At 48.3% G+C, this 142,103-nt stretch overlaps 5 protein-coding genes across 13 annotated transcripts in view; 1 reads left to right on the plus strand and 4 right to left on the minus strand.

The window, feature by feature from the left end:
• Positions 1–11,315, plus strand: part of OSBPL7 (oxysterol binding protein like 7) — a 15,320-nt gene extending 4,005 nt beyond the window's left edge. For 2 of the 5 annotated variants that reach the window (XM_080924370.1, XM_080924373.1), the window contains 16 exons: positions 160–263; positions 456–548; positions 631–763; positions 855–949; positions 1,130–1,225; positions 2,247–2,384; positions 2,846–2,939; positions 3,783–4,030; positions 4,164–4,301; positions 8,153–8,216; positions 8,335–8,413; positions 9,437–9,581; positions 9,692–9,836; positions 9,920–10,046; positions 10,157–10,279; positions 10,419–11,315. In XM_080924370.1, coding sequence (XP_080780496.1) covers positions 160–263; positions 456–548; positions 631–763; positions 855–949; positions 1,130–1,225; positions 2,247–2,384; positions 2,846–2,939; positions 3,783–4,030; positions 4,164–4,301; positions 8,153–8,216; positions 8,335–8,413; positions 9,437–9,581; positions 9,692–9,836; positions 9,920–10,046; positions 10,157–10,279; positions 10,419–10,527 — 1,931 coding nt within the window. In that variant the 3' untranslated portion in view covers positions 10,528–11,315. Of the gene's footprint in view, positions 1–159; positions 264–455; positions 549–630; positions 764–854; positions 950–1,129; positions 1,226–2,246; positions 2,385–2,845; positions 2,940–3,782; positions 4,031–4,163; positions 4,302–8,152; positions 8,217–8,334; positions 8,414–9,436; positions 9,582–9,691; positions 9,837–9,902; positions 10,047–10,156; positions 10,280–10,418 lie in introns of those variants that run through there. The other 3 variants (XM_080924372.1, XM_080924371.1, XR_013975216.1) reach the window with 3 other exon arrangements.
• Positions 11,316–35,470: 24,155 nt separating this feature from the next.
• Positions 35,471–49,749, minus strand: TBX21 (T-box transcription factor 21; the record flags this gene model as incomplete). The annotated part of the gene is made up of 6 exons (XM_080923858.1): positions 49,095–49,749; positions 37,705–37,859; positions 37,251–37,372; positions 36,427–36,585; positions 36,245–36,306; positions 35,471–36,074 (listed from the first exon to the last, which is right to left on the minus strand). Exons 1-6 carry the CDS (start codon positions 49,580–49,582, stop codon positions 35,471–35,473), a joined length of 1,590 nt encoding a protein of 529 aa, XP_080779984.1. The 5' UTR covers positions 49,583–49,749.
• Positions 49,750–69,984: 20,235 nt separating this feature from the next.
• TBKBP1 (TBK1 binding protein 1) lies at positions 69,985–84,536 on the minus strand. 4 transcript variants are annotated; one of them, XM_080922681.1, is made up of 11 exons: positions 84,475–84,536; positions 82,941–83,024; positions 82,504–82,757; positions 82,079–82,201; positions 81,806–81,910; positions 80,680–80,860; positions 79,718–79,896; positions 79,568–79,629; positions 73,131–73,249; positions 72,270–72,988; positions 69,985–71,420 (listed from the first exon to the last, which is right to left on the minus strand). In XM_080922681.1, the coding sequence occupies exons 3-11, from the start codon at positions 82,726–82,728 to the stop codon at positions 71,292–71,294; spliced, it is 1,842 nt and encodes a 613-aa protein (XP_080778807.1). In that variant the 5' UTR covers positions 82,729–82,757; positions 82,941–83,024; positions 84,475–84,536; the 3' UTR covers positions 69,985–71,291. The 4 variants fall into 4 exon arrangements, with proteins under 4 accessions (XP_080778807.1, XP_080778808.1, XP_080778806.1 ...); XM_080922682.1 differs by lacking the exon at positions 84,475–84,536 and adding an exon at positions 84,066–84,174; XM_080922680.1 differs by lacking the exon at positions 84,475–84,536 and adding an exon at positions 83,126–83,223.
• Positions 84,537–93,680: 9,144 nt separating this feature from the next.
• KPNB1 (karyopherin subunit beta 1) lies at positions 93,681–119,660 on the minus strand (the record flags this gene model as incomplete). 2 transcript variants are annotated; one of them, XM_080924368.1, is made up of 22 exons in its annotated part: positions 119,307–119,660; positions 119,152–119,210; positions 116,913–117,095; positions 113,193–113,393; positions 111,999–112,151; positions 110,316–110,375; positions 109,753–109,842; positions 108,695–108,805; positions 107,870–107,971; positions 105,459–105,683; positions 103,859–104,050; positions 102,404–102,534; positions 101,646–101,793; positions 101,334–101,405; positions 100,180–100,324; positions 98,757–98,839; positions 98,086–98,193; positions 97,631–97,774; positions 97,409–97,514; positions 96,576–96,690; positions 95,692–95,853; positions 93,681–95,035 (listed from the first exon to the last, which is right to left on the minus strand). In XM_080924368.1, coding segments are annotated over exons 1-22 (2,631 nt in total). In that variant the 5' UTR covers positions 119,347–119,660. The 2 variants fall into 2 exon arrangements, with proteins under 2 accessions (XP_080780494.1, XP_080780493.1); XM_080924367.1 differs by lacking the exon at positions 93,681–95,035 and having other exon boundaries at positions 95,688–95,853.
• Positions 119,661–135,508: 15,848 nt separating this feature from the next.
• Positions 135,509–142,103, minus strand: part of NPEPPS (aminopeptidase puromycin sensitive) — a 76,225-nt gene continuing 69,630 nt past the window's right edge. The window contains exons 22-23 of the mRNA XM_080924262.1: positions 141,549–141,596; positions 135,509–136,884 (exon numbers count right to left, since the gene is read on the minus strand). Coding sequence (XP_080780388.1) covers positions 136,732–136,884; positions 141,549–141,596 — 201 coding nt within the window. The 3' untranslated portion in view covers positions 135,509–136,731. The remainder of the gene's footprint in view (positions 136,885–141,548; positions 141,597–142,103) is intronic.

A 142,103-nucleotide genomic window follows, 5' to 3' on the forward strand; every position in this document is an offset into this window, starting at 1 on the left:
GCAGCTACACCAGAAGTGCTTGCGCTCCTGAGACAGACAAAGAACAGTATTGACCTCTGCCTGGCTGCCTGTGATGTTTTTGGATGGAAAGAAACTGAGAGGGGCTGGGAACCCTAGTACCTCTGGGAGAGCAATGTCCTCTCCTTCCTTCTCCTCAAGCGCTCTCAGAATGCCAGGGTAAGCTGCAGGAACTACACAGACTCCTTCAGAGCCTGGAATCCCTACACAGAATCCCATCGGCTCCTGTGATCCCCACACACCAGGTAAGGGACAGGGACCACTCAGAGTCCCTAATCCCCATCTGCTTCACACCTGCCCAGCACTCTCCAGACTCTTTCTCTGTTCCATTTGCCCGGGTTACTGCCAGCAGACTGCACCCTTATGCCCAGGCAATCTGTGCCCTCCTCCATGGCCTCTCCCAACTCTGTGACTGAAATTACTCTTCAATTTGCCAGGCCTCAGGAACGACTGAGAGACCCAAGAAGGGGAAACGGACCAGCCGCATGTGGTGCACACAGGGCTTTGCCAAGGATGACACCATTGGACGGGTGAGATGGGGTGCGAGCCTCAAGTTGCAGGGACACAGTGCTCTGGAGGAGGCGTCCCTTCACCCTTTGTGTTCGCTGTCAGGTTGGTCGTCTCCATGGCTCTGTTCCCAACCTGTCTCGTTACCTGGAGTCTCGGGACACTTCTGGCCCCCGTGGCCTGCCACCCCCCGACTATGCCCATCTGCAGCGTAGTTTCTGGGCTCTGGCCCAGAAGGGTGAGTACAGGCTAGGTGGTGGCTAGGAGCGGGATCAAGAGGTCTGTCGGGAGAGGAGATGGAGTCTGACTGTCTGGCCTGCCTCCCGCAGTGCACAACTCCCTCAGCAGCGTCCTGGCTGCCCTCACCACAGAACGGGACCGACTAAGAGACCTGCACCAGGGCTCAGAGCTGTCAAGAATGGCGGTGAGCCTCAGGAACATGGTAGCTGACCAGAGGGAGGGGCCTGAGACTGAGGATGGCAGATCACTCTGGGAAAACTGTGCCAGGGCTCGGGGGTTGACAGAGGCTGTCCCTGAGTTGGTGTAGGTGGTGGATGGGGAGGATTTTCACTTCCCACACCCAGTCCCTCACCCTCTGCCTCAGGTTTCTGAGGCCCCGGATGGTCAGAGACGCCTCCACTCACTCTCCATCTCCTCAGACACCACGGCAGACTCCTTCAGTTCCCTGAACCCGGAGGAGGTGAGGACCCGGGATGGACAATGTTATCCTCCCAGTGCTTTGCCTCCCGGTGATGGCCAGGGGCAGGAGCCTGGGTTTAGGTGGGAGAGGATCCAGTTTCCCTTCCTCTCATATAACACCACAGTTCTCTTGACTGATTTTGGAGATGGCTTGTGCATTATATTTTGGTTTGGTGTGGTTGTAGTACTGAGGCCTGAACCCAGGGCATTGTCCATGCTAGGCAAGAAGTCTACCTCTGAGCCACATGTCCGGCTTCTGAGGACTTCTGTCTGCTTTTACTTTAGAGCCATGAGACACTGGTTCTTACCTTTATCAGGCCTGTCCAGTCTTTGACATTACAATTCACACCCAAGAACAGCATAATCCATCCCTGTAGTCCTACCACTTGGGAGGCAGAGGAAGGTGGATCTCTGAATTTGAGGCCAACCTGGTCTACAGAGTGAGTACTAGGACAGTCAGGGCTACACAGCGAGACCCTGTCTTGAATAAGCAAGCAAACAAAAATGTATAATCAAGTTAGTGACAACAAAATGTCGCAAACCATTTTTATCACGTTTTAAGTAAGTTTATGATTTTGCATCAGGCTGCCTTCATTTGTGCCCAGCTCACGGGCCACAGCCTGGACATATATGCATCCCAAAACTCAAACGTAAAGAATCTAATCGATGGGCTCATGGTCCCTCAGCGGTAGCCAGGCTGGATTAGAGTCTGATTGTGGTCATTGCATGCCAGCTTTGTATTCTGAGCCTCAGTCTTTTAATCTGCAAGATGGAGACACAGCTGCACCTGTCCATGGGGTATGGGTCCAGACGGAGTGGACCAGCAAGGGAGAGGGGTGGAGCCAGGCGCTGTTGGTACTCAGCACCTCTTCTAAGTCTAAGTTTTCCCCTCTCCCTTAAGCTCTCTCCTCCCCTCTGCTTCTTCTGCTTAGCAGGACTTGAGTCTGATGGGGGTGGGGGTGAACAGTTTCTCTCCAGGAACTGTCGGCCCCTGAGGTCTCACCTCCATCTGGTTCCCACAGCAAGAAGCTTTGTACATGAAAGGCCGAGAACTGACCCCCCAGCTGTCCCAGAGCAGTGTGCTGTCCCTCGCTGACTCCCACACCGAGTTCTTTGACGCCTGTGAGGTGCTCCTCTCTGCCAGTTCTTCCGAGAATGAGGTGAGGGAGGAGGGAGCTGGCAGCAGGAGAAAAGGGATTCGGGCAGGATGGGGGCGGGGCCTGGAGATTCCTGTGTTCTTTCACACCACCTTAGCAGTCATCTCTGAGAGTAACCAGCTCTCTCAGATCTGTGTGACTCCAGAAAACTCTTCTCCTTGTTGGACATGCCTTTCCTGCCTGCTCTCTGAAGTCATCCTTCCCGTGACCCCATTTCAACTTTCATGCTCCTTTGACCCAGACTCTGGGTCTCAGCACCATCACCTTCTCTTTCCTCTGTGTCTCGCCAAGTTCCTAAGATCTCTTCGGCAAGTCGGTACCAGCTGTGACAGGATGATACCTTAGGGCTGAAAGTCCTCCCCTCCCTGTCCTCTCTGTCCACCAAAGAGCTAGCTCATACATTCTTACCAGGTCCTGGGCATTGCCAGTTCGTCTACCCCTACCTACCAAATTTTCCCACCCAGGGTTCTGAGGAGGAAGAGTCATGTGCTAGTGAGATCACCACCAGCCTGTCTGAGGAGGTGCTGGACATCAGGGGAACTGACCGCTACCAAAAAGGTACCCACTGGGGTGAGGGCCGTGAGTCAAGGGAACCTGGGTCTATGTGTGGAGCAGCTATTTGCTTATGGCCTAGGTCATGAGGAGGCAGACCTTTTTGTCTGGTGGGCTATTGGCTTTGGGTACTGATTCTAGAATTAACCTTGGAACCATAAGTTGGGAAATATTTGGGGAGGGGGGTCACTTTCTGGGGTGGACCAGGCTTGGGAATGGGGCTGGTCTTCATTCATTTCATTAGGTGTAGAAGAGTATGGCAGGGAGACACATGGTTCCACTTAAGCACATTAACAGAGCAGTTTGGGCTTGACATTTTACTAAAAAAAAAAAAAAATGGCTGAGGACAGAGCGTGTAGTGTGGTTTGTAAAGTGTTGCCTCCTATGTACAAAGCCCTGGGTTCAGCCCCCAGCACTGCATAAACTGGAAGTAGAGGCCCGGGCCTATAATTCCAGCACTCCAGAGGTGGAGGCAGATCAAGGTTATTCTCAGCTCCACAGTGACCTGGAACTCAAGGGGACCCTGTCCCTTCAGAATCCTGGGAGGATAGTGCATAATCTGGACCCTAGCATCTGTTTTGTTCATCAGGGGACAGAGGCAAGGATGAGACTCAGGCCCAGCTTCTGTGCACTGTGTACAGCAGTGGAACTGTCCTGTCTGGGTGGTTCTTAGCCCCGCCGCCCACGCAAATCCCCAGGATATCACAAGCAGTCAGATGTCCCAGTCACCTCCCATAGCGGGCGACGCTGGGATGCCTCAGGAGGTTAGGAGGCAGCCCCGTGCAGTGGTCCTGGCACGTCCGGAACACCAGTATCCAGAGGGAGACTAAAGTGTCTGCATTGGTCCAGGGGCATGTGTTCCAGGGATTGCTGTGGGGCCCCCTCGACGCCGCTGCCTGCCAGCTGCCAGTGGGCCTGGGACAGACGTGAGCCTGTGGAACATCCTCCGCAACAACATCGGCAAAGACCTGTCCAAGGTGTCGATGCCTGTGCAGCTCAACGAGCCGCTCAACACACTGCAGAGGCTCTGTGAGGAGCTGGAGTATAGCAGCCTCCTGGACCAGGCCAGCCGCGTGGCTGACCCCTGCGAGCGCATGGTACCCACTCGGGGCCACCTTTTCCTCCTCGGGTTGTGTCTGTTATCCCAGTGCCCCCCTCTGGGTGGGTCCCTGATGCGGGAGCACTACATCAAAACCCCAGACTGTGGCACTCGGCTTGGCCCTCCCACAGGTGTACATCGCGGCCTTTGCTGTCTCCGCCTACTCCTCCACCTACCACCGAGCAGGATGCAAGCCCTTCAACCCTGTCCTGGGAGAGACCTACGAGTGTGAGCGGCCCGACCGGGGTTTCCGTTTTATCAGCGAGCAGGTGTGGGCCCCGAAGTGGGAGGACTGTTTCAGGGCTGGGCCAGGAAAGGTTCGGTCTGTGGGGACCAGAAGGTGAGCCAGTGGAACCAGTGCGTGGAGAAGAGGAAGGTCCCGAGCCAGGGACATGCTAATGGGGGAGAGTTCTGCTCTTCTTGTGGGAGGCTGAGTGAAACAGATCTCATGAGGTACTAAAAGCCACACCCCAAGGTGCGCCGTGGGGGAGGGGCAGCACCGGTTAGCTAGGTCTTGAAGGGCGGATTGGAGAAAGCCTGGGTAAGGAGCTGAAAGAATGGTTTGTTTCATATGTGTGTAGAACAAGGTGGATCAGCAAAGTTAGAGACGGGGCTGAAGGCAGGGCAGGCTAAACCCAGTGCTTTGTAGGTGAAGGTGAGGTGCATTTTGGGATTTTATTTGCTTCTAAATCTGAAGGCAGTGAGGGGGCGATGGGGGGGGCTCTCAATGGCGGTCTCTAAAGAACACACAGGCAGTGAGTGGTGTGCGTATGCAACAGTTGGCAGAGGCTCCTGTCAGGCCATTAAAGTCATCTGCCTAGGAGCCGAGGACATCCTGCACTTAGCCCGTGGCGCACTGAACTCAGGAGCTCTCGTGGGCATCACCACAGAACTCAGCAGCCAGGTAGACGGAGGGGCCTGGGAGGTGGCTGACCCGTGCCAGGGCGCGCACCCGTAGAGCGGTGGAGGGCTCAGCTCAGAGGAACTGCTAATCTTGTGTGGGCAGCAGACTGGAACAAGTGTGGAGGGGCCTCTTACAGTACTGGGAAATGAGGTAGGTGAGCTGAGGGAGAAAGCGGGACAGTCTGAAGAGACTGTGCATGGGTGCAGGTGCCACCTAGCAGGAGAGAAGGCAGAAGGCAAGAAAGCAGCTGCACCATGTTGCCTACTGGGCGGAACTTCCTCAGAGAAATGTCCTGTTGACTTTGAGGCCTGCAGACCCGGGGCTGGGAAAGAGGTGACAAATCAGGACCCCCTGGAGAGGTGTCACCAGGAGGGGCAGGGGCCCATGGGACCAAGGACTATCTTCTCGAGTGAAGGACAGAAAAAGACAGAGCAGAGACGAAGTTATAGAGAGGGTAGCAGGTGTATCCAGCTTGCAGCCCACTGGCTGAGTAAATCCATGGACAACCATGATGGCAGCCCAACACATTTGTAGGTGACATCATATTGCTACATCAAAAGGTGGGACGAGGATGGGTGTAGTGGCACATGCCTTTAATCCCATTACTCGCATTACTCGGGAGGTAAAGGCTGGAAGGTCTCTGTGAGTTTGAGGCCCGTGGTCCACACAGTGAGTTCTAGGATAGTCAGGACTATAGGGAGAGAGACCCTGCCTCAACTCTCCCCCTCAAAAAAGGTTAGACAGCCCTGACAAGAGTGAAAGGGTTTTTAGGACTTATTTATTTTATGTACATGAGTACACTGTAGCTATCTTCAGTCACACCACAAGAGGGCGTCAGATCCCATTACAGATGGTCGTGAGCCACCATGTGGTTGCTGGGAATTGAACTCAGGACCACTGGAAGAGCAGTCAGTGAGTGCTCTTTACCACTGAGCCATCTCTCCAGCCCTAAGTAAAATCTTAAAAAAAAAAAAAAAAGACCTGGAAAAGCTGCCAGTGCTTTTTACCGGGTGCAATCTCTCGAGCAGCACCCTCATTTAAAAATTTAAAGTGTGTGTGTGTGTATGTGTGTGAGAGAGAGAGAGAGAGAGAGGGAGGGAGGGAGGGAGGGAGGGAGGGAGAGAGGGAGGGAGGGAGGGAGGGCTACTAGCGTCCTGCCAGAGATTGATGACCACAGATGCCACAGAGACATACATCTCTAGAAAGGGAAGGCTCACAGTGCTCCCATCCGTCAGTATAAAGCCTTACTCATATGGTCCACTGTGCCAATAGTTTTGTTCCTTTTATTACTGAATATCCCTTTCATGGCACATGGCAATTTGCTTATTTTCTCTTTGATTGACTTTTGGATTGTTTCCTGTTTGGGCGATTCTGAATAAAAGAGCTGTGAGTGCTTATGTGGGAAAGTAAAGGGTAGGCTTGCTGCTTAGGATGGGAGAAACAGGCAATCCTTTTGTTCAGAGAGAAGAGGCCACGCAGAGGGAAGGAGTGAAGGGAAAAGGTGTGGGAGAGCGGAGGAGAGGGGATGCCTAGGGAGGGGAGCCAGAGGAGAGGAGCAGGAGCAGGGATGAGGCCGGAGTGGAAGAAGTTACCTTTTCCTGTTCTCCCTCTCACTGCAGTAGCAAAGAGCGTTAGAGATGGCTGGGTTTAAGGCCTTAGAAGATGGCTGAGTGCCCAGGGCCTAGACACACAGCTATATGGAACTGGATCTTCCCCCTATAGATTCTGTGTGTCCAGATAAGGTTGAAGCCAGGGACAGATACACAGAGTGGCTATCCGGCCAAGTGTTTTTCTTTCTTTATTATTTGTTTTTAAATTATATCTGTCTCAGTGTTTTGCCTAGTGTATGCCTATTTGCCATGTTCATGCAGTACCCATGGAGGCCATAAGAGGGTGTCAGAGCTCCCAGGACTTGGAGTTACAGGCTGTTCTGAGCCTCCCTGTGAGTGCTGGGAGCCAAAACTAGGTTCTCCAAAAGGGCAGCCAGTGCTCTTAACTACCGAGACACTCCATCCCCCAAGATTCATTCATTGTTTTTCTTTATGATGTATGTGTCTGTGAGTGTATGACTAAGTCCAGACAAGATTGCCGAATCCCTTGGAACTAGAGTGACAGCCCAGCTGTGAGTTATCTATGTGGGAACTGAGTTCAGGTCCTCAGCAATTGCAGCTGGTGCTTTTAACCGCTGAACCATGTCTTTAGCCCTTGTCTAAGAGAAAGTTGTTTATGTATGTGTGTGTATGTGAGCATATGTTCCACACGCAGCACACATATGGAGGTCAGAGAGCAACATGTGAAGACTGTCCTCTCCTTCCACCATGTAGGTTCTAGAGATCAAACTCGGGTTATCAGTGTTGATGACCAGCACAGTTTTTGTTGTTTTGTTTTTTTTTTAAAGATTTATTTATGTATATGAGCACACTGTAGCTGTTTTCAGATGCACCAGAAGAGGGCATCAGATCCCATTACAGATGGTTGTGAGCCACCATGTGGTTGCTGGGAATTGAACTAACGTCTTCTGGAAGAGCAGTCAGTGCTCTGAGCCCCCCAGTGACAGGCATGTTTATCTACCAAGTCATGAACTAGAATTTCTGGCGAGTGAGGGGAACGAGGGGCCAAGGATCTGGCGCCAGGTAGGAGGGTAGCCATGCTGGGTAGAAGGAAGAGAAACCACCATGCTGTCTGCAGGCAGTAAGAAAGCAGAAGAGTAAGGAGAAAGTCTTGGTGGCAGCCAGAGACGAGGAAAGACAGGGAAACAGGGAGGTGAGGCTGTAGGAATGTCCACTTCGAAGGTCGCAGATCTGAAGCCGTTTCCAGGTGAGGATAAGGACGAAAATTTCCAGAGCCAGCAGTGGTCAGATGGGGAGGAGGCAGATGGAGAAGGAAGCAGGTCCTCAGGGAGGGCCAGGTTTCAGGGCATAGGCTGGAGGCCATGTTTGGTACATTGTAAGAGCCCAGAGCAGAGCTGGTTAAGGGCTCTCTCTACAGGGCTGGCCAAGGTTAGCCAGCAAGACAGACAGCGAGAGGAACTCAGGCCCCCACGGGAAGAGAGAAGATAGACTTGGATGTTGACTGGAGTTAGCTGGAACAAAAGGCTCGCAATCCACTGGTTCTTGTGAAACTAAGTTGGAGTGAATTTAGGGTGGGAGGGAGTCATGTTAGGAGAAGACCCCAAGCTCCTCAAGGAAAGTGTTAAGGACTTCTTTGTTCATCAAGGTCTCCCATCATCCCCCGATCTCCGCGTGTCATGCAGAATCTGAGAACTTCATCTTCTGGCAAGGTGAGAGGTGTGGATGACCATGAAGGTCGGGGATAGCTGGGTGTGGGTGGCTGGAACATTCTGGATCGCTCTGGCCTTATCTCTGCTGCTCCCTGTCCCTCCCCCAACTGAACTCCAGACATGAAATGGAAGAACAAGTTCTGGGGCAAATCCTTGGAGATCGTGCCTGTGGGGACAGTCAACGTCAGCCTGCCCAGGTGAGTACTGTAGATCCCAATGGCCGGGCCCGCCCATGAACCTTCTTTTGGCTGCCCATGGGGTGAGTGCTGCGGTGGGTAGAGGGGTCTAGATTGGCCCTAAGCTTCAGGAGGTTATAGCAGGCGCCTTTGTACATGTTACACCTGCGTTTGCTACAGTTACTATAAAAAAAGGTGAGATGTCTAAGAACAGAGGGGGTGGTCTTAATGAGGTCATCTGACTAAGTGTGTTGCACAACTTTTTTATCATGACTCACATTAAGAAATGCACTTGAGACTTCAAACCAGCATGCGTGTGAGGCACATCATACACACACACACACACACACACACAGAGAGAGAGAGAGAGAGAGAGAGAGAGAGATGAGAGAGAGAGAGAGAGAGAGAGATCTAAATTAACCTTGGGACTAATGGATCACAAACCAAGTTCGAAACCCCTCATAAACGGTGCACACCTTTAATCCCAAGCACTCTGGAGACAGAGGCAGGCAGATCTCTGAGTTCAAGGCCAGCCTGGTTTCAGCCAGAGTGAGTTCCAGGACAGGCAAGGCTACACAAAGAAACCCTGTCTTGAAAAAGAAAAGTAAAGAAAAGAAACAGAAAGCCCTCATCTAAGTCTATCCTACAGAGGGGCAGCTGAAGCTAAAGAGGAAAGGGGCCTTTTCCTAAGAGTTGCAGGGCCAGGTGTGCCCTGTCTTTAATCCCAGCATTTGGAAGGCAAGTGGATATCTGTGGGTTCAAGGCAGCCTGGGTTACGCAGTGAGACTCTGCCTCAAGAACATCCAGAACCAGAGAGTGGTTGTGACTCTCGTATTCTTATTTCCATGACTCCGGCACTCAGGGACTTTCCAGTGGATGCAGGAATGGTCACTGGTGGTCTGTGATGGCAACTCTGCTGTATAAACGATGGTCAGAGCCCACAGGGCCGGCGCTAGGACCCTGAGACGCCAGAATGTTGGGAACGCTTCCTTCAAAGCATTTGGCTGGGCTGGCTGACTGCCAACCGGTGTCTGTCTCTCTCAGGTTTGGGGACCACTTTGAGTGGAACAAGGTGACATCCTGTATTCACAACATCCTGAGTGGTCAGCGCTGGATCGAGCATTACGGAGAAGTGCTTATCCGAAACACACAAGATAGCTCCTGCCACTGCAAAATCACCTTTTGCAAGGTAGGCAGGCTGCCCTGACCCCACCCCTCCGCCATGAGAGAGGCCTGTGATCCAGACACCCCGCGGAAGTGGGGAGAGCTCCTCACTCGGGCCCGCCTTCTCCACCCTAGGCCAAGTACTGGAGTTCTAACATCCATGAGGTACAAGGAGCGGTGCTTAGCAGGAGTGGCCGCGTCCTCCACCGCCTCTTCGGGAAGTGGCATGAGGGACTGTACCGAGGGCCCCCACCGGGTGGGCAGTGCATTTGGAAACCCAGTAAGTAAGGTGTCCAGGGAGGGCCGGGAAGGATGAGGATGGCTCTACCATAGATCACCGTGCCAGCTCCTTGCTTCCCCCAGACTCGATGCCTCCGGACCATGAGCGAAACTTCGGGTTCACTCAGTTTGCCCTGGAGCTGAATGAACTAACCGCAGAGCTGAAACAGACACTGCCTTCCACTGACACACGGCTACGACCTGACCAGAGGTCAGTGCCTGGCTGGCCTCCTCAAGGAACTCCTTAAAATGGGGAAGGGGCAGAGACTTCTGGGGACCCCCGAGACTAGCCTGTGCATTGACCGAGACCTGGATCATCAGGTACCTGGAGGAGGGGAACATACAGGCTGCTGAAGCCCAGAAGAGAAGGATAGAGCAGCTGCAGCGAGACCGGAGAAGGGTGATGGAGGAAAACAACATAGTCCACCAGGCGCGCTTCTTCAGGTGCTCCGGGTCCCTCTGCAGCCTGACTCCTCATTGCTCCCTTGTGCTTTGAGTAGGGTGATTGTGGGAGGCAGTACCAGGGACCCAACCTGCACTGGACTATCCCCTACCCACACCTAATGATGCTTTTTTTCCCCAGGCGACAGACAGACAGCAGCGGCAAGGAGTGGTGGGTGACCAACCATACATACTGGAGGCTGCGTGCTGAGCCGGGCTATGGGAACCTGGATGGGGCTGTGCTCTGGTAACCCTGGCCTTGGGGCAGGAGACTCTAGGTCCTCACTCCTGCCCCACCTCCTGCTATGGACACTTGGGTGAGGTCAGGCTCCGTCTCGCTGCCCCTGAGTGTAAAGGGATAGCCTAGGCTCCAGCCCTTTCTCCCTCTGCTGGCCAGAGGGGCTGTATCTCAGCACACTCCCATTCCACCGCCGGGGTGGAAGCGGAATCGTGCTTTCCCTGTCTTGTTATCCCGAATCTGGCATGTCAGACCCTTCTTGTTCAGCCATCCTCCTCATCTGGGAGTGTTTGGGAGAGATGCCAGGTTCCCCAAATCTGCTCCCCATTTCAGTGCCTTCCTTGGACACAGAGGGCCCTTGATGCCACCCAGACTGTCCCTGCCCAGGGCGTTGGCTGTGCTGCAAGGTTGGAGTGAGTGAAGGAGAAGAGATGCCCCTTTTCCCATCTGTCCTCTCTTCAGCATCTCCCCTGTGCCCCTGCATCCCCTTCTCCCAAACTGCAAAGCACCTGCAGCTTCCGGCTCCTCCTTTCCTGCTCCACCAGTGGTCCCTTCAGGCTTAGCTTAGCAGAGGTCCCAAGAAGTGGGGAGCAGTCTGCGGTGCCTGGCCTCAGATTCACCCAGGAGGGAGTGAGCCAGTGTGTGTGTGTGTGTGTGTGTGTGTGTATGTCCTGCTTGCCGGCGAGCAGGATTCCTAATGTAGCCAGGACACCTCCGCTGCTGCTGGTGTCTGTCACAGTTGCTGCTCATTTTCCCAGTTTGCCTGAGTCAGGTGAATTGCTATTACATTCCAAGCTCCAATAAAGACTGTCCTAGACTTTGGCCTGCGACCACTCATTGAAAAATACAGGATCTCAAGCTCTGGGGAAAGTTCATAGCCACTGCTGAATGTTGACTCATGCGCTCCAAAAGACCCACCTTCAAAGGAGGAGGGATGTAGCTCAGGGTTAGAGTGACTGTCTGGCACGCAGAAAGTCAATCCTGGGTTCAGTCCTGGTGCTGACCAAGGACTGGGGAAAAGCTGGGCAAAAATTAACTTGTTTGGGCCAGCAAGATGGCTCAGAGGAGCTAGGTGTGGTGGCACACGCCTTTGATCCCAGCACTGGAGAGACAGAGATAGGCCAGTGTCTGTGAGTTCGAGGCGCCTGGTCTATAGAGTGAGTCCTGGATAGCCAGGGCTGTTACACAGAGAAAAGAAACAAAAGCAAAACAAAAGATGTCTCAGGGGGTAAAGACACTTTGTCATGAAAGTATGATGGCCTGAGTCTGATCTCTGGAACCCATGTAAAACACACACACACACCTGGAATACATGTAAAACACACACACACACACGCACGAGGTTTTTAGTTTCTGGAGCTCTGCCCTTATTTGGAAGCGGGGACTTGGTAGATCAACTGGTTCTTTGTGTGAACAAGAAAGTTGGCCACAGGGAAGAGCACTGTGGGAAATGGGCCATTCAGGGCCATTGCACTATGGGTGGTGGGCAAACTGATGGGAGGCTTCCACAGCCGAGAACGTCCAGCGTGCCGTGACCCAGCAGAAGCAGAGAAGGAGCTCAGATACCAGCTTCCAGACGTCTGGCCTCACCTGTAGGTTTTCATTTGCCTGGTCTGTGCATGTTCATGTATGTCACGTGTCTGTGTGGGCATGGGTGTGCCCATGTGTATGTTTTCATGTGGTGGTCAGGTGTCTCTCCTGGAACCATGTATCTTTTGTTTGTTTGAGATGGGATCTCATTGGCCTGGAACATCTGTAGGCTGGCTGGCCACTGAGGTCTGTTTTGTTCTGTTCTAAGATGTGTTCCAATGTTACCAAGGCTGGCCTGGAACTCACTATGTAGCCTAGGCTAGTCTTGAACTCTCAGTAGTCCTCCTGCCTCAGCCTCCCGAGTACTAGGGCCATTATCCCTGGCAGCATTATGGCTCCAGCAATTATGAGCTTGGTTTCATCTTGTTGTCAAATTAGACAGTTTTTTGTTTGTTTGTTTGTTTGGGTCTTAGAATTATTTATTTTATGTATGTGAGTACACCATAGCTGTCTTCAGACACACCAGAAGAGGACATCAGGTCCCATTACAGATGGTTGTGAGCCACCATGTGGTTGCTGAGAATTGAAGTCAGGACCTGTGGAAGAAGAACCAGTGCTCTTAACTGCTGTCTCCCCAGCCCAGACAGTCTTGCTATGTGGCCTGGCCTTGAACTTGTGATCTTCCTGCCTCACATCTCCAGTTTATTTATGGAGACTATTAACATGAACACACTTGACCTAACACCATATGCCAGAAATAACTCCAACCCATCCCCCAAGCCAGCTGAAGCCTACATATATCAGGACCTTTTTATAACAGAGCGCATACTCCCCCGCCCCCACCTTCCGCTCGGAGCAGCAGAACACCAAGGAGACCAGCCTGTGTTCACCCTCCACCACATAGTCAAAGAGCTGGGTTTCGAAACAGACCCAATTCCAATATTAGAGTCCCCGAGAGTCAGGGACCTGGCCTTCTGTAGTTTGTGCCATCTCAACTGTGTCCTCTCCCAGCTGAACGCAGGTGCCAGCTGGACAGACAGGTGCAGGTGGGGACAGGAGAAAAGGATGAGGTAATGGCCATCCTTATTGGCTCCATAAATCTGTTCCCTTCAGAAAGGTCCCTTTCCTTTCCAGTTGCCTTTGCAGACAGTGCTGCTGTGTACCTCCGGCTGGATTTCATCTTGAAATTGCAGGTGGGGACAGGAGAAAAGGATGAGGTAATGGCCATCCTTATTGGCTCCATAAATCTGTTCCCTTCAGAAAGGTCCCTTTCCTTTCCAGTTGCCTTTGCAGACAGTGCTGCTGTGTACCTCCGGCTGGATTTCATCTTGAAATTGTCTGGCCTGCCAGATGCTGACATGTGCCGACACACCAGAGTTTAACTAGAATGGGGCTTTCTCACTTTCTAAGACAGGGTTTTGTTAGCCCAGGTTGGCCTCGTACTGGAGGCAATCCTACTGTCTCAGCACAGCAAATTCCAGGATAATAGGAGTATGGAATTCTACCGCCCCGTCCCTGACAGGGTCTGGTAGGTTGTTGCTGATGTGATTAGGCCAGCCCGAGGAGCGTTGGTGATCTGGCTCTGGGTGGGATCTGTGGAGAGCGTTCAGGGCCTAGGGCAGCCATCCAAATGAACAGCGGTCATCTTGTACTGCTCAGCAGAAAGGAATGGCGGTCTTCACTCTCGGGACACCAGTGTGGGCCTGACAGCTCTGTAGACTGCTCAGCCTCGGGGCAAACCTAAACATCTGGCTTTGGCTGGAAAGCAGGGCCAACTCGGGCGAAGGGGAGGAATGTGGACTTACTGTTCTAAAATCTTGACTCTGCTTGAAGCAAAGCTGTGAGTCACACCAGGACCCTTCCACAATGGACAAGGGAGAGGAAAGATGGGGTCTGACCAGTAGGGAGTGTCTGGAGCAAAGCATGGGGTCGCAGGAGGAAGATAGGCCAGGTGGTGGGGTCACAACCTTCTCACTTCAGCTGCCTCAGATCTTCCAACCACACACAGCTCTACCTGGAGCTCCGTTTGTCAGTTTTAATTTTGTTGCTGAAAATATGGTGGAGGCACCTAAGTTGCATTTGAGGCGGGGAAAGGCCCAAAATATCCTAAGTAGAAGAGTCATTTCACATGGGCAGTTCCAAACAGAAGGCACCAAGACGTCAGTCGGGGACATACTAGATCTTTAATATGAAAGGTACCTTAAAATGAATTATCTGTCTCCGGGAAGGAAGTGGGCAAGCTGAGAAGGCTATGGTGGGAGAGTGGACTGTAAAGGTTGGAACACTGCTGGAAGGAGAGAGGACACACACACACACACACACACACACACACACACACACACACCTAAACCAATAAAAGGCAATTCTCCAAGAATCCTCAAGAGGGCGACCGACACTCTAGAAATGAACAATTTTGCCACACACTGAGACTCAAAGTTTCCCAAGCATGTGCACTGGCAGCAGAGGACACTACACAGCCCATATCCTATAAACGCCCATTCAGACCACCTCTGTCCCACCATAACTCAGAGCACTCAATAGTTAGGAAGGACTGGAGAGATGGCCTAGCGGTTAAGAGCACTGACTGCTCTTCCAGAGGTCCTGAGTTCAAATCCCAGAAACCACATGGTGGCTCACAACCATCTGTAATGGGACCCGATGCTCTCTTCTGGTGTGTCTGAAGAGCTACAGTATACTCATATACATGAAATAAATATATTTTAAAAAAGAGTTAGGAAGCCTCTTGTTCATGTAGACCCCAAACACCTAAAAGCAACGAGAGGGTAGCTGAACCTCTCACCACCAGGTACCAGGGCTCTGGCACAGCCACACCAGGGCCTTCCACTGCTGGAGCTACCAGAGAGGACTTTTCCCTAAGTTATAGGAACAACTCCCCTGAGCCCCACAGCCCCACACATCCCGGAATTGGAACCCTAAATGTAACCTTGTGCCTGAATTTTGGACTTCTTTTCGGTAGGACAGATAAAGCAGGACCTACAAAGGATGCTCCAAATTAACCAGGCTTTTAGGTCACAAGCCCTTGGTTCAGCAACCTGAACAGGCGGTGCTTGGCCACTCATCCCAATACACCAATCAAAGGGATGAACAATGAAGGGGGGTAATTAGCAGGTACTGAAAAAAGGAACAAAGAACTCCAGTGATCCCTAAGTTCATCTTCATGCACTGACATTAAGCTTCAAGTTAAAGCAAAAAAAAAAAAAAAAAAAAAAAAAAAAAAAAAAAAAAAAAAAAATTGGGAGGCTGGAGAGAGGTTAAGAGCACTGGCTGCTCTTCCAGAGGTCCTGAGTTCAATTCCCAGCACACACACAGTGACTCATATCCATCATTAATGAGATCTGATGCTCTCTTCTGGGTGTGTCTGAAGACAGATATATACTTCTGGGTGTGTCTGAAGAGTCATATATACTCAAATAAATATGTCTGAAAAGAAAGGCAGGAAAATTGGGCAGTGAGCAGGTCTATACAGCTCAGCCTTCCTGGCCAAGGTGGCCTGGGCAGTCGTGTTTTTCAGGATCGAGCTGTACTGTGGCTGAGGGTGGTTGAGGACCTTCAGGCTCTGTCTTGGGTCTGGAATAAGGTGCCTCAACTGTTCTTATCTTAAGGGAAAACGAGGTTAGGTGTTATACGTTTCTAGGTGACATTCCTGAGAGATAAATGCAGAGGTCATCAAGTGACCCAGAATAATGGTCACAAGGAGAATCGAGGCTTTCCTCCCGCTCCTAATTACCTTGTAAACCCAAAGGAAGAGTCAGCACTTCTTCCCCCCACAGTGATTCTTGTACACCCAAGAGCTTGGTGTCCAAGAAGACAGAAAACTCCAGAAGGACAGGAACATCTCAGCTGACAAAGGTAGGTGAAGCCGGATGTAAATAGACCCCTGAGCCAGCGTCCTACCATCTTCAGCCCTCGGTGTAGCTGGACACCGTGAACCCCCAACCAGGCTCTGTAGGCGACTGGGTAGAGACCTCTGTCTGCTGCTTACTTGGCTGAACCATAGTGTCAGCTGCCAGATGGCCTTTCTCAGTTCCCACTCCAGGGCTGGTGATAGAGACTTCTCATCCACCATGTTATAAAAACACACATGTGGCCCTTCCTTCCTTCCTTCTTCTTCCTTCTTTTATTTTTTATAAAAAATTATTTATTTATTATATATAAATACACTGTAGCTGTCTTCAGACACACCAGAAGAGGGCATCAGATCCCATTACAGATGGTTGTGAGCCACCATGTGATTGCTGGGAATTGACCTCAGGACCTCTGAAAGAGCAGTCAGTGCTCTTAACTTTTGAGCCATCTCTCAAGATCCCCCTTTATTCATTTTTTTTCCTTCTTTGTTTTTCTTTTTATTGGAGACAGGATCTCACTACATATAGCCTTGGCTGACTTTCAACTCACAAAAGTCCACCTGTCTTTTTTGCCTCCCAAGTGTTGGGACTAGGAATGGGTACCACTTTTTCTTTGTACTCCCTTGCACTGACTAGAGCTTGCAACTTGTGATTGTAACTATAAAACACATACACTGTTTATTTTTTTTGAGACAGGGTCTTGCTATGTAGCTCCCACTAACCTTGAGGTAACTATCTTCCTCTGCCTCCCATGCTGAGATTACAGGTGTTATTTTTACAAGATTTGAAATAAAAGCTACCAAAAAATAAAATAAAATAAAAGCTACCTATTACAAGTGTCACTGGCTGGCAGTAGTGTGAGCCAATATCATAAAAGCATTTTAGCCAATAAATAAATAAATCTGACAGATTCTGGGTTTTGCAGAGACATCGTTAGGAGCTAGAGTATCGAACTTACACAGAGCCCTGGGTTCGATCTCCAGCCCTGAATAAACCAGGACTGGTATAGGCTTGTACAATCAGCATTAGGGCACCAAAGGCAAAGGAAACATCATGATTTCAAGATCATCCTCAGCTACATCCTGAGAACATCCTGGGCCAAATCAACTGGATGTGCTGTCTCCTCACAGCCTCCTCCAACCCATCAGTTCCCTGGGCTACGACGATGTCGGTTTTTCCTCCCATTTACAATGATGTGTATCACAGATTCCTTTAGCCATATGTTCTCAGGATAAGAACATTCTTGGAGCTGGAGGCTGCTTAGACTCGAAGAGCAGTCAGAGTTCCATCTCCAGCAGTTCCATCCGGCAGCTCACAACCACCTGTACCCCCACTTCAGGGGCTCCAACACCCTCTTCTAGCTTCCATGGACACACACACACAAATAAAATAATCCACCAAAATGTTTCCTTCACACCCATCTTTCTCCCTGCTTTTAATATACATGTCAGGCGAGCATTCACTGCTGAGCTGTAGCCCAAGCCAAGATGTTGTTTCTTTCTCTCTCTCTCTTTTTCTTTCTGTCTTTATTTATTTATTTATTTATTTTCTAAGACAGGGTTTCTCTGTGCAGCCCTGGCTGCCCTGGAACTCTGCAGACCAGGCTGGCCTCAAACTCAGGGATCCACCTGCCTCTGCCTCCTGAGTGCTGGGATTAAAGGCCACCACCCCCGCCCTGCTGAGGTGTTGTTTCGTTTCTTAAAATGCAAATTAACACTGACTTGAAAAATATTCTTTGAAGTGGAAACGTCTGGTTTCTTTGAAAGTCAGTTATGTCAGACGATGCTGTCCTGATTGTGTCAGGACACAGGTGAAAGCGATTTTGCTCGAGCAAACACGTGAAAGGACGCATGATGTTAACAAGGTCCAACAGACAGTGGACGATTCTGGATGGCACCGGTATGCCATTCCTTAATGGTCATCGTTTGTTTCTGGTGGCGTTCTGGCAGCTTCCCGCCATTTGGCAGAGTACTGTCAGTTGATACAGACCTATGTGGAGTTTTTCTGAGACAAACTGATGCGGTAAAGGAAAAACACGTGGCGGGGCAAGACCCGAGGAAAGACACATGCCATTTGGAGGGAGTATAAATAGGACTCGAGGGACGGTGACGTGGGAGTGGGGTTCGCATAGCTAGCTTTGCGACTCTCTGTTGGTCTGGATCTTCACTCCACTGAGAGAGGTACAGCAGAGAAGGTCTCCTGGTGTCCCTGGTGGATCTGGTCACTCCTGCTGACTTGTGCCGGCTTGGCAGAGGCCTGTCTGCGTCTGCTGGGTCCTGCCAGCGTGTTTGCTGTCCTCACACTACTGGACTAGACTGCTGGCATATATCCTGACAATGCAGATTGAATTTGCTCCGAAGACCATTTCTAAACAGGCCCACTCCCCCCGTATCCTAATAACCTCTCTTTCCCACTACCTCTGGTGGGTGGCTAGCAGGGAGGTTGAAGCATTTTTTTTAAAAAACCCTTATTAAAAGTAGGATTTGTAAAAAAAATCAAAGCCAAAAATTCTTCTACATCTGTGGAGTCAATCACGGTTTTGCTCTGTTGATCTCATAGAAGGAAGAAGAATTTATTTTTTTCCATTGTATCATTTAGTTCAATTATAAGTATTTCAAAATTTCCACTCGGCTTTCTTCTTTGACCCATGAATTATTCAGAGATGCTCTCATTTTCAAATATATGGTGACTGGTGTTTGTCTTCATTATTAAAATTTTAACATAATTGGATTGTGGTCAGGAAGGGAGATGAATAGGATTCCTGTCCTTTGAAGTCTCTTGGTACTTGCTCCTTTGGTCTACTGTGTAATGGACTCACCTCCCATCAAGTTCAGCCCAGTGTGTGCCGTTCAGGATGCTACATCTCGGTGGGAGACACTCAAGTTTATCTGGAGGGCTAGAAGAAGTCAAGATGAGAGGTCTCCTCTGGGTTCTTGGTCTTTTGGGCTTAATGTCATAACTACAGCCCTATCATCTCTTGGCCTTATGGCTTGGCAAGCCAGTACCATGGACAGCAGACGCGGCGCAGGGGTCCCGGGTCAACACCCCATTTCCTGCTCACGTGTTTGCTGTGTTCCTGCCTTTTCTCCTGTGTTTACTGTATTCTTGCCTCTTTGTTTGTGACTTGTGACTTCCCGGGGATGGTCTGAGTAAAGTCACTAATCATGACCTGACCATCACTTTTCTTGGTGGTCTTAACGTAGTGGTCCTTCATCTTTCTTACTTCCTCAAATAGGTTCTTGGACCCAGGACTCTCCAGAGCGTGTGGGACGAGGATAATGTTAGTGTTTAGAGGTGGGTGTTGATGCTCTGTGTTTCTGGTCTTCTGGGAACAGCAGAAATATCAGAAGTCTCTCTCTGCTGGACACCGCTGTTCCTGGACAGTCAGATCACATGGTCTGTCCATTCTCAACTTTCCTGAGGGCAAGTGAAGTGCGCAGTGTAAGAAGCTTTGAAAACTTATGTTTGATTAGGTTTTGGTGTGTCCTCGTACAACATGGGCTTGAACCTAGAGCCTTGTGCTGGGATTAAAGGCATGCACCACCCTGCCCAGATCTTATATTTTTATTTTGATGCAGGCAGGGTCTTAACATGCCTGTGTCCTCCTGCCTCTGCTTCTGGATGCTAGAATCAGAATAATGGATATATGTACCATATATATATATATATATATATATATATATATATATATATATATATATATATATATAATCTGTCTGTTTTAATGTTAGACAAGGTGGCTGAAACCCTTGGTACAGTCCCAGCTGGACTCCGGTTTGTGGCAATCCTCCTGTCTCAGTCTCAAGTTTTGGGTTTATAGGTGAGCACTAATCCTGAATGAAGTTTTATGTATTGTTTTCATTTGTGGGGTATCAGAAGTTCAAGGTCATCCCCAGCAATTTAGTAAGTTTGAGGCCACCCTGGGATACATGGCACCCTATCTCAAAACAAACAAACGGACAAAATAGGTAGCTCAGTGGTTAAGAGCACTTCCTGCTCTTCCGGAGGCCCTGAATTCTGTTCCCAGTACCCATATTAGGCGGCTCATAACCATCTGTAACTCCAGCCCCAGGGGATTGATACCCTCTGGCCTCTAATGGCTCCTGCACTCACTTGCACATACCCCCCCACATATACATACACGTTAATCAAACAAACATTTGAACAAAAAAATGATTCTAAACACATAATCTGCTAACATATTAATATTGATTGATTGATTGGTTGATTGATTGGCACAAAGTGATTGCTTATTTGGTCAAGTTACTGAATTTTCTTGAATGTCACGTTTCTCTTTTGTAACAAGATCTTACTCATGAGAAAGAGAGGAATGAAGAGCAGGTTAAAGGCTCCAGGACTATTGTAGGTTATAGTTTCTGAGACTAGGCATCCCTTAAGCTCCGATGACAGCTAACTCCAGGGACCTAAGGTGTGATAGCTGATTCACATGTGAGACCACTTGTCCTGACTGAGGAGTCCTCATTGCTGGGATTCATTGAGGAGCTTAGCCCTGCCCTCAGCTCCTGGAGCTGGTTTCTTCTAACCCTACACTACCTGGAAGACATTTGTAGATGTGGATTAGTTAAACATCCTTGGCTCCCGGTGGGTCACACACCCACACCTTCCCAAGAGCTCTCTGGATTCTCAATGAAGGACACACATACGCCAGCTAATTTTGATATGTCTTGACCAGCTCAACGGTTGGGCATTTCTAACCCTCCCTGCCCACCAGCACACATTCTCCCTCCAACTTTCCTAAATCAACTTGTTAAATCAACATTTCATTTCTGTTTCCCCAGACCCAACTGGGGGAATGACTGACAGGATCATTATTCTGAATTCTTACATGAGTGGTTGCTTTACATCTCTTACATCTGACCCTATTCTTTGTCTCGCCTCTCCCTGCCCCGGCCCCTCCCCCAATCTAAAAGTCCTGCCTCCATGTTTCTGCCCAGCCATTGGCTGTATGGTAACTCTTTATTAGCAGGGGTGCACACTTGCCTTTGGAAGGGGGCCAGTTCTCCGATGCAGTTAGCTTCACCACCAGCCAGTCCGTGACTATGGACCAACAGGAGCAAGGGCCGTTTCCACAAGCCCCTTTCTCCTCAGTAGCCTTTTGACCACCACACGGTGCTCTTTCTCAGTCCAGCATTTCCAGTCCTCCCTCTGGAAGCTGAGAGGAAATACTGTGAGACTGTAACTGAAACTGTCCTCGTGAGCTGAAGGCACCGACTGCCTACAGGAGGAGAAATGCAGGCCTGGCTCACAGCCCCAAGTCCCAGAGTGCTCTCTACTAGTGTTAGGAGTGGGAACCCTACTTGTAGGAGCCTGGGCCCTGGATGGTGACTAATTCTTTCGTAAGTCCCAGTGAAGTAGCCCTGCCAGTGTGAGAGTCAGTCAGAACATGGCGGCCTAGACAGACCCCCGTGGCCGTGGCACCCGGGGGCTGCTTAAGGAATAAGTAAATGAGATGGCTGAGCACAGGCAGCTGTAGTCCTCCAGTTCTCACTGACTTCAGGCCTCAGGAACCCAAACACAAGGGTGTGTGTAGGAGGGGCACAGTAGCCCAGCTCTTGCTGGAGACAGCACCCTCACCTGTAGGCTGCAGCCTCCTTGGGTCATGCCTGGTCACATGCCACCTCCAGTGACACAGGTTGTAAAACAGTTTCCTCGGAGATCAAAACCTTCCGTCCTACAGAAATCTCCTTAAACAAAAAGGTAAACAACTCAAAACAAGTCCAAGAAGTCCCTAAAACTGACCAGATTCACTAGGCCCCTCCTGGCCAGACTGAGAGTCCTTTTCAGACCTTTGACCTGGAAAAAAAAAAAAAAAAAAAAAAGGCTCTGAGACTAGACCACTGCCCAGAAAGAAGCAGAAACCAGTCAGGCTTCTGGGAAGAGGTTCAGCCTAAGTGAAGCATGGGAAAGGGCGCTGTCCAAGCAGTTGAGCTGCCGGCACACTGGGCAGTGCCTCCAGTGTGTTCTAGGTTCCCAGTTTGTCAGCTGCGCCCCGTGCAGGGGAAGGCCTTGGTGATACAGCTGTCTTTGAGTAACCCTCACCCACATTCTTGTAAGTGATCCCAGTAACACCAAGTTTACCAAGTCGAACTTTAGTGATATCTGTCTTTGATGGTTTGTACATGCTCGGCCCAGGGAGTGGCACTATTAGGAGGTGTGGCCTTGTCAGAGTGGGTGTGTCACTGTGGGTGTGGACATTAAGACCTCCATCCTAGCTGCCTAGAAGCCAGTATTCTGCCAGCAGCCTTCAGGTGAAGATGTAGAACTCTCAGCTCTGCCTGACTGTGTCTGTCTAGATGCTGCCATGTTCCCACCTTGATGTTAATGGACTTAACCTCTGACCCTGTAAGCCAGCCCCAATTAAATGTTGTCCTTTATAAGACATGGTCATGGTGTCTGTTCACAACAGTAAAACCCTAACTTGGACCCTACTTCGGGCTGTTGTGGGCTCCCAGTCTGGGGAGAATAGGCAGGTGTGTTGATCCCTTTTAAGACATTTTGTCACATAACAACACTCCACGTGTGTTCCAGGGCATGTGCTGAAGTGATGTCTAGAAGCAAACGTCCATTTCTGCTCCTTGGCCTTTATCTTTGTCAGCAAGGCCCTTCCTGTTTTTCCATAACTTCACTACTGAGGTAGATAAAGCAAGACTCTCCAGAGCCCTAGGCTCTTTAACCTCCATCCCTCTGGACCCCATCTTTGATGAGAGAGCTGACGGACTCTAAGCTCACACCATCTGTCTTGTCTGGTCTGGCCACAGCTAAACTGTCATTTTTGGAACCGAATGCAGCTTTCATCTACCGTTGGCAGGACCCTTAGTGCTCTCTTCTTCCAAACCTTGATTCTGTTGACTCACATATGCCACACTCCCTAACCTAGCATCGAGGACCCTGGGGACACCTAGTCTCAGGGAGGCAATGACAGCAGTGAAGGGACCTGGGCTCTTCCCTCTGCAGATCTGTGGCAGGAAAGGTGACCCTGGACTGTTCCGTGGGAGGGGTGAATTTGTGTGGTCTCCTTTCCTCATCGTGAACTGTCTCTCATTGGGCGGGGACCAGGGAACAGCAGGGTCCCTTGTCAGGAATGTGCTTCATCAGGCCCTGGGCCTGACTGCTCCATCCCACTGCTATCTTAAGCCCCACCCCATCACACGTCCCACTTCCTTACAGCCTCCCTCAGGAAAGCCAGAGGGAGGACCAGTGCTGTAGTCACGTGACCCATCCCAAACTGCAGTCAGGCTCAGGCATTTGGGAAGCAGGAGCCATGTCTGTGATGCTAAGGATCAGAATTATGAGGGCCCATTAGGTAAGGGCAGCAGAGAACCCAGACTCTCTGACTAGGAACCGGGGAGGGGGGCAGTGGGGGGGGACCCGGAACCAGCAAGTGTAGATGCCCTTGATGCCCTTCTCTCCCTCCCATTCACTGACAGTCCTCAAGGTAGCGGATCCTGGGACAGTCAGCAGAGCTGGTCAGTTGAAACTCAGGGGGTGGAACAGAGGGTGTTTACTTTGGGGTACACACAGCCCGAGTTTGGAGGTGTCTTTTAGGAATCCTTGATCATCACTCAAGTATTTGCAGCCATGGCCAAGCATCAGGGGCCTGGATTGGTCTAGCTTTGGTGAAGATGCCCATGGAGAGCAAAAGAAATGGTGTAGCAGGTCCATGGGTTCCATCACGAAGTGGGCACTTTGGGGAGACTAGACTGCCCCCTTGTGGGAGCACGGGAAACTGCATCATATTCTTTCTGCCCCAAAGTCGTTGCATAATCATCTGTCCCCCACCTCCACCCCACTGACAAGCCTTTAGCGGGAGTCCTTTTATTAAAGACTGTACATATTGCACTTTCACATACAGAGCCCTGTTGCCCTACAATCTGATTTTACAGATGATATCAGTAGAGTGAATCAGAAATTAAATGAGTTGCCTAAGGCCACACAGCTACTGGAGATCCCGGAAGCTCTGCTGCTGAGCATTCCCCTGACCTGTCTGTCACTGGTGTGGGAAGCCTCATGTGGTCAGGATCGTGCTATGTTTGCATGCAACAGTCTCCTCGGGCCTCTTCTCTGGCTGCTCTAATGCTCCACCTGTGCGCTCACACGGGTGAAGCTTCGGTCAGGAGACCTTCAAGAGCCTCCCTCCGCGTATAGAGCCTTTGGATAGATCTCTGCAACTGGGAATCCAGAGATGTGACCCGCAAGGTTTAAGACTCTCAGAGATGTCCAGAGCTCGTCAGAATAGGAACATGTCACTAAGAACCGGAAGCCTGGGCATATAGCGACCACGCTCCCTACCTTCTCACCCACACTCTGTTCTTCAAGAGTGTCCTATCAGGAGGTTAGCCTCTCTTCTGAAACCTGAAACCTGGGCGCATGAGGGGCCAGGAGGAGGAGGAAATGAAACCTCTTCCGGAGAGGTCCCTCTCATCACGTGCTTGCTGACAGAGTGCTCTGGGTGTGTGGCAGCCCCGAAGCAAAGGTGGCTACAGAGCCGGAGCCGAGCCTGGCCTCACGGGACCCTGTCAGTAGAGGAAGGAGGATGAGTCAACTTGGCTATGATTCAGCGTGACTGTAATAACGGCAAGAGAGAAAGCTGAGTGCCTCTGGGGTGGGCGGGAATTTATAGGAGATGGGATCAGTCAGAGTGGGTTGAGATGAGCCCTCGGAGAGAAGCACCAGGAAAGTAAGGCGTATGCAAAGACCTGCAGGCTGAACGTAAGGGATTGGGAGATAGTGCACTGTAGCTGCCTGGAGCAGGCAGATTTGCTGAGCGGCTGGGGTCATATCCTTGGGAATGCAGAGTTCAGACCTGCATTAACCCTGCATTAACCCTGAGTGTGTTAAGTAAAGACAGGCAGAGTCACTTCTAAGCAGGCAGAAATGCCTCCCCACACTCTGAGGGAACAGGGCCATCAGGAGGCATGGGAGATAGGCCATCTACTTTCTTAATATCTTCATTAAGTCTTTCTGGAGTCCCTTTCCACCAGGGCCCTTGTAGCTGTTGGTGACCGGGACCCAGTGGCACTCAAGCAGAAATGGAATGTGTTTGTTCACATAGCTGGAGGAGAATGAGAGAGTCCTACTGATGGTCTGCGAGAGCACTGTGGCTGGGGACGAGAGAGAGAGAGAGAGAGAGAGAGAGAGAGAGAGAGAGAGAGAGAGAGAGAGAGAGAGAGGCTGTAATTAACTCAGGGGGTCATATGTCCAGTTTTGTAGAGGAAGCAGAAGCAGGAGGCAGCCCACAACTCACAGCTCTTTGAGACCACATGGAGATGCAGGCCTGCAATCTCAGCACTGGGAGGGCTGGGGCGGGAATATTGTGTGCTGGAGGCTAAATGGGTGAAGAGCAAGAGCTCGTCATGAAAAAATAAAAACAAACAAACAAGCAAACAAACAAAAACCCCTTGTGGAAGGAGAAGGGGACATGGCTGTAGAAAAACCCAGCAATGAGCTGGCCAGTTAGCAATGGGACCCGCCGTGTCTATATGACAAATGCTGTGTCAGGAGCCCAGTCTCTGCCCTCAAATGCTGTCCATCCCAGACAAGGTCGTAGTGAGCATGGGAAACAGGCCCTGGATGAATATATTGGAAAGCAAGGGGAAAGTCACCTAAGTTAGAAGGATCCTGAAAGGAATCTGAGTGTGTTTTGCCCAGATTGTTTGTTATGATAAATGTGATATTTGGGGGTTTCTACCCCACCTTTGATCTTTTAGTTCCCAAATAAGTACTTTATATTTATAATAAGCCTTAAAACATTAAAGTTGGGCAGATTCTGTCTACTTCCCTGTTGATAATCGCTGGTAACCGTAAGAATTCTCTTGTAGGCAACTAGACCTCTGGGTACAGAACTTAGCATTACAATACATAGCAACAGTCTAGACTTCAACTGTTGTTCATCCACTGAACTATTGAACATGAGGGGAATTGGCCAAGGAGAGAAAAGAGGAAGAAAGTTCAGAGAGAGGCGATCACACTTAGAAGCCACGGGCTCTGGTTTGGGAAAGTTGTCCAATAGAGGCCCATGGCAGGGGCTGAGGAACTAGAGAGTCCAACTTGGCAGGGGACAAGCGAGGGTTGGGGAGGTGGCTGTGAGCCCTTCAGGTTGAGACACCTAGAAGGTGACTAGACTGTGTCAGATCTTAAAGTTCAGGAAAAGGTATGGGCCATGGTGGTGGATTTAAATGCACACCAGGAATGGAAGTTAAGGACCTAAGAAGCAGCAGGAGCTCAGGCGAGGCGGATTCGGAAGGAGGCTGAGAGAGAACAGTTCAGGTGGACGATGACCTGTGCTGCCTCATGCTGTCACCAGCTTTTTTCTCACTGGTTTTCCTACGGGTAGCACTGACTGTTCTGGAACTCAGTCTGTAGATCAGGCTTGAACTCACAGAGATCTACTTGCCTTTGCCTCCCACGTACTGGGATTAAAGGCATGTGCCACCACTTCCAGGTATCCTAGAACTCTGGGACTGTCTTTGTGGACTGTGAGAACATCGAGTTGTGTCTTCACTTAAATAAGCATACTGTATGCATGCTTACTTCTCAAGAAGGCCAAAAGAGGAGCCTACATCCTGTTAGACTGGAGCTACCAATGACTGAAACACCAGTGGGTGCTGGGAACTGAACCTGGGTCTTCTACAAAAGCTGCAAATGCTCTTAATCACCGAGCTGTCTCTCTGGCCCCTAATTTTATTATTATTTTAAATTGCATGTTTGTGCACTACATAAGTACGTGCAGGGGCCTGCAGAGCCCACAGATTCCCCCGGAGGCAGAGTTCAATTCAATATGGATGAATTCTATCTAACTTGGGTGCTGGGAACCGAACTCAGGTCCTCTTCAAGAGCAGTGCTCACATTACTGCTGAGTCGTCTCTCCAGCCCACCTCCCTCCATACGTTTTGGTTTTTGAGATAGGGTCTCACTGGGCAGCTCTGGGGCACTAGAAGCCTTCTCTACAGACCAAGCTAACCTGGGCCTCACAGACACTCTGCTGCTTTGGCCTCCTGAACGCTGGGAGAAAGGGTGTGCGCCACCCCATCCTGCCCATTTCTAACTGGAGATGAGTCTTGGGGAGATAGAGGTGAACATGGTGGGGCAGAGCCTGGAAACAGGATTTCACCCCCTTTCCTTCTGTGATTTGGTTTCGTGTAAAGAGATGTTTAGCTTGCATTTTCTGTTATGCCAATATTTATGACTGGGTAGCTTGCAGAGAGAAGTTTATCTAAATTACAGTTCTGGAAGCTGGGTATTCATGGGCATACGCCATCTGGCTAGGGCACCGTAACATGACAGAAAGTGGGGCTGTGTGAGAGTAAATATAAAACAGGGAGCAAGAAGGACGGGGCATGTTTCCCGAGGACCCGCTCTTCCCGGGAGAAGGACATTCATCCCTCTTAGTTGCTGCTTGAAGGCTCCATCTCCCACCAACACTGCAGTGACTGTCCTATTTCAACACGACCGTTTCCTGAGGTGGCAAATGCCTGCAAACCATGTCCTGTGTGTGTGTTCACACGTGCCTGTTGTTTGTGAACAGATGCATGTGTGTGCATGTCTGTGGGGGCATAAGGACAACCTCTGGTTTTGCTGATCCCCAAGCGCTGTCCACTTTGTTACTCCCACTGGCCTGGGGGAGGGGGTCTCTGCCTGATTAAGTTGGCCTGTCAGCTATCCTCAGGGACCGGCCTGTCCCCACTCCCCCAGTGCTGACAGTTTAAGGGAACTGCACCATGCTCAGCTTTTCTTGTGACTTCTGGTGGGGGTCAAGGGAGGTCCTTGTGCTCCATGACAAGTATTTAATGAACGAACCCGTTCACCAGTCCACACCACACACACACACACACACACACACACACACACACACACACACATGCACACACAAATACCCAGATTGTGTATGTATATATGCATATATGTTCTCTCACACACACACACACTCACACACATATGTATGTATGTTGTGTGATTCTGTGTATCCCTGGCTATCCTGGAACTTACTCTGTAGACCAGGCTAGCCTAAAACTTGAAGATCTGACTGTATCTGCTTCCTGAGTGCGTGAATTAAAGGTGTGTGCTATCATGCTTGGCCCCAACATGTTTTTCTTAACATTCATTTTTTCCTTTGTTTTTAATTTTATGTGTATGGATGTTTTGCTTTCGTGTATGGCTGGGCGTCACAAGTGTGCAGTGCTTGATGAAGCCAGAAGAGGGCATCAGATCTCCTAGAAATGGAGTTGCAGATAGTTGTGTGGGTTCTGGCAATGGAGCCCAGGTCCTCTGGAAAGGCAGCCAATGGGGTCCAGAATCTGGAAAATGGACCAGAAAGACAGGGCCCGGGCCTGGGAATGTGGTCATCTGTTTCACAAATCATCTGGTTGCTTCTGAGTTGGGCTGCAATCTGAATTCATCTCAGCTTGTCCTCTATGGCCAGATGTTGAAGAAGTTTAAAGTCCTGCACTGAGTCCCATTTCCTGCTGGCATCCGAGTTGGAACAGTCTCAAAGCTGAGTAATCTGAGGCCCAAGCTTGATATTTTTTCTGATGACACAGATTGAAATAAATCCCACTTGCCATTCAAATTCCCGGGGATACCATATGCAAGGAACTAATGCCACAAAGTTGTCACCAGCATGAAACTTGACCCTAAACCTGGTTGTGGTGGCCTTTGTCTTATCAACAGGTCTGGAGGCTCTTCTAGTCAGCTAGCCTTTAAGGTAAAGGTCTCCTGCTTCCCTGCATAAGAACGTCTGTGTGGGTTCCACAGCTTGGGGTCTGTTGTTGCTCAGTGGAAAACATCTGCTTAGCATCTTTTATTTATTTATTTATTTATTTTTTATTTCTGAAGCAAGGTTTAAATAGACTTTATTGTCGCAAAGGGGACCTGACTAAGCAGAACCAAATATGTGGTCCTAGTTGTCACCATGGAGACATCGAGAAGTCATGACTGCAGAAGAGGTGACTGGCCAGGGAAGGCCAGCCAGGAATGCAGGAAACATGATCAAGGTGGGCTGGCAAGAGTCAGTCAAAGGGTGAGGGGAAGACAGCTGCCTTCATTCCTGCTTCTTGTCGCTTCCCAGATGTGACAGGACCCAGCCCACAGGCAGAAGACAACAGGAAAGCAGGAAGTGAGTCAGTGGTGATTTGCAGGACCCTGATCGAGTGACCGAGTCCTCAGCACCATGAGCCGCCAGGCAGAGCCGCTCAGGCCCCTCAGCAGCAGAGCCGCTCAGGACAGACATGACAGCACAGAAAGACCAAAGACCCTGCTTAGCATCTTAAAGCCTGGAATCAATACTCAGCACAGGAAAGAGAGGAGGGAGGGAGAGGGAGAGATAGACAGAGACAGAAAGTGAGGGAGGGGAAGGGGACGAGGGAGAGAGAGTCAGAGACACAGAAAGCCAGAGACAGAGAGCACTCCTTTTAAAGATTTATTACACACACACACACACACACACACACACACACACAGTAGTTGTCTTCAGGCATCAGATCCCATTACAGATGGTTGTGAGCCACCATGTGGTTACTGGGAATTGAACTCAGGACCTCAGGAAGAGCAGCCAGTGCTCTAACCACTGAGCCACCTCTCCAGCCCCAGAGAGCGCTCTCTTATGTGAATTTCCTTCACGCAGCTGTCTGTCTTCATCATCTTGTTGTCACCCAGGAAAATTAAACTAATCTGGGATCATTTTCGCTCCCAGACCGTGCCCATCAGTCAGCCTCCATCTCCACAGCCAAATTGAATGCTCGTGACTAGCAGATCAATCAGAATGAATCGCACGTCATTTTCTAGGAGCCATAGATAAGAACCTACTCTTTAATGTTTGTTTCTTGAGATAGGAATTCACGGCAGCCCTGGCCTGCCCAGAATTCCATGTGAAGATCAGGTCAGACTTGAACTCACAGCAGCCCGCAACGATTTATAATAAAAAGTAGATTGTATTGTTTTTATTTGTGTGGGTGTTTTGTCTGCAAGTATATCTGTGCACTGTATGCAAACTGTGCATGCAGAGACCACAAGAGGGCATCGGATACCCTGGGATTGGAGTTACAGTTGGTTGTGAGATGCCACATGGGTGATGGGAATCGAGCCTGCATCCTCTAGAAGAACAGCATCACGAAGCCTTCTTTCCGACTTTAACTCCGTGGTTAGGAGTGACAGTGGCAAACCTCATGATCTCTGCGGTTCACACAGAACCGTCTCCTTAACTCTGCAGGAAAGCCAAGCATGCAGATGCACCGGTGCACTCTGCAGGCAGAAACGGGAGGGTGTGAGTTCAAGGGCAGCCTGGGCTGCATAAGAGCCAGTCTCGAAGGGAAAAGAACGAAACCTTCAGCATGATCTAGGAATGATAATGCCATTTTTTTTTCTTTTTTGATGGATCAGAAAATGATGTCCACAGAGATGAGATGTGGTCTCTGACTCCATCCCACCCCCAGCCTGCGTAGCTGATACCACTGTAGGAAGAGCTGGGTAACATCCTCCCGTAAAAGGAAGTGAGTACATCACATCTTCATCCTCTTACTCACAAAGATGTGATGTACATAACATGACTGGGGGAGGGTGTCTTCATCGACATGTGCTGAAGACTCCAAATCAAAGGGACACTGCCCCCAGAGCGTGGCAGCGGCTGCAGGACACAGGGAGCTTCAGGAGGACCTTAGACGAGCTAGGACCAGGGAGCTCCCTGTACTCTTGCTCTGGCTGCCAATTACTGCTAACATTGCCTTTCTGTGTCTGTGCATTGAGATGGGGCTCACGCTTATCTCAGTACCTTGGGCTTGCCTTGAATTCACGGATACTCTCCTGACTCAGCTTCCAGAGAAATGAGATTGTAAATGCCTAGTAGAGTGTTTTGTTTTGTTTTAAGATGTATTATATATAAGTACACTGTAACTGTCTTCAGACACACTAGAAGATCTCATTACAGATGGTTGTGAGCCACCATGTGGTTGCTGGGATTTGAACTCAGGACCTCCGGAAGAGCAGTCAGTGCTCTTAACCATTGAGCCATCTCTCCAGCTCGGGTAGAGTGTTTTTTATTTTATTTTTGTCTACTTGACATGCCATTTGTTCCCAAATGGGTTATCTCAACTGAGGGACTGCCTCCATCAGACTGACCTGTAGGACTGCCTCCATCAGACTGACCTGTAGGCAAATCTGATGGTTGTGGGAGAGCCCAGTCCACTATGAGTGGCACCATTCCTGGGAACACAATTCTGTGCTAGGGAAAAAGAAAGAAGGGAGGGAGGGATAGAGGGAGGGAGGAAGGAGGGAAAGGGAAGACAAACCAAGAGGCTGAAGAGATGGCTCATTAGTTAAGAGCACTGGCAGCTCTTTGAGACCACCCAGCCTTGGTTCTCAGCACCGACATGCCGGCTCATAGCCGTCTGTAAGTCCAATTTGAGAGGACCTGGCCCCCTCTGGTCTCCAAGGGCACACCATACTCTCTGTGCACAGGTATACACAAATAGGCAGAACACCTGTACACATTAAAAAAACAAACAAAACAAAAAGCCAGGCATCGGTGGTGCACACCTTTAATCCCAGCACTTGGGAGGCAGAGACGGGCCGATCTCTGTGAGTTCGAGGCCAGCCTGGTCTACAGTATGAGTTCAGTCTACACAGAGAAATCTTGTCCCAAAAAAAGCAAAACAAACAAACAACGGAGCAAGCCATGGGAGTAAGCCAGTAAGCAGCATTCTTCCATGGCCCCCTGCTCGAGTTCCTGCCTTAGTTTTCCTCAATAATGGAACAAGATCAGAATGTGTAAGCCAAATACAAACATAAGCTTCTCTCCCACCTCGTCCCCGCCTCCATGTTCTTTTGGTCATGGCTCGTATCCTCACAGCAACAGAACACTAAGGGCCCCACCCCGTCCCACACGTTCATCTGCTTGACCCATTACAACACAGTTCGCACAGCCTGCATTAGACTGCCACCCGAATTCAATAGCTACTCTCAATCCCAACTCCTTCAGGTAACAAGCCCCTTCCAGAAAGCTCTGATAGGCTGCGCGGTGGGGCACGAGAGCAGACCCCTTCCCATTACATAAACTTGACCTACTTAGGGAAAGAACGGGGACAGAATTTTTTTAAAAGAAGGACTATGATTTCACAGGTTATTTTGCGACATGGTCTTATGGAGCTTGTGTTGACCTCTAACTTTCTATGTGACTGAAAATGACTTGGGAATAACACGATACGCCAAATGGAGCGGAGGATTAACATGCCTTCTAAAAGGCCTCGCAATGAGGGAACTGACTCATCCCCCAAGGGGCAGCAGCAGTAGAAGGAAGGGTTGACGCCCCTGCAGAAAACTAGTGGACGATCGGAAATCTGAATTCAGACATGTCAAGATGCTCATGTCTGCCCCTCACACTAAGCACCTGGAGCCATCTCACAGCATCCCCACCTAGAAGACAAACCCAGGACTGGGGAACACAAAGGCCGTAAGAAGGGTTCAGCAAAATGGAAAGAAGGAAGTCACATTTGGGGTGGAGGGGCTAGAGACGGCTCAGTGAGTAAGAGCCCTTGTCACACAAGGTGACACACCTTTCTTCATGTCCTCAGAACTCACGTAAGCTTGACAGGTAGTTCAAACACCTGTAATCCCGGTGCTCCCAGGAGACAAGAGGTGGAGACAGAACAATCCCCCAAAGCTCACAAGTCAGCAATGCACACACACTGTAGAACGACAATAGAGTCTCAAACAAGGTGGGAGGGGAGGACTGATACCCAAGGATGTCCCCTGAGCTCCATGCAAATGCCGTAGCACACTCACACAAGCAATCACACACACACACACAGGCAATCACACACACACAATCACACCATACACACACACACACACACACACACACAGCAATCACACACACAATCACACACACACATGTGCAATCATACAAGTGAATCATACACACAAGTGAATGTACACACACCATGCACACACAGAAACTGGGGGTGAAAAGTAGGCTTCAGTTTTTCCTTCTCCTGCCCTCCTCCCAGAAAGCTGTCAGCTGCTGAGGGGTTTCCTGTGGAGAATGGATCATCTCAGGAGGGGTCTTTCTGTGCCCTAGTATTGCAGGGGATGCCAGTTCCCAATTTTGCATTAGGAAACGAGCTCTTTTGGAGGGACTGCAGCACGGATTGATTCCCATGGTGTAAATACTCCCATTGTGGACCATGTCGAACTACCAACCTCACGCCACTGGATGGCACCACTGGGTGCCATGAGGAAAAGCTACACGTGTTCTATTTCAACTTTAAAGAGAACAGACAGATTTGTAGGTTGATTTATTTAATATATGTGAGTGCACTGTAGCTGTCTTCAGACACACCAGAAGAGGGCATCAGATCCCATTACAGATGGTTGTGAGCCACCATGTGGTTGCTGGAAATTGAACTCAGGACCTCTGGAAGAGCAGTCAGTGTTCTTCACCACTGAGCCATCTCTCCAGAGAGCCAGATTCACAGAAAGGAGCTGGCATGAGGCCACCCTTCACAGAAGCTTCATCACATGGGGCCCTGTGAGGTGAGACTGGCCCCGTTAGGCAAGATACTTGTCATGTCTGGCATGATGGGGCATGAGGGGACACTCAGACCCTTGAGCTCACAGACTGTCAGTCACAGCATCACAGCCACAGAGAGCCATAATGAAGCCTCCAAAGGGAAAAGATTCCTTCAGATCTAGGTGAGCAAGGCAGTGTCTGTCTGTCACTTAGAGGTTTCCAGTAGGCAAGCTTCATACTACATGGTCTAGCCTGGCCTAGCTGTCAAGGGGCACAGAGCAGACACTAGGTAGGACTATAAACTGGAACAACTGTAAGACGTCCAGTATTTTTCATCAACTCTGTCCTAGAGAGAGAGCCAGGGGAGGGAGGGTGGAGCTGGGCTGGCTTTTCCCTCAGAGATCTAAGGACTCTTAACAGTCACCACTGGCTGGCATCTCTGAGTGCTTTGTCTTAAGGGACAGATTGCATGGGAGTGTGGCCTGAGGGTCTTGTTTGTTTGTTTGTTTATGACAGGGTTTTATTACACACACACACACACACACACACCTACTGCATAGCCCTAGCTGTCCTCAAACTCACCATTTGGACCAGGCTGGCCTTGAACTCACAGAGTTATTGCCTCTGGGATTAAAGGTGTCACCATGTTCAACACACCCAGGCTTTATGAACTACTGAGGGTCAACTTCAGTACTCCATTTGCCCGATTCTCTGTAGGCTCACCCTTCCTGATCACCCCATGGAAAGCCCTATTCACCCAAGCGCTCATAAGGGGACTATTAGACCTTGTTATTAAATGTGAGTTGTTAAGGATCACCCAGTGTTTAAGACTCCAATGTGAATCTCCAGTTGTGGCATCTTGTCCATGGCAAATGCTGGGCCAAATATTAATGGTTCCCACTTTTTTTTTTTTTTTACTTGCACTGCCAAGATTGAGTGGCTGGGTGGCACCGTGGTCTCTGGGAAGGGGAGAGAAGGTATGACCATTGTGGAAGCTGTGCGGGGTTTGGGGAGTGTTGAGATGTAAGGATAAATCAAGAGTCCAGGCTTCCTGAGCTCTACCCCACCCAGCCTGGTCCTAACTTTGCTCCCACACTGCCTCCCTCCAAGGCCAGGGTTCTGAGCAGGCAACATGGGCTGAGGGGCTCTTTGGTCACAATAAACCTTGAGTCACACGGCTGGCACGAACCATCAGCTGGAGTGCTGAGGACAAAACAAACTCCTAAGTGGGGTCACTTTAGGTTCCTAAGAGTTATCCCCCAAATCAAGAGCCCACAGAACAACTTTGCTAGATCAGCAAACCGTAATCTGCACACTCCTCCCACCCACCGGCCATGGAAGCAGGACACGCTTACCACTTCCGTGTTTATTTTCAGAAAGTGATGCGAAACAGAAGAAATACATCCAGACACCACTCTCTCTACAATAAATAGCCTCCCCTCCCCGAGAAATAAAAAACAAGCGTGCTTATACACACTGGTTCAAAGTGACCTCGCCTGGTGAGATGAGCACCCCTCAAACCCTCCCTCTGCAGCTACTCTCCTGCCTCCTTGCAGGTGACCCCACCCACCTGTGTGACCTGTCTTCTCCCCGTCTGTATGGCTGGCTGTTATAAAAATGTGCGTATCTTTGCTTTCAGGCCAGAGATTAACACAGGTGTTAGACCAACATTTGAAAGTTACTGGGCAGGGGAAGAGAGCTGATCTCAGTCCCGGACCCCCCTCCCTGACCCCTCCACCTTGCCGGAAGCCATGAAGTCCCTCTGGGTCCAAAACTTTCTGGAGGCCATTCTCCATTCTCCATGGAGCCAAGGTCAGAAGCAGCACCAGGTACATGACTGTAGTTCAGGCAGAGGAAGGGGCAGGGGACACTCCTGTCATATTCCCTTGTGAACCAGGAAACAAGCGAACCCCAGAATCCTTCTTGCCCTTCTTCTTCCCCAACCAATCTCTATACAGGGAAGGGGTGTCGAGAGCTCAGGGCTCCCTGCTCCATGTCTCTTTCCTAGGTTAGTCGGCACCTTCCAGTGTAGCGACATTTTCTCAGTTGGGAAAATAGTTATAAAACTGGCCTTCAGTTTCCTTATCAAAAGGAGAAGGGGCCCCAGCGGGAGAGGAGCTGTCACCACTGGAAGGATAAGGGGATATCCTCCTCCTCTTAGTGTCTCCTTCGCCTAGTCCTGAGTCGCTGGGCTCTGGCTGGAGGGAGGTGACCTCAGTCCACAGCGAGGGGGAGCCCTGTTCATCTGAGGATCCTAGGCCGGGGTCCATGGGCAGAGTTCGCATGGGACGGAACCAGCCAGCTGGGCTCATCTTAGGAGGGTACTGAGGGGCCACGGGCCAGCCAGCTCCAGGTGCCAGGACATCTTGGCCCCGGTAGTAAGGTACAGCAGGCCCAGGGGCAGAGGGTAGGAATGCGGGCTTCATGCTTACTGCTCGGAACTCCGCTTCATAACTGTGTTCCCGAGGTGTCCCCAGCCAGTAAGGCTGTGAGACCATATCTTTGGGCTGGCCTGGAAGATCGGGGTAGAAACGGCTGGGAACGGGATACTGGTTGGATAGAAGAGGAGAGTAGGGGTCTCCCCCAAGCAGTTGACAGTTGGGTCCTGGTGGCGAGGGGACACTCGTATCAACAGATGCATACATGCTAAAATAAAATAAAAACAGTGAATGAGACACCAAGCCACAAGTGGCTCTTCCCTCCCCTGTTTCTCTGCGTGGCCCCCAGACCCCCAAAGCAGAGACAGGACATGTTGAACGCTGAACTACAGTCCTGTCTCAGAAAGACCAAAGGGGATATGAATCCAGAACACTTACGATTCAAAGTTCTCCCGGAATCCTTTGGCAAAGGGGTTGTTGTCAATTTTCAGCTGAGTGATCTAGAGAGGGGAAATAGAGTTCCCTGGGTCTGTGACTCAGGGATTCCATCCCTCCCTGCAAGAAGTCTGTCCACCCTCCTGCAGACACCGTCCCTAGGCTTCCAGCACCCCAGCCCTCACCTCTGCGTTCTGGTAGGCAGTCACTGCGATGAACTGGGTCTCTTGGAAAGTAAAGATGTGAGTGTTTGACGCACTGCAGGCAGCCTCTGGCTCTCCATCATTCACCTCCACGATGTGTAGCCGGGGCTGGTATTTGTGGAGGGACTGCAGGACGATCATCTGGAGAGAGAGCCAGGTGGTGACAGGGTCACAGAAGGAGCCAGAAGGTCCTCCCTACCTCTGGATGCATTCACCTACCAGTATCTACTCTCCCTACAGTGGGACTAGAAAGGATGCCTGAGTATATCTTGTGGCTTCACCCACCCTACCACCATGAAACTTCTCCTAAGCATCCCTACTTGGAATTCACCAAGTAGGCTGGCCGGCCAGTGAGCCCAAGGGGTCCCCCTGTCTTCCCCATCCCCACCAGTGTTTAAATGACTGGTTCATTCCATTACAGCCAGTTTTTCTTTTCTTTTTTAACTTAGGCTCTAGGGGTGAAACTCAGGTCCTTGTCTTCTCAAGGCAAAAAGAAAAGGAGCTGGGGCATAGAGCAGCCCAACTGCTCTGTTAGTAGCTTGTTTGTCTAGTCTGGTGTGATATCTAGAGCCACATGGGCAGGCATGGTGGCACATTCCTGTGATCTCAGCACTTAGGGCAGAAGGGCCAGAAGTTCAAGGTTATCCTTGGCTATGTAGGGAAGAGAGGGGAAAAGGAGAGGACAGGACAGGAGAGGAGAGGAGAGAAGAGGAGAGGAGGCTCCAGTACAAAGTAGGTCTTAGGAAGTGTCGGGGGTTGGGGGGGTGGATCTCAGAAGCAGAGGCAGGTGGGGCTGACAGTCTTACCTGGGTCACATTGTTGGAAGCCCCTTTGTTGTTGGTGAGCTTTAATTTCCCAAATGAAACTTCCTGGCGCATCCAGTGGGCTCCGGTGTTGGGGGAGTCTGGGTGGACATACAAGCGGTTCCCTGCGGACAGTTAACCTTATTGTTAAGTACCAAACAGACTCTGGAGATGTTGGATTTTTTCTGTTCTGGGAGGACCATGAGAAAGATGCAGGGGAGGGGACAGGCAGGCTGAGCAGGGGCAGATGAGGCAGAGAAGTAAGCAGTGAGTCCCCCCCACCCCCCGCCCTCAGTTGAATGACATTAGAGAAGAGGTAACAAGCCAGAAAGGGTGAGATGGGTGTATAGGTTATAGGACTCAGTCTTTCACATCAGGGGCAAGGGCTTGAGTAATCCACCAGGGGGCGCCCAGTCTGGAGAAAAAGCATGCCCACCACTCCCAAAGTGTGCCGTACCTGGCATACTGCCTTCTGCCTTCCCACACTGCACCCATTTGCCACTCTGGTACCTCCAGTGGTGCTGGTCCACCAAGACCACATCCACAAACATCCTGTAATGGCTTGTGGGCTCCAGCCCCGCCACAGTGAAGGACAGGAATGGGAACATTCGCCTGTGGGGAACAGAGAAGTTCCTGGGTCCATCAGCCAGAGCTCAGTGGCAGTCACCAGTGTACACGCGTCGGGCTGCAGCCAGCCTCCACCGGTCCTCAAGAGCCAACTGCCAAGTGTGCCAGAAGGCAGTTAGCTTGCCGGTTATTAAATATAGATGTGACAGAACATTAATTTGTAGGGCTGAAGAGATGGTTCAGCGTTAAGAGCTCTTCCAGGGGGACTGAGTTCAGTTCTCAGCACCCACATCAGGTGTCTTACAATAGGATGTAACTCCAGCTTCGAGCTGATCCAATGCCCCTGGCCTGCACTGCCATCCACACATGCATGAACACACACACACACACACACACACACACACTAATACATCTTTTTTAAAAAGCTGAATTGTACTAGCCACTGTGGTAAGACACTGATAGCAGAGGCGGGGAGAATTTCTGTGTTTGAGGCCAGCCTGGTCTATAAAAGCAGGTCTCAGGACAGCCAGAGCAACACAGAAAAACCCTGTCTTGAAAAACAAAATAGGGCTGAAAAAATGGCTCAGCAATTAAGAGCACTGACTGCTCTTCTAGAGGTCCTGAGTTCAATTCCCAGCAACCACATGGTGGCTCAAAACCATCTGCAATGAGATCTGATGACCACTTCTGGTGTGTCTGAAGATAGCTACAGTGTACTCATATATATAAAATAAATAAATCTTTAAAAAAAAAGAAAGAAAACAGAATTAAATTGTCCACACTTAACAATTAAATACGTTCTACTAAAAGCCAAGGTACACAGGACTCGGGAGTCTCTTTTCTGTGTTTTACCATGTTGTACTGTGGCCTGAGTCTGAGGTTATTTGTGTCTATTGCATGAGGTAGTTGAAGAATGGAAAAGGGCTACTGTGTATTGCTCCCCAACTCTGTGTTCAACCTTGTCATGTTGTCAACTCAGGATCAGCTACAGGGCATCAGCAGACACAATAAATCCGTGCCTACCCCTTTGTGGAGCTGTTGATTAAACCTAAGGCTCAATGTATGACAGGCAAGCTCTCTACCACTGAGCCACATCCCAGCCTGTAGACTTTTGACAACGCTTTCCTCTCAAAAGATTAGTTACTAGATATTTATCTGGAAACCACTGTCTCTAACATTAGTATGCTTCCTGCGTGGGCCAAAGGCACCAGGCAACCCTTTAAAGAGAGCCCCAGAAGGTGGGTGTGTCTGAGCTCCATATCTCCACCGTAACTCTCCAGCTCTGCAACACACTCCTGCCCCGTGGCATTCACTGACAGGCTCTCCCTGTCCCCCACTCCAGACACAACACCGATAGTATGAGCCGTCCCAAGCCTGGGCCTTCAGAGACTCATTGGACACCCCAGGAGTCCTGAAGGCTCTAATTCTTGCACTTAGTCTTGGGTCCCAGGAAAAGCAGAAGTCGGTGGGTCAGGTCCTGCATGGTCAGCCTTCATTCTAAAGTCAAAGCATCAGAAAAGGGAGCTCTCTCCTGCAATGGCCTCCCCACCACTTCCACCATCTCCGCCCCCATTATCATGATCATTTCAACCACCACCTCTGTATCACAACCACCATCACTCTACCGCTATCTCCACCATCACGATGACACTGTCTTCACCAGTACAACCTCCAGGGTCGGTACTGTCGCTTCCACAATCATCACCGTTGCCACTCCGTGATTACAGCCACTGTCTCCCCAGACACCACCTCCACCATCTCTCCAGACACCACCGCCACCATCTTCATCACCTCCACCATCATCAACTCCAGACAATACCTCCATCAAAGCCACTACGCCCACCCTCACTCCGGCTATGTCTCCATCATAGCCACCATCACTCCGGCCACCACACCCACCTTCTCTATCATAGTTACAGCCACTGACTCACACCTGCCAACACAGTCACTACCTTCATGCTCACCATCACTACCACCAAGTCACAGCCATCCTGTTACCAAGTGCTGCCATCCTCATCTCTTCTGTCCACAACCAGCCTCAGCCTTCACCACCACAACCAGCCTCAGCCTTCTCCAGTATCAATGCCTGGTACTGTTAGGGATCCACCCAAGACTTATGCTACCAACTAAGCTACATCCCTAGCCCAAGAACTAAGTATTGAAAACCCAAGGTGGGGAGAATATTTTCAGCCCGTTTCTCTTGCCAGCTCATTGTCAGCCACTTGGATCATAGCTTCTGAAGCTGGAGCACTTATTACTCTTCTGGGGGATCGGGGTTTGGTTCCCAGAACCACACCAGGCAGCTCACGAGTTGTTTGTAACTCCAGTTCCAGGGGATTCAACAGGCCCTGCCCCACACAGGAACCTGCACGCATGCTGTGCACATAAAAGCACAAAAGCACGCATACACGTTGATAAAAATAAACTTAAGAATTAGGGAGCTGGGTGTGGTGTACATGTCATCGTCATCATCATTATCACTTGTTGCTTTTTTTTTAAAAAAAAATTATTTATTGTGTATAAAAAATCATCGCCGTCTTCAGACACACCAGAAGAGGGCATCAGATCCCATTACAGATGGTTGTGAGCCACCATGTGGTTGCTGGGAATTGAACTCAGGAAGAGCAGTCAGTGTTCTTAACCACTACTTGCTGCTTTAAAAAAAAAAAAAAAAAAAACATTTTAAGACTTGTTTTTATTTTATTTAATTTCATGTATGATTGCTCTGCTGCATGTACACCTGTGTGCCAGAAGAGGGCATCAGATCCATTTATAGGTGGTCATGAGCCACCATGTGGTTGCTGGGATTGAACCCCAGACCCCTTGGAAGAGCAGCCAGCTAGTACTCTTGATCATGAGACATCTCTCTAGCCCTGTGTGTTTTTCAAGACAAGGGTTCTCCGTGTAGCCCTGGCTGTCCTGGAACTTGTTATGCAGACCAGGCTGGCCCCAGACCACAGAGATCCACCTGCTGTGCCTGGCTTGGAACTTGTCTTTAATCCCAGCACTCAACAGGAAAAGACAAGTGGAGCTCTGTGAGTCTGAGGCCAGCCTGGCCTACATACGGAGTTCTAAGAGACTGAGAGCTCCGGAACAGGGAGGCTCTTTGTGGCTGAAGAGATGGCTCTGCCTCTCCGGTCAACCTGAGTTTGATCCTCCGCACCTACGTGATGGCCTACGACTACCTGTAAGACCAGTTCCAGGGATTCCCACATGCTGTGTTGGTCTCAGCAGGCACTGGTACTCACGTGGTGCACGTGCATGCTTGCATGAAGACATAACATTCAAACACACTAAAGACAAAACAAAAAAACATAGTTTCTTATCTAGTGACCAGGTCTCATTCATATTTTGTATTCTAAAGGAACAGAATAGCATTACCTTTCTGGGTGGTGCTAAGTATAGAACCCAGGGCCTCGGGTATGCTAGGTGAGGGCCCTGCAACTAAGCCATATCCCCAGCCTCTCGCCATGTTTATCCATCCTCTGCTTATGCACAAGCCAGTTCATCAAGCCAGTCCCTGGAGATATAAATGTCTTGAAACTTTACACCTGAAGATACTGACGCTTATGGATGGATTGATGAACACCCCCATGCTATGGATTCTGTCTGTCTGTCCTACCTTTTGTCCCGATAATGGGTGGCAAGCGATACAGGAAGATTGTGAGTGAAAGGTGAAGGAAAGAGGGTCTTAGTTTCACTTTTAAAGATGGTGAGATGTTGCGCAATCATGAAGACTTGAATACCCAATACCCACACTGAAGAGGAGGAAGAGGAAGAGGCAGCCTGATGTGGCGGCACAGACAATCTCAGAACTAGAGACATTTAGATTCTCGTGGTTTGCCAAACAGCCTAGCCTACTTGGTAGACTCTTAGCTAATGAGAGACCCCGTCTCAAAAAATAATAACACATAAGCCAAGCATGCTAGTGCATGCCTTTAATCCCAGAATTTGGGAGGCAGAGGCAGATCACTGTGAGTTTGAGGTCAGCCTGAAGTTCCAGGACATCCAGGGCATCTAGAGATTCTGTTGGGGGGGGGGGTTCCTGAGAATTGACTTGCTAGGTTAACAATGGCCTTCACACAGATGTGCATACCTGTACGTGTATGTGCGTTCCAGGCCAGACAAGGCTACACAGTGAGACCTTGTCTCCAAAAACAAATCAATGACTAGTTTGAGACATCAATCAACTTGAAGCTGGCTGTGTCTTCTTCAGAGCAGGTGAAGAAGAACTAGGCTTTTCTGGGTAGCCATTTTCAAGTGATTTTGAGATTCTAATCCATGGGTCCAGACTCAAGATGAGGAGGAAGAGTTCTCTTGAAACAAATGTTTTGTAAAGATCTGAAAAGTTACACTAGGATGGTAACCTAGTATAAGAGTGCGTGCTTGGGGTCTGGAGAGGTGACTCTGGGTTAAGAGCATTGGCTGCTCTTCCAGAGGATCCAAGTTCTATTCTCAGCACCCATATGGCAACTCACAACTGTCTGTAGCTCCTGTTTCAGGGGATCTGACACCTTGATACAGACACACATGCTGGTAAAACATCGATGTACATAAAAATAAATAAAATATTTTAAAAAAGATTGATTGCGGGGGAGGGAATAACATTTGAAATGTAAATACAGAGTATTCAATAAAATAATTTTTTTAAAAAAGATTGATCACTAGCATCTGTGAGACTTTGAGTTCAATATAGCACCATCACCACCACCAACAAAAAACTCCACGGTGGAGAGGTGGCTCAGCGACTAAATGCATTTGTTTCGGGAGCTGGAGAGATGGCACACCGGTTAAGAGCACTGGCTGCTCTTCTAAAAGGATCCCGGGTTCAATTCTAGCACCTGCATGGCAGCTCACAACTGTCTGTAACTACTGTTCCAAGGCATGCAACACTCACACAGACATACATGTAGGCAAAACACCAATGTACATAAAATAAATGATTTTTTTTGGGTCCAATACCCAGAGCCTACACAGTGGCTCACAACTCTCTGTAACGCTGATTCAACATCATCTTCTGACCTCTGAGGTCATGCATGTGGTGCACAGACAGACATACATTTGAGCAAAACATTCATGCATTAGATGGTTAATTATTAAACATTCAATTTTATAATTATAAAACAAATTATTTGATCTACAAATAAAATAAATCTAAGTAAAAAGTCTGAAAGGCATTGTCTGGCATCAATGGGGGAAGAGGCCTTTGGTCCAGTGAAGGCGTGTTAATACCAAGGCAACTGAGGTGGAGAGGGTGGTTGGAGAGGGAGCACCTTCATGGAAGCAAGGGGAGAGGGAGGGAGGATGGGAGTGGGGGGATAACATTTCAAATGTAAATATAGAGAATATCCAATTTTTTAAAAAAAGTCCGAAAGGTTAATGGGATATAGTGGCTTACCTTATAATCCTTGCACCTAGCCTGAGGCAAAACGTGTGCTGGACATTCAAAATCACAAGGAGCTCCAGGATAGCCCACAGTGAGCCTCTGTCTTACTCCCCCCCCAAAAAGGCTAAAGAGATGGTTCAGTGGTTAAAAATGCCTCCTGCTCTTACAGAGGACCTGTGCTTGATTCCTATATAGTCTCCTAACCACCTATAGAATTCCAGTTCCAGGAGCTCTGACCTCCAACCTCTATAGACTCCTCTATATGCATAGTATATACATAACACACCCACACACATATACTCATAAAAACATACTTAAAATCTAAAATAATAAGTAAAGAAAATCAATTAAAATTTGTGATAGTTGGGAAGATACAGAAAAGACACCGAGGCGCCGTGGCACTACCTCCCATGAAGCGGGAACGGCCTTCGCCACTGGCACGCCACATAACCAAATGCATCTGCAAACTGAGCTACTTAACAACTCTCCCCAAAGTTATCTTAATTATAATAATCAACCAATCACAGCCAGAAAAGTAGGGATTACCAGCAATTAGTACCCACCCACACGCCCACAGGGACCGGCCTCTCCTTCCTACTGAGAAAGTCTTTGGTCCCATGGTTCTGTGCACGGAAACACTGCCTCGGCCTGCATACAGCGCTCCTGGTTGCACAAAGGAGACTCCTGTTTGCTCATTTGTTTGTTTTTAAGGTATTATATCTAATAGAAAGGTGGTGGCACACGCCTTTAGTCCCAGCACTCAAGAGGCAGAGGCAGGCAGATGTCGGAGTTTAAGACCACCCTGGTCTACAGAGTTCCAGGACAGCCAGGGCTATTCAGAGAAATCTTGTTTCAAAATCCCTGTCCCCTTCAAGGGGGTGGAAAGACCAAAGGGGGGGACAAATACTACATTTTATTATTTTTATTTTGTAGGTGTGTATGTCTGTGTGTTGGGGTAACCTACTACTCCCCAGGGGCTTGTGGAAGGATCTGAACTCAGTTTGTCAGGATTAGCAGGACACACCCTTACTCCTGAGCCACCCTCTCTGACTCACCTCTAACTCTTTTTATTCTCAGTTTCCCTCTCTGAGCCCCACTTGAAACACCCTCCTCAGACATCACCCTGCTCTCCACTCAGAACCAAAAGCCTCACTACCAGGGATCCACACTAGTGGGTGAGCCCAGGGTGGGTGGGAGAGGAGGGACCAGGGACAGACTGAGTCAGCCCAGGACCCACGGCTGAGGGGCTGTGGCTAGGTCTGGGATGGAAGAATTTTTCAAAAAGAAAGAAGGCCGTGGGTGATGTTGTGGTGACTTGCAGGTCACTGAAACCCACAGAGGAACAGGCCAGCCTGCCAAAGGACTGAGAGAACTCTGCTCTGAGCCCAAAACTCTACAGCAAAGGAAACAGCCCAGGACCTCCAAGATCTCGAGAGTTCAAACTGAGAAGATGCAGAGGCTGCAGGGCTTGGTAGGAATGAAGACAGTGGCGGTGGCCTGTCTTCTTTCCAGGATGGGACCCCTGGGATCTGACCTGAAGAGAGGCATCAAAGGAAATGATGGGGAGTCACTGTCCCATCCAACAGGGACCCTACATCATGCAGTGTGGCCTTAGAATCCAAAATGTGAGGATTGCCTCCAAACCAGAGAGACACACATGCAACACAGATACACCACACACACACACACACACACACACACACACACACACACACACAGAGGATGATAGAACACTCTTATGAAACACTCAGAAGACATTTGGGAATTTCTTTTTCAGGTTTGCTAATCGTATTTTTAAAATTGTTTACTTATTCATGTGTATGTGTGTATGTCTGTGTTGCATGTACGCATGCACGAATGCATGTATGTCCGTGTCGATAAAGAAGACAGAGGACAACCTGAGATATCATTTCTCTGGCACTACCTGCCTGCCTGCCTGTCTGCCTGTCTGCCTGTCTGCCTATCTGCCTGCCTATCTGCCTATCTATCTACCTATCTACCTACCTATCTATCATCTATCTATCTATCTATCTATCTATCTATCTATCTATCTATAACAAAAGAGTCGTTCATCGTTATAAACATCTCTGATTGTTCTAGGGTGGCTGTCCAGGGATGACAAACACCACCACGGACTGGCTAATTGGCTAATTTTCTTTTCCTCTTGATTTTTGTTTCTGTTTTGTTTGTTTTTTGAAGTGTTTCTCTGTGTAGCCCTTGCTGTCCTGGAACTCACTTTGTAGACCTGGCCTCAAACTTACAGAGGTCCACCCACCTGCCTCTGCCTCCTGAATGTCACAAGTCCTCATGTAAGCAAGCAAGCATGTCACTGACTGAGCCATCTCTCCATCCCTGGTTGGCCTTTCGTTTGTTTCGTTGTTGTTATTGTTTTCTTACTTTTACCTTTTTTCCCTAGATGGTGGAGGTGATGGGCCATACACACATGTCACAGTGTGTGTTTGGAATTCAGAGAACAATCTATGGGAGTGGGTTCTCTCCTTCAACCATTTGGGCCCTGACAATCAAACCCGCAGGGCAATCAAACCCAGGTTGTCAAGTGTAGCAGCAAGTGCCTTTACCTACTGAGCCACTTTTACCAGCCTACTATTTTTTTAAATTCCATTTTCAAGCCAAGCATGGTTACAGTGCAAGCTTGTAATCCCAGAAGTCCAGAGGGTGACGCAGTTGGGTTGAGAATCGCAGGCTAGCCTGGGATACAAGAATAAAGATCTTGTCTCGGCCAAACCAAACAACCAAAATTAATTTTCAGAGAAACATAAAGATTCAAAACAGGAAGATCACCAACTGCGGGCCAGTTTTGATTGCATGACAAGAGACTATCTCAAAATGCCCACACATGGCAAATGCCTTTAATAGCAACACTCAGAAGCCAGGAACAAACAGGTATCCATAGACTCGAGGTCAGCCCCGTCTACACAGTGAGTTCCAGCCAGTGAGCCAGAGTGATGAGACCCTGACTCAAAAAGGAAACAAACACCAAACAACATAGCTCACAACAAAAAGGCCAGACTAAGGCTGGTGGCTCAGTGGTTAAGAGCACTGACTGCTCTTCCAGAGGTCCTGAGTTCAATTCCCAGCAACCACATGGTGGCTCACAACCATCTGCAATGAGATCTGATGCCCTCTTCTGGTGTGTCTGAAGACAACTACAGTGTACTCACATACATTAAAAAAAAAAAAAAAAAAAAAAAAAAAAAAAAAAAAAAAAAAAAAAAGACCAGACCAATACTGAACAGTTTTGAAGTCAAATCTGATATGTTTTCTACTTTTATATTTTTTTATTTTTGGTTTTTTGGTTTGTTTGTTTGATTGATGTTTCCAAGACAGAATTTCTCTGTGTAGCTCAGGCTGTCCTGGAACTCACCTTTTAGACCAAGCTGGCCTTGAACTCACAGAGTTCTGCCTGCCACTACCTCTTGTGTGCTGGGATTGGATGTGCCATCATGCCTGGCCTTTTATTTTTATATAGTGTGGTTTGTTGAAATAAAAAGTTAGTTAAGGATGTGCCTCAGTAGCAGAGTGTCTGTGTGCGCTAAGATACTTATAACCCTGGCACTGGGGAGGCAGAGGTAGGAGGACCTGGAGCTCAAAGGAAGCCTTTGCTACATAGCAAAGAGAAAGAAAGGGGGAGGACTTACTATGTAGCACAGGCTAGTTTCCAATTATGGGTGTCACAGGCATGCATTACCACAGCTGGCTTTAAAACAAACAAACAAACAAACAAACAAACATGTCTACCATACATTAGGCCCCCCAGGTTCCAATTGCAGCACTCAAGCAAAAAGAGAGAAATGAAAAGGCCTGGATCAAAGTAGTATCCAAAGTATACTTTGGATATAGTAGAGAGAACAAAAGTAGTCACGGGAAAAATATCCGGTAGGCACACACAGGAAAGAAGGCCACAGAGTCAGGCCGGTGATACAGTTATTGTGTCTCTCCAAATGCTTCCCCTAGCAGCTACAGACAGGCAGGCCCCAGCCCAGCTCAGCCATCACTGAGGTTGTGGCTGATGTTCTCTCTGACTGGAGAAGCTGAGGTCTGACAAGGCATCGAGAAGACTGGCTAGGCCTCAGGATGAGAGGGCCTCCTGTTGCTAACACACTAGAAAGCACCATGGTTAGAGGCCCCACCTTGTCCGCCTCAGGACAGAGCATAGGACACTAGTTATCCCAGCAACTCAGTGTTCGTGGGTACAAAATGAGGAGAAGGCCAGGCAGGGGCTCGCCATGAAATAATGGAAGCGAAAGCACATGGGTGCATCATGAGGGCTCTCAGACGGTTGTAGGTGGCTGTGGAGACTGGAGAAAGAGGAGCAGACAGCTGCCATCTGAGGCCTGGTGCCAGCTGTGGAACCTCAGAAGAGTCCCTTGCTGTCTCTGGGTCTGGTTCTCTCTCTATGCAGTGAGAGACAGGAACTTCTAGATCCTTCCAGTTCAGACATACTCTAGGACCAGAAACCTGGCCAGCGCCAGAGACACTCAGAGAAGGGTTGGGAGAGCAGAGGAAAATGCTCAGAAGTCTCCAGGGATGGAGGGTGAGGCAAAACCAATCAAATGGCTTGTCAGCTCATCCCCGTGATAAAGAACCACTCAGCAGCTTGAAACCAGTGGCAGTTAGCAGCTAACAGCCCCGTCCCATGTCATCTGGAGGGAATATACTCTAGAAATCCTCCTGGGACCCAGCAAGAGTTTTTGTGATTCCCTCCCAGAAACCCTTGAAATCTCTCCGTTACCTCTTGAGTCTCCATTCTGACACCCACATCCAAACTCACTAATGGCAAAGTCCTGGCTGGCCCCCATTGAAAAAGGTAGATGCTTCTACCCATAAGATACACAGGGTCCACTCAGGGTGTTGCATACTAAAAGACCCCTATCAAACTGAAAGTTTCTTTCTCTCTCTAGCAAAGAGACTCCATCCGGAAGCAGCAGGGCTGAGCCACAAACCATACTACTAATGCAACAGCCTTAGGGGAGCCCCCCTCCATCTTCTCCCAGGCTGGACTGGTGAATATCTGGGTGAGGAAGTGGACATATTTTTAGGGACTAGCCTCAAAGGGCACAGTACAAGACTGGACACCAGCTGTGACTGGTCTTGAACTTGGCACGTTCAGGCCCTGGGTATTTGTGCCTCTATAAGTTTTTGCTGCTTTCCACCGCACAACCCACACAGACACACACAGAGACACACACACACACCTCTCTCTCTCTCTCTCTCTCTCTCTCTCTCTCTCTCTCTCTCTCTCTGGACATATGATCTCAAAGAAAGACCGGAAAAGAAACTTGGCGACCGCTTCTCCCTGTCACCAAATCCCAGTCTGCTCCTCCTTCCCCCATACACCAAAGCTACCCTAAGCACAGCAAGTAGCAAAGGACCAGGCACACTGAGATCTCAAAAATATTCTGCCCCCAACACTTCAATTTCCCATACACAAGGACTGAGAGGAGGCCAGCAGGTCCCTAACACACGCTCCTGGCTACCCACTGTGATCTCAGATTGAGGCAAGGAGCAAGTTTGCCCGTTCCCCCCACCCCCACCCCCAAACCCTTCCCAGCCATCCTGGCTAACTCTTGGTGAAGCGAGAGTCATCCTCTCCACCGCACCAAAGTAACTTCTAATTGCGCCCACAGCATCATCTCTGTCCCGCTAACGGTTAGTGTGGTACCCTCAGCACCCGCGGCTCTCTGGAGCTTTTAGTGTCCTCCCCGGTCTCCTAAAACTACGAAGACTCGGCAACCTGCAGCTCCGAATTTTGATTTCGGAAAGAAAAAAAAAAAAAAAAAAAGAGTAAAGTCTTGTTCCGGCGGGCTACGGAGGTCAGACTCCCGCCGGCTCCGCCCTGCGAGCTCGCAGCGCTCGGCGCGGACCACACTCACCGTCCTTGCTTAGTGATGATCATCTCTGTCTGGTGCTGGTTAAACTTGGACCACAACAGGTGGTTGCTGAGCGCGACTCTCAGCTTCCCGGACACCTCCAACCCCGCGGGCAGTGCGTAGTCCTCGCGCGGCCCTGGGTAGAGCCCGGCGCGCGGGTCCGGGGCAGCGTAGCCATCCACGGGCGGGTAGCCCTCCGCACCCGCGGGAGGCGGGAAGGACTCGCCAGGCCCGGGGAAGCCAGCCGCCTGGGCCCGGGGCGGGTAGGCGTAGGCTCCTAGGAAGCGACCCGGCGCGGCAGGTACCAGGGCGCCCCCAGAGTAGGACGACCCCAGGCTGCTACCTGCGCGGCGATCGGTCGGGTCCTGTGCGCCCGGCTCGGGATAGAAGAAGCGATGCTGGTGGTCCGCTCCGGGCCCCCGGCCCTCGTCACTCGGCATCGGCTCGGTGCCGGTCAGCATGTCTCCGCAGCCCGGCTCCACGATGCCCATCCGAGGCGGGCTGGGCGCCTTCCCGCAGCCGTCGAAGAGACCCGAGGGTCCTTGGGGCTGGGGCGATGGGGGCGGGGCCGGGGACCAGTGGAACTCCACCCGAGTCGGGGTTGGGACGCCTGACTCTTGAGCCCGCGTTAGATAGGCGCGCGGCTGCTCCTGGGCTTTCTGCAGCCGGCCGCTGTCACTAGCGGCGCGGCGGCCTTTGCTGTGGCTTTATGAAGCTCCTTGGGTCCCCTCACCCCGCCACCTCGGCCCCGCCCCGCCTCGCCCCGCCCCCTCGTGGCTAAAACAGCTCGAATTCGCTTTTGGTGAAGACTGAAGCCCCCACCCCCATCCCCAAGTGGGGATCAGTAAGTCTCTTGTGGACCCGAATCTGGGAGAGAGTCAACCTCTGCAAGTTTCTCTCCCCAGGAAATCCCACCCGTCCTGGAAGGCACAGCGAAGGCCCTTTCCCCAGATGGGACCATCTGAGAGCATTCTCACACCTCTGGCAGACTCAGAGGTACTTAGATTATACGTATTCAACAGTTATTTGTTGCTGCCTCCCGTCTGTCCAGGCTTTGTGACTGCACTAAGTGTTTGCTTGCTGTCTCTTGACCCTCTACACACACACACACACACACACACACACACACACACGAACTACCCGCCCACCCACCCCGGAGCCGGAGGATGGTGCTTGTCCATTTAGCCCAGGACCAGACTTGGAAGCTGCTGGATAACAGGCTCCCAAAAAGTTTGCACCTAAAGCAGCCCACCGTAGGCTGGGCTGGCTGAATTGCTCCCACAAAAGCTCGTTCACGTGGTACAGCAGCCAGCTAAAGACACGGGAAGTAGCGCTTGGCTGTCAATGTTCAGAGTCCCAGGGCTGACTGTGTGTAGGACCTAGGTATGTCACTTCCTTTGCCTGAAAGTCCCTTAGGCCTGATGGGGTAGGCTGGGGAAATAAATATTCGTTTTGGGGGTGGGGGCTGTGTACCTCACACCAGCGGGTGTCTGTGTGCCTGTTTCCATTCTATTATAGAAGAAACAAAGTGGCTTACAGGTAAGTAGTCCAAGCTGGCTGACAGGGAGCCCAACGCCTGCTCTGATGGAGACAGACAGTCCTCCCTCTGCTGTTCTGTTCAGATAACTAAGGTAAGTCGTGCATTTTGAGAAGTATCCCTTACTTCCCAACTGAAAATGAATCCATTGGGAGTTTTCTTTTGAAATGAAAAGCATCCTTGGGGTCTGGGATGTAATTGTTGATAGAGTGCTTGCCTAGCATACACCAAGCCTCTGGTTCCATCCCCAGCTTTGTATAGATGAGGCATAGTGGCAGTGCCTGCTGTGATCCCAGCACTTGAGAGGGTTGGTAGAGGATCCGAAGTTTAAAGTCATCTTTCACTACAAGATGGGTTACATGGGATCCTAGCTCAAAAATAAGTAAATAAGAAGTTAAGCAACATTTAAAAGATACTTATTGGGGCTGGAGAGATGGCTCACTGGTTAAGAGCACTGACTGCCCTTCCAGAGGTCCTGAGTTCAATTCCCAGCAACCACATGGTGGCTCACAACCATCTGTAATGGGATCCAATAAATACCCTCTTCTGGTGAGTCTGAAGACAGCTACAGTGTACTCATATAAATAAAATAAACTGCATGTCTGTGTGGGTGTCTGTGCCATGCTACAGACATGTTCAGAGTTCAGAGGACAGCTATGTGGAGTCAGTCCTCTCCTTCCATCCTTATGTGGGTTCGGGTCATCAGGCTTGGACAACAAGTGCCTTTAACTGCTGAGCCATCCTGCTAGCTGGCCTCAGGACTGAAAACATCCTCTGTACAGAAAATCTAGGCAGTGAAGAAAAGCAAAGTTAGACAAATCGGTACTAACACCAGCTCCCCAAAGCAAAGTATTAACATTTTGAGAATACCCTTCCCTATGCCTCTACTGTATAGACCCCCTCTGTGTCCCTGCCTTTTGTACACACACACACACACACACACACCCCACAAATGTCTAATTTTACATAAACTTCACTGTCTGTTATCACGTAGTTTTTTGGTTTTTTTCTTCACTCAGCAAGGTGTACTGGATCTTTTTGCATATCAAATATATAAAGATTTACATCTTAAAGAATGCTCCAAAAAATACTTCAACACAGTTTTATTGGGTGAAAAGGGGGACTTCTTTCCCCCACCTCTGCCCCACCCTATTTCTCCCCTGGGGTGTGATCTCATCACTACCTTTCTGTCCCAGCCCAATAGGACTTCACCCATAGGGACCCAGGGGGACACTCTTCTCCCAACTAGAGCTGAACCGAAAGACAGGCTGCTGGGGGAAGGTGAAGCTAGGGACCCCAGGAGGCAGACATGACCCAGGGAAAGGTGGGGGTAGACAATCAGCACATCTCTTGAGAATGAGGCCTCGATACACTGACAGCACCAGAAACCGAGGTCTGGCCTCCTCCTCACGCCCTTGTCCCCTACCCCCCATGCCTTAGAACATAAAGGCTTTTATGGGTCCTTGGTCGAAATGAGGCACCATGGCTTGAAAGAAGGTGACCTTAGGACCCTTGGCTACCTGTTATGAAAAATAGATTTCTGAGATTCATTCAAATGACTGATTTCCCCAGGAGGTGAAAATTTTGAACACCGAGGACTCTTTGGGGGAACACTTTTGCTAAGTGTCCCACTGTGAAAGGCCAAATGGAGTCTTGTTTCTTAGCCTTTCCCTCCCTCATCTTCCATGCTGATCCTCAGGTTAAGTAAGCCATCTCCCTGCTTCAGAACAGAATGTTCTAAGCTCCCAACAGGCTCTTCAGAGCAGAAGGGATTATTACTATCATAGCTGGGTGGTTCTGAAAGCACATCTCTGAAAGGAGGGGTACCCGAGTATGGTCTCCCCATAACCCGATGGGTGGATAGAGCCTGCCTTATTAACCTCAGACTCCTCACTGCTCTCACCCCCAACTCCCTCTAATTTCTTCCACCCAAAAAAGAAAGTGCTTGTGAAAAGCGGGGGCTGAGTGGCCTTGGTGTCACCACTGCCAGTCCCGCCCCTCTGCCAGCTTGGGTGAGAAGAAGAACCCTGGCAGTAACACCTCCTCTTCCTGCTGCCACCTCTCCTCCTTCCCAGTCTCCAGGGCTGGAGAGGTGGGAAGCCAGGGTTGAGGAGAGGAGGCCCCTTGGGATCCCCTCTCTTCCCTGTGGCTGCTGCTCCCAGCCCCTCTCTCATTCTGCCTGCACGTGTTACCCACAGGCTTGCCCTGGGTAACATGGGAGACAGGATGCTTCAAAACTCACATGCCCGGCTAGCCACAGAGCTAGGGCAGAGGGTCTGAGGTAGATGACCAGCCCAGTGTTCTTTCCAGAAGTCAAGTAAATGAAAACTAGCCAAGGGACAGGGGCACGGCTTGGTAGTAGAGCAGGTATATATGCAAGGGCATACCTGATGTACCTGATGTGTGTGAGACTATAGTTCCATCCCCAGCACCACATAAAAGTTCTGATATCCTTTTAGAGAATATCTGGAAAACAGGGAGCAGGGAGAGACTGCCCCAAAGGCCTACGGGTGGGTCTAAGCTCTCCAACTTGATACTGGTTCTCCTCTCCCGGAGCTGTTCTACAAGTGTGCAAGACTTCTTTCACGTCTAAGACGCAGAGTGCCAGGGACTCTCTCCCAAGGCCACACAGCCCTGCCATCCCTCTAGCCTATCCCAGCAAGCTGACATGTGCATTTCTGGGACTTGTTCCTAGACATGCTGATTCTGGGACCCAACAGTGTCTTGAGTTAAGAACTTGAGGTGACAGTGGCCTTCCGGGATGTCTCACATCCCACTTCCAGGCTCCTCCCTCTTCTTCTCTGCTATCTCCAAGTTGGATGTGCCAGAAATTTGCAGCGCCAGGGAATGGTGGGCGAAGGACAACTGAAGCCACACTGCAGGCATTGCACATCCTGGTCAACACTCTAGGCCCAGATTTGTCCTACTTCTCACATGCATCAGTGGGCCTGGTCCTCTCCTGAACATGTGTGCAGGATCAAGGCCTCCATCTCAGGGTTGCAGTGAAGGACAGAAACAGAGTAAGGGGTGTGTAGGGCTGGTGGCCCGGAGCCCAGAACACCAGGAGCCAACTCTCTGCCTTTGGAACCACAGAGGCTAGAACAGTGACTGCATGAGGCCCGCGGAGGAAGGAGTCCCTGGCTCAGGATATGCTCATGAGAGATTCAGAGTCAAGAAACCTTAGCTGTGTGACTCAGTAAGAAAATCTCAGGTCCCAGAGGGGGAAAGCAAGGAAGGGGGATGCCCTTGAAAGCAAAGGCTTTGGGGTATCAAAGGCCTGACAGAGGGAAACAACATCTTCACAGGTGGCTTAGTGGGAACCCCCCAACTCCAGACCTCACTATCTGGGTGACCTAAGGCCATGTCCTGACAGCTCTGGCTTCCCTATCAGGGTCAGGGACTGTAAAGGCTGAGAGCCCTGCCCTAGGACAGGAAAGGAGTGGAGACTGTGCTGAATTTTATCCGCCTGTCTTTTGCTTCTAGCCGCCTGTATCTTCCCTTTCTTCCCTCTGGCTTAGTGAATCCTCTTCAGATGGCCCCTCATATTTATGTCACCTGGGGCCAGAAGAGAACTCCTTGTTCAGGCCTGCCTTCCTCCTGACCCCATACACCATTTCCTGAGGGTTGTAATAAACTAGGCCCTGGGGACTCTGAAAACTCAATTTAGAATCAGTCTCCTACCTCCGAGCTAGGTAAGGAACCATGCGCTCCAGACTTAGGCACTTTAGCCCACTTGTCCCCAGAGGCAGATTGGCAGCCCATAGGGTCCTGCACACACCGGTTACTCCCATGTACACAGACATGCCAATCACAGAGTCCCCCTCAGCTCCACTTCCAGGTCTTCCCACATCTCATTCTGTTATCCACTCACCCTGGAGCCCTCCCCAATCTGGGCCCAGACTGCCAGTCCTTCAGAGAACATAGCAAAGGCCATGGCCGGAACCATCGGCTTAGCAGGGAGGGGGCAGGGCAATGACCAGCACCTGGAGAGCACACCCCACCCCCCCAACAGTGACAGCTGCAAGAGGTCGGAATCCCCAGTAGCCAGTACCCAGGGCTTACTCCAAGGTCAAGGGCTTCAGGCTATCCTGTCTGGGTTGGGGGTTACCCTTTGTCAGTCTGAAAACCTCTTAAGATGGGTGACTTTTACTCTCTGGTCCTGGGCAACACCTCAGTCCCGAACTGCGGTCCTCTTTCCCTAACCTTTCCCATGCCTTTCCATCAGCTCGTCATCCCTAAGGAGGAGGGTCTCCTTAATGTTATCACCAGAGCAACTCTCTGAGTACAGGGACTGCCAGAGTACTGAGGGTGAGCACAAGCTTTAGAAAGGCCTGAGGGGAGGTGGTGCCTCTTTCCCCCCCAGAGAATCTGGCAGGCAAGCCTTAATCTCAGCAGGAAGCAGGGTCTGGTTACCAAGGGTGGGGGTGGGGGAATGCCAGGGCCCTGGGTAAAGGGAACCTGGGAGGAGGGAAGGGAGAGAAGCCAGGGCAAGGTTAGAGAGGCCACCTTAACTCCTGTGTAGCTGGACTCCTCTGTCCCTGTCTCCTCAGGAAGCCACCCATCTATCTTCCTGAACAGCCCAGCCATGCCAGGCTGGGTAGGCTAACCCCACCGTCTGCAGGGCCCTGATTTCTCCCAGGCCCTTGAGCTTCCCTAGAGCCTGTCTGTCTGTAGCTCTCTCTGTCTTCTAACTTCCTTTCTTTTTTGAGACTGTGTAGCACTGGCTGGCCTAAAACTATGCAGGCCAGGCTGGCCTCGAACTCATGGAGAGCTGCCTGCTTCTGCCTATTGAGTGCTGGCGTTAAGCACCATGCCTGAAGAGGCTTTGTCAGTTGCGGCCTCTCAGCCATGTTGGCGGTTGCCTGCACAATGTCTTTAGATCCTTGTGTCCTACCTGCAGCTCTGAACATCTCTGCCACATCTACCTCTTTCTGGATCTATATCCACTCGCTCCTGTCTTACCAGCCTTGGTGGGATTTGTCTATCATGCTATATCCCAAACGACATAGCAAATTGAAGGCTAGTCTGGTCTACATATCAAGTTGAACACCAGCCTAAACTACAGTATACCCCATCTGAAAATTAATTAAAACCAAAATGACAATAAATACTGTTAACTTACAGGCAGTTCCACTAGGCTCCTCTCGGGGACCTAGCAATGGCTTATATCATCACCTGACTCAGGACTGCACACCCCCAGCACTCTCTGATCCCATGTGCTCCCAGCTTTCTCTCCTCTTTCTGTCCTTCTCTGCCGCCCCTTCTCTGCCCCTGTGAGTCTGCTCCCATCTGTCTGTCTACCTGTCCACTCGTCTGCCTCTGCCCCTTCTCCAGGTCCTCTCTCTTCTTCCTTCCCCCAACAAGCCCCCTTCATACCAGCTCCGCTTCATGACGTAATTACTCAGGGGCACACCTTGGCATGGGCCCACCACATTCTATTTTATAACAAATATACCTGCTGGTGTTCTGAGCAAAGGGTCTCACTCTGTCTCTGCCTTTTCTAGTCTTCCTGTTATCCCCGGCCCCATGAACCTACTATAGTCTCTATCATGGGTTTGTATTTGTCTGTCTGTCTTTCCATGCACCCCCAAATCTGTCAGAGCCTCAAGGCTAATCCAACTGCACCCTACTGCACACCTGTATCACTGGGACGGTGCCTCCTTTGTGGGCATCTCTCACATGCAGACCCTTGACTTTGCCCTTCTTAACATGACAGGGTCAGTTGTTATGGAGAAGTCAATGGTCTGAGGGAAGAGGAGACAGCAGGTCATGCTGAGGGAGTGATGAGTCTCTAACGGTGTGTGGAGCAAGCTGGATAGCCTCAGACCTGAGGATGGGGCTCTCAAGGGGCACAGAGTGGTGCCCTTGCTCAGGGTATAAGGACTGAGTCACAGAGAAACTTAAGGTGGGCGTGTAGTATCACATGCCTAGAATGTCAAAACTCAGGGGGTGAAGGTACGAAGGTGCCTAGTTCCAGACCAGCCTGGGCTACATGGTGAGACACTGTCTCAAAAACAAAGGCAAAAGACAACAGAATGAAAAATGGGCTCAGTCCCTAGAGGGCTTGTTTAAAGAAATGAGGACCAGAGTTAATTCTCCCACAACTTTGTGCTAAGTACAACATATCCACTTGTGATCCCAGCTCTGGGATGAGGAGGCTGGAGGATTCCTGGGAGCCAGTGACCAGCCAGATTAGTCAAACTGGCACGCTCAAGATTCAGTCAGAGACCCTGTCTCCAAAAATAAAAGTGTGTGTGGGTGGGGAGGGTTGGAGACATGGCTCGGTAGTTAAGAGTCCTGACTACTCTTGCAAAGGACCCAGGTTTAGTTCCCAGCACCCACATAGCAACTCACAAGTATCAGTAACTCCAGTGGCAGTCCACACATCCCTATAACATATATACGTGAAGGTCAACACTTGAATGCTTCAGAAAAGAATGTTTAGGGCTGGAGAGATGGCTCAGTGGTTAAGAGCACTGACTGCTCTTCCAGAGGTCCTGAGTTCAAATCCCAGAAACCACACGGTGGCTCACAACCATCTGTAATGGGATCCAATGCCCTCTTCTGGTGTGTCTGAAGACAGCTACAGTGTATATAAAAATAAGGATAATAAAAGAATATTTAAATAAATGTATGTGGAGACGCAGTTGAGGAAGATGCCTAACATTGACCTGTTACTATGTGACACCCACATAGTGAATATGAACAAACACACACACACACACACACACTGAAATGGAGTGGGGGAGACCCAGCAACGGACAGAAAGGTAGACAGGAAGCACTAGGTTCTGATCCTAGCTATTCCATCAAACCCACATGGTCTAGGATCTGCCCTTATCTCTTGTCATACCTCAGTTTTCTGTCCCGTAGTTGAGACCCTTGACAGAGACCATCCCCCACAACTCTGTGAGTCCCAGAATGATGTCTCTAAATTTAGGTCTGGAGGCTGGAACCATTACTTTCCTTAAAGGATATGCCCCAAACTCCCTTCCAGTTTAAGATTTAAGTCCCTGCACCTGACATTCAGCACCACTAGGGGCAGGACAGAGGAAAGAATGGAGGTTAGACAGCAGGAAGGACTTCCTGCCCTGCAATAGAAGGGAAAGGAGGCCCCAGCTTCTTCTAGCAGCAGGCCTCCAGGGCCACCTCTGTTGGGGCTGGGGGTGGAGTAGCAGGGAGAGGGGGGGGACTCAGCAGCTGGGTAATTAGCCTTCGCTCTCAGGCCCTGAGGGGAGGGGCTGCTGGACCAAGAAACCAACGCAAACTGACAAGGGTGGTTTTGACACGCGGTGGAGCTGACGGGCCCAGGGGCCGGGGTTTGGTTTGGGAGGGGGGATCTTATCAAATGATTAAAAAATAGGTCAGAAGGAAGAAGCCACAGCCGGCACGACACTGGGTCCGTGGTGAGAAGGCCACACAGCTTCCCCAGGGCTGTGGGGCTTTGGTGGGGTGGGGGTGCTGATGAGGGCTTCTAGAGGTGCGGGGGTTGGGGGAGATTGCTGGCCTGGCCCTGTTTATGGGTTGTTTGGAATTCTGCTTTTAAGCCCCCTCTGGTCACATTCCTCCTTAAAGGAAGGAGGGTGTAGCTCTTCCTTCACCCACCCTACCCTAGTCACATCCCAACTGCACACCAACACCGGAGACCCTGTGTGGAAGTCCTTGTCACCCTCTAGTCTCTAGTTAACTGCTCCAAAGACAGCTAGCCAACTCACCCTGTTTCTTGCCTCTCCAAAGGCCTCCTCTCCATCACCTTAGCAACTCTGTGCCTGCTGGAGTCCGGTTGGACTCTCCAGCTTATTAGAGCCTTCCTGTTCCCCTCTCTTCCTATGAACATTGTAACAGGAGCAGCCCATAAAAGGCAGAGCCTGAGGTGAGTCCCAGGAACATAGGGCAGTTGGATGATCTCCAGCAAGGAAAGCAAACAGAGGCTGAGAGTCTGGTTTGTATATCCTTCTGAGATGCCTGGTGGCTTCACCTCCCGGGGGCTCGGCATCCTTTACCATAAGCCTTCATACTCAATCCCATTTCTTTTCTGAGTTTCCTGAAACTGAGAACAGTAAGGACCGTTCAGGGTCCTTGGATATCTAGGTACTGAACTAGAAATAAAGATAATGGTTGGAGACCTATAACCATAGTGGAGAGACCAGACAGGCAAGGTGCCATCTCTAGAAAAAGGGACACCCGAGTCTTAGCTGCCACCATGCAGGGTACCCAGGGCCATGTTGGCATGAAAATGGATTGGCTAGATCTGACCTTGAGATTAACCCCACTTATCACCCCCGATGTAGATTCGCTCTGACACACAAGTCTGTGATCTCCCTGGGGCCTGATGTCTACAGTTCACCCCTCTCAGTGACCCAGCATGCATCACAAGGCACTGTGGCAACCTCTTCCCGCCAGGGCCACTGGGAGCTGGCACTTCGTGCAGGACCTAGAAATGGCCTAGATGGCATCTCTGGTTGTGGGGGGGGGCTGGTGAGGTGGCCTTTTAGTGCCCCCTCACCTGCCTCCCTCTCCTGTACCTGTCTGTTTTGGGGTTTTTTTGTTTTTTGTTTTCCCTGTCACTGGCACCAGATTCTGACACTGTAGACCAAAGAGGGAGGTTAGCATCAGGGTCAGGCAAGTTCTTAGCAACGGAAGCAAAGCAATAGCTGGAAGTTGAAATACCAGCCCATTTCCTTGCCCTGCAGGGAGAAACGTCTATGCATGTGGGCTCTGGGGCCTTGCAATGTCTCATGTCCCAGAACACCTGCTACCCTGGACAAATCAGCCCCATCTGGCTTCCTCTTATCCCTTTTTTCAGTGATCTTGGAAACAAGACCCCAGTTTTTCTGCTTGTTCCCCGCCCCAAACCTCTATACTCATTATATTTGAGTTGAGCAGAAACCACTCTGCCTGTTACACAGATGGAGAAAAGGAGGGAATAGGCACAGAGAGGGTACATATGTTCTCGGGGTCACACAGCTGGTAATGCAGTGGCAAGCGTCCCTGGGACTCTGAACCTTGCTCACTGGGGCCTCTGTGAGTGTGTGAAGATAACATTGTTGCTATTTCCAGCCTACAAATGAGATACCAATGCTCATGCTCAGGGTGGTAGTACAGGCTTGTAATGCCAGCACTGAGGAAGCTGCAGCCAGAGGACAGCCTTGATTTCCAGGCCAGTCTGGGTTCCAGAGTAAGGCTTTAGAATCAAGGTTCAGAGAGGGAGAGGGCACCACGTCCTCAACTCGGTTGTTTGTTTACTGAATTCTTCTCTCCTCTCGGGCTGTCTTTTCCAATTTAACCTTGGCTCAGAGTCCTTGGAAAGGCAAGCCTCTAAACCCTCCTTAGATCGCCTGGTATCTCCTCTACTCCTCCTGCCATCCTTTCTGCCTGCTGACCCTGCAGAACTGGACCCTGTTGCTCAGCAACTCCATCATCTTTATGAACTGAGGGATGACGGGGTCAGAGATGGGCCCAGTCACACAGCTGAGATCAGGCCCGGCAGGGTAAGAATACAGGAAGGTGGGTCCAGATGGGAAAGACCCTGAGTCCTGTCTTCTTGGAACAGGAGTGGGAAGCAGGGATGCTCCTGGTTCGCCTGAGGTGTCTGCTCTTGGCTGCTGAGCCCACTATCTGGGCAGGCACGAGCTTGCCGTAGGATGGAAAGGTCTGGGGGAGACCTGGGCAGCCCTTGGGAGTAGGTGATTCCCATGGGCCCTGCCGGACATGGCACTACATTCTCTAAGGCTGGGGCACCTTACCCTGCCCTGCTGGCCAAACTCTTCTTCCTCTCTTTGCTTCTCATCCTGGGACCTTTGAGCCAGAGATCAAGAGGTGGGAAGCAGAACCAGCTGCCTTGTTTCTCTCTGTGCCAAAGGACTGGCTGCCATTCTGTGGTGGGTGTAGGGGCTGAATGTGCCCCACTGAAGTAGCAGAAGTATCCTGGGGCCAAACTGGAACTTAAGAACTATTGTTAAGGGCCTGGAGAGTTGGCTCAGTGGTTAAAAACATTGGCTGTTCTTCCAGAGGTCCTATATTCAAATCCCAGCAACCACATGGTGGCTCACAGCCATCTGAAATGGGATCTGATGCCCTCCTGTCATGTAGATGTGCAAGAAGACAGACCATTCATATAAATAAATAAATTTTTAAAAGAGAAAACTGATGTTTGGTTTGGGGTGAAGAGGGGGCTTGGCAACATATGGGGAGGTCAAGGATCATCACCCTTTGGCTCCAGATACTTCTCAGGACCCACATACACCCTTATCATGTTCTTTTCTTTCAATACACAAGACTTCGAGAAAGATCCTGAGACAGAGTCTTTTCCTTGCCCACGGACTACAGGTTCTTCCTCGAGTCTAGCCTTGATCCATTACTTAGAGAGGGGTGGAAGAGGACAGAGATGAATCGCAGTTTCTTATAAACCTGGTGCCTTCTTGTTCTCCGACAGTATAGTGAAGGAGCTCTGTGGTTCTGGCTTTGAGTCAGCCCCCTGGCCTGGGCGTCCCCAGCGCCATCTCTCTCCACCCCGCCCGGACTGGAAAATCAGGCTCACGCCTGTGCCCGAGAGTCAGTGCTTCCCCACACCATCTCGCTTTCCGCTAAAAGGAGGTGTTTCCTCGAAGCTGGGAAAAGTCAGCCACGGGGAGGCGGGACTCGGGGGGCACGGGCACTAGCGGGGGTGGGCCTACCTGCCTTCCTGTTCCTCTCCTGCCCCCTCCTCAGTGTAGCTCCCCACCCCCTTCTAAGAGTCCCGTGCCTTTGCGCCTTTAACTAACAAGTTTGGCTGAGGGGGCGGAGCTCCCATAAGGAGGGCGGAGCGGAAGACGGTGCTAACAAACTTCTAGTGTCTTCGAGTGACGCAAGACATAGGTTCATACATAGGTTCCTGGTCCCTTCCAACATCCATAAAGTTTCTCCCAGTACAGGGACTGCCCCTCCCCCTTGTATGGAGATGTTAAATGTCCCCCACCTTCTGAAGGATGAAGGCCCACTCCCTTCGGGGGAGAGATTTGGAAGGTAATTTTTTTTGTTGTTGTTGAGATTAAGCTGGACTCGAACTTGCTGTGTAGCAGAGGCTGGGCTTGAACGCCTGATTGTCCTGCCTCCCAGGTACCAGGCTTCAGGGGTTGATGAGAAGTGAGTACTTCCCATCTCAGAAATCTGAAGCTGCTTCTCCAGGAGAGGCGGGGTGAGGGAGGGCTTTGAGGGAGGGGGCGGGGCACCAAGCACTTAAATGAAAGTCACAGGTTATGTCCTGCGAACCCTCCACTTTCATGTTGTTCAAAGCATCAAAGACAGACCCCAGGCCCTAGATGAGGGTCCCCACTCCTAAGGGAAGCAGGGTCCTGCAGAGAGAGTAAGAGGCTAGGGAGGCCTGAGGTTTAGCGTAAAGAGGCTGAAACAGAAAGAAGGATGGAGAGAAAATGAAAGCAGGAAAGCGGAGTGAGAATGGGAAACTGAGACCGGTGGACAGTCAGAAAGAGAACAGCCCCAGAGCACCGGAGAGGACTGTGGGCTTAGGTTCCAAGGGAAGGCAAAGCCCGGGTTCTGCTTCTGCTTCTCTCTAGCAGGACAGAGTCGCCAGAAACTCCTTTTATCAAGAAGGGGATATGGGAACTAGGCTAACTCAGAAGACTCCCCCCAATCTGGGTGGAGCTCACATCCAGATGCCCCTTCAGATCCTTCGCAGGGGCGGGGCAGGACAAGGCCTGGAGAGCAACCCCCTGATCTTGGCTGGGGTCCGGATTCATCTTCAGCTGTGTTTGTTTGGCAATTGTTAAGTCGTGCTTTGAGCCGGTTCTTATCAATGAAAAGGGCAAACTTATGAAGATGTCCTTACAGGATACGGAAATGTTACTTCCTCCCTTCCTGCTCCCAGCATTGCATCCCAGGAGGGCAGAAAAGAGGCCAAGAGTCCCAAAAGAAAAAGGAAAGCTCTCTCTCTCTCTTCACCCACCTTCCCTGAACTCAGGATCAGCTTGCCAACAGGAGCTCTGGAAGATTAGAATTTTAGCCCTCTCATAGGCCTCCAACCAGGGTGAGAAACCTGGCTTCTGCCACCTGCACTGCTCCTACCTGAAAGACCATCAGGGCACAACTTCCCAAGAGAGGGGAAGGGTCTGTCCAGGTAACACAGCCAGCTACAGAGGCTTAGAGGAATTCCACCCTAAGGGTCTGATCCTAAACTTCAGCACTAGCCCTGGTGCTTGGCTAGTACCTGGGCTCTAGGTAGAAAATCCACCCTACTGGGTCCTGCCCATCCGGGGCTGATCCTTAAGAACTGGAGCAGGGACACAGGCAGGTTGAGATTCCTGATTTTCTCTGGCCACACTCCTCCCTACTCTAAGCTACAGGACTAGGAAGTTAGGAATGATGCTACCAAGAGCAACCAACGTGGTATCGGGGATCTGAGGATCTCTTGATGGCCCCGGAGGAACCTTAGGATTTGGGGGTCTAACAAGAGGGGTTCTTAACCTTTTAGTCATCTTGGGAAGCCACGCTGAATAGCATTGACTGATATGCACTCAACCACAAGCCAATTTTGTGGTTTCAGTTTTCAGAAGGCAAAGTGAAGTGCTTGACCCTGGGCAGAAGAGTGGGCTGTGTCCTGGATGGATGGATGGACAGACGGATGGATGGCACAACTGGGGCTCAGTAATGAAGAATGTCCCCAGCTCAAGATCACAGTCAGCATGGGCTGCGACACTAGCAAAGCTTCTTCTCTCTCCTTTCCACACCTCTGGTAACTTTGCTTTCTCAATGCTGTGTCAGTATTGTGTGAAACAGTCTTTCTCAAAGAACTGTGTCAGTACCCCTCCCCCTCCTTTTCTTCCTTCCCTTCCCCCTTACATTTATTTCCCTTTTCCATTCTCTCCTTCTCCTCTTTCCTCTTTTTAGGAATAAAATAAAAATTATTTTATGTATCTGAGTACACTGTCGCTGTCTTCAGATACACAAGAGAGCATCAGCTCTCGTTACAGATGGTTGTGAGCCACAATGTGGTTGCTGGGATTTGAACTCAGGACCTCTGGAAGAGCAGTCAGTGCTCTTAACCACTGAGCCATCTCTCCAGCCCCCTCCTCTTTCCTCCTACTGCGTTTGTTTCTTTACTTCCACTGTCTTCTCTTTCTCCTTTATCCCCTCTCCTGCCATCTTGTCAGAAATTCTCAATGTCTCCCAGACACCTTTGTTACCTCCTTATGGGCCTATAGGGAAAGAGATGGAGTTCTAAAAAAAAAAAAAAAAAAAAAAAATTCTCACTGAATAGAGTCTAGAAGAATCTAGAAGTGCAGAATGCCAAAATGTCAGCTCTGAAAAATAGATCCACATCACCCAATCCAGTTTCTTCCTATCTCCATCTTGAGTGGAGGCTGAGACACTCGGTCACACTCCAGCACATACAGACTCTCTCCCCTTCCCTAAGCTTTCCAGTGCAGGCCAAACATTTGGCCTCATGACCTAGAAGAATGAGTGAGAAGGAATGAGGTGTTTATGAGACGGTTGCAGCCCAGACATGGGATTTTAGCAACAAACAGTACCCAAGTGGCTTTCTCCCAGAAGCCATCCTGGGGTCACTGGTGACCTCGGCCAAGGTAAAAGAGACACCTGTGAGTATCAGTTACCCCCCATGGCCCAAGGGGTGCAGGGGGAGAAGAAAACTAGTAGGAGAGTGAGGTTCATAGGAGTAGAAGATAAATGGGAAGGGGGTAACCCCAACTCCCAGGAAAAGCTGGCCTGAGGAACCACTACTGCCCAGGTTCAGCATTCTCAGGGGCTCCCAGCTCCCCTAGTCATGTGACTTCTATTAAGGACACTGGCGTGGTGGCTGCAGCTGGCTCTCACACAGCAAGCACACAGATGTCTGACTCTTCCCACCGTCTGAGTCAGCGGTTAAATGAAGAGCCGATTATCAAATGTTTATCGGCACACCATTGGATGCTGGGGTCGGCCTCAAACCCAAGTGTGCCTCAAATGTGTCAGTGTGCACTCTTTCCGGTGCTCCCGTGATACTTGAGGCCTATCCATGTGGCCCCCGGATCCAGTTGGGTCTGTGTGCATACCACACGTACCAGAGGAAGTGTGTCTTGCATGTGGGTGTCCTGCAAGGAGTGTGAGTGCATGTATGCACTCATGCGTGCATGTGTGAATGTGTGTGTGTGCATGGGTGCATGTGTGAATGTGTGTGTGTGTGTATGTGTGGTATGTAACTGGCTCTTTTCAGGGTACTCCCAGCTGAAGTCTGACAAGACGAGTCTACAGCATCTAACTGGACATCAAAGGGAGAAGACCTAATTGTGTTCATCATGAGGAACAAGGACACACACACACATACACACACACACACACACACACACACACAGAGTACAAAGAACTCCTGGGAGGCTGCACGCACTGGGGTCTCTGAATCTGGGAGGCAGTGGGGTACTGAGGCAGGCAAAGGATGCTGGTGCTCTGAATATGAAACGGAGCCTTGCACAGGACACATGACAAAGACCAGTTCAGGGGGCACTAGCCTCTCTCTTGCCCCTCACCCATGCTGGGGAGAGTTATCTCCTTCACACCATCTCCTCATCCTCCCCCTCACCCCTCATCCTCAGTTGCTTTTGCTATCTGTGGGGGAAGGAGAGATCAGCTTCTGTCACACCCACAGGTCAAGAGCTCCAGGAAGAGGGGGGTGCTTCTCCCTCAATGGGCTTAAAGCAGGAGTCTTGGCAAATTGAGCTCCTCAGTTCTTTTCCTGGAGAACATGACTCCATCATCCATTCCTGCCTTTAGACCCTCATCCGGCTGCCAAATAGCCCTGCAGATCTCTTGCCCCAACGCACCGACGAGCCACTGTCTCTTCACCCGGGGCCACCAGAAGAGGAAAGGCCTGCGATGACAGGAGACCTTCTAGTCCTATGGCCTTCTAACTAAAGGGTCTTCCTTGTGGTAGGGCTTGGGGACATCCCTGTGCTGGACTCACCATGATCCATCCCTCCTGTCTAGAGCCTTCAGACTCTGCTACCTACTGTGTTCCCTCTGTGCCCCATGTGCAGGTGCCAGGCCAGCCTTAGAAGAGAAAACAAGCCACTGTGCCATCCAGTGTGAGGGCTAGCATCCTGGCTGCTGTGTGTGCTCGCTTGTTCTTCCTAGAGTCTAGCCCAGAGTTCCTTCCATTGCAACTGGTCCTGAGTTGGGAGATGGGCTCTCTCAACACCCCAGCCAACCTTCTTCAGGTGAATCTATGCCTTTGAGGAGATAAACAACCAAACTCAAAAAATGAAAACAAAACTCTCCAGCCACACTCTACTTGCTTTTTCCTCCCTTTGCCCCAAGCCACCACAGAAACCCACAGGGCATTAGAGCCTTCATCCCAAAATGAGTCAGGGCCCCTGAGAGCTCAACTGGGTGCAAGAATTTCCCCTTTGTGCCAAGCAGCGGCTTCATTTCTTCATAGCACACTCCAACTAGATCCCTAGAGACCTGGGACCAAGATTGGCTTCCCTAGGGAGGGCTATGGCTTCTAGACAGCAGCCTCCCTGAACACCCCCTCAAGGCCTCTGTTGCTGAGAGGGATAGGGCTCTAGAGGGCCTAAGGAAGACATTAGGGAATCCATTCTCTGTTCCCCAGTACCCACAGGGACCTTCAAGGAGGTGGTCAAAGGCTAGTTACAAACCTCTTGGCCCATTTCTTCCCATCTCAAGAAAGATGGTTGGGAGACTAGAAGCCGCAGTTGGCTGACCCCTGGGGAAGCTGGCAGCCTCCCCCACTGCCCTGCACTGCATATATTCTCTCCCCCCAAAATAGCATCTCTTGTGGGGAGAGTGTAAGGGAGTTCTCAGTTCACTGTTCACTCCCCACAGTGCGTTCACAGCTCTCCCTGCTGTCTCTCGCGACCTCGTTTCCCTGCCTGGCCCTTCTGCTCTGCCTGTGCCCTCCTCCCTCACCTCTTCACTGGTCCAGAGTCCTACGACCCCTTGCTAGGAAGAGAGCCTACTGACTGTGGCCCACCCTCCACACCCACTGTCTCCTGTGTTCCCACTCTCTGCTGTAGCTGCTTTTGGGGGCAGCAAAAGTCAACAATGTAGACAATTTGAATGTCGATTGTGTTGGTAAAGGTTTAAGCCACAGACTTTAGGACAAGGAAATGGCTGGCTGAGAAGACAGCTCGATAGTAGAATTCCTCCTACTGTGAGTAAGGCTGACAGGAGTGGTCCTGATCCTTCCCTCTATGGCTCCACATGGAGACCTTATTTAAACAAAGATGGCCTCCATCTGAACTGGGAGCCCCAGGAGGAAAGGTTCTTCTGTGTGGGTACTACACTGTCCTAGGGATAAGACTTCACACTGGCCTCCGATTTCTCTATCTCCTGCCATAGACTCTAACCATATGTCCTGCTGATATTGGCCGCACTGTTTCCTGTGCAGAATGGTCTCTTGCTTTGCTCATAGACAGAGAAGAGGTTCAGGCTCAGGATCTGGGAAAGATTCAGTCTGATGAAGGAAGCAGGCTACAAACTGGGGAACATGGACAGGAGCCACTTCCCAGCTACAGGGTCTTCACAATAGCAAGAGGGATTTCAGAGACAGGGTTCAGAAGGCTCACTGGGTAGGGATGTGGAGTGGCCTCAGGAATGGGATAGTGCTAGGGAGTGTGGGGCTGAGGGCATCAGAGTCTGCTAAGTCTGAGGGTGGGTGAACAGTGGGTACACCTCTCTCCCAGGCCAGATGCGCAGCTGACCTTCTGTCCTCTGCACCGTGGGAGAGTTGAAGGAAGGGTAAGAGCCCCCTCAGTCATCCCCCGAGGGACCCACTCCCCCTCCCTGTTATTTCTGGCTCCATTTTCTTGGTCAAGAAGGGTGTCGGTGGCAATGCAAATGAGGAGGCACTGGAGGTGCTGGTGACACCCATCCTGTCCCCAGCTCCTCCCTGCCTTCCCCGTGCCCACATTCACACAGCAGTCTGGAACATCTATGAAGAGCACCTTGTGAGTCTGCCCTTGGTCAAAACGACAGAGTGAGCCGGAGCTGTAGGTTGAGGTTGCATCTGCAGAGACAGGGTAGGCACAGGGTGGACAGCCACGTCCTCCACTGCAACTGCCCTTCCTGACTTCAGTCCCACGGGGCCTCGGGGTCATAAACGAAGAGTTGTGTCCTGGTGACAGACTACAGTGTGTGCCCTCTCAGGCTGCTTCTGGGCAGGGCCAGTGGCTTTCTAACACTCAGAACTGGCTTAGAACTCACCCGGAAGATGGAGTTAGATCTCAGGGGAATTCATGGGTAGCCAGGAGCAGCTCTCTGGAGCACTGAAAATCTCACAAGTCACAGGAGTGGAAGTGGAGGAAGGGTAGGAAAGAAAGGCGTGATTGGGAGGTTTCACGTCTCCCTACTCTCTGTCCCTGGCCAGTCACCTTGTTCCACTTCTCCCATTTGCCCTTTGCCCTCTCTTTGCTCTTAATATCCACGACTGTCATTCTTGCTGAAAGAGAGAGGTCCTGGTCCCCTGCCTTATAAAGATGTCAGGGGCTAAGAACTCCGCCCCCTGTCTCCATCAGCTGGGTGAGGTGTTTCTCATTAACATGGCCTGCTCACCTACACACCCCTCCCTTTATTACCAATCAGCTTTTTCTCAGCAGAGGCCACACATTGCTATCACCCTCCCGTGCAGAGAGGATCACTTGACACAGCCTACATGTGGACCTAGGACAGAGGCAAGAGTCTGCATGACCTGAGACCTCCAGATGGGGAAATCTGGGGGATGGGGCCAGAACTGGAGAGGCTGTTGGACAGAGATGCTCTGAATTGCTTTGTCTCTGCTAAGTCTTCACCCTCACCATGTGGCCTTTGGGCCTGTGCTGGGGAGAGCAACTGGGTCCACAGGAATCGCTTCTAGCCTCTCAAGGGTCTCTGCTCTATCCAAGGGAAAGTTGTTCCAACCCTCTACCTTGTTTCTAGGAGCCTAGAAATGTCAACCTCCTGGTCCCTGAACCCTGCAACTCTCAGCCCCCTCCTGCTGCCCTCTGGGCTCCGGAGAACAATCCATAGCAAATGTCCTTTGTGATCACGATCCTGCTTGACAGGTGGGAGGGATGAGGGTCACAGGTTCCCCACCTCCCTTGCTCCCAGCCCCTTCCTTTCAGGAGTGTCAGATGGAAGTCTGTGGTTATGGAAGGGACCTAGACGGAGGCACTCTGCCTTTTCCCTCCTCTGCCTTCTCTTCCAGCCCCCAGCAACATTCTGCCCTGTACCTGAGCCTTTCCTGAGTCCCTAGAAATCATAGAGACAAGCTGCCAGAGTCTGCATTCAATGTCCCCACACTCTCTTTACCCTGATGACAGGGAATGTCCAGGCAGGACACTTGGGCTCACTCCCACTTCAGCCACACCCAGGAACTACGTTCAGGACACCTGGTCTGCCTGTGCCCATGTGCGGGATCGTTCTCAACCTCTAACCACCCAGAACCTGTTTCAAGGCCCAGGACTTCCCCTGCCTTCTGTGTTCCTGGACCATCCCTAAGTCTCTGTGTCACATGACCACAGGGAGGGTGTTCAAGAATCTCCTTTCTCAGGGCTGTGAGCCACATCTGCAAGCTGCTCTACCTTTCCTGACATGGAGGGACAGCTGTCATGTTCTAGAGCTGAACCTTACGTCACTGATGAACATAGATTTTTCTCCATATTCAGTTTTGTCTTCCCAGTTCCAGAGATTCAACCCAAGGCTTCTGTACATGCTGGGCAAAAGCCCTACTACTAAGCCACACCCACAGCCCTCCCCTAGTCCCCTTTTCTAGTTTGAAGTGACCATTTTGGGAAAAAAAAAAAAGTCATGTGGAAATGCTAGAGTCAATGAATAAATAATTCATAAATAACTCAGACTCTTTTATTCCACACAGAGGGTACAGCCAAGGCTAGGGCAAAAGTCATGAGTTCGTGACCCAGCTCTGACCTCCCGGTTTGGGGTGTTAGAGGTAGCAGTTGAGCCTAAAGCCTGTCCTGTCCTAGTAATCTCATGAGGACCTGGGGCACAGGTTCTTCTGTGCTGTTCCAGCCCGGCTCCTGCCATTCAGAAGTTATCTGAGAAAAATGATGGCTACCTACTGATCCATTAAGATGACCCAGAGCTCTAGAACTTCTGCTGGCTAGACATGCTGAGGGAGAAAATTCAAGAGCCCCTGCACCTGATTAGGGATGGGCGGTTGCTTCAAACCTGTTCTCAATGAAGACAGAATGATCAACAGAGTGTGAGCTCCCCAGTGGCTGCTGTTTCCAAGACCTTCCAAGTGAGGGTCAAGGCCCCTCCCACCCATGGAAGCACAGTCTGAGCGCAGATGGAACAGGTAAGTTTTATTTGGACTTTCAACTTGTTCAGAGAGCACTTGGCCCTCTCTTTCCTCTACAGGCCCCCTTCCCCATGTCCCCTCCCTGGGGAACACTCAGGGTACAATGACATGTCTCTGGAGTCCTTGGCCCCTTCCCTGCTGACATACCCCTCACCCCCTGCACAGAGGAAGGAGGGGTGTGGGGAGAGGGCCTGGAAGATGTGGATCAAAATGGCACATTCGATGAACAGTGGTTTTCACTGCCATCGGCTGGCCAAGGCCCCAGGGAGGCTCAAAGTGAGGGGTGGATTCATAGTGGGCAGCAGACTCCTTCAGGAGGCTCCCACCTCAGCCTGGGGCCCCAGCCTCCCACTCCCCTGTCTTTCTAAGGGGACGACTCTGAGGTAGATTTCACAGAGGGAATATGGGGGAGGGGGTGGGAAGGGGGTTAGCTCTTTTGAAATTGATCTCCACAGCACCCAGGTCCCAATCTCAGGTTTTGACCTGGGAGGGAGGGGCTGGTGACACCCACCCAGCAAACACAGGCTGAGTCACACTTGGGCTCTGGGGAACCTGTGGTGTCAGGAGCTGCAGTAGGGGGCAGGAGCAGAGGCATCTGCCTTGGTGATCTGCACCTTAGTGCCAGGGGCTTCTGAAGGGCCCAGGCCTGTGAGACTGGCCAACAGTCCACAGGACTGCGGGTAATGACCCAGGAGTCCCAGCCTCAAGGCAGCCCTTTTGGGCTGGATCATCCAAGGCCTGCAGGGTCCTCTCACTCCTCTGCCACCTTCCCGGGTTCCCAGAGTGGGCAGAGGGGGAGAACAGAGCTGGCCTGCAGTGACTAACAAAAAATAAGATGCCTCTTTCCCCAGTGCCACGAGCCTGAAGCTGGTTGGTCATGAGACAGAAGGGCTAGCATCGGTGTGCAGGGCAGGCTCTGAGACCCTATCAAGAGGTCTTTCCTGGAAGAACACAGCCCAGGAAAGACAGACATTTGGGAAGGGGCTCCCAGAGCTTGACACCTCCTCCTCTCCCTCCCCAGAGCACTAGACTCTCTCTTGGAGACAACCCTGTTGAAGAGCAGAAAGGCAGAGAGAGGTGGAGGATATGTCCTCCTCATCCCAGACCAGATCCCCACTCCCCAGTGGAAACCAGGAAGATGGGAAGAGCCTTGGCCGACCTCCAGGAAAGAGCCAGAGCTGAGTGGTGCCTGGACCAGGGAAGACGGCACACACATTGACTCGGTAGCTAGTGGAGGTATCTGGGGACCGCAAGGGGCAGGGGCCCCCCACGAGATTCATGCAGCATTCAAAGTGAGTGTTTGGGGGGGTGATGAGAGAGAGAACAGAGAAACAGCCAGTTGTGGAAGAGGTGCCCTAGATCTTGCTGTTCTCCAGGTGGGAGTCAATGTGTTTGATGAGGGCATCATCTGGGTACCCAACAGGGAAACCCAGCTGGCAGAGGGGGCAGCTGCGGATATCAGAGCCCACCGTCTCCATCAGTAGCTGCGGGAAGAAAACAAAGGCACTTAAGAGCCCATCTAACATCCCAGCCTGCTCTTTCCTAGGACCTATCAGGGAGGGCCTCAGCATGGAGGAGTCTGGGTATCCTTTCTCTAACACCATCCTTAACATCCACTCCAGTCACCAGCTCCACGCTGACCACTCTGCCCATAGGACTCAGAGGGCATGTAGGAGTCACTGTTCAGTTAGCTAAGGCACATCAGTAATGAGGGGAGCCAAGACCGAGACGCGCTTCCAGAGTGACAGACACAGTCAACTTAAACCACCTACAACCCCAACATAATTCTGTCTAGCTTTGGAACAGACTGTAGTCCTTCCGAGTGCGAGGGGTGGCTGTGACCCTCAGGAAACTCACTAAGTTAGTGAGAGGCTGAAGCCCTGAAATGGGTTATCATGCGGGACAGACAGAAACGAGCCCAGGCTCTGGGGCTTGTGGGGGAACTGAATAGGTAGGCCTGTCCCTTTTAGAATATCATGCTTTGCTCAACAATAGTGTGCTTGAGCCACACATCCTGAGGACTACTTTAGGACCATTGCTTCCTCCTAAAACCCTGCTAAGACGATAGCATCGTTCTCCTCCTCTTTACACAGACAAGACAAGGGAGAGAACTTGAAGGGGGTCCTTCAGACCTGTGCAGTAGAGTCGGAATCAAAGTCAGGATTGTCACTCTGAGGACCATACTTTTAATAGTGCAGGTGGGGGTGGGGACTTATTTCTACCAACCAGGAAAGGAGGGAGGGAAAGCCAGGATGTGTTTGCAGGGTTGTCCCTGCCTACCCTGTGTGAAGATAAGCAATAAAGTGCGACCCCAGAAGCAATGCACTACTCACATTGATGGATGGCCAGGACTGTGCGTGCTCAGCGTGGGCATAGGCGGTGGCCGCAGGCGACTCTGGGATGGGGAAGCCCGCACAGAATGAGGCGCAGCGGATGGTACCCGCTTCGGGACTGGGCGGGCTGGCGGGCATGGCCCACTCCTCTTCCTCCGATGGCTGCTTCTCAAAACGCAGGCGGATGCCCTCGAAGGCTCGGCGCGGGCTGAGCGGCCTGCCAGGGCCGTAGAGCTCTCCGCCATAGGCGCGGGGCTTAGGGAGCGTGGCAGCCTCGGCCTGCAGCCAGGCGGGGGAGGCACCAGCGTAGGCCGCCCCCTCCGCCAGCTCCGAGTAGCTGCGGCGGCCCTGGAAGCCGGCCTTGGCGTGGTGGCTGGGCGGCTTGGCATAGGCACGCTCGGCCAGCGTCCTCTCCCCCGGTGGTGGAGGCGGCCGGGGCTGCGGGGCCGGGCAGCTGGGTGGCACAGGCGAGCGGCGCTGCGGACTGGGCGACTGGCACGACGGCGGCACGGGCGATCGGCGCTGTGGGACCGGCGACGGGCAGGATGGCGAGGCGGGCGAGCGGCGCTGCTGGGGCGAAGGGCACGGGGGCACGGGCGAGCGGCGCTGTGCAGCAGGGGACTGGCATGGGGCACAGGGCGGCGGTCGGGCAGGCGGGGAGGGTGAGGGGCACGCAGGGGCCGGGGAGTGACGTTGTGATAGTGGTGAGTGCCTTTGGCCTGGGAAAGACAAAGCAGGACATACTGGGTGGAGAGGCAAGCCAGGAGCTTAGGAGAGCAATGCCCACCCAGGGAATGGAAGATGACTCCTGGGCGCAGCACCCCCTGTTCCCAGGGACCTGCAGGGCTCAGGCAGTCTCACCTGCGTTACGGGCCTGTTCCTGCAGCAAAGTCCTCAAGATCCTCCCCTGCAGGGAACTCAACTCCCTAAGCCGACCCAGCTCCTCTGTCAGTTCTGTGTAGGCCAGCGCCAAGTTCACCCTGAGGTTAGAGGGCAAGGGGTGAAGAAGAGAAGGGATGTGGTTCTGCCCCGGCTGTAGAGAAGAACTTGCTCTGCCACACACAGTTCACAGCTATCCCAGCTGCAGGAATCCCCTGTGCCTTTAAGATCTTCCTTAATAGCTACCTCTTCTAGGGAGCCTCCCTCTGCAGAAATCCCACAATGAAGCTCCCTGCCTAGGGCAAGGATGTAGAATAGAGAGATTCCAAGGGGTCCCTGAACTGAATCCCATTTGGGGGTGAACCATAGCTCATACAGGCATGTGTGAATATTTTTCTAATCTTTGCACAAAGTCCGAGTCCTAAGAAAGCAATACTGAATTTACACAGCACACATACTATCACAGGCCCCTGGTGACAAGTTCCCTGAGCTCAGGAGGCAGCTAAAGAGTAGGACTGACAGCCTGGGCCACAGATCAGGTTCTGGCTTAGGCAGCTGAGACTGTGCTGGGGCTGGTGCGCACAGTGGACTGGGGACATAGTGTGAAACTGCTTTTAATCCAATTACAGTAAAGAGTTGGGGAGCTAAGTCCACGTCTTAGGGAAAACAAGGCCTCCCTATGCATTATCTAGGGAACCCAGTCTCAGGCTCCATGGCCACCATCCCTCCATATCTCAGGCCCATGTTTGTGAGATGCATCTTCTGTTCCACCGCCTTCATCTCACAAGTCTGGGAAGGAATGATGTCTGCTCATTAGACCGGGAAATCCAGGTGTGTATCACACCAAACTGGGAACTCCTCCCAGAAAATGTCATATTTTAGACTGAAAGCAATCGGAGGGCAGGAGCTGTCTGTTCCTAGTCAGACTGCGGCTTCTGGGGAACAGGATCATGCTACACACACCGCAGGGGGAGCCAGGGGGAGCTCAGGACAGCACAGTTGTGGAGTGTCATGTCTGCCCACAAAGTACAGTTGCTATCCTCATCCACCTTCCCTTGCTGCATCTCAGGTGACAGATACAGGTCGTCTCCTTCACACCCTGCCTGGGAGATCTCACCTGTCACATTCAGTTCCCCAGGCCCCTTGCTCCCTGCTGGCTCCCTTGTCAGGAGCCACCCTAGTTTCCACAGCCCAGTGCCTGACACTCTCCTTGGAATGGGGAAAAAAAAAAAATGGAGCTACAAGAAACTGAAGAAGCTCCTAGCCCAGAGTGCCTAGGCCCTCTCCAAGATGACACTGGGGCCCCAAGCAAGCTGACACAATCCTCTTAGAACCCCAGGTCACCCTCACAAAAACTTTTGAGACCCTGGACAGACTGAGGCGCTCTGGCCTCCTCCTGACACCCCACAGTCCTATGGGACATGCCCTTTCTCTAGCATCTCTCTCCTTACATGCCAATGGCTGAACAGGCTCTGTACCAGAATGACTCACTAAAAACACCGCCAATTCAGTGGAAAAAAAGAAATCTCAACTTGACAACACAAACCAGAGCCCCACACGTGTGTCTAAATACACACCCCGCTTCCTGACTTCCTGCCCATACCTGAGAGGCTTTTCACCATCATGGAGTGAGGGAGGGCAGGTCATGTGAGCAGCAGCACATGCTACACTGGGTCATGAGCCCAACCCGGTGCTGGGAACTTCATTTGTCTTCATAACTACTCTAAGCCAATGTACTTCACAGGTAAGAACAGAGGTACACAGAGGTAAAGTCACTCAGCTTGAACAGAAACACCAGCCTCCCAGATTCCAAAGTCCAGGCTATAAACATTACCCATACAGCTCCCAAATCTCACAGAAGCCCCAATTTATATTGGAGAAATAAAGCGAGAAAGAAGAAGAAGAGTGAAGAAGGCTGCCAGGCGCACAAGGAAGGGGAGATCCTGGTGGCCGCAGAGCAGTGACTTGAACACTTGCTCTTGGCACCAGCCGGAGCAGCTTCTGAGTAACACAGGCTCCCTGTGTCAGTGCTGGGAGGATTCAGTAGGGCCAGAACTCAGCCAAGTCATGAGACTGGCTTAAAGGATGGATGAAAGACAGGGTGAGAGTTCAGCAAGATATGGGTAGATTCTGGCAGTTTTTCTGTGGCCATTGTTATGAACACAGCTGAGGGTCAGGATAAGAGATGGAGTGAAGTCAGGCACAGTGCAGAATCAGGTATGTGAAGAGAAAGATGCAAGAGAAAAGGCTGCCCTTTGGTCAGAACCATCCCTGGATACAGACCTGGGAGACAAGCAGCATTCCCAGCCCTCCCAACCCTTCCATCTTTACCCATGGCTGCCCCTCACTGCCCCAGCCACCCCGCCCAGCAGGGGAATTTAGGGGCCAAACTTTCCACCCACCCACAGGCACGCCCAGCATCAGTCTTCCCGCCTGCCAGACCCTCAGGGAGGGGACCACAGGCACCAGGCCGTGGAGCGGACTTGAGGTTGCGGGCTGGCGGAGGAGGAAGTCACTTTGCAACAAGCCAGTGCTCCACCACTTCCTTTCCAGAGCCTTGAGCCCTCATGCTCCTCGACCAGCTACGACTTGTGGTCCCCAGACCCGAGCTCCTCATGGCAGCCTCTACCAGGCAGAGCCAGATGGTTCTGTGTCCAGAAGCTTCCCTAGGTGCAGTGGGGCTAGGCAGCTCACAGTGTGGCAGGAACCAGGGTTCTTGGTTTGCCCAGGCCTGTTCCTGCTCACACTAGTTGCATAATTAACAATGTCCCCTTTCACTTTCAAAAGTGATGCAATTTGGTCAACAAATCACATGGTCATCCTCTTATAAAAGCCCTCCTACCTGCAGAACCACCTGAGCAGACAAACAGTGAACCTGGTCACTCTACTTGCTGGGGCCTGCCTGGACTGCCCGTCCCTGGTCCTTCAACTTCTTAGTGCCTCATGTTTATGAGAGTAAGATGAAACTTTGTAGGGATAGAACCCCACCTTGGGTCCAGTCTAGACAGGCAGGTGTGGACGAGAAAGCCCATGGTAGGGCTTTGGCCTTTAAGGTACTGAATTAAGATTTAGTATAATTGATGAAGTAGCCCATGCCTATAATCCAAGTACTTGGGAAGAAGAGGCAGGAGGACCACCATAAGTTAAAGGCCAGACAAGGCTACATAGTGACATGCCATCTCAAAAGAAGACAAAAGTGCTGGGTATAGTGGCACAGGCCTTTAATCCCAGCATAGGCAGCCACATCTCTGTGAGTTCCAGTCCAGCCTAGTCTACACAGTGAGTTCCAGTACTGCCAGAGATACACAGTATGACCCTGTCTCTAAATAAATAGCCGACTTGGTAGCACACTCTGTAATGTTTGAACTTGGGAGGTAGAGCCAGGGGAACAAGGATTTAAAAGTATCCTCAGCTATGTAGCAAGTTCAAAACTACATGAACCTCTGTCTTTAAAAAACAAATACCAAGCCAAAACTCAGACGAAGAACAACAAAAACCACTTAGTGATAAGTGATAAGGTGTGCATGTCTCAGGGAGAAGGATGACAAGAGCTGCTGTCAGCTCTGGGCTCGGCTGGCAGCTGTGCACAGGGTGGAAATGGCTTCTAAACCCACAGTCCATCAGACCAGAACCCCTGCCCACCCTCAGGGTGCCCTGCGGCTTCAAGTGCTAAGGGGTTAGTTCTTTGTGACTGGGTATCAGGCCTAAGGAGACTTAAAGGAAAGGAAGTAGAGAGGGTGAGAAGCCTGAAGGAGGAGGCCCTGGGCTTACTGCTTCTGGGGGCAGGAGGCTAAGCTCAGGGTACATGAGGGTCTCCAACTTCCGTCCTGACCCACCCCACACTGCCCTTGACCTCTGTGCAGAGTTTCCATCCTCTCTTTTCTGAGTTCACACTTCCCCACCACTAACCACAGCCCACGCAGAGGCTTGTGGGTGGAGAAGGGGGGGGTGGGAGGAGTGGGCGGAAAAGCTCCCAGGTTGCAACCGGAGCCCCCCACATTAGGAAGAAAGAAAGGGCTTGTAATTCATGATTTTCCCCTCACTGATCAAAGTGAACCTCATCTTTTCACTGGACCCCTCACAAACAAAAGACCCCATCTGCCTTCCAGAGACACTATCTTAGAGCCGTCTATAAAATGCCTCTGTTCCCCAGCATTTGCCAGACTTTCAACAGCCACACCCAGGAATCCACAGGCCCAGAAGGGAGGGGACCAGGGGTGTTCCCCATATGTCACCTTGACTGGGATCTTCCTGGATCCTTTCCTCCCTGAACATCCTCTCTCCATCCTCCTGAACATGCCTTCCTCTTACCCACAGGTCAGACCTGGAGGATGCCAGCCTAGCCTGTCTAGCCTGGCATCAGGCCTGCTTGCTGGGAATCACTGGTGGTTAGTTTGTGGGTCAGAAGCTGAGAACAAGGGACTGCCACTTCCAGGGCCTGCTCCTAAGCTCAGACAGCACCAGGATGGGGTTCATACAGGCAAGATGGTGAAAGGAGCTGTTTTAATGGAGGACCGCTGTGATCACTTTGGCTGCCCCAGTGAACTAGCTGAGACCGGAGGTACCTTTCAAGATAGGAAGATTTATACCTAGAGGCAGGCTGGACACATCTCCAAGTAATTTGGTGTCAGTATTTCATTCCCAGGAAAGCCCATCAATAAAATTCCCACTTGATACGGAGTCAGCAGAAGTAAATGGAAAAGGTGGAAAGAGATGGCTGAGCTATGTTTAGGAAAGAGGTGACTGCGCTATCTTTACGAGGAAGAATGGGAGGGAACCCAGGGAATTACCTATTACCAAAAAGGCTAAGTTTATAAGAAAATAAAGCTACCAGGAAAGTAAGGACATCCTCTAAGGATTGATTCTGCAGGCTGGGCTGTCCAAAAGCATACAGGCTAAAGGGAAGAAGTAAGCAGGTGGGGCCTGCTAGGCTGATGATCATCCAGGGGGTCTGTGGTAAAGGAAGCCACAAACAAGTCTAGGAGAAGCCCACCACACCACAGGAGAAGTGCCTCAGCCAGCTTCCTCGGGTTGGAAGGGAATAGACTGGTTTGGCCAGAACAAGCGATATGTTTGACAGAGCTTCGGAAACACCTCTGGGGTGGTGTTATCCATCCCTCATCCCTTGGACACACATCCCTGGTCTCTGAGGATCCTTCCCTTTCTGCCTCCTCCCAAGTTTTACTTTCACCCTCTCCTCTCACATCTGACATATGACTGATTCCTGAGCCCCAGAGGGGACCCCAGGGCCCAGAAGACAAAGGCTAAGTCAAGATGGCAAAGCTTTTACCCAGACAGAGTTCCCAGGATCGAGGCCTACTGGGTTATATGTCAGCCCATTGAGTTCTACTAAGCGGGGGTGCGTGTGCAGGCACAAATGTTTGTGTGTAACTTTCACTATAAGAAGGGGTTGGAATCACTGACCCCTATGGTGCCTTTGGCATAACTTCTGGGTTGAGCAAGGATCTACACTATGCCAGTATGTGTGTGTTCCGGGAGGGAACATATGGCTTTAGTGATCCTAGAGCCCCAGCCATAAGCTAGGGTGGACACTTTCCATCAAGCTCCCTCCCAACCCCCACAGAAGCTTAGTTGAGGGAGGGGTCTCCCCCATCAGTCCCACAAACTAGGTTCTCACCCTTTCGGCAGTTACAGCTCCACCCAGGCCCTCACCCTGCTGGGGAGAGGAAGCGAGGGGTACCCCAGCTGACCAGAAGCTGAAAGGATGCTGAGGACGCCTGTTGGAAGGGAGGGCCCTTGGGATCCTGGGAACTGGTTATGCTAGGTGAGGAAAGGTTAGCTCCTCCACTCTGAGCCTCAGTGTTCTCTGGTAAGGAACACATGAAGCCTGTACCTCAGCTCCCGAAGAGGAACTAAGCACAAGGAAGTTTAAGCAGTTTCTCAGAGTGGGTAAGGACAAGCACTGGGTGGCCGTGAGAGTCCCCTCCCTTGCTGCTTACTTTCCTAAGGCCCCACTGTCATGCTACCCACAGACACAGCTATTCTCTGCCCATCTCAAGGACTCCTCCCTTTAAATAAATAGACAAGGCAGATCAAATCCAAAAAGAGGGAGACCCCCTCCCTCCTCACCAATCAGAGTGGGTAACCTGACCCGCTAAGTTGTGTTTCTAGTATAGAAAACTCATTATAGAGAACACAGAGTAGCAGTAATACCACTGAGTACATCTCCCACCCCATGTGTTGAGAAGAGGTGGGCCTGGTCCAGAACCAGAATACTTCAAGAGCCCCTCCCTGTTTCCTGTAATAGGGGCAGAGCGGTAAGCAACCCAGGCACCACACCCCAAGACCTAGGAAAACAGGTCACTGAAGTCATGTGGACAGATGGAAAGCAAACGACGGAGACCTGGGATCGTCTCCTAGTGTAGGGGTTGAAAGGGCAAGGGCTAGGTATGACTTACTGATCATCGCCGACTCTCTTTACCCAAGCCATGTCACGTTCTGACTGGTTGGAGGCCAGATCCTGAGGAGGAAAGTAAGAGGTCAGAGCCAGCCTCACCTCTGCGCAGACCCTTTCTCAGCTATCCCATGCAACTCCAAAGCCCCTTCACCTGCGCCCGGGTCTCTTGAAGCTGCTTCAGCTCTCCCTGAAGCCGCTCACATTCCGCCTGGAGTTGCTCCTCCCGGAGCTGAGCTCCCCGAGCCTCCCCCTGCGCAGCCTCCAGGGCGTCTTCTAGGCGCCTCCGCTCCAGCTCGCTCATACTTACACTTGTAGGGCCAGGCCAGCCTGCTGTCAGGAGACAAGGTGATGTCAGGTAGGCTCTAGCTGCCCCCACTGACTCCCAGATCCACACAAAGTGAAACTGTAGGACAGGGACTCAGCCCAAGGTACTGAGAGGAGCCAGAAAAACAAACACCCAAGGACCAGATACTATTACAAGGGAAATAAAGATGGGCTTGTTGCAGATTCAATCGTGGAAACCGGGGAAGAAATAAGGATAAACTCTGGAAGGTGTCTCAGATTAGAACCAGCAGTCAGAAGCATCCTCAGAGGCCTCTACTAATCACAGCCTAGGGGGACGACTCTGAGTGGGGACGCCCTCTGCTGGCACACCCAAGAATTGCAGGATCTAGGCGGCCAAGGGATGTCAGTGGGAGAACTTGTGAAAAAGTGTACTTGGGGTGGAGGAACAGTTGGAGAGGAGAATGGGATAATTACGAATAAATTTAATATACTGAAGACATGAGTCAGGTGTGGTGTTACATGGTTGTAATCCCAGCACTGGGGAGACAGAATAAGGAGTATGTCTCCAAGTTCAAGGATAGCCTAGCGTATACAGTAAATACCCGACCAAATGGGGCTGTGTAGTGAGACCCTATCTTTAAAACAAACAAACAAACAAACAAACAAACAAATAGAAAAGAAAGGAAAGAAACAGCAAAAAAAGAAACAAACAAAAAGGAATATATTGTATTAAGGCCTTAGGCAAGCCAGAGGCGTCCAGTCACTCTGAAATGGGAGTTACAGTTGGAGACATAGAGAGCAGGAAGGTAGGGGTCATTGAGATCTCACCATGACCCAAGGCAGGTCCCCCTCTCAGAGCCAGATAGTGCAGGTCCAGGTCAGGACAGGCTGTGGCAGGGACAGCTGGGGGGCTCAGGCTGGAGAAAGCTGCGTCCCGGAGGCCTTGCTGTTGCTGCAGCTGTTTCTCCAAACCACAGATCTGCCGGAGGTGTGTCTCTACCAGGGCTCGCTGCAGAGAAAAACAGAGGTCCAAGGGGCTATACAGGGCCAGAAAGCCCTATGGGCTCCCAAACCCAAGAGTCCCCTAGGCTGGGTAATCATCACTCTCCAGAGTGTCCCACACTCATTCCAAGTGGCCACAGGTGCGAGGCCTCCTCTCCCAACACCTGCAATGCAGATGCTTCTGGCTACTGTCGCTGGGTCCTATCACACAGGGACGTTTCCGAAGAAAACACTGGGCTCTGGGTCCAGCCACCCCAACCCCTCAGGAAAGTATGTTGCATTTGCATATATGACTTAAGCACTTCTAGGCTTTGTCTACCTCCTGTATAAAATGGGGATAGCAGTACCACGCCTACCTCTTTGATGGTTGTGAGAGCTAAAATGAGTAGGTGTGCGTAGAGGGATATAAGAACAGTGCCTGGCATGCAGCAAGAACCTCGCAAACGTTCCTGACTATAAAAGGAAAACCATCTTACACAAAAGTCCCATTGCCCTCACAGCAGTTTAATGAGATGGTTTACCATTTACCCTGCTTTTCAGATGAGGGATGGAAGCTAAATAATTTGACCAGGGTCACAGAGAGGAGCTGACAGAGACCTTGTCTCCTGATGCTGCCAACTGCCCACACACAAAGGGCCATGTGGCGACTCTCATCACACCCGTGCTGGGAACCATCTGAGTGTGATAGGGATGGTTGATGCAGTGTGAGAGCCAAACACACACACACCACGTCCTAGCACTGTACAGCCCACGCACAGCCCCCAAAACCCAGATGATAGTGTCTCATTCGCACGGCAAAGCAGGCATTCACAGACAGGGACGAATGGATACAGGAAGTGTGCACACAAGCAGGGTGTGTGAGACACACAGGGCAACACACACTCACAGGGTAGGGATGCTCATATAGACTCATACCGCATTGGGTACCTGACCCCCAGTCTCTGGGCCTCACCATCTCCCCCAGCTCCGTCTCCAAGTCGCTTTTCTCCACACACAGTTTCTCATAAGCCTGGATCATCTCCCCGAGCTGTTCTTCCTGCTCCTTATTCTTCTGCAACTGGGTAGGCCCAGAAAGGTGTGCCAGGGTCAGGGTGCCATCCTTGACAAAGAGCAGGGAGGCTCCCCAAACCTCCCCAACCCCATTCCCAGGAGAAACAGGAAAAGCTGAAGCTGATTTAGGGAGCTAAGGAAGCCAGGTTGTCTGGGAAGCTAAGCAAGAGCTTACCTCGTGTTGGAACTGGTTGAGCCGTTGCTGCAGACTGACCTTCTCCACCTCCAGGAGGGAGCCATCCTTGATTTCATACAGAGGGAAGCCATGCTCATCTCCGAAATCAGTGATCAGCGGATACTGTGGGAGGACAGTCCTCAGAGAAGCCTGGCTTCCGGTCCCATGACCACTCTGTTCCTGAACCCCACTACATACTTCAGAGACACCCTCTCCAGTGGGACCCACCACTCCAAAGCTGAGCTCCTCCTCTGCTCCTGAGATTGGCTACAGGAAAAGAGTTCCTCATACCCAAGGCAGCCACTTCTTCAGGGACCAGCCAGCCTCCAGTCCTGGCCACCTCCTTGGACCCTTGGGATCTCTTCCAGCACCCTCCCACCCTTGCAGCACGACTACTCAACTCTCCTTCACATCTGGGTCCTGACCTTGATCTCGTAGACTTTGAGGCGACGGCGGAGGGTGGCATTCTCTCTCTCCAGACCTCCTAGCCGCTCCTTGATATCTCCGTAGGCTGTGATGAGAGCAAAGTGGGAAGCAGAACACATGTCCCCTCCCAGTGACGGGTCTCCAGGACCATCCAGCCACACCTCACTGGGCCCCAAGGCCTCTTGGGTCAGGATGCTGATGTCATCTTCAAACATGGACTCCATGGTAAGGGCTTCAGCCCGCACTGGGCCTCCTGAGAGAACAGGAAGAGTAAAAAGGACCACCTGGTGTTTGTTCCCTCCCCTGCTGATCTGAGGAACCTGAGGTAGCTGTACAGCTCCAGGTGGGAGACAGATCTCACAACTAACTGTCTCAAGTTTCTGCCCTATCTTCTCCAGTGACTGCTTATAGGGGAGGGAGATGGAACCAGACACACCTCATGAGTGGAGTCACTGGACAACTGATAAACAGGACCAAGGATCATCAGCAGGGAAGGGCGCTTTCTGGAACCCAGTGAGACCTGTGGATGGGAGAGCTGCTGTTCCAGCATTGGCACAGTCCAGACCCTGCCTGGACCACTCGCCTTGGTCTTCTCCCCAGACCTCCCCTTTTCCCAAGTACCTCGACAGCCACCAAGATCCCCATCCCAGGCCTCTGTCGCCTGTTCCTAAAGCCAGCGCTTCAGGATTGCCAGTCCCGCCAGTCAGCCAGGCCTCTGCGGCCCCCGCCCAACTTCCTCCCGCAGGATCCCAGAGTTCAGGAAAAGGAAGTGCCTCCCCAAGTGCACCGGGGCTGTGGCAACCGTCCAGGCGCAGACCTACAGGAAGTCCTTGGCTGAGTGTCAGAGGCAGCAAACTGGGCAAGGGGGCCTAGTGGAACCGAGACCATTAAGGGAGACTCCTGCTTGTCCCTATTGTGCCTGCACTCAGGGAAATGGGGAGCCCTGGGAAGGGGGCAGGAATGACTCAGGGCTCCCAAAACGAGTAGGCAGCGAGGGGGTGCGTGTGTACTTCTCCCGGCCCTGCTTATGAATGTGTGGCTGTGGCTGGCATGCGGGGGATAGTGTGCCTCTGTGAATGAGTGTAGGTGTGCCGCCGTCAATGAGCTTTTGCGGGGCGGAGGACCGGGGTCAGCGCGGAGTTCAGAAGCCACCAGAGGTTGTGTGTGCGCGTGTGAGCACGCGTGCGTGAGCGTGTGGGTAGGGTGGGCACGTTCGGGCCGAGTGTCACGTGAGGCACTATGGGAATGTCCGAGGTGTGTGTGCACGCGCTGGAGCGTGTGTGCGCTTCGGCGAGGGGGCTCGGCCAGAAGGCGCGAGTTCTGACAGTGCAGGCCTCAGCCCCTTCCCCCAGCCTCCGCTAAGTGCTGGAGAGACTCGTGTGACAGGTCTGAGTAAGGAGCGTGTGCGCGTGTTTGTCGGGCTGGCCCCACCTTTAACCCTCTCTTGCCCACGCCACCCCCTCCCCCTACTCCGTCGGCCAGCGCTCACTACACACCCCGCCCCCACCCCTGCCCACGACCTCGGGCCACCCCCACTCGAGGACTCCGTGTCCCCACACACCCCGGCCGTGCGACCCAAGCTGCCTTCCTCCGCATCCTGGGGCCGCGCGCGGAGCGCCCGCGCAGGCTACTGGGGAGGGGGCGCCCGTCCGGACCAGGCCCCTCCGGCGGTCCCTTTAAGAGCGGCTCTTTAAACCCCCTCGGGCTCGGCGGACAGAAATTGTCGCCCCTCCCCTCGGTGGGGCAGAGACCGCTCAGCCCCCTCCCCCACCGCGGCCGGGCCGCGGGCGGGCTACTGAGAGGCGGCGGTCCGGCCGGCCGTAGGCTGCGGGCAGCGGCGCAGGACCCTTCCTCACTCTGCTCCCGGGCGAAGCGCCCGCCCACCTGCGCCCGGGACCCGGCCTCCCGCGCCCGAGGCCGCCCGGGCCCGCCGCGCCCCTCCCCCTCCCCGGTCCCCGGCCCGCACTCACGGCTGCAGCGGGCTCCGGCTCGCAGTCGCAGCGCACCCCTCCGCCGGCTCCCTCCCCTGACCGGCCCCGGCGCCCCCACCCCCTGGCACCGCGCGCCGCTCCGCGCCCTGCCGCCGCCGCCGGGTCTCTCCCCACCCCCTCCCCTCCCGGCCCCCTCCCTCCCGCTCGCCCGCCCCGCTCCTCCTCCGCCGCCGCCGTCTCCTCCGCCTCCTCCTCCCCGGCTGCTCCGGGTCTCTCCTGCTGGGCCAGCGCCCGGGACCCCGCGGTTGCCACCACCACGTGGCGAGGGGCGGCGGCCCCCGCGGTGCGGCCGGGCTGAGACTGGCAGCGCGCCTGGCGCCCACCAGCTCCCTGCCGCGCGGCCTCCCCTCCCCGCCGACCGGCGCAGTGTCTGCGGACTGTGTGCTGGGGCGCCTCGGGGCAGGAGTTGGGGTTGCACATTTTGGGAAGAAGTGGAGCTGTTTATTTGGGGGAAAATCTTTTTATTTTTTTATTGGTCTTCGGAGAAGAAACATCACCAGACTCTTTGCTCTCGGAGGAAGGGGTATCGATATGATCTATCTATTTTGAACACAGAGACATTAGAGTTAAATCTAACTTTGAAAGTGAGAGTGAACTGGAGAGATGAAATGTTCGTTTGGAAAGACGGACAGCCCCCCTCCACTCCCAAGCCCTTTTTAGACGCTCCCAGAGGCCAGAAAGATGAAGAAACATCATACTCGCCCTTTACACAAAGATTTGAGCACCTGCCAAACTGCCAGGCAGAAGATAAGTCTTTTTGCCACGTTCCCACTGTGTGACCTTGGGCAAGTTACTTCACCTCTGACTTAGACAGGAGATCATGCCCGATAGGCTACCCCAATGGGGAAAGAATAAGGATCAGACGCCAAGGTGCCCTGAGAGTGCCTGGGAGATGTTAATGAGTCATTTTCGTTCCCGGGTGGATTAAGAACCGTGGACAGAGGCAAAGCCAGTCTGACTGGTGCTGGGAGCTCGCCAGATCGCCAGAGAAGAAAAAGCTGAGGGCCCTTGCCTTGTAAGGGAGATAGATGCAAACTGCAGGTAGGGCATAGGCTAGGGAAGGGGCTCTGGTGGACTCAGTATTTGTCTAGGAAGACTCCCCAGAACCCGAGTCCACCTTTCTGACTTCTAGCACAGAGCTTCTGAAAAGGGGAGGATGAAAGAAAAGGTCTCTTGTTCTGTGTGAGCTTTGAGAAACAAGGGCAGTTGTCATCTTCTCCACTGTGGAGAAACATGTTAGGCTGGGGTAAGCTGTTCCTCCCAGGATGACCAGCCCCAGTCTTGGACACTCTTCAAAGAAGGGGATTCTCATTGGCTTGGCCTCCTGCTGGCCTGCTCCCTTTTATAGTCCAGGACAAAAAGGTGGGTCAGCTATTTGCTCACCGAGCAAACTCCAACTTTCTTAGCCCGTGTAGGATGACCCATCTCTCCTGTAGATAATGAAGCCAAACTGATTGGAACATAGGTCGTCCCACGGGCCAAGTAGGTGTCCTTTTCCTTCAGGTTCCAGAATTTGTCTTGTGAAGTAGGAACCATGCAAGACTGGAGGCCAGGCCAGGTGTAAAGTTGTCTCCACAATTCCTGTGAGCATAGACTTGGCCATGGCAAACCCTCCCTTGCTGGAAAAGACAGCGGGTTAAGGTACCCTCTGAGTACACTCTCCAGGATGAGTCAGCCCCTGCCTGCAGCTGCTGGCTGCTCACAGTACAGGCCTAAGTGAGTCACCTGGTGCCCTAGAGCCAGGTGGTCCTATCCTGGGCTCTATGTGGCTGGTGGCAAAAGTCCAAAAGAATTAGAAGACTGAAGGCCTGCCCCCTAAGTCTGGCCCTGATGTCAGCATAGTCCAGTTCTGGTTTTGTTCATGTCAGACAGTTCTGAGGACAAGAGCATATTCCATCCCATGGTCACTACATTGTTAAATAAAAATATTATAACATTATTTTTGGGGGCATGTTTTGAGACATAGTTTCACTCTGTGACATCAAATAAAAAGTCTTCCTGTTTCAGCTTACTTCTTCAAGGAGGGAATCATCTGATTTTTAACAAGAACTTCTCAAACATCCATGACATGCTGGATATTGAAGATACAGTAAGAAATGTCCCCCCTTTCGCTCTCATGGAACTTAAAATCTGATGGAACAATTAGAAAAAAAGAAAGAAAGAAAGAAAAAAAGCAATTGGTAATTAAAACAAGCTGACCAGGTATAAATCTTTAATCTCAGCATTTGGAAGACAGAAGCAGGCAGGTCTCTGAGCTTGAGGCCAGCATGGTCTACAGAGTGAGTTCCAGGATTGTCTGGGCTATAGAGAGACCCTGTCTTGAAAAATAAAAATAAAAAAGCTGGAGGCTGGGTTTGGTAGTACTTGCTTTTAATTCCAGCACTTGGGAAGCAGAAGCAGTCAGATTAAAGAAAGTGGAGAACAGTGGCCTCCATCTGTAAATTCAGTACTTGGGAGTTGGTGGGCTATGTGGTTAAAGTCTCAAAAAGCAAGGGCTGGGAGAGTATCCAGTGACAGGCCTCTTCCTGAGTCTGACTGTGAGGTGCTGGGGCAGGAGCTGAGCAGTAGTGGCATCAACTGAGCAGAGCAGGAGTGAAGGAGTGGATTCAGGGTTGTCTAGGAAGAGCTGAGGATGGCATGGCCTTTGAGGTAAATTCTGGATTAGAAGACATGTTCTGAATTGAGTGAACAGAGGAATGAAACAGTGAGAAAGCTGGGTTTGCTCTAAGTACTTCTAAGATCCCTGAAACTGTCTGGGCTCATCTCCTGGAGGGGACAGGTGGGGAACACCAGAGGAATGGGAAGGGCAGGGAGATGGAGCCCAAGTAGAAGAGGGAGCTGTGTTGGGCACTAGTCAGTCTGTGAAACCTTCCTAAATGGCCTTCTCAGGTGTGGCAAGAGGGAGACAGTACTGAAGCAGAGCCCTGGCAAGCAACCCTCCTGGAAACCATCAGGGAGAGCCTGTCTCCCCCTCCTGTGACTCTTGCTCTGGAGAAAGACTCCTGTCTTTCCTGTCCCATTCTTGCCTATAAAGGAGGAAGCAGCATTAGGCTAAATCAAAACCAAACGACTCAAATAGCTGACGGGCAAAATTGATTAGATTTGACAGTGCCACCTTTGATACCTCACTTCTAGGCCTCAGGAAGTTAGGGGCCCTGTGGACAGAGGTGAAGTCAGTGGAGAAAAGTAATTCCTGCACTGAACTTCCCATTCCTTCAAAGATCTTGCAGTACCTCAGAGCAGCCATGGTCACTGGGACTTGGCTTTGGAAGGAGCCCTGGTATGTTGTAGAACTGTTTCACAACTGTCTCATTTTCCCAAAACAATGTTTATTTTTATTCAAAGTTTTTCATGTCCGTGGTGCTGGGAAAAACCTGGGCCTTTGTGCACAATAGGCAACTGCTTTACCACTGAGCACATCCCCAGCTCCCAAACAGAATTATCCCAGTAGTATGTGCTGCTAACCCCAACTACTTGGGAGGCCGAGACTGGAAGGTAATGAATTTAAACCCAGCCTGGGCAACCAACACCCTTGTCATCTCTGAAATTTTTAAAAAAATTAAACCTGAGCATAGTAGTTTGTATCTATAACCCAACATTCAAGGGCCTAAGGCAAGAAGAGTTTAAAACCTGTCAGGACTTGGAGAGACAGTTTAGCCATTAAAAGCACTGTTGCTCTTCCAGAGGTCTGCGTTCAATTCCTAGCACCCACATGATGGCTCACAACCATCTGTAACTGTAGTCCCATGAGATCCAATGCTCTCTTCTGGTGTGCAGTGGTAACAAGCAGGCAAAACACCCGTATACATAAAATACATAAATAAATATAACTTAAAGGAAAAAAATGCCTGGATTACATAGCACCATTTCAAATGAGCCTGGGCTTGTTAAATGAAAATGGGGCCTGTGCAAAGGTAGGGGCTGGGAGAGAGTTCTTGCAGAAGACCTGGATCGGTTACTAGGACTCACATGGTGGTTCACACCTGCCTCTAACTCCAATTCCAGGGAATCCAACACTCTCTTCTGGCTTCTTCCAGCACCAGCCATGTATATGGTACACATAAACACAATTGTGTGGTACAGATATCTACATATATACATAATATAAAAATCTTTAAAAGTAAAAGGCAGGGTTAGAGAGATGTACCAGTGATTAGGAACACTTGTTGCTCTTCTATTAGAAGACCCAGGTGTCATTATTCTATTAGGAGAACCCTGGACTCACTCAGTGGTTCACAACCATCTGTATCTCCAGTTCCAAGGAGCCAATGCTCCCTCTCCTGGCCTCCAAAGCATTTAGTGCACAGGCAGACACACAGACAACACATGAAAATACTTAAGTTAATAATACTTCAACTTTTTAAAAAGAAAGTTTTATAAGATGGGTAGAGGCAGCACAAGCCTTTAATCCCAGTGCTCAGGAGATAGAGGAAGGTGGATCTCTGTACACTCAAGGCCAGCTTGGTCTAGAGTGAGTTCCAAGGCAGCTAGAGCTACACAGAGAAACCCTGTCTGGAAAAAAAACAGTTTTAAGTTATTGAACACCTTGTATTTATTATCCATTAATATGGGCCCAGCAGGAAATGGATTTGGGGCTTAGCTCAGCTTACTGTATATCCTCAGTGCCTTTAGGGTCTGATAGTCATCATTCGATTGATTTAAACTCACTGACTGTTCTTCCAGAGGTCCTGAGTTCAAATCCCAGTAACCACATGGTGGCTCACAACCATCTGTAATGGGAGCTGATGCCCTCTTCTGGTGTGCTTGTACTCATATACCTAAAATCTTTTTTTTTTTTTTTAAGGGCTAATTGACTGTCTCACTAGAGGGTAGTACTCAGTAGAAAACAGACTGCCTTTGCCATGGAGAAACTACTCAAAGAGAGTCTCATCCTCATGACTGTGACAAGCTGCATCCGGACCAAAGCAGAAATGCATAGACAGCTCAGCTTTTGGGATACATGTGGCAAGGAGCACTTAAAAAAGGTAGCCTAGGACTGCCTCACAGGTTTTCTGGGCTTCACTGTGCACAATCAGCAGGTAGGTCCGGGGTAGTTAAGTGTGGCTTACTCAGCAGCTCTCTGGCCTTTCTGTCTAGCAGGCACTACAGACTATTTCAAGAAGCTTCTGGCTAAGAGGGGAATTGGAACAGTAGAGATAGTTTAATTCAGACTTCAAGCAGGAAAAAAGTTGACCTTAGGTAAGAGAGATAGACACACACAGAGGCAACTAACTCCCCTCTCCACACCCTAGTGAATTGAGTTGGGAGTTATACTGTTATACATGCCCATTGTCATGAACCCAAAGCTTGGGCCTGGATGGAGGCAGAATGACGGTAGCCAATTCCCAAGGCAATATTGGCCACACACAACCCTCTAAAACTACACTTACAATGGATCTGATGTTCTCTAGCTTTCTAAAGGTATCTGAATGCGTATCTGCATGCTTGTGGTGCACATAAATACATGCAGCCTCTCTTTCTCACACACACGCACACACAATCTTTTTGCTTCTAGGAGACAGCATCTCACTATGTCATCCTGGTTGCCTTAGAACTATGTAGATCAGGCTGGAATTGAACTCATAGATTTGTTTGTCTCTGCCTCCGGAGTTCAGGGATTAAAGGTATACAATTACCATATGCAGCAAGAGTATCTAAATTTTTTTATATGTTTTGCCTGCAAGTATGTCTGTGCACTCCACCTGCACCTGGTACCCAGAAGGCATCTGAGCTTCTGAGAATTGAGTTACAGATAGATGAATATGAGCCACCACTTGGGTACTGGGAATTCAACCCAGGTCCTCTGGAAAAATATAGCCATCTCTTCAGGCCCTAGTCTCAAAAATAAAAAAATACCTACATTTGTAGTTTTTAGCTCATGATGGTAGCACATGTCTGTAACCACAGCACTCTATCTCAAGTTTGAGATCAACCCAGCAATGTAGCAGGAAGGCCCTGTAATCACACCACTAAAATCAAAACATTTTTGTTATCTTATTGCATATGATGTTACTGTGGGCATACTCATGCCTTGGAATGTGTGTGCCAGTCAGAAGAATGGATTCTCTCCTACCATGGCATCTAGCTGAACTCAGGCAGCCAGGTTTAATGTAGCAAGTGCCTTTACCCCACTGAGACAGCTTGTTGCCTTAACACAAAAAGCAGCTGTCAAAGGTATAAATGATTCTTACTGCAGAATTAAGACTAAATGGCTTTGGGATTGGATTTCAGAAACACCCATACTCGGTACAGATTGGGAACGGGGGATTGGGAAACAGTCAAGGTTCTTAGTTGTGAAATGGGATTAAAACGTTATCTTCATTACAACACAAATGACATATAGTGCCTATAAGAGACCTCTTTCAGGCCTGACATGACGTATAATCAAAAGTTGAAAATCGGAATGATTATGTGTGAGATAGTCTTGATTTAGGAGTGCATAAAATACAAAATAAGTGCAAAACTTAGCCATACTAATGCCTAAGTACTGACCAATCCTGTTGTCACCGTTTCATTTACTAGGCTGAGGCTAGTCAAAGGGGTGGTGTACATTACCACATGCTTTTTGATCCCAGCACTTGAGAGACAGGCAGGTGGATCTGAGTTCAAGGCTGGCCTGGTCTACAGAGTTCCAGTCTAGAGACTAGAAAAACAAACACAACTGCATTAGGAGGCCTACATAATAGTGGGGAAAGCCAACGACCAATGAGTAAACAAACTTAAGACACATTTAGATGGTGCTTGAAAAGAATCAGCTACCACAAAACAGCTGTGGCAGAATGAGTCTTCATAGTCCCACATTCTGGCTTCCTGTGACCTTAGTGTGCTCCTCACACTGAGAATTGAAGACAGGAATGTTGCTGTAATAGTTATGCCGTTTTTCACTACAGGCTAATTAAACTGAGGACCATTCATGTGACTGTCACATTGTAGTCAAGAACTGGAAGCATACCTAGTTTTTGGCCAACAGCTGTGGCTTGTGGCAAATAGTTCTCACGTAGTCATCTTCCTAATCATAAGACACAACTGTTCCCTCCTACACAGTCATTCCAATTTCTACTTTTGATTATGACATATGGAGACATTAGTATATAACTTCCAAGTACATAGGATAGGTGTCAGTTTCCTTACGGAGTGTGTGGTATGGCAGGCCACATGCAAGTTACTTTAAAAGAGAACAGTTAAGCCAGCAGGTATCAATGCACAATTCAAAAGGAGGGAGGAAAAGATCCAGTTCAAACACAAGATTCAGGCAAGAAGGTCATTGTTGTAGGCTAAGGAGACAGAAGTTTAGGTGGGCTGCTGAGACTGCGGTCTTAGACCCTGGGACATCTGCAGGAGGCAGGACAACCTCCTCACAGCCTCAGTTTCCCAGCAGAGCTCCTGCATGGGAGTTGGGAGCCACCTCATCACTGCCTCACTGAGGGCAGGTCTCCTGTATCACTAATGCCTCTCAGTCTCTTTATACTGTCCACACAAACACACAATCAACAAACACGCTCTCCCACTCGCTCGCTCGCGCGCGCTCTCTCTCTCTCTCTCTCTAGTGTCTTCCAGACCACTCACTTCATTGACACAGCAGTGGCATCTGAAACAAAGAATGAAGCAGCAAAATGTTGAAAATAAAAATAAAGCGGACTTTATTCAGAAGGTAAAGGTGGTGGTATCAGTTTTGGTTAATAAAGTTGGGCTCAAGTGTTTTAACAAGTCTTCAATGCCTTCACAGACTGGCATGCCAACGGCATTCTGAATGCCAATTACAGATTGATGCTATCAAAGCTGATGGAATTTGGACTTCTAATGTCAGACTACACACATCTTAAAATAGTAAAGAGTAAGGAGACTGCTTGGTTCTGAACATTAGAACACCATACTGAGCAAGTCCCTCCACTTTTTCAGACCCTAAGGTAGGATTACAGTTGCCTCTGACAGCTAAATCTTCAACATTTCAACAGAGAGGGAGGACTGGGGGTAATTGAGAAAAATGAAAAGCAAAATTAACCAATGTAATTGTTGCAGGCAGCTGCCACCTGTGGCAAACCCAAGTCTATCCGATGCCCATTTTCTTCACATTTGCACTGACATCTTCCCAAACAGACGGTAACTACTTTCGTGAAGGAATGTGCCAAGACTCAGGGTGGGGAAGGCCCAGACAGTGAGTGGACAGAATGCATTTTGGATTCAGTTACCTTAAGTAGTACCAACTGATTAAGGACAGACACCCAAACCATAGAAAACAGTAGCTGAAGGTAACTGAAAGAGGATTAGAATGCATAACCAGTGCAGAATAGAACAGCAAGGCACCAAGACCACAGCCCAATCCACCCATCTCTTCCTCTCCAGCACTGAATGCATCTGGGAAAAAGCATTAGTAACAGCACTTGTCAACTGCTTCCCTGGAACAAAACACGCAAGGTCTTGTTTTCATCATGGTTCTCAGTGTACTTTATTCCCCTGCTGTCTCGCTAAGCAGCCCACACAGGACAGAAATGGGTAGCACTGAGGAATGATCAGATTGTTTTTTCCTTTCCCCCAATATTTCTGCCCCCTTCCCTAAGCCCTGCTCCAAACCTATCTAGTATCAGGAATGGTTAGTAAATCTGAAAAAACAGCTAAGGTAGAAACAAGGCATTCAGAGGCGTGGGCCTCCCTTCTCACTAGGGTTAGGGCTCCTAGTGATTGCTCTGCTCATGATGGAGGATTTCTCCTTCAAATACTTTTTTTGTACACTGGTTCACAGATCAGACCGGCACTTTGACTCTGAACCTGGCACCAAAAGGCACAATATCTGATACCCTGTAAAGAGCTACTACAGATGCTGCGTACGGACAGGCAAACGAAGCCAGTCCCACTTAGGAATGGGCTCAGACAGGGAGGGGAGATGAAAGGAGCATGGGAGAAACCTAAGCCAATACATTGACTACAATGGAAATGGAAGTGGGAATGAGGGTCTTGTGTTTCTTCCACACTACCAGGAATAAAAACTTCCCTGGTGTCTATTTTTTTTTTTAAAGCAGCATATCCAAACGCCAGCAAATCAATTGTCTGCACAAGCCAAGAAGGGCCAGTTCACTGAAACAGTTCCTTATTGCTGAAAGACTCTAGAACTCAGGGTGCCTCGTTCCTGATTCACTATAATCACAGCACACCACACTTTAAATAATACTAAAGCGTGCAAGCAGGGGAATGTTTGACACCATTTTATTAATCTTCAACTTCAGTGGAAAAATAGAACCTTTTCCCTGGTGCCATCTTCATCACAACAATTGCATCTAGTGTGTGTGTACACAGATACACACACATTGTCTTATCAGTTAGTTGGTTTTGAAGTGCAGCAAAAGACCAATACCGAATTGCAGTCAATCAAAGAAAAGAACAGAAGGCCAAGCAGTTTCCAAATGGTTATTTTATCAGATCGATCAACATTAAATTTTCGTCATTTGCAATTCAAAATAGTTCCCTGAAGTTTGCGGTTCTGGGTGTGTATTTAATTTTACTGGACATGTTTTCTAAACTCTTTGGCACAGTTTTCTGGGGGCATTCCGACTGCCACAATACAAGTCAGGAAAGAGCTTGTTTGTGATGCCAATTTCAAGCATTTAAATTTTGTTTTGGGTTGTGGCTTTTTCTGTCTTTGAAGTCTGCATTTTATTTGTAACAACTGTACTTTTATTTTTCTATATCCTCTAACTCCAGAGTTTTCTTTTCCCCCCTCCCCCCATAGCTACATTCACAGCTGAACCATATGATCAGGAAAGGAAGGCGCCTTGATGAACAGATCAGGACAGGAGCTCTGACCATTCGTCAGTGTTTTCCCTAGAATAATTAAAATGAAACCAAACCAAACCTAAACAGCATCTTTCCTCACTCTTTAAGAACACGTCTCTTGTGCTGCATCAGTAGCCAGAACTTCAGTTAGTTTATGAAATGCAACATCAAACCCCTTTGTTTTCTGGGAAAAAGAAACTGCAATGACTTGAAGTTGAGAATGTGGGTACCGCCTCACTCACACACACTCATTCTCAGACTGTGAAATCCCCCACTCGCCTTCTCAAGGGCACATATACAGTACCAAGTGCAACGGTACAGTGAAGGTGGGCTCAAGACCCGGGCTCCATCTTTCTCCTCAGTAGCAGGGGGACAGGCTGCCTTTCACAACACAGCCCCACAGGTGAACCCAGGTCCTCCTCTCCCAAATCAGTCATCCCATTCGGCACCGGCCAAGACAGGAAAGCTAGTTCTAGCCTTCCCTGGGAAGAGACAGCTTTTTTGTTTTTAATAAGTAAGTAAATCCATTGTATCTCTGTTCCAAGATGGCTGATGTTATGTTTTCTACAAAGTCAGTGCTTACTTAGCTCACTAACAGCGCTGCTGCTGTTGGCTGTGGCAGGATTTTCAGTGTGGTGTTTTCAAGCCTCACTCACTCATCCTCTCATTCCCAAACATTCAGCATCCGTGCACACTCCTCACTTCCGGGTTTTTTCAAAAGATTGGAGATTTCCAGTGGGGGTCTCAGGCCATCATCCCAATGGTACCAGATCTAAAAACAAACAGATGAAGAGGTCAATTCTGAGGTACTCCAAACTCCTACAACCAAAAGGCCCAAAGTTAGAATAAAATCTACCAACTCTTAAAGTCTGATCTTTTTTTTTTATTCCTTTGCTCCGTATACCTGCTGCCATACATAAGCATATCATAGATTGTAGCTCAATGGTAAAAGTGCTTACTTGAATTTGTGATGTCCTGAGTTCAATTCCCAGTAAACCAAGCAAATAAATGTTCACTCAAGGCCATACATACATGGAGGTGCCAGCCTTTCATTTAAACCCAGGAGGGAGAGACAAAGGCAGTGGGATCTGAGTTTCAGGCCAGCCTAGTCTTCAAAACTCTATCTAGGCTAACAGACTACAGAGACCCTCCAGCCCTACCATAGGTTTGAATCCAGCACAAAAAGGACATGGAGAAGTGAGTAGAAACAGAAAAATATAGGAACATTTTATTAGGTTCCAAAGTCAGTATTTTGGTCAGTGAGCTCTGTTGTCGTTCAACACAAGGACTCAAATATTTGGCTTAGAAAGACTAAGGCTGCCTGCTCAGACACAGGTAAAGTGTGCATCCAAAATACTAGTAGGTAGTCACCACCATCCTATAGAACATGAATCCTCACAAGATCTGAGAGTGAAGACAAGAGCTTACCAAGCTTGGTTCTTTAGTTTCCTCAGCTCCTTTGTTGCCCACGTAGCAAGGGTCTTTGCTTTGTTAGTCTTCGATCTCCGCCCTTCAGTTAATAGTTCATGGATCATTGGCCTAGCTTCTACTAATTTCAGTACATCCTTCCCAAATGCTGTACACAAATCCCTGTACAAAACAAAACACCCAAGAATGACTTCCTGGCAGCAGTAGGCTGAGGCAACTAAGTGTCTCTTAGCATTCATTCACTTGTTAAAATTGTAAAAGATTTCTGTGATCAATTGAGTCAATTGAGTTAAAGACTCAACCAAGTATAACGGCACAGCCCTATAATGTCAGCAACTAAGGAAGAAGTTGACAAAGATCATGAGTTCAATGTCAACATGGTCCAAATAGCAAGAACTTCTCAAGGAGAGGGGGCAGGGAGAGAAAACAGAACCAGGCTTTTGAGCTGTGAATCTATGAAGAGTTATGTGGTGGCTCAGGCTCAGTGGGTAAAGTTGCCTGCTGTCAAATCCTCAGGACCCACATGATCTAGGAAAGAAGTGAACCCCTCAAGTTGTTCTCAGACCACCACACACACATGCACACAAGGTAAATAATAATTTTAAAGAGTTAAAAGGCCCTAGAAGATGCTCCAACTTTTAAAAATAATGTATTGCAAAGTTAGTCCTATAGTTCAGAACAAATCATTATATATGAGAAATCAACAGACTGTGTTAAAGATTCTGAGGGCCCTAGTGCAGCTCCCTGATAGAGGGCCATAGTATGAAGACCTGAGCTTCATCACTAACATTGTAAAACAAAACCACCTGTGTCAAGAAGTGGGATGTTGCCATTTGCACTCCTAAAATTCCCCACATCTGCTCTAGAGAAAGCAGACAACTTACCCTATCAGTCCAGCAGCACAGGCTACCACTCCATCCGTATGATCCTCATCTCCAGCAATGTGATCAATAAAAGACAAAATAAACTCTACTCTGGGTTGTACCAGCATTACATCCGCTATAAAGAAAAGGGGAGGTCTGATTAAACTGTCCCATGCCAGACAGGACTCTGCCTCTTTTCAATAGGGCCCTGCCATTCTACCCAAATAGGAAGGTTCCAGCTGGAAAACCAGCTAAAACATCATGATAACAAAAGTTATTCTTCAGTTTAGAAGAATGTCCTTCAAATGCAGAGTTGATAAATACTGTTCCGTAATCACGTAGAGTAAGACTTTTTTTGGTATTGAAGAATGGAATAGACATAGGCCTTACACACAGTGGGGAAGTATTTCTACATTACTGAGCTACATCCCACAAGTGGGACACAGAAGGAACAACCTCCACTGACTGGGGGCTTCAGCTGCTCAACACCTGCTGCCCAAAATCAGCAGAGTATTGGCAGTTCTGCTCTTTCCCTAATGGCTTCATTAGATCCCAAAGAAAGCTAGAAGTGTAGTTCAAGCAGGGCTTTGCTACCACACCACGTAGCCCTGGGTTTGATTCCCTGCAACCCCACCCCCATAAGAAAAAAAGTACAGGAAAGTAGAAGGGTGCAGAAATACCAAAAAAAGTCTTTATATCAACTTCCTGAAACCACTCTCTTCATTAGGGCATCTCTTCTCTCCCCACGTGCAGCAGGTTCTAGTTCAGTGAGCTACAAAGCTAAGATGTAGCTCATCTGACCCTGTGCACCATGCCTGGTCAGTGGACTTGGGGTCATGGGTTATATACTCAACGGTGTACGTTTTCCTGATCTCCCTTCAATCCCTGGACGATTCCTGTGTAAGCTTCCAAGCAGCTTTCCCTCAGCTCATTCAGATAATCCACCATGTCAAAGTCTGACTGGAAGAGAAAAGAACAAAACCTCCGTCATATTGGCCTTTTTAAGAGGTACACTATAAAGTCTTATCAGACTCCTACTGAGCTGTCTTTAAAGATCATGACAGTTCCAAGCTTACCTTGTCCACCTGGGCTTGGGAGGCCTGCTGCAGAGTATTCAATACAACCTCTAAGTATTTTTTAAACTCTCCACCAATGGCAAGAGCAATATCACCAAACACAGACAGAATCTGTGGCTTCACAGACCTGTGGACATTCTCATTCTAACAAAGAAAAAAGAAAAAGGAAACTTAGAAACACCAATTCTTGTCTGGTCTGAAGATACAAGAAACTTGAGAGAAAAAAAATTAATGAATTACTGTTGGAAAGAAAAATTATGTATTTTTGTTGCCATTTCCAAGTAGAACACACTCTTTTAGGTAACTTTAGACCTATCTATGAAAATAAACAATTCTATTCTTCACAAGCTAGCAGAGAGTGTTCTAGGAACCTACATCTTCTTGCCATGGATCTTAAATTTCTTCCAACTAATAACTTTGTCAAGACTGGCTAATTAAGACTGCAGAATGCTTACCCCCAAGTTTTCCAGGAGCAGCTGCATCACCTCATCACAGAAAGGTAGAATGTTAGACTGCAGGGCTCGGCACAAGTCTCCAACTAAGCCAACAGCTGCCAAACATACCTGCAAAGAATCAAGGAAGTGATTATTCAAACAGAAGAGGCTGCCAGTAAGAAAGCATGACTTTTATTTAGTCAATGTCTCTCACAATTATGTGAACCAGAATCAAATAAGAAAGCATCCTTCCCTTGTGGAGATTATGTTGCTTTAACCAGACTCAGCAAGAGAAGTAGTGTTTTGAGTACCACAGGAAAGGATGGTTGTGAAAGAACATGGAAACAGTGCTACTCTTTAGGACAGGGATCACCTAACTTGGCAGCTGCCCTTTAATTAGGACCATACAGGCAGTCATCTTGTAATCTCTATCTGGCAGATCCAATATCCTGCTTTTCAGACTATCTCCAGTGCAGACAGTAATGCTACAAATATGCAAAACCCCTTGGCTTCGGAAACCTGACTTTATACTACTCTACTCTGTAATAATAAGAATACATGATTTTGAGATGTGGGATATGGCTCAGTGTTTAAGTGTGTTCCTAGCATAGTAGGCACCAGGCTCCAAGTCTGAGTCTCAACAATATAAAAACAAAGAAAAACCAGACACTATTTTGAAGAGCATATCCTACCTGGTATTCAGCATAATTTTTCAATCCAATGCCCAGGAATGGTTTAAAGGCCTCCATATACTTGAGGAATTCACCACCCAACACTGTCAATAGAACAAACTATTAGGTAATTATAGCAACACAGAACATAACATGAGTCAAAGAGCCCTAACAGAATCACTGCTCAAAAAGTTAAGAGTATGTGTTGATTAGTATTTCCATAGCGAAAGAATTCAAGTTGTCTCATGTTAGCCAAGTTTTGCAACTGCGGAAAGGGCCAAATTCATATGCCTTAGAGAAAACGCCAATGTTCCTCACAATGCTGTTTACTGTAGCTAAAGATCAGAGTGGCATGGATGTCAAGGAAAGGATATCTAACAGAGCTGGAGACCCTGCTTCATGTCCCTCTACTGCAGCCAGGACTTAACATGCCACAGCCAAGAAAAGCAGCAGAACGGCAGGGGTGTGTAACTCTGTGGTATATAGTTCTTGCCTAAGATAGGCAAGGCCCTAGGTTCAATTCACAGAACACTGAGAATGGAGAAAGGCAGACAGAGCATAGTCTACAGCAGCAGGAATGGGCCTCTTCAACCCACCCACCATTCTACTGATTTGTGTTTGTGTGCATAAACATGTGCAGGAGCCAACTGAGGCTACAAGAGGAAGTTATAAGCATTTGTAAAGCAGCCACATTTGGGTGCTGGGACTCAAACTCTGCTTCTATACAAGAGCAGCAAGCACTCTTTAACAATTCAGACATGTTTCTAGTCCCATATTTGTTATTTTGAGGCCTCATTTCAAATCTGAGGTATCACCAGAACTCAAATCTTGTCTTGGCTTCTGAAGCGCAAAGATTACAAGTGTCTGCTTGCTCTCCCCTTCCAACAAGATTCATGTATTCCAGGCTGGCCTTGAATTTACTGTGTAGTCTAGTGTAGCAAAGGGTGAGCTCCTGTTACCACTACCTGAGAGCTGGGATAATAGGTGTGCACCAACCCCAGAACTTCCTGCTCATTAAGCAAATACTCTATCAACTGAACTAAAATCTCAGCATCTCTTATTAACTTTCCTCAGAAGAGATTCCTCAAAGCAATTGTCAGAAAGTTAAGTATTATAATAACAATAACAACAACAATAATAATGAATTAATTCCTAAAATTCAGGTTCATCCATACAACACCAAACCCCCACGATCCAGAGCACTATAGTCCACAGCAAAAAGTATCGAAGGTAGTAAACCAGAATCTTCTGTTTCCTCAGCCCTCAACAAGAGAAAACCTTAATAAAAATCAAGTTGCTGTTCAAGGAAAAAAGAAACCCAATAGAACCTTTGATGGGTACTAACGCTGCCCTGGTAGGTTGTCAAGGTTACATGTGTCACTTTGTCGCCTGTCTGTCCCGCACTGTGAAGACAATAACAGCTTTGTTTTCACTGCCCACTGACCTTCCACCAGTGTGCTGACTGCCATCAAGGCATCTTCTTGCACTCCCCCAGACCCAGCTGTGCTTTGGAACATCCTTAACAGGGAGGCCATTACCACATCAGAGATCTGCAAAGCATCTTGATGCTGCACTTTCCGGAGAACATTCTGTGAAATAAACAGAAATAGGATATGTTAATTAAAAAATCCTCAAATCAGAACACTATACCATTTCTCTAAAAAATAAAATAAAAAATTAAGTCTCTTATTTTTTTGCAAATGCCAAATAACATTTTTACAAGACCTTTATACATCAGATCAGCTGCAATCCAACAATAATTGTAATGATCTCTTCTATTTTTCCAACTCATTATACCTGTCTGACAACCACTAATGCCTTCTACTCCCAACTCCTCCAATTCCATATACTGTTCTTATGTTTGCATCATCTATAAAGTAACAGGATCATCCCTATCTTTAGTCTGATGAGAAACGTGCTTTAAAATATGACGTCTGAGCTAGGTGGCGGTGGTGCAGGAGTTCACAGGTAAGTCAGCAGCAGAGTGTCACTGAATACAACATCCAGGATCTACTTGTCTCAGAAGTCTCCACGCTCTCCTTTTGCTGACAGAAAAGGGATAAGCAGGAAGTGACATTTTTGTTTCAGTTTTCCCAGTCACCATTTGAAAGACTGCTTAGAATAAGCCACGTGAGACCCAGCTACACCCTGACAAAAACCAAGAGTAAACTGTGTACACATGAAAGGTGTACAGCCAGAAGATAATATTCTGGGGCATTTCCATTGCCCAAAAGGACAAATCAGATCTCTCAGGACAGAAGAAAGGTAATTTCCCTTCAGTCACAGAGAGCAGTCCCTAGTCAAGAGTCACCTCACTTTTTCAGAGCTCAATAATAAAATGATTCTCTTTCTTTATGGTAGTGAGGTTAAGGATTTAGGGAAGGCTCAGTTCTTAAGAGTACTGCCTGGTCTTCCAGAGAACTTCAGTTTCCAGCACCTACAAGATAGCTTAAAACCATTAACTCCAGGGGAAAGAAACACAGTATCCTTTTCTGGCCTTCTTTGGCACTCCATGGAAAAGGGACACAGACATACATGTAGACAAAACACCCATATATATAAAAAAGGAAAAAGGGAGAGAGAGAGGCGCCACCCTACCTGAAGAGTCGCACAGAGTAGAGACTGGAGGTCATTGAATTGGATTCTGTCCGATGTGCTCTGGATATGGGACTGAAGGAAAGGAAACAGTGCTATAGTGAAACTCTTCCACTGCTACAACTCCCAAGGCTGAGCCTCTGCAATTCTAACAGTGAGCAAGGCAACCAGAAAGCAGGTGAGCACAATAGGCAGTAAGCTGCAAGCTTTTTGGTTTGGTGGTGGTGATTGAACCTACAGCCATATCCAAGAGCATCACACCTCTGTGTAAGTCAAGATCAGCCACCTTGTCCCTGATAAACACTGCAGTCTCACCTCCATCTGAAGCACCTGCTGCAGCCGCTCCATAATGACCAGGGTGGTCTTCTGAACTGCAGGGTAGCAGTCCTTGGCACTGTTTTTTACAATTTCCATTAGAGATTCATATGCAGAACTTCTCAAGTTGTTCTGGTGTCCATCAGGTCTGCAAAGATACAATGCAGAAGGGTTAAGGCCTCAACCATGAAGGGACAGAAGAATTCGTCAGACAGATAATATTTTTCCAAAAACAAAACCAGAGGTTGGGGATGTAGTTCAGAGGGAGAGACAATGTCTACCACAAACAACTGAAATAGGGTACAAAAATGGTTAAGTAGCTGGGCATGGTGGCGCACACTTTCAACCCCTATCGGGCCAGCCTGGTCTATCTACAGAATGAGTTCCAGTACAGCCAGGGCTACACAGAGGAACAAAACAACAAAAACCAACCAACCAACAAAACAAACACAAAAATCAAGCCTACTGAGTTAATACTATGCTTATAGTATCCAGACTTGGCAATATTTATAAGAACTAGTCTTAGTTTAGAGGTACTTAATGTGCAGGCTTGGTGACCTAAAGGTGACAAAACAGACCACCTCCACGAACTGCCCCACCTTCATGCCTGTACCACGACACATCTATTTTCTCTCTCCCTCTGTCTCTCTTGATAACCCAGTCATCAGTTCTAAAGAGTGCACAGGCTTCATTTCCTTGGACCCTCCAGACAACAGAAGTGAAGTGTGTATCACTGACTTCAGTGGATTATCAGTTACCTGTCAGTGGTCTCCAGGAGCTTCTGAACTATAAGTTCAAAGGAAGAAGACAAACAATAGGTGGCTGGTTCTTCTTGATCATCAGCTACATCTGCAGCTTCATAAGCAGCTTCAGCCAGACTGGAAAAGGCCTGGAATGTAGAGAGTTAAGGTTGGCTCTAAGAGAACTCCAATGTAGGATTCTCTCATCCCTTTCCCCCTTTAAGATACATGAAGATCAGCCAGTGGTGGCTCTTGCCTTTAATCCTAGCACTTGGGAGGCAGGGGCAGGTGGATATCAGAGTTTTAGAGGGTCAGCCTGATTGACAGAGCTATTTTGTTTTAAAGAAAGAAAAGAAAGACTTATTTCCCTATTCATCAAGGCCATGGAGAAAAGGAGTTCATTCTCAGCACCCACATAAGGTGCTTCACATCTAGGAGCTCTAGCTTCAGGATATTGGTACTCTCTTCTGGAAGGATCCATGTCCTAAGAGGTTCTTGTGACAACTCCTAATGCAATACCAGTGAAACCACTAGAGACTCCATGCCTGGGAATCCATTAGAAACTGGTCATGTATTTATTTGACTAGGAGTATTATAGTTCTATATAGATGTAGCTGAGTTAATAAAACTTTAAAAACATGCGTACATAATATATTTGCTATATCTGGGCTACATAGTGAGACCCTGTCTCAAAATACATAATCTATGATGAAATTTTAAGTATGGGAAAGAAAGCACTTATCCTGCAAAGAGGATCCAGGTTTACTCCACAGCACCCACAGTTGGCTTACAACTACAATAACTCCAGTTTCAGAGAGCTGGACCACTGCAGGTACCAGACAGATGCAATGTATATATAATATACACAGACAAAACACTCATATACCTTAAGTATTTGTACTAAAGATGCCTAGTAACCTGCCCAACTCTCTAAATGGCAGAATTCTTTCACTAAGTACTACCATTTCCTTTCTTTCCAGAGGCAGGCAGATCTCTGTGAGTTCAAGATGAGCCTACTCTACAGAGTGAATTCTAGGATAGTCAGTGCTACACAGAGAAACCGTCTCAAACAAGCACAGGTGACAGGATTTTATCCCCCACTCCTTTCCTACACTAGATCCCCAGAGACTCAGTACAGAGGACGCCTACCTCCTTTGGGTTTCTTCCCTGTCTTTTTACTTGTTATAATTAAAAGAAAAAAGAAAAAAAGAACAAAAAAACCCCACCTCCATTTAACCAAAACTTTTCATCTAAAAGCAACCAAAGGAGAAAAGCAAGTGCAGTCACAATGCTGCATGACTGCTCTAAATGCTTTGGGAACCCATCAGAGTAAGTCAACGCTCCCTCTGGCTTCTGAAGTTGACACTCTCTAAACTCAAGACATTAGGAGACAGTATTCAGAACAAGTCCTTCACTGAGATAGGTAACCTTTTTTCCCCACACCTCCTAATGGCTTAGGACAAGCTCCCTTACCCAGCACACATTTGAAGCCACTCTGGGTTCAGCACTGAGGCCCTCAATCAGACACTGTAAAAGGGGTGCCAAGTAGACATCATTGATGGCAGCTTCAGGCAGCAGCTCACAAATTCTGCCCACTGTCCAGGCTGTTGTGTCTCGAACAACTACACTGGGGTCTTTCATTAACTCTATTAGGGTGGGCATAGCCTGTAAATACAATAAAGCAAGACAAAAGAAGATTCAGAATGACTATCATTCAGAAGAAATATTCATGGCCATTGTGGCATGTGCCTGTAATTTCAGCATTTGGGATATGAAGGCAGGAAAAGCCACCCTTGGCTATTATGTACGTAGCAAGTCTGAAGCCAGCCTGGGCTACAAAGACCTCATGTGAAATATTAACAACTCCTGGCCCCATATGACAGAAGGACTTTAACTCAAAATATGACTGAAATATTTTAAAAATAGGTTTATAATATAAAATAACAACAGTAAATCAAGTGCAAAATGTTCTTTTCCTTCACCAAATCCCAATACAGAATTCAATTATCAAGATTTGGGCAGATACTTTCAAGCAGTCTATATTTTTAGCCAGGTAAAGGCAAAAGAAGTAATCACAGACTTACTTCTTTATGCAGAGTTAAATTACTGTGAGCTCTTCTGTCATTTATACCAGCAAAATAAACATTTCCACAATACCATATCATTATAATGTCAAATTTGACCAAAGACTAGAATACCATTAAAAAAGATTATAGAAGTGGGGGGGGGGGGGAGGTTAAGCCTATATATCCAACACTTGGGTAGTGGAGACAGGAAGATCTGGAACTCAAGGCAAACTTCAGCTACATAGCTAATTTAAGGCCAGACATACCAAGACTCTAAACAAATAAAGGAACAGTCACAGGGTAAATGGCTAAGTACTGTGCACTGTAATTTCATTTGCTTGGAAGGCTGAGTGAAGCTTGAAGATGTGAGCCCTGGAGTTTGGTGCTAGTTGATATGGTAGTTTTATTTACGACTCCAGTATTCACAGGCTGAGGCAGTAGCCACCAGTTCAAACTACCTTGGGATATACGCTGAGACTGTCCAGTCCAAAAATCAACAGGAAAATGCTTACAACATAGCATTAAAAAAAAAAAAAAAAAAAAAAGGGCTGGCAAGATGGCCCAGTGGTTAAGAACACTGACTGCTCTTCCAGAGGTCCTGAGTTCAATTCCTAGCAACCACATGGTGGCTCACAACCATCTGTAATGTGATCTGGTGCCCTCTTCTGGTGTGTCTGAAGAGTGACAGTGTACATAAAAAAACCCCAAAACTTGGTAAGACAATCTTCATAGTAAGAACTCCATATACTTGAGTTGAGATTATTATTAGGTAAGGCCTTTTCTTCATGTTTAAAGTTTTTCCCTCATGACTAAATTTTAAAACTGTATTTTACCCTTAATGAGAACTAACTAGAGCAACTGATCTGCTAATCTCCACAAGAATGTTTTAGGTCTGTCCTACATACCACTTAATTATTTGGAAATAACCTTTGTGGGTGATTATTTACGGATGGACGAACAGACACACACTTATTCCATTTCACCTCTAAAACTTCCCCAGGCTTTACCTGTATAACTAATGGTTTAAGCTGATTGGGCTCTGGTCCTTCCAAGATACTGCCAAAAGCCATCACAGCTGCATCCCGGTATCTCCAGTCAGGGTTCTTGATGTGCTCTTTAATAAAGGGAAGGACATGTGGCACAATGTCATCTTCACAGCAGGTGGACAGCAGCATGAGGCACACCCCAGCTGCTTTGCAAGGGTTCCAGTCATCGTCGTCATCGTTTTCATCCTGTTGAGAGATTGCGGCACAAGTAAACTTTTCTTGCATGAATTTACTTAGCAGGCTTCCTATATACTCCAAACATCATTAGAGCTTAATGTTCAGGGAATAAAGTATAAAACACTGATTAAGAATTTTTTTCATATTCCATTACAGCATAAACTATGTCATCCCAAGAAGCAGATGGAAGAAGAGTCAACTCATTCATCATGAAGTTAAGAAACTTCAACTACATCTAAGAATGCCCAGACTGGCAGGGCGCACCTGTAACAGTAACACGTAATGGCCTGAGATTAACCAGGTATACAAAGAACCTGTCTCAAATCAACAGGAGTTGGGAATGTAGCTCTGTTGGTAGAGCACTTGCAAAGCCCTAGGACTGGTTGTCAACAATACAAAAAGAAGCAGACATTTTACAACACCCCTATGATCCCAGCACTGAGGTGGAAAAAGGACAGAAAGTTCAAGGTCAGAGTGTAAAAAAAAAAAGTTCAAAATCATCCTGCTGTATACAGCAAGCTTGAGATAAGCCTTTAGTATGTGACACTAAAGGTAAGCACTGCAGATGCTGGAGCTGTAAAGGACAAAGACCACAGGCTTGTCTGGATCTGAAGCCCTCTCCAGGCTTCCAAAAGCACAGGCACACAAATGGTGCACAGACACAGAAGCAACACAAACACATTTTAAAAAGGAAATAAATTAAAGTAATCAAACTTTGTGTGTCTCTAACAACTCTCAGAAAAACATGTACATTCCTGCAGAAAACAATTTTATAGCTCAGACTCCTAGCAATGTTCCCTCAAGCATTGACAAACCCTTACTAATAGTGCACAAACACAACTCCAGGAAACACTGCAATGAATAGTGATGAGAGCAGTGATCACACAGCACTCCCGTGAGCCCTTCTTGGCTGGCCTTTAGTCCCAGCACTCTGGAGGATCTGTCTGTGTTCCAGACCAGCCTGGTCTACAGAATGGAGTTCCAGGACAGTCAGGGCTACACAAAGAAACCCTGTCTCAGAAAGGATGGGGGGCATGTGGGGGGAAAGTGGGCTCTCACTGTCTCAAAAAACTTAAAAACCCAAGTATGTTGAATGTACCCATCACTTAGATCTTCAAGACAGCTTTGATTTTGATACTGTAATGAACCTTTAAATTTTATAGTTCTTAGGCAGTAGTTGTGTGTGCCTTTAATCCCAGAACCTGGGAGGTAGAGAGATCTGTGAGTTCAAGGCCAGTCTGGTCTACAGGAAAGCAAAGTCTACTCAAACCAAAAAAACCCAACTTACTCTTGTTTACAAATCAGAATAAATGTGTTAAATATGCGTGTGGATACATGTAAGGTGCATGTGCATGTGGAGGTAGGGCAGAAGCACAGGTCTTGCTAGAGCTGGCAGTTGGAGCTACCTGGAAGTGAAAATGGGTCCTTGCCAAGACCAATACCCACTCTTAACCTGAGCCATCAAGCTTAGCCATTGTAATTTATTTTATAATAACTAACATTAAAGACGTTGGATTAGGTTCAGGGGTTCTTCTGACAGAAGATCTCACTAGGTAGCCAAGTAAATTTGAATTTTGAATCCTCCTATCTCCAGCTTCTGAGTGCTGGGATCACAGACACACCACACACCTTGTGGCACCAATGACCTAACCCAGAGCTTCATAAAGGATGGGCAAGCACTCTATTACTGAGCTAAAATTCCCAGCCCCTAACTGTATTTTTCATTTATAAAGAGTCCTTTATTTGGATGTGAATGACTTTTGTCTAAATTCATCCATTTAAAAAATACATAAATCCAATGATTTCATGAAAATATTGCAGATACAAAAACAGACATTTAAGGGCCCTATAGGTAACATAGCAATTCTGCTCTTTTTCTCTTTCTTCTTTGATGCAGAAAGGAACAGGGCCTTGTACATGTCAGGCAAGTTTCCTACTACTACTGAGCTGTGCTCCTGCCCACAATCTATCTCACTGGAACTTATACAAAACACACGTCCCATGAGTATAAATGCTGCAGCAATCAGGAAATCAGAGCAGTGAGAGGTTTGTTCACAACCAAAATCTCTAAGGTACTCACAGGCACAACTCCATAGCTCAGCTCACCTATTCCTGAGTAATCCACATCATTAAATGGCTGCCAATGTCACCCATGGAAGCAGTTCCATATGGAACCAATTAGTCAAGGGGCTCACCTGTTTGGTTAGTGTCTGTGTGAGGATGGGCACCAGATACTGTAGTGCTCCCTTGGCATAAAATTTGCTGGTGTGCTCTGGGGGCCGACCTTGTTCTGCTGCCTAAAAAGAAACACAAAGTAAATTAGCTGTTACAAACGCTACAGACCTGCAGTAAGAACTTTCAGATGCTGTTTCAAAAACAAACAAAAAACAATTGGCTGTGGTTTGCAAGTTTATAATCCTAGCACTACAGTGCAGCCACAAGTAAATTCCTAGGATCACTGGCCACCGGCATCATCAGCAGGCACCAAGTCCTGTGAAATGACCTCTCAGAACCACCATGGTGGATAAGAGCACCTGAGGTTGTTCTGTAGTCTCTAAACACACAGGAAATATTACAGATCAACCAAGTTTGATACACAGTGTTCTTTTAGCTCAAGAGATGCACAAAGTTTACACAAAGATGAGGCTGCTCAAGGTTCTAAGTCAAAGATACCCTCTCCCCATAATATTTGACTACTTCTCCAGAGCTAGTGAGTTGTCAATTATACATCTTGGTCCTGCACTAAGATTTCAAACATGAAACAATTCCCCATCTGCTGCCACTTCAATATGCTGATAACCTGCTGCCCCCTTGTGTTCACAGCAGAACTATCAATATGAACACCTGCAACAGGCAAAAGCCTGTGTTACTGAAGGTATCTGGTTAGCAGACAAAATATCTCTACAGGACAGTCACCCAGTCAGAACAGAACCCCTCCAGAAGAGTGATACCCACAAAGAAAATGTATAAAGTCCTGACACAACAGCAGCTCTTCTCAGAGAGGCTCACCCCAGGCTCACCTCTGAAGCCTCAATGGCCAAATCCATTTCCTCATCACAGACATTGGACCAAAACTCTATCCCTTGGAGAGCCACCTCATCAATGTCACTTTTCATTGCTTCAATTGTGATCTGAAAGGGAAAAAAAGACACCATAAACACCAAGTAAGTACAAACTCAAAGTCAGACACCCTTTTAATCAGACATTCAAGATGAAAAAAAAAAAATTGTGGACTAGAGAGATAGTTCAATTGTTAAGAGCACTGGCTACTCTGGCTCACTACCATCTGTAATGGGATATGTACTCTTATAGTGTGTCCAAAGAGAGCAACAGTGTACTCAAACATAAAAATAAACAAGTCAAAAAATAATAAAAAATAAAGTAATTTGAAGTTTAGTTGGATACAAAAAACAAAACCTAAACTTAAAAAAAAAAAAAGCCTTGTAAAATAATAGTTATAATAGTTAAAATATCTTAACAGGAGGCTGGAGAGATGGCTCAGCAGTTAAAGAGCACTGACTCCTCTTTCAGAGGTCCTGAGTTCAAATCACAGCAACCACATGGTGGCTCACAACCATCTTTAATGGGATCTGATGCCCTCTTCTGGTGTGTCTGAAGACAGCTACAGTGTACTCATATATAATAAATAAATAAATAAATATATCTAAACAGCTGAAGTTCAAGGCTAGCCCGTCTACAGAGTGAGTTCCAGGACAGCCAGGGTTACAGAGGGGGTGGGGTGGGGGTAGTGTTAGATATACACATAACACCAAAGATAGACATTTTCTTGGTACATAGGCTTAAATTACCATTCATGATGGAGCTCACACCTGTAATCCCAGCCCTAAAAAGGGTGGCTGATTTTGAGGCCATTAATTCTGGAGTACACAGTGAGCTCCAGACAAGTGAACTATAGTGTGAAACAATGTCTCACAAAAACAAACAACAAACTACAACACCTTACTCAATTGTCTTGACTTCGTAATATCAAGTCTTTAAAAACCCACAGAATTACAAAACAGCAATTAAAAATAATGAGCCCAGCAACTAACAAGTTCAAATTACATACAGTACTTACTGCAAAAAGGGCAGGACCCATGTATGTCTCCATGTACTGGTAATACAAGGACATTATCTTCACTAGATTCTGTAAAGCAGCCACTCTTACCTTTTAAAAACAGATTAAACAGTTACTAAGTAAGCAGTCTACAAAGGTAGAGTAACATTGTCACCTGACCCAAATCAATCTGACCCCTCCCCATTTTCACTATCTCTTGTCTTTTCAATCGGTTTCCAGTGAGGAAAACCCATAGGAGGGTTAAACCAACTGGTGATACCTAGACCAAGTAGTTTCTTACACTAACTTCCAGGATCAAGTTTAGGTCACAGCAGTAGCAAGGCCTTTCATGTCAATGTCTACAATGAAGAGAATCACTGAATGACTCATGGCACTAAAATGGCAAAAGCGATTAAAACCTTCCCGACCTTTAAGAGACTGATACTACACGTTATAGAAAACTTTCATTAGTGAGATTACTCAAACTGTTTAATTCAGTGATTCCCCCTAAATTTCTAACTGGGTGATAAGAATGTTTCCTAGGAAGACAGGGAGCGATAATTTTCAAACAGCAACACACTCACCCTTGTATCTGGACACTGTGTGGCTTCACAGACCACTTGCATGATAAAGTGCCGTTCAGACTGCAAAAAAGTAAAGAACATTAGGAATACATTACCTCCATATAGGAAGGTTTCAAGACTCTACAAGGAAGGTATTAGAGAAGACAGGGAGACCTAGGTCACAAGGTTTAATAGCTAGTGAAAAGGAAAAAAAAACAAAAAACTAAAACCCTACATGTAGGAAACCCACATTCCATATATGTAAATTTTAAGATTAGCAAAACATGGTCCTGTATGTGTGGAGGCAGAGGAAGGGATATATCCTGAGTTTCAGTCTAGCAAGTTCTTTCTATAATGAATTCTATGTCAATTAGGGTTACAGAGAGTAAACGCTGTCCCTAAAAACAAAAAATTTAAAAATATTCACAACATTTGATTATAGAGACAAATTTTTTTCTGTGAAATGACAAATTCACATCAAACATGGTAAAGGGTGAACTTCATTGTTAGCCTTCCTAAATAATCTGTTATCTCAAAGGAAAATTCCATTTTCGAACCAATTAGTTTGCTATGAGTTTGAGAATGATAGAATACACCTTGAATCCCATGATTGAAAGCCTGTCTCATATAAACAAATCAAAATAAATAAACAAACAAACCACACATACACAAATTAGTTTGCTGTAGTGTCCTAGTTCTCAGGACTCAAAGGCCAGGAAACAACATAAAGTGAGCCAAGGTGTCAAAACAAATTGAAATTAGCTTTCAAAAAACATCCACAGGGCTGGAGAGGTGGCTCAGTGGTTCAGAGCACTGACTGCTCTTCCAGACATCCTGAGTTCAATTCCCAGCAACCACATGGTGGCTCACAACCATCTGTAATGGGATCTGATGTCCTCTTCTGGTGTGACTGAAGATAGCTACAGTGTACTCAGATACATAAAATAAATAAATCTTTAGGAAAAAAATTTATTTTCATAGTACCCGAAAGGCAGTAGCAGCACAAAATGGATGGCTTGATATACAAAATGTAGTACATATATAAAACACTTATCACCACCACTACCACGAAGCTCTACAAAGAGAATTATCGTGCATGGATGACATTTGAAGTGATAAACAAAGCAAAACAACAACAACAACAACAAAAAAAAAGTCTAGCCACAAAAAAAAATATCAAATATAGATGGATAGGATAGCTCAGTGAGTAAAGGCACGTAGTGTGCCAGCCTGATGACCAGCCCTCAACCCCTGGAGCCCACGTAAAGTGGAAAGGAGAAGACAGACTCTCCCCCGACTGCTACACCACATGCACCACTCTCCACAGGCCATGAGTGTACACAAAACATTTTAACTATACAAAAGTTTAAAAGGCCCGACTCCATTTCTGTATTTATGTGAGGCATCCAGAGTCATCAAATTCACAGAAACAGAAGGTAGAATTGTAGGTGCTAACAGCTGGAGATTGAATACACTGGGTACAAAGCTAGTTTGCCAGAGGAAACACTGATGAATGCCTCTACATCAAACCGAATAACCGACTTCACACATTAAAAAAAGGTCAACCATAGCCAATCTGCTATTTTATCAAGTCATGGATATGACATCCCCTCACTAAATTTAGATGAATACATTCCAATCTTAAAGGCTTGAAGTCTTTTATTTCTTATACTCTAAACATGTTACGATGTCAAAGAAACATACCTCTTTGTCAAAGTTTGCTTTGGTGAACTCCAGTGAGTTCAGGAGTGCATTGGTAGCAGCCAGCTTCACATTGTTACTAGGCTCTTCCTTCCTCATCCCCTGTATTATGGCAGTCAGGATCTCATTGGATTTATCCTGTAGCTGCTCTGGGTCCTAAAATAAGCAGAGAAAAGTAATGGCCCCGCAAATGCTGTTGACCAATCAGCTGTACCTTCCAATCATAACATCTACTAAAGAGAGTCTTCAACCTTTTCTTACAGTTTCATTTGGAACAGTTCTGCAAAGTACCTGCAAAATACCCCCCAGAATGGTACAAAACTAAACCAAAACAAGCCAAACTCATCAGCCCATATCTGGACACAGAGACAGCAGTAATCTGGTAGGTTTTCCCACCTATGCCAAAAATAAAGTTTTAGAACAATCAAGGCCCTGCAGTGAATGACTAAGGACATCTAAGCTCAGGTCAATTGTTATGGGCTATGTAATAAGTCAGTGCTAACCATAAAGAGGAGCAACAGTCCAAGGAGGTTGTACCTAAGACTTCTGTGGTTCCAGTGATTATATATAGTAGGTGAGAAACTAGCCTCCAGACAGTAAATAAAACGGCATGGGAACATTCATGACACCCTTCCCCTCCCCCCACAAAACCCTGAGCAACCACTTGAAAAATGGAAGGGAAAGCTCAGGAGTTCAAGGTTAGCCTGGAATACAATAAGACTGTCTCAAAACAACAACAACAACAAAAAACAAACAAACAAAAAACACAAAACAGACTATCCTTTACTGATTTCCAGAGTTTTTTCTTTCTGTGATGGAGACCCTATCAAAAGGTCTCATGAATACTAGGCACTCTACCTTAGCTATACCCCAGCTCAGCCCATTCTGAGCTCCTGACTTTAGAGCATGATTAGTAATTTAAGAATAAAGGTCCAATATAAGTATTCCTAACTTTAAAATACTAAAGCAGCTTGTGTTTCCATCTTCTGATAGAGAACCCCAGCACTACTCATGTGACAGCTAAAAGAATCAAAGTGCTCCATGCCCCAGTGTTGGGGAATGCCAGGCAGGAAGGTGGGACGGAATAGGGGTTTCCAGAGGGGACCTGGAAAGAGGATAACATTTGAAATATAAAGTTTAAAAAGATCCAATAAAAAAACGTGAAAGCATATAAATTAGAAATAGTCAAATACTTACTATATCTTGGCAAATGTAACCGATAGCTTCCAATGTGGACTCTTTCATGTGCTCTGTGCTGTTGGGGTTTGTGACATTGGCTACCAGCTGAGGAATTAATTCTGGCCACTGGCTTACTGGGATCTCTGCACAAGCAATACCAGCCACACACTGTGAGGCTGAACTGGGCCGGTAAGTTTCTGTGCCCAAAGTCTGCAAAACCTGGAGGGGTGGGTTTGAAGGATAGAAAAAATTACACAGAATATCAGTTTGTAACACTGTGGTATATTTTACCCACCACCAACTACTACTTTAACATCTAATTTTTGTTCACCTCACCCCACAAAAAGACTACTTAAGTATCAACACCAGTCTCTAGAACCTTTAAGCAAAACCAATTTTTTGCTTGCAGCCAAATGGAGTTCTTCCAAACTCATCTCACATCAAAACTCAACACGTCAGAAAAAAGTAGCCCTAAAAGACAAGGCAGGAGAGACAAGGGCAAATATATTTACTAGGCATGTGCTTGTAATAAGAGCATCTTCATTTCCTTTTGTGGGCAGGAAGGTAGGATTGTGGAATGTGTAGCTGTGGAGCACTCAGGTGGATGTAATTCCCCATACATTAATCTAATCTGACTCAGGGAAGTGATTTTTCTCACACAAAAATCTCCTTTCTGTTCATTACAATCTAGTACTGACTTATGTAAAAAAGCTTGGGGCTAAGTGACACCATCATATAAATGTTACCAAAATCTAAGACTCAACCATTATATAACCCAAACTCTCAGAAGACTAGTTCTGTATGCCTAGGAACCAAAATAGTGCTCTTAGCCATCACCAAGTAGTCAGTGATGCCAAATGGAAATGTGCCACTAAGCATGTCTCATTGGAAATGCAACATTTCTACAGGGTAATCACACAGATTCGGATAAAGGAAGAAGCCACCACCTGCGCAAGGTTAACCATTACCATGGCCAGCTAATTCAGACCATGAACTCACTAAGAATCATGAGTTCACTCAAAGGCAACAGTTAACTGTTCCTGGCATGAACACAGGACCAAAAAAAGAGAAAGCTGCCAGCTATTCAGGCCAGCTCTGCTGACTAGGTCAGGTCACTCAGCTATTAGCTAGCATGAACACTCTTATATGGCATATCATCTTTGCCACCCTCTACACAGTAACAGTAGAACTAGAATGGTTGTCAATAAAAAGTATATGTCAAAGGCATATACAGTGGAGGACACCCTGACTCCTGTCCAATAAGCTCAGCACACAGAAGCCTAAGGCAGGAAGAAGCCACTGAGTCCAAGGCCAGCAGGGGCTCCACAATGAGCTCCTTGCTGAAGACCACAAAGGAAAATGAGGTGAGCTCTCCAAAACTACAGGAGGTGAATGGGCGTAACTCAACCTACGTCCCAACCCAGGGTGCAGACACCAAGCACCAGGGAGGGAAAGGTATGGAAGATACCCTATGTGTGGCAGAAGCCAGCCTGGGAGCAGTGTGAGATCTCCAGCTCCAGAAGATTAAAACACAAAAGAAAAAATATTTTATTTATGTCCAACAACTAAGAGGAGGTGGGGATTAAAATAATATACTTGGCTGGAAAGATGGTTCAGACATTAAAAGCACATTCATCATTTGCAGAGAACTCAAGCTTGGCTCATACATCAAGCAGCTCACAACTTGTAACTCCAGCTCCAGGGAAAGGTATTCCACACCTCTGTCCCCCATAGGCATCTGCACTAAAGTGCACATGCCCACACACAAATATGTGATTTAAAATAACTCAATAGCTAGACAAGAGACACATTGGTACACCTTTAATCTAGCACTAGAGAAACAGAAGCAGGTTGATCTCTGTGGGTTTGAGGCCAGCCTGATCAACACAGTGAGTTCAGCTATAGTGAGACCCTGTCTAATAATAACATTTCAGAAAGATATCATTTCTGAGAAGCCACAGTTTAGATTGAAATAGCTTTATATACTCTATGAAAAATTCAAAATAAATTTGTTTTCTTAACTTGTGTGTCAACTGACAGTCAGTAGACAACAGCATGACTGGAAAAGGAAGGAGGGTCACTGCTAGGAAAGCATCAGCCTCAAAGGACACTAATTTGCCTAGAAGTAGAAACTAAATACAGCAAGTCTGATGCCCATAATATTGACTTGCCCAAATGCTACAAATTCCTCCTACTTCCACCTTAATACCCCCAAACAAATTATGACTGCAACTATTTAATTTATCCAGCTTCCTTTGGCCCGACCATAAAGACCAAGTAACTATTACTTAAAACAGTAAGAAAAGACAAGCCTACCTAAGTCTGAATCGCGTAAGTTCCAATTAAAAAATAGCAAAACAACAACAAAATCACAAAAATGCCACAATGCAAAACCAGCAAAGAACTCTTAATGCTGAGATCTCAACAAACTTCTCCATACTTTGGGTTTTAAAGCAAGGTATGGGGGTGTACACCCAGGAAGCAGGAGGCAGAGCCAGTTATACTGTGAGTTTAAGACCAGTCTGGATTACAGGCTGATGAGACACAGGAAAAAACAACAAAAACAAAAAAAAAACAAACAAAAAAAAAAAAAAAACAAAACCCTGCAAACTCTGACTCAAAATTACTTAAATTATCTCCCTGACTTCAGAGTTATGTAAAAACCAGCAAATAGGACCTGCCACCACTGAAGCAAAAGGAGCTGTTTGACTGTGTTGGAGAGAGCACAACAGTATTAACACTTCCTGTTCTCCCAAAGGACCTAAGACTTCAGTTCTCAACACCTTTGTCTGATGCTCACAATAGCATGTAACTCCAGCTCCAGGAGAACCAACACCCTCTTCTGGATTCCAGAGTTTCTAAGACATACATAAATACACATTTTTAAAAAGTAGAAAATAGGGCTGGTGAGATGGCTCAGTGGTTAAGAGCACTGACTACTCTTCCAGAGGTCCTGGGTTCAACTCCCAGAAACCACATGGTGGCTCACAACCATCTCTAATGGAGATCGGATGCCCTCCTCTTATCTGAAGACAGATATATACAGTGTATGCATATAAAATAAATTTTTTAAAAGTAGAAAATATTTTTAAGATGTCTCTGAAAATCCAGGCATAGTGGCAAACATGTGACCCCAGCACTTACACACAGAAAAGTAAAAGCTCACAGCCATCCCTTACTAAAATCAAGGATGGGCCAGGCTACTTAACACCTTGTCACACGCTCAAAAATATACCAGAGCGGTGAGTGTGGTGCCACAAGCCTATAAGCCCATACTTCAGAAGTGAACATAGGAAGGCTAGGATTTTTTGATGATAGCCTGGGCTACATGAGACTGTGGCAAAATAAATTCCTCAGCTTCATCCTAGAGACCCCAACTACACTTTCTCTTCAGTGGTGCTAAGGAGAGGACCTGAAGCTTTGTAGCTACTGGAAGCCTCTGCCACTGAGCTAAAGCATCAGTGAAATCTCTTAAGTGGCTGCAATAAACAGCATCAAAACCTGTATTTTTCTAATCCTATTAAGAGACCCAACCAGAGGTTCCCAAGAACTGCAGCTCACCTTAGCTAGCTGAACCCGACCCATTACACCAAACACCTATTTCCATACTAAGAGACTTTAATCAAAATAAACTTTTACATTCAGAAACCTATCACTGTCAAACTCTATGCCATGCAAATGACCATGCCCAACAGTGTCCTTAGACCATATGATATCAAGGATTTGAAAGTCACTTACATAGTTTTTCACTTCACGTCGAGCATTAGCATCAATAGCAAGCCACCTCTGCTGGTATTGTGCCTTGATATCTGGATCTTTTGATGTCAAAGAGTTCTTAATTTGTAGACCAGCTGCAACTCTGGCAACCTGACTGTTTCCTGGATTTGCCAGCACTCTGGACAGTTCCACAAGGAACGTGGGCTGTTGAGAAGATGCATTTGTAAGTAGATCAGCAATTTCCACTTGCTTGTAAAGAAATAAACTAGAGAAGCACACAAAATTTAGATCAAACCAAAGTATCTCAGAAAACTGGAAAACATATCTTTAAAGTGGTACCCGCCTAGACTCATCACTGAAGAGGGTTCCTTGGGTTCAGAAAACCTCTAAATAAAGGCCTGACTAGGCAAAAAGGCCTATAAAATCACCTGCTATATGAAGAGACAGATTCAAGAACATGTTTTAAGCCCAAATCTTATGAATAGATCCCCAGAATTAAAGCCAAACTGACAACTCGTAATGCTTTATCCCAGCGACCAGTTTCTCCAAGCATGTACAAGAATGCCCAGTACTGCAAATGGCTGAAAGGAATGCTTAAAAAGTATGCTTTAGAAAAAAAATCATACCCCAAAATAACAATCAGGACAGCCCTCTGATCTCATATAAGTCATCTTTTCTATCATAAACACACACACATATACATCTAAGCATAACACAGATAAAAGACCTAGTCCTCTATGTGTTAGTTCTGAATGTTCAGCAAAAGGATTTGTAAGTCAGTGTTAATTAGAATTCAGAAATTAAAAGAATAGGACATGTTGTCAAGAGAAATCATTTTTGTTTAGCAGCAGGACACACTATAGGAGCCTATCCAGTTCTGGACCCACTGCCAACAATGAAACCTCCAAATATACAGGTGCAAAAGTTACTCATCTAAAACTTGTAACATGCTCCTTCCTCTTTCAAAGCATACATATAGGGGTACACACTAGGGGGTGAGAAAACCTGCCCAATCAGGAACATTACAGAAGCCCAAAGTAGGCACATTTCTTTTAATGTTAGTAAACTCTTCAAGCACAGGAGCTAATTCTTAAGGTAAGCGAACTCTACAAACTCAGAAAATAATCCTCCAAGTTTTATTCTGTGACACTGAAGAATGTTAGGAGCATGAAAAAGGGCTTCTGACAAACTAGCAAAGCAAATCTATGAACAAAATCCTCAATGTACACTAACAAGGAAATGCTTGAAACTGTGAGTTAAAAGATAAAAATGTCAATAAATTCGCTTACCTCTCCACCAGAAAGAGAAGTGGTCTATACAAATAAGATGCTGCTTTATGAATGTTAGTAATTTGCCAAACTATCACAAATGACCACATTTGGTTACAATGGGATTTTTTTTTTAACTTTTTAAAACTTACTACCTTTAAGAGATGTTCAATACTACCCACCCTTCCCCCAAAAAAGGAGAGGACAAACATTCTGACAATAGACTGTTTCAATAGTCCACATTTTCCTACACAAAAGTCAGTCTTTCCCTTTTAAAATATACTTCTTAAATCAGAAAATATGAAAAACGGGGTTACTCCAGTGATTTCATCAGGTTATAGGCGCAATCTCAGAAATGAGCTAAGATTCCCTAAAGATGAGGTCTCTGATAATCCAAGTCCAAACAGAACATAACGTGCGCACTTAGGCCAGGAATGGGATAATAGGGCAAGAAATAGAAAAAATTGTAGCAATGGGTTCAGAGGTGGTCTGGCGCCAGGCGTGGCCACGAGCAGACCAAGGGAGGTAGGAAAGGGTAGGGCTCTGGGAAGTAGTTGCAGACAGCCACAGAGCCATGAGACAGGAAGGAGAAGCCGGCTACAGCCAGCACAAGGCAGGCGGCAGGACGCAGAGCTTCCACATGGCCCCTAGGCCCGGCTCCCCAACCCCCACCCTTGCTGAACACGCAGCGCCATGCAACCTAACTTCCCTTCCCTCCCTCTTTCTCCCTCCCGCTGCACCGCCGCCCTCAGGCCGCGTGGCGATTGGACAGCGATCACCCCGGCGCGCCTCCCCATTGGCCAGACTCGGGGCCCGGGGCGGGACACACCCACCGGCTTCCCGATGGCGGGGTTAGGTTGGGCCGGGCGGGGGGGAAGGGGGACGAGATGGGGCGGGGTGGGTTCCTGAGGCCTGGGCCTCCAGGAGGGCGGGAAGGCCCGCACGCAGGGATGGGGACGCGGCGAGATGGGGCGCGGCGGGGCAGCACGCACCAGATTCTCTACAGCCGCACGCTCAAGGAACTTCTGCGCCGCTTCCAGCTCCAGCCGATCTGCCAGGAGAAATGGGGGAGAGGCAGCGGGGTCAGAGGGGCCACCCCCTCCCCCACCCCAGTCACCTCAGCCCGACCCCCGGCCCCGAGTCCTACCCGGAGACACGGTCTTCTCGAGGATGGTTATGAGCTCCATGGCGGAGGTGACGGCGGCGGGGACTCCTCCCAAGACGACGGTCCGGCCTCTCGGGCGGCGGCTCCAACTGGGGATGGGGGTTGGGGGTCGGGTGGGAAGGGAGGGTGGGGTGAGGGGTGGGGGTCACCACAAGCCCATTCACCGTCTGCCTCTGGGCAGGCGCTCCAGCTCCCCTTCCTCCCTGCTCTCCTTCCTTCCGCCCTCCTAATATGCTAAGCGGCAGCAGCTGCTCCTCTGGCGGCGGGGGAGGGACCCCGGGGGCAGCTCAGAGCGCGGCTGGTGCTCAGGCGGCGGAGGGAGAAAGGAAGGGCGGCAGTAAGTGAGAGGCGGATCGCAGGGAGGGAGAGAGATTGAGGGAGGGAGGCGGAGGGATATTCCGGCCGGACCTCTCCGCCGCGGCACCGCGCTGCTCAGCGATTGGCTGCTGCCGGGGCCACGCGGAATCCCCAATTGGCCAGAAGGCTAGCGTTGAGGGGTCGCCACGCACCCATTGGCCTGTGGGCTTCAAGGCCCGGTTGGCTGGGCGGGCATCAGAATGGGGACAGCTTATTGGCCGAGGGGAGGGACCCTGAGATGGGGCAGGTAGGAGCGCGCCGCTGATTGGGCCGGCCTGGTAAAGGCCTTCGGGTTCAGACCGGCTGTGCGCGGGGAGGAGGGTGGGCGGAAGGTAAGCCTCTGGACGCGCCGGATTGGCTGGGATACTGGACGTTGATAGGACGGGGCGCCGCGAAAACTGAGGAGAGGAGTTCGGGGGTCGCCGCGCCTAAAGGCGGGAGGCGCCCGGGCTCTTAAGAGTCTAGCGCAGAGCATGACGGGACGCCTCCGGGGTGGGGCGGAGCTGCACGCGAGTGGCTCGAACCGCGCTTTACGGAGAGTGGTCACTCGCGGTGCTGTACGGGAAGTGAGGGTTTCGCGGTCCTCCGAGGGGGCGGGGAGGGGGAACCGTTAAAGTCCTGCGCCGCGCCCACAGGAAGCTTGCCGGAATGGCGAGGTCGCTTGCTGCCAGGCTCTGCTGAGCGGGACCGTGAGGAACACGTGGTTCACTTTCCAACGTGCGGATTTGGAAACTGAAGTTCAGCGAGAGCATGAGCGTGTCCAAGGTCACGCAGCCGATTACAGACTCGGTCAGAGCTGGATTTAGGCGCGCCTAATTACCCTTGGAGCCCCTGTCCGAGCCCTGTGCTGTTTCGACAGTCAGCATATAACCCAGACTTAGGTGTATAGAGTTATATAAAGAACATGTGCATTGGCGAGGTGTGGCGACATACATGCCATCCTAGGATCCCGAAGCCTGAGCTACAGTTTTAGATCTTGTTTTGATTTAAAAAAAAGAAAATTAAAATCTGGTGCATAGGGGCTGGAGAGATGGCTCAGTGGTTAAGAGCACTGACTGCTCAGAGGTCCTGAGTTCAAATCTCAGCAACCACATGGTGGCTCACAACCATCTGATGCCCTCTTCTGGTGTGTCTGAAGACAGCTACAGTGTACAACATAAATAAATACATCTTTTAAAAAAAAACAAAAAGTGGTGCATATAGTTGCTTGACATTTCCTTCCCCTCGTTTGTGTGCCTGGGCTGCAAGTCGTGGGGTGTAGGAGCATATGGGTCCAGTTAGCATGTAGATTTTGTTATTTTTTTAACGTGTAAAGTAATTGCCCTACACTAGCCACACTTTGAAGACTCCGGAGGATTTAGTGTTCTCTGGAATACTTACAGTCTTACCCAGATACCTTGTGATTTTTTGTTGTACTTTTGCATGTGATTTTTTTCAAAATTATTTTTCAAAAAAAGTCTTAAAAATAAGACTAGTGACATGACATCCCTGAGAATCCTGTCATCTTGCAGACTTTATATATACATACAGTATGTCCTAAATACTTTCACCTCTTAGCCTGATTTTAAAAAACCTTTTTGTTTAGTATGCAAGCATGATTTTACCCCACCTCATCCCCATTATCACACCCCACACCCCCATAGGGTGTCTGTGTAGCCCTGGCTGTCCTAGAACTCACTCTGTAGATCAGGCTGACCTCAAACTCAGATTTTCCTCTGCCTTCCCAGTACTGGGCTTTTCTTTTCTTTTTTTTTTTAAAGACAGGGACTCACTCACTTGGGAGTCAGAGATAAGTGGATCTCTGGAGTCCAACCTGGTCTGCAGAGTGAGTTCTAGGACTACTCAGAGAAACCCTGTCTCCTGTCTGCCCTGGAACACACTTAAGATGGACCAGGGATGGCCTTGGATTCAGAGTGCTAGGATTAAAGGCATGTGCCAGTAAGATTGCCCAGGAAATGAGTTTTACTGTAATGTTTTCACTAGTTTAATTATATTATTTGTGTGAGTTTATTCTGTTTTGCCTCTTTGAAACAGAATCTCTTTTTGTTGCTAGCCTAGAATTCACTATATCTCTCAGACTGGCTTCAATTCCTCCCTTCCTCAAGATCCTAAATGCTGGAATTACCCATGCTGCCTTCTCTTCAGTGTGAGCATGAGCACACACCTACACACAGATGCATGCTGGTCTTGTGCCTCCGTAACTTTGATTAAACAAAAGGCAGTCTTAATGCTATAGAAACGAGGTTTTGCAACAAGCAATATAGGGCTATCATTCCTCATACAATATTTTGCCTGGATGATTTCCTCTGGCTTACCAACTCCCTAAGCCTAGCTTTTTGCTCTAACACCTAAGAGTGTTGTTTTGTATATATGGCTTTAAATCAGTGATTGGGAAGCTAGGAATGTAGATGAGATGGTAGAAGGTCTACCTAGTGCATTAACAATCATTCCACTGGGCTGGGTGCCTTGGAGAAATAGATATGCAGAGATCAGGGGGAAAGTTCAAGGTCACGTTTGACTGATTCAGACTGCTTGACAGCCTGTTTCCAAAAAATAGAGACTGGAGATGCCAATGGTTAAATGCTTTTCCAGGAGACCTGGGTTCAATTTATTCCTACCACACACATGCCAGTTTACAGTCCTCTAACTCCAGTTCCCAGGAATTCAATGTCCTCTTCTAGCAGTTTAAAAATAAGACTTAGTGACATGACATCCCTGAGAATCCTGTCATCTTGCAGATTGCCCACACAGGACGACCCATAATTTGGTTCCAAGAAACAAACTGCTTTCCTGCAGTTTGCTAAGCCCAACTCTGCCACAGCATCAGCCTTCATAGGACTAGTCAGCAGGCATAGGATGGCAAAAGGATACTAGTTGGGCATTAAAATTCCTATCAAGCATCAGATCCTTAGTGAACGCAAAATGGATTGTATTTTTTGTTGTTAAGCCAGCTACCGATGGTATTGTCTAGCTCCTATTAAAGACATTCCCACTCCACCACATTTACCACAGCAGTAAATGTTGAGCACAGACATCAGAAATTCCTACTTGAGGTGCTGGAGAGCTGGCTCGGTAGTTAAAAGCACTGTTTGTTCTTCAAGAGGTCCTGAGTTCAAATCCCAGCAACCACATGGTGGATCACAAACATCCATCTGTAATGAGATCTAATGCTCTCTTCTGGTGTGTCTGAAGACAGCTACAGTGGACTTTATATAATAAAACTTTTTTAAATGCCTACTTGAGTTCATGTTCCCAGTTTAACTACTAAGCCATATCTCCAGCCACAATTCTTAGTTTTACTCTGCAGCTCCATTTGACCCTTGGTATATCTGTGAAATGGGAGATATGTGTTCCTCTGGAAAGCCCCCCTAAACAGATAGAGGGTGTAGTAGTGCTGGTGCTAAACACTGGCTTCTCTCCCCTCCAGTCCTCCAGGAGCCCACAACAAAGTGACTGAGCAGGAAGGTTCACTGTTGGTCTCTCAGTGCTGCAAAAGAACATTCAAGAACTGTCTACCTGTCTAGATGAATCTTTACACACAGCACTTCTCCCAAGAAATGTAGGGCCTTGAGAAGCAGAACAAAGATGTTCTTTCTTCAAGCTCTCAGAAGCAGAGACCAGACTTTAAAAAACGAAACACTTCAAGAGCTGGAGAGGTAGCTTAGCAGTTAAGATCACTGACTCTCTTCCAGAGGATTTGAGTTTGATTCCCAGCACCCATACATACATGCAGGCAAAATACCCATCCACATGGAATAGAAATTTAAGAACCCAAAGCACTTCTGTCCCTCCTCTTTCCTTTGCTCACTAGGCTGTTCCCTGAGTGAACCTTGCTTTGTCCCCCTCCCCCAAACACACAGCAGATAGAAAGAGGCAGAGGCAATAACGTGGTTGGTAGGGTGCTTGCTGTTAAAGCAATACTTTGAAGTCAGTCTCAACACCCATGTTGAAAGGCCAGGTGCATCAGTGAGATCATGATTGCAGCATGAAGACCTGTAGAAGACTGCATTTCTAAGAGTCCAACTTCAATAGGAAACACTAACAAAAACAACAGAGTTGAAAGGGCAGGGCTGGGATGCTGGAGAGATACTTTAGTGTTTCAGAGTGTTGCTGCTCTTGCAGAGGGCCAGAGTTGGATTCCAGCATCCATGTTGGGGTCTCTCAGCTGCCTGTATCTCTAACTCTAGGGAACCTGATGATCTCTTCAGGTCTTCACACATATAAATTTTTAAAAACTTTAAGGTGGTAACCAATAGAGGAAGACAAGCAATGTTGATTTCTGGGCTGCACACACAAAGATAAGATCTGGCAGTTGTCAGCCCCCTGTAGTAGCCTGATCTACATTCTCAGCTACTCGGGTAGCTCATGCAAGAGAATCCTGAGTTCAAGACCAGCTTGAGGGGGCTGGAGAGATGACTCATTTGTTAAGAGCACTGGCTGCTCTTCCAGAGGTTCTGAGTTCAAATCCCAGCAACCACATGGTGGCACAACCGTTGAGATCCGATGCCCTCTTCTGGTGTGTCTGAAGACAGCTACAGTGTACTCATATATAATAAATACTTTTTAAAAAGAAGCTGTCTGAAACAATAAGGTGGGAACAGAATTAAGGAAAACACCTTGACATAGAGCCCTGGCCTTCACTCTTGCACACATGCGTAATCATACCTTCCTTGACAACACACACCCACACATTCGCGCACACACACAAGGATAGTGATAACGTAGATGCAGCGACACATGATTAACCCCAGGACTCAGGAGCTGACACAAGAAGGTTCACTGAGTGTTCAAGGCCTGCCTGGGCTCCACAGTGAATCTGAAAAAGGAAGCTCGGGGAGATCCTGTCCAAACACCAAGGGGAGAAAGATAGCATAGTAGGTCCAATATTCAGAGACTGGCAGAGAAGAGTGAAGGAAAGACAGCAGTCCTTGACAGAGCTGTTAGAGAAACCACCCAGGATCACACAATTCCAGAGGATGAAAAAGATCCGTAAGCAGTAAGCAAGCAACATTATGACATTTCTGAAGCTCGAGGCTCCCATAGTGTAGAAGGAAGAAGAAACAGGTCAAAGGAACCACCACGATTCTTGCTTTCCAGCTGGAAGATCAAGGAGAGACTCTTTCTTGATAGAGATCCTCTCCTGGCCAGCCATCCTGACCTGTCATCGGATATAATAGCTAAGAAGCAATTCAGCTGAGTAAGCACATTTACGGATTTATGATATTAAAACACAAAAGCGCTTACACTCATTCTGTGCATTGTTTCTCAGGAGCCAGATGGGAGACATGACACTTTAAACCAGGATATAAAGCAAAACAGAAAGGCAGCCAGACATGGTGTCTCATCCACTAACAGCAGCATTAGGGTAGCAGAAATAGGATTATCAGTTTGGGCTACACAGTAGCTTGGGCTACAAAGTGAGACCCTTTTGAACAAAAACAAAACCATGATCTCAAAGAAAAAGACGTGTAGCCTAGGAAGTAGGATACTTGGGTCAGAATACAGGTCTCCAAGATAACAAAGAAGGAATGTCCCCAGGATAATAACTTGCAGAAGGTCTAAGGAGCAAGTGAGGACAGAAGTGACCCAAGCCAGGATGGCTCATTGAGGAAAGGTGCTTGCTGCCCAGTCTAACAGTCTGGGTTCAGTCCCTGGAACCCACAGAGAGGAAAGAACCAGTTTACCCAGTTTGTTCCCTGATGCCCACAGACACACAAGTACGTTTAATAATGAAAAGAAGATAACATAGCTCTTAGAAGAACGCGGTTGACAGGGATAAGAAGACAGCGCATTGCAAGCCTGGAGTTTCTCTATGACTCCAGTATATTAAAAACTGACAAAGAGCTTTCTGATCTTGGCTCGAGGATGACCAAAAAAAAAAAAAAAAAAAAAGAAGAAGAAGAAGAAACAACAGCCGGTTGTACCAAAAAGGGCTGCAGCCATTAGATCTGCTAGAACTGTCCATGACCTTCACCAAAACCCATGAAAAAGGTGGCTTTATAAGAGCAACAGGAAAAATAAAATAGGTTACACTTTTTTTTTTTTAATGACAAAGAGACAGGCCTGGTGGCAAGAACTTTTAATCTCTGCATTTGAAAGACAGAGACCCGAAGATCAGTATAAATTCAAGGCCAGTCTAGTTTACATAGCAAGTTCCAGGCCAACCAAGACTTCATAGTGAGATCCTGTCTCAAACAAACAGACAAAAACCTAAAAAAGAAACTACATAGTCGTAGACTAATCTGCCCAGCCCTGCGTAACCCATTCAGAGGTTAAGGAAGCAGTCGGCTGACTCCCACCCGTGGTATGAATGCTCTAGTCTCCTGCCTCCCGAAGGACAGCTTCCACTACAGCTGCCTTACTCCTTTCCAGTCAGCGGGTCTCTCTTTGTCTGGTGTATCCTGGGTTTCTTTTCACTGACTGGAAAGAGTGAATGGATTCCTTTAGCAAATGAATGCATTAAATACTTAGACTCAGTTGTCCATAAGTCTACTGCCTGGCACTGGCTGGAATGATGGCTGCTGTGGGAGGCTGAGGCAAGAGGATCACTTGAGCCAACAAGGTCAAGAACTGCTGGGCAGCCTGATATCACAAAAATATGAAAATAGGTTGAATGCAGGAGCCTAGGCCTATGACCCTCACACTTGGGAAGCTGAGGCAGGAGAAATGCTGAGTATGAGGCCAGTCCAATGTTCTACGTAGGAAGTACAAGGCCAACCAGGCTTCACAGTGAGACTTTGTCTCCAAAGAAATGGAAAAAAAAAAAAAAAGTGGGCTGAAAAGATTGCTCAGTGGTTAAGCATGTCTTGTGTCTATAGATGAACAGAGTTTGGTTCTCAGCCCCCACATCAAACCCTTGTAACTCCTGCTCCAGGGAATGACACCATCTTCTGGTCTCCTCAGGCACCTACGCTCTTGTATACACACAGAAATAAAAATAAAAAAACATTTCTAAAGAGCTGGGATTTGAAACCAACTGCATTTTTTAAAAAGATTTATTTATTGTGTGTATGTGAATACACTGTAACTGTCTTCAGACACACCAGAAGAAGGCATCAGATCCCATTACAGATGGTTGTGAGCCACCATGTGGTTGCTGGGAATTGAACTCAGGACCTCTGGAAGAGCAGTCAGTGTTCTTAACCACTGAGCCATCTCTCCAGCCCCCAACAGCATTTTGTAAGGTCCAACTATGAGGCTCAGTTGTAGCATACTTGCCTAGGATAGCAAGGCCCCAGGTTTGGGGCCTCTAGGATGACTGTGCTGTGTAGGGCTTTTCCACAGTCAGTGGCCAGGGGCGGGGCCCCTGGGTCTGCTTCTTTTTCCTCAGAGCTGAGAAGAAGCTGCAAAGATGGCCTCAGTCAAATGTGAACAGCAATAGATGAACATTGAAATGGCCCAGAATGAACACTATGTTCTGCACAGTAGAATAGAGGCTCTGTCTTACAGGTGAGCTAATCCCCAGATCTCTCACACGTGACGGGTTAAATGTGCTTTCTGAGACATTCTAAGAATTGGCTCACAAAACGCTGTCTTTCCCTTAAGATGCCACACAAGTGCTAATGGGGATGATGTTTTTCCAGAGGCTGCACGGACTTGGGACAGGAGAGTTTGGAGGATCAGAACATTTTGGGATGATGCCATGTTTAAGCTGGTAGGTGTTGGGAACAAGCTTTGGCTGGAAGAAACCAGGAAGACAGTGTACTCTGGTGAGTCGGCCTCACAGGGTTACCGAGAGAAGGAAAGCTGAGCTGTTCTGGAAGCCATGTTGTAGAATCACATTGAGAAATGCAAGCTGCCATAAATGGTCAGATGCTGCTCAAAGCAGCTGAACTCACCCCCGGGGCTTCCTGACCTCACACTGGAAGTTTCAAGTGAAGTGTGTTTCCAGTTTTTCCATCAGATCTGTGGAAGAGCTGCAGGTCCTCAGAGCTTCCCCTTAGAAGGAGATGTGAATTCCTGGGTGCTGCTCCTTTAGATGGCAAAGTCACTACTAGTAATTACGGTAATGGTGCTGCGTTACTTTTCAATGAAAAAACATTTTATTATTTTACATGTACGGGTGTTTCGCATGCATGTAGTCTGTACCATGTACACGCAGTGCCCCTAACGTCTAGAAGAGAGCACTGAGTTCCCTGAAGTGGAGTTTGGCCTGCACGGGAGCCACAGTTGGGTCCTTAGGAATCAAACTCTTAATTGCTAAGCCACCTCTCCAACCTGTTTAGCAAATCTTTCAGGTCTCTGTTTAACATCACAGCTTTAAGAGGACTTTTCCTGAGCATTAGAATCCGAGGTACCGCTCTCAGTTATAAGGCACCCCATGCTTCCCATTGCGAATCCTTAGTGGTGTGGATCCCTGATGGTCATTACCTGGTGTACTGGCTGGTTTTGTGTCAACTTGACACAAACTGGAGTTACCACAGAGAAAGGAGCCTCCCTTGAGGAAATGCCTCCATGAGATCCAGCTGTAAGGCATTTTCTCCACTAGTGATCAAGGGGGGAGGGCCCAGCCCATTGTGGGTAGTGCCATCCCTGGGCTGGTAGACCTGGGTTCTATAAGAAAGCAGGCTGAGCAAACAAGGGGAAGCAAGCCAGTAAGTGACATCCCTCCATGGCCTCTGCATCAGCTCCTGCTTCCTGACCTGCATGAGTTCCAGTCCTGACTTCCTCTGGTGATGAACAGCAATATGGAAGTATAAGCTGAATAAACCCTTTCCTCCCCAACTTGCTTCTTGGTCATGATGTTTGTGCAGAAATAGAAACCCTGACTGAGACACCTGGCAAGCCCCGACACTGCAGGAGAAGAGCACTTCTTTGCTGCCCTTTGTGCATGCTAACTCCTCTGCCTCATGCAGACTGAGGCCATGTCTGCCATGTTTGACATTCCTCTTTGATGAGTAGAAGCTTGGAGGAACCACTGTGCACTGTCTATACCTCAGGGCTGGGAACTACGACTTTCCAGGATATGCTTCGAACACTGCCTTCAAGGTCAACTTGGTGAGGGCTTTTCTGACACGATTCCAATGACCACAATCTTTAAATTTGTTTTAAAAAAATTATGCATGTGTGGCTCAACATGTGCATTCCAGTGTCCATACACACATCTGTGTCTTGATGTGTACCATATGCATGCAGGTGACCTCAGAGGCTAGAAAGGGACATTGGAACCCCTGGAAATGAAGATGCTGGCAGTTCATTCCTATGGGTGTGTACTGGAAACTGAACCTAGGTAGGCCTTCTGCTACCACAGCTTGTGGGCTCTGGACTGCTGAACTCTTTCTTCAGCCTCTCCGCTAATAACCAGTACTTCCCCGTGTAGACCAGATCTGCCCTAAACTCACAGAGATATACTTGCCTCCACCTCCAAGTGCTAGGATTAACCAAGGTCTTTTAATCAGTTACTAAAAGGTACATCCACCACAGGAAATGGCATGCTGGGAGATTGCACAATGCCATTCTGTCATAGCAACTGGAAAAGGCCAGTGTCATCTGCACTAGATTCCTTCTTCTGTAACACTCACATGCTAGCAAGAAACTGTCCAGCGCACATGAGGCATGGTCGAAGATGGACCACAGATGGCAACAGCCCACGTTGCCAGGAGTGGTGGTACATGCTTTTAATCCCAGCACTCCGGAGGCACATAGTGAGACCATGTCTCCAAAAAAACTAAAACGGGCTGGAGAGATGGCTCAGAGGTTAAGGACACTGACTGCTCTTCCAGAGGTCCTGAGTTCAATTCCCAGTAACTACATACTGGCTCACAGGCATCTGTAATGGAATCTGATATTCTCTTCTGGTGTGTCTGAAGACAGCGACAGTGTACTCATATGCTTTAAAAACAAAACAAAACAAACCCCCTCTATCCACACTATACCTATCTGAGGTCCTTCCTGCCCTGTACTCCCCTCACACCCATCTCTCATGCTGAAACGGAACTCAGGAAATTGTACATGACTACCAGTGAGCTATACCCTAGCACCAGCATGTTGGCTTTCCGAGTTGTAGGGAGAAGGCAGTCACTGGATTAATAAAGCAATCACAGTTGCTCTGGCTGGGGTGTCCCACATTCAGAAGGTGAGCATGCCCATTGACAGGAACTCCTGGCCTTCTTAGCAGCTTCAGGAGCTGCAGTCTCTGCAGTTTGGGATTCTGAAAACAGGTTCTAGTGATTTTCTTAGCTGTCTGTATCTCTCCCTGCAAAATCTTTGTAAAATACATCCCTATATAGCATTCTAATCCAGTTAATGGAGATATGAGTCAGAATGTGTAGTTGAGGATGCTGTTGACTGTAGGGAGTATGCAGGGTTGGGGCTGGGGTGGGTTATAAACGGGAGTGGCGAGTCTGCACTGTGTGAAATTGTCTTTAATAAATGTGACTGCACACTCAGGCAGCATTGGAAGAGCTGGTCTCTGTTATGGTACAGCTGGCATCTCCAATGACAAGGACACTGACATGAACCACTTGGAACCAACGAAGCAAGATGCTTTACCTTTCATTTGTCACGGGTGGGAATTATACTAAACTGACACCTAACACCAGGACAGCAGGCTGTAATACATGACCAGCGACTCTAGTGGAGGCCGAGCACTCCTCCAGGTGTGTGTTTGTGGAGCATACCGTTATGGGCAGTATGTGAGGAGCTGAGAATATCACAGACGGCAAAGGCGTGGCATACCTGACTGCACAGGGCACAGGAAATGGAAGCACGGCCTGTCTCTATCCCTACAAACACTCCACATGTTCACACTAGTGCCGATAAGCAGAAGCCGGATGGTGTGTAGTGCCTGCCCATGATCCTAGGACTTGGAAGGATGACGTGAGAGAATAAGGAGTTCTAGGCTAGTCTGGCTGGTCTTGGCTACATAAGAACCTGTTGAGTGTGTGTGTGTGTGTGTGTGTGTGTGTGTGAGAGAGAGAGAGAGAGAGAGAGAGAGAGAGAGAGAGAGAGAGAGAGAGAGAGAAAGTAGAAGAAGAAAAAGATTAAGGGCTGGAACAGTATCTTTAAAATGTACCTGTTAAACAAGCCTGTTCCACTTTTAATCGAGTTCAATTCCTACAACCAGAAATCCTCCCTCTACCTCCCCCCTCCCTTCCTCCCTCCCAACCTCTACTTGAGATCCTGCCCAAGGTCTTATGTGTGCTAGGCAAGTACTTTACCACTGAGCTGTATCTCCACCCTCATTCTATTTATTTATTTATTATAAGTACAATGTATCTGTCTTCAGATACACCAGAAGTGAGCATCAGTTCCCATTACAAATGGTTGTGAGACACAATGTGATTGCTGGGATTTGAACTCAGGACCTCTGGAAGAGCAGTCACTGCTCTTCACTGCTGAGCCATCTCTCCAGCCTTCATTCCATCTTTTTGAGAAGTACATAGCCCAGGCTAGCCTGAAACAGAATCGTTCTGCCTCTGTATTCCAAGTCTAGACCTTACTGGATTGCAATACCATGCTCAGTATCCCCTCCCCACACCACCTTTTTTAGAGGCTGAGTCTTGGGTCCCACAAGGATGAAGCTTGTTTCTTTCAGCCGTGGTGAAACATACCTGTGATCTCCTAATCTAGAGGGCTGAACCAGGGAAAATGCCATGAGTTTAAGGCCAGTCTGGGCTACAGAGTGAAATCTTGTCTAAAAACAAAAAGATCTGTGGTAGGAAAATGGTTGGTTGTTAGTAAAGAATCTGCACAGTGCAAGCAAGAGGACCTGAGTTCAGATCCCAGACACCCATGTTGGGGAGGGGCAGGCACGGTAGCCAGACAGTAGTGGTACTGTACTCAGGAGGGAGAGGCAGGTGAATTTCTGAGTTTGAGTCCAGCCTGGTCTACAGAGTGAGTTCTAGAATAGTCAAGGCTACAGAGAGAGAAACAACAAAAATCCCCACAAACTGAAGATCCCTGGGGCTTGTAGGGCAGTTTATCAAACCAGTGAGCTCTCAGTAAGAGACCATCTCAAAAGAAAACAAAAAAAAAAAAGTGTGTGTGTGGGGGGTTGAGCATGGTGGTGTCTGTCTTTAATGCCAGCACCCAGGAAGCAGAGGCAGATCTGAGTCTGAGGCCACCTGATCTACTTAGCCAGTTCCAAGCCAGCCAGGGCTACACAGTGAGACCATCTCTAAAAACAAAAAACAAACCAAAAATAAAGTGGAGAAAACAATGGGGAGATCCAAAATCAGCCTCAGACTCATAAACCCCCCCTCTCCAGTAACATGTAATGACAAGATCCACAGAAGTAAAAATAATTAAATCGTGTTTGTCTCTTAGTGGTTTGCAAGCTGGGTTCCTGAGCTTTTCCACTCGCTTAGCATTAGACCAAAAAAAAAAAAAAAAAAAAAAAAAAAAAACATAGACCAAATGCTATCTTCCTCCTTCTTCAAGGAGAGAATGGGTTTGTTTTAGCTCACAGTGTGAAGGAAAACAGCTCACAATGACGGGGACAGCAAAAGTGAGCTGCAGCTGGTCACAGTATCCAGAGTCAGGAAGCAGAAGGAAACCATTTTGAGACAGTCTCACTAGTAGACCTGGCTACCAGGGAAACTTGCTATATAGACCTGACTGATCTTGAACTCAGAGATCTGTCTTCCAAGTGCTAGGATTAGAGGAGATGTGGGGCGCCGCCTGCACATTCTCCATTACAAGATGGTGCTGACATCCGGCTGGAGTTAGCAGTAAACAAGTCATGTGCGCACGTGCTGGGTAACTTTCCACTCCTTGAGCTCTGCCTCTCCCGTGGCATCATAGGGTCTGATAAGTTTCAACCAATCAGGGGGCTCCACGTCCAAGGTGAGGGCTGATTCCTATATAAGGGGACGGGCTAGATAGTTCGGGGTCTTTGCTTCTACTTGATGTAAGCTTATGCTCTGCCTCTCAAGAGCATTAAAGCTTTACCACAGAAGAATCCTATTTTGTGTGCCGCGTCGTTCTTGCTGGCGAGACGGTTGCGCGGGACAGATGAGGGCCACCACACTGGTGCAATACAGATTTGTGATCAGACCTCCACCTCCTTAGTGCTGGGACTGGATATCCACCGTCATGTCTACTTTTAATGGAATCCCATTTCACCAGTGAGGACTCTAGGTGGGAACTGACTTAAAATGTGGTTTTTGAGACAGGGTCTCACTCTAGCTCTGGATAGTCTGGTAAACCAGGCTGTTCCAACTGTGACAATCCTCCTGCCTCAGTTTCCGAATTCCTGGGATAACATGTATATAACACGTTTTATTTGTAAAATTACATGTGTATTTATTGTGTAAGCTTTTGGGGCTGCCTTCTAAGAATTTGGCTGGGACCAGAAATTAGCCTCAAGACAAATATAGATGAATGTGTTCTTTGTATCATGATGGGTCTTGTTGAGAATCATTGGACCTTGACTATGCCTCGTTTGTTCCTTAACTACTCAGTTTATACCTTAGGGCTGACCTAATCCTTTGCATGTACTTAGGATGGCATAAAAGCAGACTGGAGAAAAATAAACCCGCTTCAGCCTCAGCACTGGCTGGAGTCATGTTATGATATTGTCTAATTGTCCTTTTCAGTCCTCACTCCTTCCCTTGAGACCTGGTTGACTGACTGAGCTGGCTTGGTCAATCAATCCATCTTGTGTGTGGGAAGAATGTACACATGCCATGGTGCACGTGGGGAAGTCAGAGAACAGCTTGCAGGTGACTCTCTTCTTCCACCCTGTGGATCCTGGGTATTCAGGTAGTTGGGTATAAAAGCAGGTGTTCTTTACCTGTTAAGCCTAGAGCCTGCTCCAGCTTTCCTCATAAGTGAAAGTGAATTTACATCAGAAAGGAACAGAGGGCCAGAATGCAAATAACACTGTCTCAAACACACAAGAAAGGGCGTGGGGCTGAAATGATAGCTTAGAGGTTACAAATACAAACTCTGAGAGGGCCAGGGTTCAATTCCCACATGGTTGCTTACGAATGTCTAATTTCAGCTGCAGGGGATATGACCTCCCCGGATGCCAGGCATACATGAAAAGTACCTAAGTAAAGGAGTGAGCCACTATATCTCACAATTCCTCTAAAAGGGAAAACAACCAACTAAACCAAAGGCCCATGCCCACAGGGGACACTGCAGTACAGGAGAGTGCAGTTAGTACCAGCAAAGCCAGCTGACCAGTTCTGGCACCATATTGAGGACCGAGAATACGGTTGTTAATGGGAGTGAAGGCTGAGGTAGGAGGCCAGTCCTGAACACATTGGAGTTAGTCAGTCAAGGTGTTATCTGGACACGGAACATACACACAGGCAAATGGAATGTAAGGTCTCTTTAAAAAGATCAAAAGCGGAGTTCACAGGAGCTAACAAGCAATAAGAGAAATCCAGACTGAGCGGGTTAGAGTCGTCCTGTCTTATGTCTGCTTGTGCAAGGCTGCATGACAGACAGACACGAAAGGCTCTTGGGACCTGACAATGAAAGCCAGGGAATACTACTTTGACCTCATTTTCTCTTTTAAACTTTTAAGAAAAATGTGGAGATGGGGATGGAGACATGGTTCAGAGCACTGACTGCTCTTCCAGAGTTCAATTCCCAGCAACCACATGGTGGCTCACAACCGTCTGTAATAGAATCTGATGCCCTCTTCTGGTGTGTCTGAAGACAGCTACAGTGTACTCATATATAAAATAAATAAATCTTAAAAAAAAAAAAAAGAAAAAGAAAACGTGGAGGTCAGCCAGTGTGATGAGGCACATCTTTAATCTCAGTACTTGGGAGGCAGAGGCAGGCGGATCTCTGAGTTTGAGGCCAGCCTGGTCTAGAGTGAGTTCCAGGACAGCCAGGGCTACACAAAGAAACCCTGCCTTGCACAACCAAACAAAAGCAAAATTGTGGAGGTCAAAAGATAACTCATTGGAATGGGTTCTCTCCTTCCTGAGTAGGACCTTGGGATGGAACTTGGGTTGTCAGGTTTTGTGGCATGTGTTTTCACATGCTGAGATACTTTACTTCTTTCTGGTGCTACCTTTATCTCCTGCAGATGAGCACCACTACCACGGCCATCTGCCTTTCTAATGCTGGTGCTAGAGGTTCAGAGCGGTGTACCCAGAAGCCACATTGCCAGACCACACTTTATGGTGGCTAGGAAGTAAACTCAGACTTTGTGCATGCTGCACAAATGCCCCCTTTATTTTTGAGTCAGATACTTGCTATGTAGCCCATGCAACCCTGAAACTCTTAACCCTCCTGCCTTAAGTTATAGGCACAAACCATACCTACTTTGAATTATTTTTTGGCTTGAGACAAGGTTTCTCTGTGTAACCCCGACTGTCCTGGAACTAGATGTTGACCAGGCAGGCCAGGAACTGCTTGTTTCTCAGCTGCTGGGATTAAAGGTGTGCTGCTGCCACCACCTGGCTTTGTATTTTCTTTTTAAAAAAAAGGTCCTGTGGCAGAGCTGTGCTTGTTGGTTCGTGCCTATAATTTCAACACTGTGGAGATGGAGGCAGGAGGAGGGTCTTTTTGAGTTTGAGCCCACCCTGGGCTGCCAGAGCAAGTTCTAATCTAGTCAAGCTTCAGAATAAGGCTGTTTCAGAAACACAAATAAGGAGTTGGCAAGATGGCCAGGGTGGGGGGAAGGGTTCTTGCTATAAAGCTAGATGATCTGAGTTCAAATTTCCAGTTACCACGGGAGGGAGCAAATTGGTGTCCATGTCAGACCCCCACATAATACTGCGGCATGTATACATCTATACACATAAAATGTAATACAAACTTTCAAAACTCTTATGGTTGTCTGACTTCCTGTGATTCTGAGGGACAGGGAAACTTTAGGTTCCTTTCAAGGAGGCTGAAAGAACCAGGCCATTGACTTCACATTGACATTTTTATTAACGCCAACTGTTTTTTAATTATTTTTTAAAACAATAGCACAGAAATGTTTCAAGGAAGCAGTCTCACAATCTGATGACCTTCCAAAATACATTAAGCCACACCAAAGATTTCTGTTAACACAAAAATAAAAGGATTGAGAAGGAAAAGAAAGAGAAGAAAAAGGGGGTGGGGAAAGGGGCTGAGACTTAGTAAAAACACACTGGGTTAGGTGGCACACTGGCGACACAGTGGTGCAGCGGACATCTGGGCCCCACAGCAGTCCCCACTGGCCCCTCATATGCACAAGTGTGAGCCAGAGCTCAGTGATACTGTCCGGAAGAGGTGCAGCATTTGGCCTTGTCAGGTAACTGGAACAGTTTTGAGCAGAAAGGCCTAGCTGATAATCTTTATTTCTATTCTTCCACCTCTTATGCATTCCAGGGTTCCTTAAAGGTTATCTTAGAAAATAAAAGCATATCAGCTCCTCTTATTTCACGTGGCCATCAAAGAAGTTTCTGTTATCTAAGGACAGGTCAGGGCTGGGCAGAGCTAAAGGGAGAAGAATCTGGAAAGGGAGAGAAGAGGGTGGTTTTGTTTGTTTTGTTTTTTAAAGCTTTTCATTACTTTTTTTGGGGGTGGGAATCACACAGAAGGGAGGCGAGGAGGGAACTACAATCCTTGGTTCAGATTGAGTTATACAGGAAAAGATACCTTCCTGGTCGGTTCCCATGCCAAAAAGGAAAAGAAAACCCACTGATAATTATGCAGACTCCACCCTGTGAGCCAGGATCAGCCTTCTGGTCAGCACCCCGCTGGACACACCTGGCTGCTCAGGCTGCATGTAGAACCCACTTCACAAAAACCCTCTTCCCCCAAAGCCTCTTTTCTTCTGGGAGGCTATAAATCAATATCCGTCACTAACAGGAGAGTGTTCAACACTTTGACCATGACAGGCTTCAGGAAGTTTCACAGTTTCGTTATGCTCTAGTTTATTACTATCATATTTACATTTTTACCTTACTTTTTATTTTATTTTATTTTTTTGCTGAATTGCTGATTTTCCTTTTTCAATAGAATTTAATTCTGGAGTGTGAGCAGGAACCAGTTAACTACATTCATTGTCCAACCCCCACTGGTATAAGACTCCAAATTCTTGGCATGTGAATCAGCTGTTTGGTAGCTCCACCTCATCCCTGCAGAGAGGCAGTGAGACCATGGTACGGAGGTGTCACACCGAGGGTGGGGAGGCTTTCCGCTGAAGGAGGTACTGGTGAATGCTCTCAGCATCTCGCTTTAGCCAAGCAGCATTCAGCAGGATATTTTCACAACACTGCTGGATGGTACGCTCAGCTGAAGGAGCTGGGTGACTCTCGAAGAAAGCCTGGTATAAAAACATCCAGAATGCAGAGTCACTGTTAGCAACAGTAAGAAGTTAACCCTGGGACCATGTAAAAGCATTAGCCTTAATCATGAGGACTGACCACTGCCTCCACAGGAAAGAAACAACCCCATGCGCATACATGTAAGAGTCCTTCCTAACAAGTGAAAGCATATAACCTAATCAAACACCTACAGAGATTGAACCTGCTGCTTTTGAAAATACTAATTATCTACCAGTGTTTAATTCATAGCTAAGGCAAAAGCTACCTGCAACCATGCCTGCAGATATGAACAGAGCCCAGTTTATGATCATAAACCTACTGAAACCATGACTTATCTAATGTGACTGTTCGGTTCTTTTTTCTCGATAAAATACCTTATGTAAGTACACAGATCGAAAACATTACTCCAAACATAACAAATATATTAAAAAAGTTAGATTTTTGTATTCTGTTTCTCAAACAGCCTCCAGAATGTGGGCTATTTTATACTTACAGACCAGCTATATTTCCAGTTTTCAGATGCCACCAGTGGCGCCCAAGGCTTTTCTTTGCACAGAAAACAACCGAGCAAGGCAGCACCATCCAGAGTGTGGCTGGATGTTCAGGCCCTCTACTGATTCATTCATTCATAACCTAGTTGATTTTTTGTTGTTATTAAGATTTGTATGTATATGGTAATTTTGTCTGCATATATCTCTGTACATGAGAAGAGGGCTTTGGATCCCATGAGACAATTATAGACAATTGGGAGCTGCCACATGGGTGTTAGGAATTTTGAAGGTTCTATTTAGCTATTTATTTTGGTTTTTTTGACACAGGGTTTTTTTCTCTGTGTAACCCTGGCTATATACCAGGCTGGCTTTGAACTTTACAAAGATTCATCTGCCTCTGTCTCCAAAGTCTAGGATTAAATGTGTCCAACACCACCAAATCCTGACTTTGAAGACTTTTTTTTTCTTTTTAAGTATAAGCATGTGCCTGTGAGGCCGGAGCACATCAGATGCCCTAGAGTTGGAGGTATAGGCAGTTGTGACCCAGCTGACATGTGCAGGAAACTGAACTCAGGTCCTTTGTAAGAATGACAAGTGCTAGGGGCTGGAGAGATGGCTCAGTGGTTAAGAGCAAATCCTAGCAAACACACGGTGGCTCACAACCATCTATGATGAGATCTGATGCCCTCTTCTGGTGTGTCTGAAGACAGTGACAGTGTACTTGTATATAATAAGTAAATAAATCTTTTAAGAATGGCAAGTGAGTTTGCACTGCCTTTAACACATTTGTGGGCTTGGGTGTGCCCTAGTGAGATGTGGGGTCAATGGGCAACTCCTGGGTTCCCACCTTCCACCAAATGGATCCTGGAGATGCAACTTAGGTAATCAGGTTTGGCAGAAAGCACTTTTCTTCTGGTCCTAACCTATACCTGACAAAAGTCCTGACTCTTTGTGCTTCTCAACATTCTGCTGCTAGCATTGGAAAGTGTCCCCTAGCCTTACACTTTTATTCTGGGAACTTATTTGGAAGAGTTATATGTGTTAGATCTCAGGCCCTCCATATGTCTAAAAATGAGCTCAAGCTGGCTATAGAAGCTGGTGATAAAAGCCAGCTTTCCTTGGGAAGCTGTGAACTGGGTTTCCTGTCACCAAAAGGAGTCCTTTCCTTCCTTTTATCAGAAAGTGCATGGCTCCTGTGGTTTGAATGGATTTAATAAATATTCCCTTAGCCATCAGGGAATACAACTCTTTGATAGGATTCGAGGATTAAGAGGGGCGTCCTTGTTGGAGGAAGTGTGTCACTGGGGGTGAGTTTTGAGCTTTCAAAAGCCCAAGCCAGGCCCAGGGTTGTTCTCCCTTTCAGCTACTGTTCCATGTTCCCGAAATAATAATAGCCCATACCTCAGACACAATAAGCAAATTCCCAGTTAAATGCTTTCTTTTATAAGTTGCCTTTGTCAAGGTGTCTTTTCACTGCAACAGAACTGTGACTAAAACTGACCATGAAAGCTCATGCTGGTCTCCAGATTCATCAGTTCCTCACCCGCAAGTACCTGCTACTGTCTCAAAGCCTCTCTGCTAGAATCCTAGCCCTTCTCACCTCCCCAGGCCTCCCCTGCCCAGATACTCCTTGTTCTCTGTGTAACACTTAGTTATCTCCACTGTCCTCCTGCCCCGCCCCCACCCTGCTCTGTTGCTATGCTTTCTCGAAGACAGTCCCGGACACATGTAGTCTACTGTTTTCTCCTCCTCTGTTCTGAACTCTTCCAGATGCTTCAGGGTATTTTCACTCTTAGTCAGAATAAAAAATATTCTGTTTTTTAGAATTCCTAAAAAACTTACCTATGGGGCAGATTCTTTACTAAGCTCTCTTGTATACAGTATGTTAATGGGTTTGGAATGTGAGGCCACTGAAAGGGAATTGCTTCTGAGTTCAGGGCTCTAAGCATAAATTTTGTAGATGGCAGTGCCATGTCCCAATGTTAAAAGGTCTCCCGAAATTAGGATGTGATATATGGAACCTGAAGCCAGACTTCGTTAAGGTGATGGCTTCTCACTAAGATAACTACTCTAAGCTTCAATCTCTCATCTCTGAGAAATGTTTACCAGATGAAGAAACAAACATGCACTTAGCAAGACAGGGCACTTCAGGACCCAATGCTGCCCCATGATTAGCACATAAGGGGAACAAAGCCACCAAGTTTAAAATGCTGTCACTAATCCAACTCTACTCCACAGTTCTACATTTTTGCTAGAATAATATGCCTCTTGAATTTATTATTAAAAATTACTAAGCTATTTTCTAACTAGCTCATCTGGTTTCACAGCAAACAAAGCATCTGAAAACACTAGCCAGCATTTGGCCCAGGCCTGTCCTGGTGAAAGGAAAAAATATCAGATGAAGTGTAAACTTGAGATATCAATAGCTGATTTACAAAGAGGACATGGCTCTGTAGGCTTCTCAGGCTGGAGTGACAAACCACCAGCATTATCATTGCTGATACCTGGACACAGTCTCTACACATCCTTGCTGCCCTGAGATTTACTAGATAAGCCAGGCTAGCCTTAAAAACCTGCCTGCCCCAGCCTCCCACGTGCTGGGCTGAAAGGCAGGCTCCACAAGAAAAGTATCCTGGGTTCTTTTTCTTCTCTTAGGTTCTCAACCTTCCTAACACCAAAAACTCTTTAATACAGTTCCTACCTTGTGGTATCCTGCAACAATAAATTATTTTCATTGTGATTTGTAACTGTAATTTTGCTACTGTTATAAATTGTAATGTAAGGTGGCATCCTTTCATAGGTGGCCCCTGTGGAAGGGTCATTTGACCTCCAGAGGAGTCTCCTCCCACAGGTTGAGAAATACTGTTGAATTAAAGATTAGCTAGAGCCGGGTGTGGTGGCTCATAAATCATTATATCATCCTGTACTTTTGAGGCTGAGGTACGAGGATCATTATGAATGCAGGGCCAACTTGGGGTTCACAGTGAGTTTTAGGCCAGCATGATTACAGAGTATGGCTCTACTTCACCCTGTACATGCAATGCTCACTGGGAAAATCCACCATGACTCCATTATTCTCTGAGCTACAGTGTCTTTCTTGCTCAGAAAATGTGTGTTTCAACCTTCTCATACTATCTTCCACATGGCAGCGTGACTGGCCTTGAAGCACAGCGATCCTCTAGTCTTAACCGGACAAGCACAAGATAGCTTCCCCATATGCAACCTCAAGTCTGCCTTATGAGCTTCACTTTGCCACTACCTTGCCTCCTAAACCTGTTTAGTTGTCTCTCCTTCATAATCCCATTACCTTTACAGTGAAATTGTTCACATAATGCAATATACAATGTAAATTAAATGACAGCAGAAGTCAAGTATTTCACTGTTTTCTCAAGTCCTAAAAATAGTAAAACATATTCCTGGTTTTTTCCCCTTTGGTTATTTCCAAACAGGTATAGCCCTGGCTGCCCTGGCTGTCCTGGAACTTGCTTTGTAGATCAGGCTAGCCTCAAATCCAGGGATCTGCTTGTCTCTGCATTTAGGCCTGAGCCACTCTGCCTAGCTATAAAACTTATCCCTAGCAATGGTTCCTACAGTGAACCAGATCATAGCTCTCAATATTGCTTCCCAAAAGATAAGGGTAAAACTGTCAGCATAAACGACATTATGATGAAGTTTATAGTATAATGGAGTTTTTCATCTTCCCACTTGGAATAAATTTGTCCTCCAAATGCTGATATTTACCAGGTCCAGTGTCTACACAAAACTGATTGTGTCTCTACTGTAGACTCTTCAGATACTGAAGGCAAAGTCAAATCTAAGACACAAAGACCCACAAAAGCACACCACCCCATCACTCATTAGAACAAGGTTTATGGGGATGGAGAGACAGCTCAGATGAAGGGCACCTGTTGCTCCGGAGGTCCTGGGCTCTTAGCATCCACATGGTGGCTCACAACTTCCCAGAAGTCTAGATCCAGGGATCCTATGCCCTCTTCTGATATCCATGGGTATCAAGCAAGCACAGAGTACACATATATATGCAGGCGAAACACTCATACACACAAAATAAAGTAAGTTAAGGAAGGGGCAAGGAGAAAAGAGAAAAAAAAAAAGGAATGGCAGGTTCACTTGTGCTCTGGACTGAAAACTAAGAACTGAACAGTTTCCCTTACCTTAACTTCTCCAGCCATTTTATCAACTGCAAACCCCTCAACTGACAGCTGAAAACAAATCAGAGGTTTAAAATCGTTTAGAGAAACATAGACTGGGCACAGACTTCCACTTATCCCAAAGACAAACAATCCTGTTCTCTTCCACTGTGGTTTGTTACAGGGAAGATGGTGATGTGCAATGCCTATAAAACAAACAACAGTAACTATTTGAGAGTTGCCTCCTCCCCGCCCCCGCCCGGGGCTTGAATCCAGGACCAGTGTATAACAGGCCCGTGAGTAAGATGCAACCACAGCCCATGAGGAACCCTTTATTTGAAGGTAGTTGAGGGAGTTTGGGTCTTGCTACATAGCCTTGGCTGCTTTCAAACTCAAAGAAATCATTCTGTCTCAGCTTCTACAGTGCTGAAGTTACAAACATAGTCTACACCATGCCTGGTTAAAGAACCTTGTAAGGAGCAAAGATTCTATCTAACCTTTGGGTCTAATACAGAGCTTCCCAACCTGTAGATTATCACTGCCATAGGAGTCACATATCAAATATTGTGCACATCAGGT

The sequence above is a fragment of the Micromys minutus genome (genome assembly GCF_963924665.1).
Source record: "Micromys minutus genome assembly, chromosome: 10".
Taxonomy (NCBI): domain Eukaryota; kingdom Metazoa; phylum Chordata; class Mammalia; order Rodentia; family Muridae; genus Micromys; species Micromys minutus.

Bases quoted from the DNA above. Each gene is read 5' to 3' on its own strand.
- TBKBP1 (XM_080922681.1), bottom strand. From the start codon at position 82,728: ATGGAGTCCATGTTTGAAGATGACATCAGCATCCTGACCCAAGAGGCC. The intron at 82,202-82,503 runs GTCAGGACCCAG...GTCCTCCCACAG, and splicing joins TCAAAGTCTACGAGATCAAG to TATCCGCTGATCACTGATTT. The intron at 71,421-72,269 runs GTGAGTAGTGCA...TTCTTCCCGCAG, and splicing joins AGTCCTGGCCATCCATCAAT to CTACTGATGGAGACGGTGGG.